Source organism: Bos grunniens, chromosome 19, assembly GCF_055505025.1.
Source record: "Bos grunniens cultivar Pamir isolate PY7600 chromosome 19, Bosgru_T2T1.0, whole genome shotgun sequence".
Classification (NCBI taxonomy): domain Eukaryota; kingdom Metazoa; phylum Chordata; class Mammalia; order Artiodactyla; family Bovidae; genus Bos; species Bos grunniens.
Window position 1 is genome coordinate 28493822 of NC_141183.1, and position 109043 is coordinate 28602864.

The following is a 109043-nucleotide window of genomic DNA, read 5'->3' on the forward strand; positions in this document are numbered from 1 at the left end:
AGACTCTCACAATGCCAACAATAAACAGGCAACACAACTTTTTTTTAATGGGTAAAGGATTTGAATAGACATTTCTCCAAAGACTATATAAAAGGTGAAAAAATTACATGAACAGAACTCAACGTTACCAGTCCTTCAGGAAATACAAGGTAAAACCCCAAGAAGGCAGCACGTCACGACCAACAGGCTGGTGACGGTAAAATCAGATGGTTGCTGGGAAATGGCAGCCTCATGCACAAGAAAGAAACCGGGACATTTCCTCACACCTCACACAACAATCAACTCAAAATGGAATAAGGGCCTATTGGAGACGGTGTGGAAAAAAGAGAACCTTCCTACATTGTCGGTGGGAACGTAAATTGGTGCAGCCGCCACTGAGGACAGCATGACAGATGTCATAGAGTCCTGCAGTCACGCTCCTGGGCATGCATCTGCAAAGACAAAAACGCTAATTCAGAAAGGTAACACACCCCAGTGTGCACAGCAGCGCGACTTAAGCTGCCAAGATACGGACGCAACCTCAATGCCCATCAACAGATGAATGGATGAAGAGGCGGCAATACATGTAAACAACAGAATATCATTCAGCCATAAAAACAATGAAATAATGCCATTTGCAGCAACATGGAAGGACCGAGAGTTTATCATGGGAAGTGAGATAAGTCAGAGAAAGACAAATACATTACTTTTATGCAGACTCTAAAAAAAATACAAATGAACTCATTTACAAAACAAAAACAGACTCAGAGACATAGAAAACAAACTTGGTTACCAAACGGGGTATAAATTAGGAATTTGGGATTAACAAACACTGCTGTATGTAAAATAGATTTTTTTTAAATGACTTATAGTACGGGTAACTACATCCAGTATCTTTTAATAACCTCTTACGGAAAAGAATCTGAAAAGGTTAGCAACATATATGTATGGATATACACATATATATACACACACAACTGAATTACTTTGATGTACACTTGAAACTAACACAACACTGTAAATCAACTATCAGTTCAGTTCAGTCGCTCAGTCGTGTCCGACTCTGCGACCCCATGAATCGCAGCACGCCAGGCCTCCCTGTCCGTCACTAACTCCCAGAGTTCACCCAGACTCACGTCCATTGAGTCAGTGATGCCATCCAGCCATCTCATCCTCTCTCGTCCCCTTCTCCTCCTGCCCCCAATCCCTCCCAGCATCAGGGTCTTTTCCAATAAGTCAACTCTTCGCATGAGGTGGCCAAAGTACTGGAGTTTCAGCTTTAGCATCATTCCTTCCAAAGAAATCCCAGGGCTGATCTCCTTCACTTTCATTTTAAAATAATGGATTAAAGACCTAAATGTAAGACCAGAAACCATTAAACTAAACGAAAATATAGATAGAATATTCTTTAACCTAAATTGTAGCAATATTTTTTTATGTCTCTAAAGCAAAGGAAATAAAAGCAAATACAAACAAATAAGACCTAATTAAATTTAAAAATTGCAAAGCAAAGGATACCATCAACAAAAAGACAAGCTACTGAATAGGAGAAAATATCTGCAAATTATATGACTGATAAGGGGTTATTATGCAAAATGTATAAACAGTTCATACAACTTGACATCAAAAAAACAAACCACCCAATTTATTTAATTTTTTTTTATTTTAATTGGAGGCTAATTACTTTACAATATTGTACTGGTTTTGCCATACCAAACCACCCAATTTAAAAACGGGGAGAAGACCTGAATAGAAATTTTTTATAAATGAAACATACAGATGGTCAACTACACATTAGTAGATGTTCAGCATCGTTAATTATCAGTGAAACGCAGATTAAAATCGCAGTGAGACGCCCCTCACACCTGTCAGAATGGCCATCACCAAAAAGACTACAAACAGCACACGCTGGAGAGGATGCGGGACAAAGAGCACTGCCCCGCAGCACTGGTGGGGACGTGAACTGCTGCAGCCACTACGGAGAACTACGGATCTGAGAAACGGAGGCTTCTCAGATTAAAAACCACCACGTGACCCAGCGATTCTACTTGTGGGCATATATTCAAAGCAAATGAAAACACTGATTAGGAAAGATACATGCACCCCGATGTTCACAGCAGCACTATTTACAACAGCCAGAAACTGGAAGCAACCTAAATGCCCATCATAGATGGACGGATAAAGAAGTTCTGGTACACACGTACAAAGGAATACTTCTATTTAAAAAAAAAAAAAAAGAAATAATGCCATTTGCAGATAATCATGCCAACATGCATGGACTTGGAGGGTATCATGCCGAGCGAAGTCAGAGAAAGACAAATACTGTATGGTATCACACGTGGAATCTAAAAAATAAAGGAGACTAGTAAACAACAAAAAAGGAAGAGACTCAGATATAAAGAACAAACTCGTGGTTATCAGTGGGGAGACGGGAGGCGGAGGGGTGAGACCAGAGTAGTGAATTTAGAGGTACAAACTTCAGTATACAAAATAAGTTACAAACATATTTAATACAAATATAGTCAGTATCTTATAACAACTCTAAATGGACTATAACCTTCAAATATTATGAATCACTGTTGTATGCCTAAAACTTACATAATATTGTACCTCATTATACCTCCATTTTAAAAACTGACTTAAAAAGGTCAAATAATTGCTTTTTTGCTGGTGATGATGTGAAGAAAAAGGAATCCTTATACCTGCTGGTGGGAATATAAAATGGTTCAATTGCTTTGGAAAACCATCTGGCAGTTTATAAAATGGTTAGAGTTTTATGACCCAACAACTCCATTCCTAGATATATACTCAAGAGACTCAAGAACATGTCCACACAAACACTTGTGAGTGTTTACAGCATTATATTTACAACAGACAAAAGGGAGAGACAACCCCAGTGTCCATCAACTGCTAAACAGGTAGACACAATGCGATCTGTCCATACAGCGACTTACGATTCAGTGTAAAAAGAAGTAAAGACACACCGACACCTGGCTCGACGCGGACGGCCCTCAGAAACACTGCACTAGGCCAAGGAGGGGCACGCCGAGACACAGCGAGACCGCAGGCTGCGGGACGCCACGCACGGAACAGCCGCCACAGGTAAACCCGCACAAACAGGGCTCCTTTCTGGAGTGAAGAAAATGCTCTGAAAACTGATGGTGCTTATGGCTGCACAACCCCGTTACTACAGTAAATAACAACCAAATAACTCTGTTAACATACTGACAACTAATAATCTGTTAATATACCATCAATACACTCGGCTGCACACTTTTAAAACAGTGACTTTTATAGTATGTGAATCTCAATGAAGTGTTATTTTTAAAGTAGTCAGTTGCTTTAAAAACCAATTCAGGGGCTTCCCTGGTGGCCCAGTGGTAAAGAGGGGCAACTAAACCCGTGCCCCAAAACTCCTGAAGCCCACACACCTGGAGCCCGTGCCCCGCGATGAGAAGCCCGCACCCGCACAAAGAGGAACCCCTGCTCCACACGATTAAGGGAAGCCCTCGCAGCAACGGAGTCCTAGCACAGCCAAAAATGAATTTAAAAACTATTTTAAAAAAGCAGTTCAGCACAAGCAACGTAGCCGCACGGTTTCATTCCAACGTTCTCCTGAATTTGACAGGTACAGGGAGACTGACAGAGTCACACTGTTACCACCAGGACGATTTCTTTTATCACTAAGTTCTCACAAGTTTAAAATACCTTACATGTAACGGTGCCAACATTCCACGTATACCGTTAGGCTGCGTCCCTGTCCCGTGGCTAAAATAACAAGCTTGAACCCAAACTACAGGCTGAACGACAGGCTGTGAGGCGGGGGTGGGAGGGCAGTAAGAGGGGCCACCTCTAGTCCTCTTAGGGAGTAACTGCCAAGCCTCCGGGGGTTGACTACTTCCTGTAAAGGTCCTGTTCATGCCAGAATCTGGTGGACAAAGCATGAAGCTTCGGACACACGCTACACAAGTCCCCTCCGGTTCCTGCCCCAAGGCATGTCAGCTACACTTCCAGGGTCTCCTTAGTGCGCCTGCGCAGCTCTGGACGCGCTCCGGACAACTGCCACCCAGTACAAAGCCCCAGACTCGGCCTGAACTGCCTTCGGCACCAAGTGCACACCCACAGCTCAGCGCACCGACCTCACCAGCTGGAAGCCTGGGACCTCCCACGGCCTCAGCAGTGACCCCCCACCAGCTCGTTGGGAGGACTGGACACGCTGGGCTTGGCCCAAGCCCTGCTGCGACCCAGCTGCCCCTCCTGACGCCTCTCCCGTCGTAGCAGGGCTCTTGTCACGTCATGCAGTCGCCCACCCTTAGCAGGGACAGACAGCCTCCACTCTGCAGGCTGATTTCAGTGCTCGCCTCCTCAGGCCCTCAGAACAGAATGCCTGTTACCTGAAATTTAGGTTAGGTTCAAACTCCCACCACAAAGATAACTATAATGAAAACAATATAAATCAAATTAAATGAAATAAAACATTACATGGGATGAAACCATTTCACAACTTTGTCAACAGCAGCCTTGATGGTGGGGCTGGTCTTGGGTGGTTGGCACTTCTGGAAGCAAGCCCTGTGGACAGGGGGCTGCAGGCGCTGAGCCCCACGGGCCGGACAGCCACTGAGGAGCATGGCTGGGAGTCAGCTCAGCTGCTCAGAAGATGCCAGGGTCCCCCAAGTCTTCACTCCTCTGGGAGACAGTGGGGTTCCCCAAGAACACCCCCAGGTCTTCACTCCTCTCTGGGAGACTAGCTTGGTCAATGGGTTCTAAATGGCTGGATGCTGTCCCCACCCCGCAAAGCCACTATTTGCATGAAAAGGCAGACCACACGCAACTGGACAGGAACGGGAGCAAGTTTATTCAGGGGGACCCAGCTCAGGGGAGAAGCACTGTCTCCATGAAGCCACATGACTTCCAACCCAAGAACCATGCTTTACAACTTCAGCTGAGTTCTGTCTGGGTTTACCTGCCCGACATCCTAAGTCCAAGGTAACTTTAAATCGAGAGAAACACACTACGTTGGCAGGGGCTGGGGGGAACGACACTTCAGAGATGTCACATCCGTGCCAGAAATCAAGACAGCGCGGTGAGGCCACCCCTACGACCCACCTTGCCTCAGGGGTACTGAGCACAGCCTCGGGTGTCGTGGTGAAGGTCAAGTCTACACAGACAACCAAACTCCCCTGAATGTAAGAACATCAAAAATTACAATCCTAACGTGCAAACAGGAGCAACTTCTGGACACTAGTCACCCAGGTTCCGAAGGCTGGATGTGGGGGAGGGCAAGGGAGCGTGGGGGGGGTGCAAGGGAGTGTTGGGGGACCCGGGAGGCCTCAGAATCAGGAAAGGGACTCGGATCTGCTGCTGATGGAGGCACCCAGTCCGAAGCGCCTCCCTTCCACTGCAGGGCAGTCTCTGTCCTTGCTAAGCCCGCACTCTCTCTAAGGAACATCACTACTCAATGCAAGAGAGCCACCCTTCCTCGCTGGAGCTCGGCAGGACTCCAGCCTGGGGGCCGTGGCCTGGAGCGCCTCAGCGAGCCCTCTCCTTCTGAGGGAAGAAGGAGAACCTGGTGGGGTTGAACTCCTCCCAGATGCGCTCGAACTCCTCCAGGAAGAGCCGCACATACTCCTCGTCCTCTACGATGAGCACGTTCTCCCGGTTGTTCTGAATGGCCTGCGTGGTCCAGTTGAGGGAGCCAGTGATCAGCACCTTCCTGTCCACGATGGCAAACTTGTGGTGCATGTAGCCCAGGTCTTGGTCGTGCCGGACCTGGATCCCTGCAAAGAGCGAGACGTCACTGCTGCCCACCCACCGACGGAGCTGCTGGCGGGGCAGGGGCTCTGGTCGCCCCCACATGGGAGCCCCTTGCTCCTTCCCTAGCCCCTCCTCTCGCTGTCCATTACTTGAGTTCTGGCTCCTTCTCCAGCATGGATGTGTTCACAGGACTGACTGCTGCTTATGCCCAGTGTCATGGGCACTGTCAGGTCTGGGTGGTGACAGCCGCTGAGCCAGGCAGGGGCCGGGCCCACTAGCCCCAGGAGGAGGGCCGGCCGGCAGCAGGGACAGGAGAGTTAGTTCCTCTGGAAACGCCTCCAGCCCTGACTGGGGGAGACTCCCCACCTCCTCCAGTGTATATGACATGCATTACCCTCCAGTTACTGGTTTCAAGACGAGCCAGCAGCGACTGAAGCAAAACCCATTTGATCTCGGGTTCACATGCCCCTAAGGTCTCACTCAGGCCCAGAATCAGATCCCTCCTGTAATCAGGACCTCGTGAAGTTGGGGGACCAGCCCGGGGGCGCCCACAGAGAAGACACCAGGCCCCAGACCTGAAGCCTCAGCTTTGGCCCCATAACCACCCAGCTGACGCGGCCTCCCCTCCTGCTGAGGCTCAGGGCCCCTCGTGTGCCCGCCTCAACATATGCACCTTGGCCACAGGGCTGCCTGCCGCTCCTCGCACCACAAAACAGGTCCTCACGCAGGTGACTCCTCACAGCAGTGCGCCCCCACCCATGACCCTCCCGGGCACCTCCAGGGCTCCTGCTCCACCAGACCTCCCTGTCCTGTTCTGCACTTGAAGACCCGGAGCCTGGAACCTGTCCAGCCAAACACAAGGAGACGGCTGAGTGGTGAGAGAAGAACAACCGCAGGGACATCCTCAGAAGAGAGTCAAGGTTTAGCTAGAATCTGGTCGTAGGGTCCCTTCAAGGTTCTTGCCAAATCTGAGGTCCTACGGTTCTCTACAAGAAAACTGCTGTGCTGAAACAGCCAAGCTTCCCTGACAACAGACCAACATAGGATCGAAAAGCTGCCAGAAAGAGCCGAAGTCAACGTCCTCAACACTGAAATCAAGTCTCCATCCCGCCCTGCACAGATGTGAAGACCAGGGGAGGATGCCCCTGTGTTCCCATCCCAGGTGAGCTGAGAGCAGCCAGGACAGTTTTCGAGGGCCCCACGCGCCTGTCACGGGGGCCACCAGAACGGGCAGGTCAAATGGTCGCCAATGCAAGAATGACCTTTGCAGGGGCCTCAGTGACAGAGAGAAGGGCAAGAGGTTCAGACTCCGAATCGCTGGCGCAGGACACAGCACCATGCCAGCGCAGGCGGAGGAGTTTCCAAGTAAGGCAGGCGTGAACTTAGAACATCCTCACAATTATCATACTCCCGGGTTCGCTGTTCCCACTCCAGCGAGGGGCAGGTCCGCCAGAGACCTGACTTCCCTGCCATTCGGCAGCTGAAGAAACAAATTACCTGCTCACTAACTAACCATTTCAGCTCCATGTCTTACCTTATTTTAAACATTCATTTCAGATGCCCCGAAAGAAGACTCACTGGTTAATTTAAGAGAAAACACCTTCTCCTCCGTTTGGTCCTTAAGCCAACACTGCATCTCCACGCACCTGTGCCCTGAACAGACTTCTGGGTCCCTGACAGGCTTTGCTGGCGGACCTGCTTCCAGCCTCGGCCCCTCCAGGGTTCACGCCCAGGTTTCGGGCTAAAGACTCTGCACAGAAGCTCCTCTGGACACCCCGGAGTTTCCCCAGACCCTGCAAGGCTGCCAAGGGACGCGAGTGTCTCCCCAGTCCTCCCACGCTGCCCCAAGCGCCCCCCCGTCCTGCCTCCACCTCCCGTGGCCCAGCGCCCGGCCTACCTGCCTTGCGGAGCAGGCCAATCTGCGAGCCGTTGAGGGCCATGTAGTCGCAGTCGGTGACCACGCGGACGCGCACCCCGCGCTGGTGCAGCAGCTGCACGGCGCGGCCCAGCTGCGGGCTGGAGAAGGCGAACAGGCAGAGCTCCAGACTGACGCGGGCGGCCAGCAGGGCGCTCAGCAGCCGGCTAAGTGAGCTCTCGCCGTGAGGCAGGCTACACGGGCAGCCTGAGGGTGTGGCACCCGGGGACCGCAGCAGGGCTTCTGTGCAGGTCACTTGCGATGGGAAAAACAGCACCTCGCGCCGTGGCCGCCGCCGCCTGACCCACAGCCAGCGCAACACGGCGGGCAGCGTCTCCAAGGCCAGCGCGAGGCCAGCAGCCGCCACCACAGCCACCTGCCAGCGTAACGGCCGCATGGCGTCGGCAGGTACCTAGGCCCCACGTACCACGTACGCTGGCCGCACCCTGCGCCTGCGTGCCTGCCACGCACGTACGCCAGCCGCCCATTGCGTCTGCACGCCAGCAGGTCACGTGTACCCACCGCCAACTGCGCCTGCGTGCTCGTTCATCGCCAGCCTCCCACCGTAGCCTTGCGGTGGCTGCCCACGTGCTCCCGCCTGCTGCGCTATGAGCTCGCTGCCAACTGCGCCTGCCTGCGAGGTCACCACCTGCCTCCCAGTGCGCCTGCGCCCCCACCGCCCACCACCCGCCTCCCACATGTGTCTGCATAGTCAGCGGCATCGCCCACTGCGCCTGCGCACCTCGCCCTGAGGGATGCAGGTGGCAGTGGCGAGGAGCCTACCAAGGTCCAAACTGGAACAATGCGAGGACTGCGTAAGTAACGCAGAACTGGCTTGTACCCGAGGTGTAAATGTGCATCCTCTGTGGTGGAGTGAATGAGCAAGGAAAGAGAGGAACTGCTCCGCCTGACAGAAGAATACCTAGTGATCCATGGATGTTTGTCCTGAGGGTGCTGCCCGCTGCTGGGGGTTGTGGGGGGCGCCCTCTGCAGAACAAGGACAGCGGCCCTCACACGCGGAAAATGGGCAGAAGGGTCACATCTGAGTGGCCCACCCTGACGCCAAGGGTTACTTGGCCGACTTTCCGAAGCCGTGACTGGGTCCAGTCAGAAGCAAAAACCCACGGGAAGCCCGGGTTAGAGGACTGCTTTCACTTCTCACGGGACACTTGGCCAATGTTGTTCAGGTCGGCCAAGGGCACGAAAGAAAGAGCCAGCTTGGACGCTGTCACGGGCCAGCGCAGACTGGGGAGACCTCACACCTGTGTGCCCTGCACTGGATCCGGACACAGAAACATGACATTGGTGAAAAAGCTGGTGAAATCCAAATAAAGTCTAGAGTTTAGTTAATAACAATGTACCGATGTCAGTTTCTTCACGTTGAGGAATCAAAGCAAAGGAAGAGGCTAGGAGGAAGGGAAACTGAGTTGGGTAAATGGAACTCTATGCGATCTTCGAAACTCTTGGGGAAATCTAAAGTTATTCTGAATTAAAAGTTTATTTAAAATGTGAAGCACACACGTTCCATCTGGTGCAGCCCTCCCGCTGCATCCCACACGAACACATCCAAAGACTTGGACACAAATGTTCACAGCAGGCTTGGCTTGTAATAACTCAAATCTGGAAACATAAATGTTCCTCAACAGATAAATGTTTGCATATCAATGCGACAGAATACTATTTAGCAATAAAAAGGAACCATTGATACACACTACTACAAAGAATGCTCAAACTACCACACAATTGCACTCATCTCACACGCTAGTAAAGTAATGCTCAAAATTCTCCAAGCCAGACTTCAGCAATATGTGAACCGTGAACTTCCAGATGTTCAAGCTGGTTTTAGAAAAGGCAGAAGAACCAGAGATCAAATTGCCAACATCCGCTGGATCATCGAAAAAGCAAGAGAGTTCCAGAAAAACATCTATTTCTGCTTTATTGACTATGCCAAAGCCTTTGACTGTGTGGATCACAATAAACTGTGGAAAAATCTGAAAGAGATGGGAATACCAGACCACCTGACCTGCCTCTAGAGAAACCTGTATGCAGGTCAGGAAGCAACAGTTAGAACTGGACATGGAACAACAGACTGGTTCCAAATAGGAAAAGGAGTACGTCAAGACTGTATATTGTCACCCTGCTTATTTAATTTATATGCAGAGTACATCATGAGAAACGCTGGGCTGGAAGAAACACAAGCTGGAATCAAGATTACCGGGAGAAACATCAATAACCTCAGATATGCAGAGGACACCACCCTTATGGCAGAAAGTGAAGAGGAACTCAAAAGCCTCTTGATGAAAGTGAAAGAGGAGAATGAAAAAGTTGGCTTAAAGCTCAACATTCAGAAAATGAAGATCATGGCATCCAGTCCCAACACTTCATGGGAAATAGATGGGGAAACAGTGGAAACAGTGGCAGACTTTATTTTTGGGGGCTCCAAAATCACTGTAGATGGTGATTGCACCCATGAAATTAAAAGATGCTTACTCCTTGGAAGAAAAGTTATAACCAACCTAGATAGCATATTGAAAAGCAGAGACATTACTTTGCCAACAAAGTCCGTCTAGTCAAGGCTATGTTTTTTCCAGTGGTCATGTATGGATGTGAGAGTTGGACTGTGAAGAAAGCTGAGCACCAAAGAATTGATGCTTTTGAACTGTGGTGTTGGAGAAGACTCTTGAGAGTCCCTTGGACTGCAAGGAGATACAGCCAGTCCATTCTGAAGGAGATCAGCCCTGGGATTTCTTTGGAGGGAATGATGCTAAAGCTGAAACTTCAGTACTTTGGCCACCTCATGTGAAGAGCTGACTCATTGGAAAAGACTGTGATGCTGGGAGGGATTGGGGGCAGGAGGAGAAGGGGACGAGAGAGGATGAGATGGGTGGATGGCATCACTGACTTGATGGACATGAGTTTGACTGAACTCCAGGAATTGGTGATGGACAGGGAGGCCTGGCGTGCTGCGATTCATGGGGTCACAAAGAGTCGGACACGACTGAGCGACTGAACTGACTGACTGCAACATGGGTAGACTCAGTTATGCTGGGATTGGCTGCAGAAACCTACAGTTCTGCAAAAAATGATGGACTCGGTTGTGAATGAACTATGAAAACACACAGCCTCACCAGCCCAGGGTTGCAGTCCATGTTGGGGCAGCAGCAGATGCATTAGAAGTCTGACAGACACCCGGAAAGTGAGAGGACCACGAAAGGGCCAAGTCATGGTCTCCGAACAGCCCTGGCTGACGGGAGCAGCGTACAAGGGGGAATGACCCACGAAAGCACAGGGAGAAGTGAAAGCAACAGAGGCTTGAGCGTGTCCCACACCCACAGACAGACCAGCAGGGTGTGAGGCCTGCAGCTCCAAGTGTTTGGGTTAAACCAAAATCACCAGTGACTCCCACATTCGAAAGACTCACAGGTGCCTGCTACAAACAGATGAAAATACAAAGCTGAACAGACACACCAGGGACTGCTCACGGCAGGGGGAGATGCTGGAGTTTAAGTCCAGCTAAGTTTCCAAAGGACAGCAACCTCAGAAAGACAAAATAAAATCGAGTTGCTGCACTCTTATTATCAAAAATGCCTAGTTTTCAACCAGAGCTTACCAACATGCAAAGAAAGAGGAAAGTGTGACCCACATGCAGGAAAACAGAAGCCAATGGAAACTGATTCGAGTGGACTCCAAAGTTGAATTTAGTAGGAAGGGACTTCAAAATGACTCTTACAAACATCCTCAAAGAATTAAAGAAAAAGGAAAAATACGACAATGAGTAAACGACTCCATAAATACAAAGTATTTACTAAAGTCTATGCAAACTGTCAGCGTAGGTTTTTAAATTGTAACAAATGCATGTCTTGGGTCAGGGGTATATGGAAACTCTGTACCTTCCCCTCAATTTTGCTGTGAACTGAAAACTGCTCTAAAGAACTGTATTTTTAAAAGTCTGTGCAAACCACATATCAGATGAGGGTAATTTCCATAGTATATAAGGAATTCCTACAACTCAATAGCGAAAAAGTTAAAAGAATAATTCAATTTAAAACTGTGTTAAAGACTTGAACAGACATTTCTCCGAAGACGACATGGCTGGCCAACAGGTATTTTAAAAGATGCCTGACATCATTAACCATCTGCTGCTGCTAAGTCGCTTCAGTCGTGTCCGACTCTGTGCGACCCCATAGACGGCAGCCCACCAGGCTCCGCCGTCCCTGAGATTCTCCAGGCAAGAACACTAGAGTGGGTTGCCATTTCCTTCTCCAATGCATGAAAGTGAAAAGTGAAAGTGAAGTTGCTCAGTCGTGCCCGACTATTTGCGACCCCATGGACTGCAGCCTACCAGGCTCCTCCATCCATGGGATTTTCCAGGCAAGAGTACTGGAGTGGGGTGCCATTGCCTTCTCCACACTAACCATCAGGGAAATGTAAATCAAAACCACAATGAGGTATCATCTCACACGTGCTAGGATGGCTGTTATCACGGAAGTGAAGAAATAACCTGTGTACTCTGTTGGTGGGAGTCCAAATGGTGCGCCTGCTATGGGAAAACAGTATAGAGATTCCTCAAAAAGTTAACATAGGACTACCTTATGATTCACCAGTCTCACTTCTGGGTATTTATCCGAAAGAACTGAATTTGGGATCTCAAAGAGAGATTAGCACTCCAGTGTTCGGTGTGGCACCATTCACAATAGCCAAGATGTGGAAACAGCTTCAACATCGATCCACAGATGGATAGAGAAAGCAGGGTGATATCCCAGTGCTCTGGCTAGCTTCCACCGCCACGTTGAATGAAAGTGGTGACAGTGTGCATCCTTGCCTTGTTCCTGATCTCGGAGGAAAGGCTTTCAGTCTTGCCCTGTCGAGTATTAAGTTTCCTGCAGGTTTTTCACATACCACTTTTATGTAAAAGGGAGTTTCCTTCTATTTCTATTGGGTGGAACTTTTTAAGTCACAAAAAGGTGCTTAATTTTTCACGTGCTTCTTCTGCATCAATTGAGGTAACTGGGTTTCTTTTATTTTGTTGACAGGGCATATTACATTGATTGGTTGTTGTATGTTGAACCATTCTTTCATTCCAGGAATAAATCCCACTTGGTCATGGTGTCCAGTTTTGTGTGTTTTTTTTTTTTTAAATATGCTGCTGAATTCTGTATTTTGTTGGGGACTTTTGCATCGATGTTTATAAGGGATATTGGTCTATAGTTTTATTGTATCTTTTTTGGCTTAAGGCAATGGCACCCCACTCCAGTACTCTTGCCTGGAAAATCCCATAGATGGAGGAGCCTGGAAGGCTGCAGTTCATGGGGTCGCTGAGGGTCGGACACGACTGAACGCCTTCACTTTCACTTTTCACTTGCATGCATTGGAGAAGGAAATGGCAACCCACGCCAATGTTCTTGCCTGGAGAATCCCAGGGATTGGGGAGCCTGGTGGGCTGCCATCCGTGGGGTCACACAGAGTTGGACGTGACTGAAGTGACTTAGCAGCAGCATCATGGTTATGCTGGCCTCATAGACTGAGCTCTGAAATGTCCCCTCTCCTTCAACTTTGGTTAGTTTGAGAAGGACTGGTATTAATTCTTTAACTGTTTGGTAGAATTCACCAGTGATGCAATCAGCTCCAGAGCTTTTCTTTACTGGATTTTTGATTACTGATTCAATCTCCTTGCTAGTTATAGGTCTATTCTTGGCAAGTTTTCTGTTTCTCAGCATGTTTCAGGGTTATCTAATTTTTTAGCATATAATCACTCATATTACTCCTCTATCAGATCAGATCAGTCGCTCAGTTGTGTCCGACTCTTTGCGACCCCATGAATCGCAGCACGCCAGGCCTCCCTGTCCATCACCAACTCCCGGAGTTCACTGAGACTCACGTCCATCGAGTCAGTGATGCCATCCAGCCATCTCATCCTCTGTCATCCCCTTCTCCTCCTGCCCCCAATCCCTCCCAGCATCAGTCTTTTCCAATGAGTCAACTCTTTGAATGAAGTAGCCAAAGTACTGGAGTTTCAGCTTTAGCATCATTCCTTCCAAAGAAATCCCAGGGCTGATCTCCTTCAGAATGGACTGGTAGGATCTCCTTGCAGTCCAAGGGACTCTCAAGAGTCTTCTCCAACACCACAGTTCAAAAGCATCAATTCTTCGGTGCTCAGCCTTCTTCACAGTCCAACTCTCACATCCATACATGACCACTGGAAAAAACATAGCCTTGACTAGACGGACTTTGTTGGCAAAGTAATGTCTCTGCTTTTCAATATGCTATCTAGGTTGGTCATAATTTTCCTTCCAAGGAATAAGCGTCTTTTAATTTCATGGCTGCAGTCACCATCTGCAGTGATTTTGGAGCCCAGAAAATAGGTATTAATGTCCCCATTTTCATTTCATTAACTTGATTTTTTTTTTGAAGTTCAGTTCAGTTCAGGCACTCAGTCATGTCCGACTCTTTGTGACCCCATGAATCGCAGCACGCCAGGCCTCCCTGTCCATCACCAACTCCTGGAGTTCACTCAGACTCACGTCCATCGAGTCAGTGATGCCATCCAGCCATCTCATCCTCTCTCGTCCCCTTCTCCTCCTGCCCCCAATCCCTCCCAGCATCACAGTCTTTTCCAATGAGTCAACTCTTTGCATGAGGTGGCCAAAGTACTGGAGTTTCAGCTTCAGCATCATTCCCTCCAAAGAAATCCCAGGGCTGATCTCCTTCAGAATGGACTGGCTGTATCTCCTTGCAGTCCAAGGGACTCTCAAGAGTCTTCTCCAACACCACAGTTCAAAAGCATCAATTCTTCGGTGCTCAGCTTTCTTCACAGTCCAACTCTCACATCCATACATGACCACTGGAAAAACCATAGCCTTGACTAGATGGACCTTTGTTGGCAAAGTAATGTCTCTGCTTTTCAATATGCCATCTAGGTTGGTCATAACTTTTCTTCCAAGGAGTTAAGCGTCTTTTAACTTCATGGCTGCAGTCACCGTCATTTTGTTGATCTTTTTGAAGAACCAAATTTTAGTTTTCTTGATTTTTCTGTTTTATTCTCAATTCCATGCATATATGTATGTATTTAAATCCATGAGCTAGAATAAAGGGGGGAAAGGCATAAGGAAGGAAACAGATCGCTCTTATCATCCAGGTTTCACCTCTCCCTGCGGAGTGAGTGACCCTCCCTCAGTCTCCACTGCAGTATTGCACTGCTGTCTCACTACTCTGTGTTGGCCTGTTCACAGTCAATATTTTCACTTGTTTAAGCTGTTTACTGTTCACTTTCCTCACAAGATGGACATTTCAAAAGAGCAGGGAACTGTATTTCTAGCCCCTAAAATAATGCCTGGCATATAGTAAGCCGTCAGTAACAGTGGTTTTCTGTCCTTTTATCAGTTTCCATTTGTTCACACATTCTTTTGACTTTCTCCACATCTTCCTTTAGTTCTTTGAGCATCTTTGTTTTGAGCAACTTTAACACAGGTGTTTTAAAGTCTTTGCCTAATATATCTGCCGTTTAATCTTTTTCATGGACAGATTCTGTTGAATTCATTTTTCCTTTCAACATGCTGTCCACACCTTCCTGTTTCTTTGTATGTCTTGGTTTTGTTGTTGAACACTGGACGTTTAAATCCCCCTTCCCAGGGGTTTACTGTTTTGTTGTTGTTGTCATTTTTACTTTGTAGGCTCTTTGCCAAGGATCAGCTAAAGGTGTAAACTTCAATTTTTCTCAGATTTTTTTTCTGAACCCTTCCCTGGATGTGCACAGTCACTTTTTAATTTTCTCATTCATGTAAATTGTTTATGAGTGTCCTACTCTTTAATGTCTCGCTCCTCAGAAGGGGAAAGAGGGCCCCAGCCCACTATCATTCCCTGACAGACACCTCATCCGGGGGTGGTGGGGTACAGCCACAGTGGCTGCCGCTCTTCATCTGCACTCTGATCAGATGCAGCGATCAGGCACAAAGGACACCCACCCTCATTCCCGCAAGCTATGTGCAAGTTGATCCAAGAACACGTGCATGGTCCTGCCACATGGCTAGGGGTAGGAGAAGGGAACCTGAAATTGTACAAAGAGCTGAAACTGACTGAAAATTAATCACAACTTATTAAGTCTTCCCCTGGAAATTGTAAGCCTCCAGCAGAGTTCCAAAACAGTTCTATTACTGGTCTTATTCTAACCATTTTATTTTCTGTGACTGATCCCAAGAAAATCTGAGGTATCAAACCAATAAAACCATGTAGTCAACAGTTTATAAAAATATATCTTTATTATTTTGATGTTCTTGCACAATACATATACCTAGTCATATAAACATGGTCTTCCTGTTAAATATAAATTAAACACAAAAAACTATAAACAAATCAGCAAAATTACTGGAAAACCCTTCCAAACCACAAATCCTTATTAAAAATGTACACAGGGACAATGAACCTGTCTTAAGACACCAAAATTACCTGCAGACAAATGTAGACGTTTAAAGAAGCAATCAAGGGCAGAGTGATATGGAATAAAACTACCACGGGTGTCTTAGCTGCGTATAGTGAGCCAGGCCAGTCAAAGGACTCCAGTTGGCATTTCAGCAGAGTGTCATCTCTGTGCAAAAAGATCAGGGCTTGTCCTCAAGCTTAGGGTACTCTCAAAGCAACCACAGCAGAGAATGGCCACAAGAATGGTGGTCAGATAACTTAAACACACGAATTCCAGACGCTCCAACTATGAGCATGGACCATCCACTCCACCCAGAGCCATTCCCAGAGCCCTGACTTGAAGCCAGGTTATTAGCAGTGACTCCAGATTAGCACATACTCTGAAAACCCATAACTACAGGGAAACTCACAACACATACAAAACCTGGAAAACCCTTGCTGAATTTCAGAATAGAACGGTTCAACCGCTAACCTTGACAGGATCTGACAGTGAGGCTGAGGTACCTCAGGCGAGGCTGAACAGACAGGAGATACATACTTTCCATCCGTTCTTCTCTCCCAGGAGGGCGCGAACGCAGGGGACAAACTGTCACAAGTCTCCAACTGCCCTCTTCAGGGCTGGAGCAGCTCAAAGTCTGTGGGATGATGCCAAGAACCACACCAGGTACGAACCCCACACAGAGAGCAGAGTTCAGCTCCAACAGCTTCCACTTCTGAGCAAACAGGGTTGGGTCAGCATTCGGATACAGGAGGACCCCCTGTGACCGCCACCAGAGACCTGTGTCTGAGCGTCACGGCGAGTTGGCCATCGCCACTTCCCAGCAGGCCACCTGGACGCTCATTCCCATGGTGGGGTCAGTTGCGAGGCTCCAAGGCTGTGGGGCTGCGGACCGTGGACATGAGGTGTGACTTGTAGGTTTTGCTCAGGCCTGTCATCCAGAACTTGAGCAGCTTGACGTTGTCCTCCTCAGATGCTCCAAGGATACTCAGGAGCTTCTGCGTGTCCTCTTTGGGCCGACTATCCACCTTGGTGAATTTAAAAAGGACCTTCACTTTGCTGTAGGAAATCAAAACCAAACACTCAGTTACCGTAGCGCCATCAGCAGAGTTCTGGTCCTGGGGCCTAAGAGGCTTCAAGACCAGCAACAGCTTGATAAGCAGAGCAGAACAGAAACAGGGGAGTCAGCACAGAGCAGAGCAGCAGCTCACACCTGCCCCGCCATTTCCCACTTGCCCAGTTCTAATGCTGCTGCATCCAGACAGGGAGGTTAAAAAAACAAACATTCCTTCCTGTCATGAAAGGAACTGCCTGCTCTGAAGCTTCACTGCACTATTTAAAGTCAGAACGATGTTTGGCTAATTAACTGACAAAAAATTACTAAGAAGGCAGGAGGGAATAGTTATCTGCTGTAATAGAATGGGAACTATCCAATCTTTCAACTTTTTAAGTTAATTAACCATCAAGAACAACTGCCTCCTTGGAGAGCACAGAGCAGCTTGAGGCCCAGGTGCGGAGTCACCTGCTCAAGGTCACCCAGCTGGCTGCACAGTGGCGGACTCGTAAGCCTTCCCCTGCTGTACCACCCGCAGCGCCACGGCCTCAGCTCTTTCTCTGGTTTGCCTCAGCAGAACGCCGTGCTGTTGGCACCCTAGCCCTCCCCAGAAAGCAAGACTCCAGGAGCCGCGACAGCGCCTGCTTACTTCATCCACTCTTCCTTGAGGCACACGAGGCACTGGTCCACCACGTCCACGGACAGGTTTTGGTTGGTCAGAGCAGCCTCCATCTTATTCAGGATGGTGGGGCCGACTGGGAGCGGGGCAGAGAGGGTCAGCACCAGGAGAGCCTGAGCGCTGCCCCCCAACACCCCCCAGCTCATTCTGGAATGAGGCAGATCCCAGAGGCAGCCCGCTCAGCGGCACTCACCTCGGTCTGCGGCTACAGGACTCCCACTGGTCACTACAAACTCGTACTTGCTGAGAGGCTGCTCACTCTCACACCCAACCGCATGGAGGCTGGAGCGAGTGGCCGTGTGGACCTCCACGACCACAGCAAACTCTGGGGCAACACAGACACACTGCTCTGTCAACTGTGCCCCTTCACCCCACGACAAGCCCACCCGACTCTGCGGCTCCGAATCATCTCAGACCATCTTGGGAAACACTCCAGTCACCCGAGGTTAATACCTGGGCCTTTAAAATCTGTCGTTTGTGAACACAGTTAAGAGTTCACTTTTGACTCAAACTAACAATGCATCAAGTGACAATAACTACCGATTATGTCATATACCTAAGTTGGCTGAATACTAAACTACTCTGTGAGGGGGGTCCTGCTATAACCCCTACTTCATAGGCAGGGAAACAGAGAATCTAAGTGACTTGCACGAGGTCACATGGCTATGGTGGTAATAACATCAAGCCCGTCTCTGAGACTAGAGCCTGTGCTCTGCAAACTGCCTCCTGGACTCATGGCCCAGCCTGAGTGCTGAAGGACGGCAGCTCTGTGAGCAACCGTCTGACCATCTCACAGAATCACCGGAGGAGCCTGGACACACCAGGAGGTGGGGATGGGTGCCCAGGCTGATTCCCAAATGCCCCCAGCTGAAGAGGGACGCCAATGAGCTTCTTGGCCGTTTTTCTAGAGCAGTGAGCTTGTCTGTCCCAAAGGTGGAGCTGAGCGGAGCAAAGGCCACTGTGCTGATGGGCAGCAGGGACGGCTTTAAGGCAGATAAAACAGGAGACCAGAAAGAGGAAGGAAGTCCACAGGGCAGAGGGGTCAGTCCAGCAGGACTCCTGAACCATCCCCAGGATGGGACATGCCCCCACGGAGAGCCACACCCCAGCAAGCTACCCTAACCATGAGCTTGTCCAGCCCAATGCACACCTGTCTTAAAGACAGAAAACAGAGGCCAATGCCACTGGGAAAGTGGGTCCTTCAACATGGGAACCTCCTGCCTCTGAGGCCAGCAGGCGTGGTCCTCAAACACACAGCTGACACCCAGTCGTGTGGTCTCACTCTGAGTCCCGAGGCACATACCTGAGGCCAGCACATGGGGAGGGATCTGCACGTGGGGGCTAAGGCCCAGGAAGTTGCAGCGGTAGGCCTCCTCGTACTGGCTGCTGTAGGGGATGACACGGACACAGCCCACGGGCAGCATGGTCTGCAGGGACACAACAGCCCAGAGTTGAGCACTGCCCCGGCTGACTCCATCCCCACACCCCAGTGCACTCAGCACTTGTGCAGAGCCCCTTCCTCCCAAGGCGTCCCTGGTCTCCTGGCCCCAGGCCGTCTCCCACACAACCCAACCCTGGCCTGCTCAGCAGGGTTAGCTCCTCCTTCATTCTCCAGCTGCTCCGCTGTGTGTCTCTTCCCTCATCCCCAAAGCTTTTTGAGAGCCTGACCTCGTGCCCTCAGGGCCTAGACAGAGGGCGGTACGCACGCACCCTCAGAGCCAGACCCGGGCCGTGGTACCACTACACCTGTGGGGTGCACCACGGCGGGCCCATTGAGAACGCGCTGTGCAGAGGCCCGGGAGGCTGAGCCCACCCCCGGTGGAGGTGGCTTCTCAGAGGGGTGGGGATGGGGAAGCAGACAGGATGTGATCAGTCTATGAGGACAGCAGATTCCTCAGGGGAAACAAAGCCACAAATCACTACCTTTTGTTTTTCTAAATATCTTGGGGCCAAGCTGTGTGTGTGTCTCGCAGAATCAGTTCCCACCAGGGATGGGACCCAGGCCCTCGTCAGTGAAAGGGCAGACGACCCCCATATTAATAGTGGAGAAAAACACAGATCTTAGTTAGATTCAGGCAACGAGTCTCTGACATGTCCTAACACGCACACCTTAAGTCCACAGTTCATAAAACCCACCAGGCCAGTACTGTCTCCCCACCACCATGACAGAAAAAAACACTCTCTCACCCGAAGGACTTCGAAGGCTGAATGGACGAGGTCTGAATCTCTGCTCTTCCAGATCACCTGGTTCCCCATGAGGACGTGCCAGGCCAGTGTGCGGAAAGACGGGGCACCCAGGACCTGAAAAACACAGTGTACAGCTTTCCATCCAGAAACTTTGCCTGTGGAGCAAAGGAGGCGGGCCAGGAGAGAGGAAGTCATCTACCTCCAGAGGGGGAAGGTGGAGTTGGGTGACATGCCCCAGGACAGCAAGGGGCAGGGGGACCTCTCTACATTCACAACTGGAAGCCTGAGCCCAAAGCTTCAACACTTCAACACCTGTCCTTCAATTTTACTCTTAAAAACTTAAAGCTATTCATTCTAAGCTTTCTACAACATACCTTCTCTCTCTACACACTTAATTATGGCTCAACCACTCAAAAGCAAACCAGGGCTGTGACTCTTCAGCACCAAGGAAGAGCAGGGTCTCCACACCGGCTCACCCAGGCTGCCCTGTTCAGTGTGGATCCACGTCCAGAGCACACCTCCACCCCTCCTCCTGGGAGTGAGACTCCCTGATCTATCCTGTCTCTGTTGTCATTCAGTTTCTCAGTTGTGTCTAACTCTGCGACTCTGTGGACCATAGCCCGCCAAGCTCCTCTGTCCATGGGATCCTCCAGGCAAGAATACTGGAGTGGGTTGCCATTTTCTTCTCCAGGGGATCTTCCCGACCCAGGGATTGAACCCCATATACTGTGTCTCCTGCTGCTGAGCCACCTGAGAAGCCCGTCTTGTTTTTTTCCTGCTTTAACCAACTGATTAACCATGTGGCACTGACAATTTGCCACCAAAGGGCCGCCAAAGAATTGATGCTTTTGAACTGTGGTATTGGAGAAGACCCTTGAGAGTCCCTTGGACAGCAAGGAGAACAAACCAGTCAATCCTAAAGGAAATCAATCCTGAATATTCATTGGAAGGACTAATGTTGAGAAAGATTGAAGGCAGGAGGAGAAGAGGACGGAAGAGGACAAAATGGTAGGATGGGATCACAAACTCAATGGACATGAGTTTGAGCAAACTCCAGGAGATAGTGAAGGAAAGGGAAGCCTGGCATGCTGAAGTCCATGGAGTCGCAAAGAGCCGGACACGGCGGAGTGACTGAACAACAACTCACAGATTTGAAGACCTCATCCTGTTATCCAACACCAGCCACCCCTGAGGACCTGCCTCCAGGACCCACCCTGGCAGAACCCCAGACCCCTCCCAACTGTCATCCACAGAAACAATCAGCACGGCCTGCAGCCTAGTCCAGGACGAGCTGAGTGAATGGTTTTCACCCTGAAGTCCCACAGAGAACTGTTGTTAATCAGGCTTTAATTTTCCAAAAAACAAATCACTGTCTTCTGACAGAATTCATTCTCAACATAAAAAGAGAGAGTCTAAGAAAGAACTGTCGGCCTCTGTGACCCAATAGTCCCTCCCCCAGCACCCCCAGTGGTCATGCCCCACCCCTACCCCCACTGCCGCGCAGGCTCCCTCTCATACTGAACGACAAGCCCTTGTTTGAATGCAATTACTAGAGTTGGACACTCAGATCTCTTGATTCTTTGTAAGACTGCCCACTGTTTTCAATCTACAAAGCATCCATGCTGCATGCAAACCAACAATGTTGTTCAACTCCTTTAGAAGGTTCCAGAACCACAAGATACGAGACTCATGAAAAGCTGACTGCTGGGCCTTTCTTTAAAGACACCCCCTCCATCCTCACTGAGCCTGGGGCTCAGACACCCCAGATGCCCACTGTCATCTACAGTCACCCACTGAGAAGGTTCCTGGTCACTCCTGAGCATGGCAGGCCTGAAGAACAAGGTGTACAGGGTGGAGATGAGCCGGAAGCAGAGGCGGGGGCTCCTGGCCCAGTGTTTGACCCGTCTATCGCTGCCCCCTCCCCCGCTACCACCTACCTGCCTCATGTGCCGAAGCGATTTGAACACGGAGAGCTTCCGTGGCTGCCAGGCTCCACAGTCTGAGAGCAAGGAAGACTCTGCTGGACACTTGGTCAGCTCCCGCCCCTCTGCCCCCTCTGGCAGGGCAGGGCCTTTCTCCTCCTCTTCAGCCTCAGAATTGTCCCAGCTTTCTGATTCCTCTTCCAACTCTGCAAGATGGACAACTCAGTTTCGCAGCATGCAGCCCTGGGTTCCTTCACTCTCTGGACGCCACACAACCACTTCAGCCTAAGGCACCTTGTGGTTAAACCGACCAGAAGACTACTGACTTCCGGTTCAGGCCAGCTGGCTATGCTACTTGCTGCCTCTGGAGCCCCGGGGGGCCAGGAGCGGTCAGTCTGTGTTCTGTCCACGGCTGGTGGAAGAAGTCAAACTAAGGCTGAGCAGAGCACGCGAGCGCTACCCTGAGGGCTCCACATGTCCTGCCCTGAAGTCAGCGCCGTTCTCCTCACCTTACAGAAAGGAGGTGCTTGTCATCTCAGTTCACCTCACAGCAGCCCCACGAATGGAGTATCCTCACTCCCTGTCACGCATGAGGGGCAGTGCCTGGGCAACACAGAACATACACGTGTCCCAGAGCCGGATCTGAAGGCACATCTGACTCCAGCCTGTGCTCTGAACCCCTATGCTCACCTTTTTGACAAAAATACAACCCAAGATGTGACAGTGAGCCCTGCACACCTGCACCTCTCTCAACATTCTCGACTGTGTAAACACATCTCACCAACAGACTGCCCTTGCCCTCTTCACCAGCGAAGAAACGCGCAATCACTACGATCAATGGTCCACGGTCGACTGCACCGTGAGAGCACCACGGTGGACCGCGATCCAGCGCCTCGCCCTTGCAGGGAAGCCTGTTCAGATGCAAGTCACCTGACGACAGAAACAACCTTGAAACAGCTCCACCCTGCTAAGGTCAAGCATTTGCAAGCAGCAGCTTGTCAAGCACATCACAAGTCTTGTTCACCCCACATCGCTACATCACTGAAAATCCAATCATCTCCAAAAGAAACGTGGACTCTCAGACCCCCAGGTGGTTACCCAGATGTGGAGAGCTGACCACAGACCTGAGGAAGGTGGCCCAGACACCAGGCTTGGGAGCCACTGCCCTGATGAAACCCCTGGGTCCTGTGAAGCACAGCACTCTACTGCTACCGAACAGAGCAGGGAGCAGGCCCTGTCCAGAGAGGCGAGCAGGTTGAGAGCCTCACTCACCTGCCCCCCAGCCCTGACCCTCCCTACCTGAGCAACAGCCCCGGGGTCAAAGGAGGCTTTTCCAACCTGCCTGGACAGATTCTCATGGGACCATAAAGGAAGATGAGACAGGAAACCCCAATAAAACCAAGAAGAGCAAAATAGGCCAGTTTCTGCTCCCAGGGTGCCCTCCATCAGCTCTCTGCCAGGACAGAGGGGTGGGCTGAGCACAGGGCAACCCTATAGCCACCCCCAGGCTCCCAGCATGAGCACCTCCCTGCTTACCCGCAAGTTGCTCCATCTGGACCAAGGTGTCCTCGGTTGGTGCGCCTTCCAGGAGCTTCTCAGTCAGCCGGCTGCCACATGCTTTCAGGAGCCTGAGAACAGAGCATCAGCTATGAAGTGTTCTTGCTAAAAGGAAAACAGGACTTGAAACCAATGGACCCTGCTGATCTGACTACCAGATAACAGAACACTAGGGCATAAGGACGCAGCTGAGCACCGTCCAGTGGTTGCTATCAGCCAGGAGTCCAGCAAAGCCGGGAGCAGGGGTGCAGGAGGAGCTGCCCCTGACAGAGACCCAGCAGCACCTGCGCCCGTGGCGATACAGCCCCCACACCAGGTCAAGCCTGAGGCAGCATAGGACAGCGAGCGTGGATGGGGCCGGAGGAAGCTATAGAAGGAGTCTACTCTGTGGCATGTGATGATTTAATGGCTGAGGCATACAACTAAGATTTGCCTTAAAAAACATTCTAGAATAAAAAAGTGAGAGAACATATAAAAAAGCATTAAAACACTGATAACTGCTAAAGTAAGACAGCAAGGGTGTGTAGTACTTATTACACATTGGGTCTGTCTGAAAATTTCTGTAATTAAAATGATTTTTTAAAATATAAATTTATTTTAATTGGAGGCTAATTACTTTACAATATTGTATTGCTTTTGCCATACATCATAAAATGATTTTTAAAAGACAGAACACTTGGGTGGGGAGACATGTTTCTCCCTTAGTCTGCAGGTTCTCAGGAGCTGCACTCAAGGATTTCCATGTGAGCACGTGGCTTAGGCGACGCTGCACAGGAGAACCTGGGGTGTCTGGAAGGAAATGTACCCTGCAGGGGAGGGACAGAAACAGTCTGTGGCAGGCGGGCAGACTGCAGCGGTTTCCAGGTTGTCCACAAGTCTGTCCAAACTCTTCCCTCCACACGGTGGAGACTGAGCCTCCCACCTGCCTCAGGTGGGCCCCTCTAACAACAGCAGGTGAAGGCAGGTCTGAGGCCACTGAGGCCTGGGCATAAAAGCACCGAGCCCACCTCGCTCCCCCAGGTCACTGGCACAACCACAGTGAAGGGCTGAGGCTGCCACCCATGGCTGGGCCAATCTGCTAGCCCCGAGAGGGAGCCAGCTTCAGAGAGCAGAAGATCCTCCTGAGACCAGAGCAGCCCAGGTCAGCCCCCTCCAAATCCTGACCCATAAGAGCCGAGTGGTGTAAGCATTCACTGCTGTCCCAGGAGAGGAGAGACCACCGGCCTTGGCCTGGGACCAGCACCCGAAAACTAGCACCTTCTCAGCGACCTCTGCGTGCTCAGGGCCAAGGACGACTGGGCCAAGCTCAGACTTACGAGCCACACACAGGTGCGCCCAGTGACGGTCCCCCTAACCTGGGCACAGTCTGGCCAACACCCTAGCAGCCGTGAGAAGACCGAGTCTGGTTACCAGGCGAAGGAGGTGTGAAGGCAGGCCCACAGGCTGTCATCGTTGGTCAAGGACGTCAGTGAGCGGGCGGCGTTGCCATTCCTCTGGTGCAGGAAAGGGGTGAATGCTGTGTTCATCCTCTGGGCGCGCTGCGGGCACCCGAACTGCTCCGCTTCAAACACCTGAGCCACGGAGGGAGAGGACAGCCCTTCAGGACAATCCCAGCTGGCAGCCCAGGGCCCTCTGCTCTCTGGACCCAGAGGAAAGATGGGGCCACCATTCCCACCCAGCAGGACACTCTGTCCCCACGTGGTCAGAAGCCGCCTGAAAAGAACGTCAGTTAAGAACTTCTCCTGCAGCCTCTCCGCTCAAGGTGGCCATGGGGCTGCTCTCCAAGTGCTCTTGGCTCCCCCTCCAGGTATGGGGGCTTCCACTGCTCAGACCCTGTCTAGGGGTGACATGCAACCCCCACAAGGACAGGAGCCAGGCCTCCAGGCCCAAGTGCCCCCCGAGCAGGCATCTGTGAGCAGCAGGCCCCCACAGCTGCCACCCCACCCACCAGGCTGACACGGTGAACAGACCCCTCTCGCCTGAACTGGACACAGGGCATCAACAAGCCGCTGGGGTTTAGGGACTGTCTGCTACCAGAGCACCACTAGCCTGTTCCCCCCAGGTGGCCCTGGATGTCCACATGGCATGTGGGTCTGCCACACTGTTAGTGGACAGGCTTCTGAAACAATGGTGAGAGGAAGCAAAGATCAGCAGGGATCATGCCAGAGCATTTGACTGCAGTTAAGCCAGAGCCAAACAAGAACCAGGGCAGCGAGACTCGAGAGAGACAGGCTGGCCTCCAGCTTGTGGCCACAACTCCGACTCTGCAGTGGTCAGGACCCCCAGGCAGGCACACTGCCCCCGTCCTGTTCCCTCCACGCAAAGCCCTGTCACCCTGCCCCCACCGCCCGGCCTCCTGGCCACCTTGAGCGCCTTGCCCTGGAGCTCGTCGATGATCCCACGGATCTTGCCCAGCAGGAACGGCCAGGAGTTGATGAGGTAGATGCGGTCCATCATGATGGCAATGATGCTGTACCAGCGCTGGAAGCCCCGGGCCAGGCTGTCTTTGATGAAGAACGTGTGGCTGAACACGAAGCCATGCTGCTCGTCCCCAAAGAAGATGGGGCCCTCGCGGCCAGGGCAGACCTGGGACACAAGGACAGTGCTCCAGGACACCCCCTCTATACACAGGTGACTCCTGCTCAGACAGTTCTTCCTGCACTAACGAACCAACACCGATTACAGGGAGAGTGGGAAAGGAGGAAGAGAAAGGAGACAACCGCTTTCATCTCTCCTGTGATCAAACTCCCCAAAGAGAAGGTTCGTTACTGTGGAACACAAGGGCCAGTGGATTCCTTAATTTCTTTCTGCCTTGAGCCATATGTAACTCCGTATAAATATGTGATCTACCCCAGGCTCAGATTTGCCAACATCACTCATCTGGAACATACTGGAGGAAGGACAAGCCTCGAAGGTCTGAAAGTGGGTACAGTGACAGGAAGCATAAGCATTAAACTACAAATTCTCCATCACAGAGACATACAAGCTAAGACGGAACGCAACAGCAGCAGTCACATGTCTTAGAAACACCCTGACTCACTCCCTGGTCAACTCAGAGAGCACGTGATGGGCACTGAGGCTGTGACATGGCAGTGACATCTGATGGGAGCGACATGGCCTACACACACTCTACATATTAGCAGTACATCCAAGAAGAACAAAGAATGCAGGTCCAGCGCTTACAAGGATGAGCTAGCAACCAGCCAGGGTGCCCCGCAGCTCACCCTGGAGGCCTGCCTGCCTGCGCTCTTCATGACAGGACTGCCAGCTGCCTGCCTGCCCATGACCAACACTGATGCTGCCCAGGCTGGAGTGTATGGGAACAGCTCCTCAGAGGGCCCAGGTCTTAGGCGCTCACCTCACAGCTCAGGCTCCGCACACAGGCCTGACGGACGATGCTGAAGAGCTGGGGGTGGTTGGGGTGCTGATGACTGACATACTTGATCGAGGTCTCCTTGTCATGGCTGATGTAGCCGGGGTGTCCTGCAGCAAGTGACCGGCAGCCCTGCTCACGAGAAACAAAAGAAAACCAGTTAGTCAGGGAGCAAGCAACACACATTCTTTCCCTTGTGCGAATCTCAAACAAAAGAATCTATTTTTGTAAAAAACAACTGGCTCCCAGAGTTACACCTGGCTGAGGAGCTCCCTGTTTCCTGAACAGGAAAACCCGGATGAGGGCCTCACAAAGGTCACTGGGTCTAGTCTACCACACGCCCACAGCAGGAGTCCCGGGGAGCTTCATACCTACCACTCATCTAACTTGAGGCACAAACCCAAGATAGTCACCACAAGCACCCCCACCTTCGAGGCAGCAAAACAGGCTCAGAGCCAAGCAGCAGCTCACACAGCCTGTGCTGGCCTCCACTCTGATCTGGGCACAACACTGGGCAGGGCCTCAGGAGGTAGCCACACTCTGAAAACACACACTCAGACCCTCTGCCATGGAAGTGGGCTGGACCAGTGGCCCTGTCTGCTGCCCCTCTGAAGCCACCGCCACGTTGGTGCCAAGGCTGTGCGTCCCCAAGGCGACCCCTCCTTGTGCGATGCAGGACCCTCCCAAGGCCATTCTAGCTCAAGGACCCTCCCCCAAGATCCCACTGTTCAGGCCCCCCTCCTGCCTGCCTCCCTGTCACAGGTGTCACCTGCTCACAGCAGAGGCTCCTCCCCACCTTTGCTCCCTCCCTCTCGACCCCTCACAGTCAAATCAACCTCAAGTTCGCTGACTGCTTCTCAACAGACCCAAACTAACGTGGCTGGATTTCTGTCCACCCTGCATGGCAGGTCCAACACCACTCGATTTCTAGTCCCAACCCAGGGCCCGCACGTGAAGAATCAGCCTGGTTTGGGGACCTGATCTCCATCGCTCAGAGCTCAGGAAGCAGGCAGGGTGCTTGAGAGGAGGACACCTGGCTGAGGGGACAGGACAGGAGGTCGGCAGCGTGTGAGCACTGTGCAGAGGGGAGGCCGGAAAGGCAGACTCTGTGATGGTGGCAAGCGCCTGCTGGCCCAGAGGGGCTGGAAAGAGCAAGAGCTGGCATGAGGGGAAATAGCCAGAGGGAAGAGAGGCAGCAAGTGCATCCCAAGGGCCCAGAGCTATGAGGTCACATCCATGACCAGGAGGTCAAGCCCAAGCCCCTGCAGAGAAGAAACGCACCCCCCTGGGGCCCCAAGAGACACTGGCCTCACACATGTCCGACTTCTTGGGCCCCGGGCTGCTGGACTCTGCACTGGCACCTTCTGCTGGGCTGTGCGCACGGATACGACTGCTCATCTGGATGCCGCCCTCCTCCTCGTCCGCTGGCTCGCCTCGGCCGGCGCCGTCTCCACTACCAGCCCCCTGCGGCAGCGGGGCATGCAGGACCTCTGTGCAGAAGAGCGTGCGGGGGCCGTGCAGCTCACAGAAGTGACAGAGCGCGACGATGGCGTTCATGGTGCCCTAGAGATGGCGCTGGGCTGTGGGGAGAGGAGAGAAATGCCCGAGACAGCCCCATAACCCGCCCACTCCAGGGCCCGGCAACCGGAGGGCTGTCCCTGCCCCGTGGGTGCAGGTCATCTGGCCGGCGGCACTGCTAAGCACCCAGTCTGGACCAGCATGGCACTGCATGCAAGGACACAAAACAGACACCGCCCCTGGCACGTGGAGTGAGGACCAACAAGACACACAGAACGCGGAGTCACACAGAAACCCTTCAGGCAGGACCACGATGGCAGGGCTCGTGGGCACGAGGGACAGTGCCCTGGGGCGTCTGTTCCATGCTCAGCCATGGGGCAGCTCCAGTGCCAGGCAGCGTTCCAGGTGCCATGATGCTGCCTCACAGAGCTCACCTCCCAGGAGGGGAGGGAAGTAGGGCTACTGCTTCCTCTCATGTGGCGACAGCATCAGGGAGACAAGGACAGGGGTCAAGGGCAGAGAAGACCTGGAGGAGGCGAGATGTTGTTTCAGACAAAAGGGCTCCTGACTGAGAGCTGAAGGAGCAGAGGGCACCACAAGGGCTGAGGAGGGGGCGTGAAGGGGTGTGAATGTTTGCAGAGCTGGGGGTGAGGGCAGAAGTCAAGCAGGGGGTGGGTTTTAGGGCCATGATAAGACCCCAAACTATCTTTCAGAGATTAGAGAACCTGTGGGAATTCTGATGAAAAATACAATAAATCTGAATGTTACTTTAAATGATCATTTTGGCTGCTGTCCCAGGTAGACACAGGGAAGCCAGCTGGCCTGGGCCAGGCTGGGCAACGGAAGGTGGTGAGGACAGTCCATGTGTGACTGTACCCCAAGGATAAAAGCAGACACTGCTCATGGGCGGGTTGTGGAGCACGAGGAAGGAAGCAGGGCCATGGGAGCTGGGAGCAGAGAGCAGTGCTGAGGTGAGCCCCCAGTGGAGAAGATGACGGCAGGCTGGCGTGGGGCGGGGGGTGGCACTGAGTGGGGCAGTCAGGGCTGGGGGTCCCTGGGCCTCTAGAGCTTAGATGTGGGAGGAAGGAAGAGCTGGTCAAGGTGACAGAGGATGACCGGCAGCGAGGCAAAGTGCACTGTCACTCCAGGGACCATGGAGCAAAATCCAAGTCATGAGGGAAGCAGAGTCCTGGAAGGGCTGGGGGCAGGGTGGTTTGGGCACCAAGAAGGCGGAAGTGGCGTGCAGACACAAGTGTCCTCTGCTTGGGAAAACCATAAAGGTGGGGGGTATCCACTGGGCTGCAGTACTGGAGGCACAGAGGTGAGATGCTGACAGCCCAGCGGACCTGACACGCGTCACACAGCAGGGCCTGGGAGGCAGGCTAAAATGGGGACAGTCTGTGTTTACCACAGCAGTAAAGTGTGGTCAAGCACTCAGCCGCCACTGCACTGGAGCATGAGGCTCACAGCAGAAGCGGCAGAGTCAACCCAAAGGAGACGCCTGACGACCAGACAGGAGGAGGGGTGGCTGGAAGGCACAGTGAGCCAGAGTATGGGGCAGGGGGGCGTCCTAGAGGAAGGTGGGCAGTGGGAGAGAAGATAGTTTAAGACAAGAGGACACTTAGCTGGAAGACCTTGAGTTCCATGGAGATTCTGGAGAGCAGGACCAAGAGGCAGGGCTGGGGAGAAGGGTCCAGAAAGCCACACCCACCTTGCCCCAAGACCTCCAATGGCTCATTGCCCCTCCTAAGTGCTCACGCCCATCCATCACCCTTTCCCCTCTCCCTGCTTTATTTTACTGGATCATATACTTTGTCTCATCTTTAGCAGTTCCTTGCACATAGCGGGCACCAAGTTAACACGTGTTAAATAAGTGAATTTAGGAGCTGTCTGGAGAGAGTACAGTTGTTGCCACAGAAAGTGGAACACTTGTGGAGGGTGTCCACATGAATTCTATACTTATCAGAACCATATGGCTACCATCCCACCTAGGCGACAGCCAGCAGGGCCATTTGCACATGAATTGGGCAGGGCAACACAGTCATACCTCAGCTTCAAGACCTGCCATTTTATAGGCAAGGAAAAGTATCAGAGCCAATTCTAAGAGCAGCGGGCATGGGGGAAAAAAAAAATTAAGCCGCTTACAGCCAACTTCAAGACTTCCCTGGTGGCTCAGACGGTAAAGCGTCTGCCTACAGTGCGGGAGACCTGGGTTTGATCCCTGGGTCGGAAAGATCCCCTGGAGAAGGAAATGGCAACCCACTCCAATATTCTTGCCTGGAAAATGCCATGGATGGAGGAGCCTGGTGGGCTACAGTCCATGGGGTCACAAAGAGTCGGACATGACTGACTTCACTTTCACAGCCAACCTCAAATGACAACATGAAAGAGGACGTGGGGACCCCACAGTTCTCAGTGCTTCAGCAGGGGCTCGCCCTGTAAGCTGCGGCCCACAGAAAGTTGATGATGCGATCAGAGAGTCCACGGCAATGTCTGATCCCTTGTGACACAAGTATTTATATTTAAAAGTCCTTGTAAAGTTTAAGATATTTAAGTAGATAAAGTCATCATCCTTCCTACTCTTGGTTACACTTCATGCCCATTTAACCCTTCAGGCCACAGCCCAGCCTGTGGGCAGAGGTGATGCTGCTAAGCTTCTTCTGAGCATCCAGGATCAAACTGTCAGGCTACTCTTTTTCTGAGTGACACTCACTCCTGTCTGACAGGACTTCTGACTCCTCGGATCACAGCCGAAATAAAACTTAGCTCGTCAGCCGCTCACCTACAGACTCAAGAAAACCCCTCTTCAGCCCCGAGTAGCCAGGTGATGTCCAATGGATCCAAATACCTCTCTCAGCATCAGCCTAAAGCTGAGCGCCACCGGCCTGGGAGGGAACCACGGCCCGAGGCACCCTACCTCGGGCAGCGTGAGGCCGGGTCTCCGACTCCAATCTCTACCGAATGCCCGCCCAGCAGTCATTCCTCCCCAACCAGCTTTCCAGAAGCCAAGGAAGAAGCAGAAACCCTCCCTCGCCGGACACGCTCCTCAACAGGACATCTCGTCGGGCAGGGTCCTGTCCACGCCCTCTCCCACCGCGACAGGAACGTGAGCACCCCCACCCCCCCGCAGGGCACCGCGGCCGGGTCCCCCCGCCCCTGCAATCCGGCCGGAGGACCCAGTAGGGTTAAGGACGGTCTGGGCACGAACACTCGACAGACAAGCCCAGTTCACGGCGGCTCTCGCCCCACATCGGACGCGCTGCTGCTCCCCGACTGCGGCCTGGCCTCCGGTACCAGAGACGGGCGTGTGACCCTCGAGGGCACTTAACCACTAGTGACTTGGCGCCTGAGCACGTCCACCCCGAGGGTCCCCGTGCTGGGGACCCAGTGCCGCCGGCCGCCGCCACCCATCCCTTCCGCGACGAGGCCGCGCCCGACCTCACCCGCCAAGCTGGGGGCCTCCTCAGCTCCAGGCCGCCACACCCCGCCCCCGGCCCGACCTCCCCGCCAGCGGGATCACCCCCCTCGACCGGAACAGCGTCCCTACTAACCCGACAAGCTGCGGCGCCGCCCTGCTCCGAGCCCTCCGCCGCGCCGCCCCTCTCGGATCTCCGCCTCCCCCCCTGCACCCCGGCTGCCCTCACTAAGTCCCCTCACAAGGGGCCGCGCCCGCCTCAGGGCGCGTGACTCTATCGGGCCGTACCACCGCCCGGAGCCGCGGAGGGGGAGCCGGCCGGCCGACGCCCCCGTACCCGAGGCGCCCGGAGATCCGCCAGACCCGCATCCCGGGAAGAACGCACGGGTCCGGGAGCTCCGGAGTCCGGTGGGACCCTAGAACGGTTGCCAGACCCGTTCTCTCCACTGCCCAGCCCGCGCCCCCACCTAGAAGCCCGGCGTGGTTGCGCCCGCGCGGGCCGGTAGGGGAGGCGGGGAGGGAGGTGGAGGAAACCATTCCAGGAGAGGGGAGGATAAGTTAATTTAAAGAGCACTTTTTAAAGAGAATTGAGGAAAAGTAGATCCATTCTAGGACTCCTGGCACATACCAGAAGGAAAAGAGAAAAAGGACGTCGCGGATATATAGGATGCTGTAATTTCTTTTGGTTTCACCGTTTTTATTAAATTTCCAATGGAACCAGTGTTCGGTGGAGCGCGCGGGCCGGGGGCGGGGCAGGAGGCGGCCGCTGGGTATCTTAAGAATAGCGCGACGCGGGGGCCGGGGCCTGGGAGCGCGCAAGCGCGATTCACCCTCCTCCCCTCGTCCGCTGTAGCACGTCGTTTTAAATATATGTGACTATGGAGTGATGATCCCTGGTGGCTCAGTGGTAAAGGATTCGCCTGCCAGTGCCATGAGACGCGGGTTCGATCCCTGGGTCGGAAACATTCCCTGGAGGAGGAAATGGCTACCCACGCCAGTATTCTAACCTTAAGAATCCCATGGACAGAGGTGTCTAGTGGGCTATCAGATAGAGTCCATGTGCTGCAAAGATTCAGGCATGACAGCGAGTGATCAAGTCTTCTGTGTACTTATGAGATTGGTCCAAAAGTCTTCAGCTTATAATGTGTTTGGCCGAGGTGAGTGGACGCACAGCTGCCAGGAGCCGAGGGCCTGTGACGCATTGTTTTCTGTCTCCTTTTACCTTGTGGTAAGATGGGAGTACCAGACGACCTTACATGTCTCCTGAGAAACCTGTTTGCAAGTCAGGAAGTAACAATTAGAACTGGACTTGGCACTGCTGAAAGAAAGTGAAAGTGTGAGTCGCCCAGTCATGTCCGACTCTTTGCAACTCCATGGCCTGTACTCTTTACGACCCCATGGCCTGTAGCCCTCCAGACTCCCCTGTCCATGGAATTCTCCAGGCAAGAATACTGGAGTGGGTAGCCGTTCCCTTCTCCAGGGGATCTTACCAAGGATCGAATCCGGATCTCATGCATTGAAGGCAATTTGTTTACCCTTGGAGCCACATTAGATGGTACTCTGGTTCAAAATTGGCAAAGGAGTGTATTTCCCAAGGGTGACAAGGCTGTATATTGTCACCCTCCTTATTTAGCTTATATGCAAAGTACATCATGCAAAATGCCAGGCTGGATGACTCACAAGCTGGAATCATGATTGCTGGGAGAAATATCAACCTCAGATAAGCAGATGATACCAATTTATGGCAGGAAGTGAAGAGGAACTAAAGAGTCTCTTGATGAGGGTCAAAGAGGAGAGTGAAAATGCTGGCTTAAAACTCGAGGTTCAAAAAACTAAAATCATGTCATCTGGTCCCATTATTTCATGGCAAATAGAAGGGGGAAAAGTGAAAACAGTGACAGATTTTCTTGGGCTCCACTGTAGACAGTGACTGCAGCCATGAAAGTAAATATGCTTGCTCCTTGGAAAGAAAGCTATGACATACCTAGACAGTGTATTAAAAAGCAGAGACATTACTTTGCCAATAAAGATCCGTCTAGTCAAAGCTATAGTTTTTCCAGTGATCATGTATGGATGTGAGAGTTGGACCATAAAGAAGGCTGAGCGCCAAAGAGCTGATGCTTTTGAATTGTGCTGGAGAGGATTCTTGAGAATCCCTTGTACAGCTAGGAGATCAAACCAGTCAATCATAAAGGAAATCAACCCTGAATATTCATTGGAAGGACTGATGCTGAAGCTCCAATACTTTGGCCACCTGATGCAAAAAGCCAACTCATTGGAAAAGACCCCGATGCTGGGAAAGATTGAAGGCAAAAGGAGAAGGGGATGGCAGAGGATGAGATGGTTAGATAGCATCAGAGACTCAATGGACATGAATTTGAGCAGACTCCAGGAGATGTGGAGGACAACGGAGCTTGGCATGCTGCAGTCTCTAGGGTGAACAGACTCAGACACAACTTAGCTACTGAACAACAACAAAGTATAGCTGTGCCTTTCCCGTTTCTAAAAGAAAATATTTCCAACATCTGTCAAGGTGAACAGGATTCACCCTAGAAAATGGCTACAGCAGCAATTCTGAATACAAATCTGATCAACTGACTTCCACACTAATAAAGAACAAAACTTTCTAAAGCTTTGTTGCCATGGCTGTTTTTATTTAACAAGGAGATTAATAACTTAAAAAATCCATGAGTCTTCCCTGGTGGCTCAGTGGTAAAGAATTCACCTGATCCAGGAAGATCCCACATGCCTCGGAGCAACAAAAGCCCACCAGCCGCAACTACTGAGCCCATGAACCACAACTAAAGCCTGCATGCCTAGAGACTGTGCCCCAAAACAAGAGAAGCCGCCGCAAAGAGAAGCTTGTGTACCACAACTAAAGAGTAGTTCTGACTCGCTGCAACTAGGGAAAAGCAATGAAGACCCAGCTCAGCCAAAAATAAATAAATAAATAAATCCAATTGCATATTCTGTTGCTTTAATCAGGAAGACAGATCTTTAAAAAAATTTTTTTTAATTTTTAGTAATCCTTTTTCCCATTTTTTCTTAGTGGTAGGTTGTCAGGAAGCATTTAACAGGAGGCTTCCTGTGTGCTGTTTTGAATCTGTCAGGAATTCTCTGTTGCTTATTAATTCCTGAATATTCAGGAATTAAGAGGAGAGGAAAGCCTCTTCCGGGGCTGAGGAATCTAGGCATTTCCTTCCGTTAGTTTTCAATACAGTGATAAGGACCCTCTTCCTTTTTATGTACCGTAAGGTAAAAGGGATTGTTTACACCTCTTTCTCTTTAATATGGATCACCTATGTTTTGTAAATCTGGAATTTTAATCTTTATCTTTGCTGAGAATAACTACCTTGTAAGGCAACCCATTCCAGTGTTCTTGCCTGGAGAATCCCAGGGACCGGGGAGCCTGGTGGGCTGCTGTCTAAGGGGTCGCACAGAGTCGGACATGACTGAAGCAACTTAGCAGCAGCAGCAGCAGCAGTAGCAAGACAGTATATATGCCCACACCATGTTGATTAAACACCTTTGCTCCATCAGAGCTTTGGTCCCAGTGTCTTCTCTCTCTCCCCCACCACCCTCTCTTTCTCTCTCTTTTTCAGGCTAATTCTCTGGAGCGCAGAGGCCCTCTGGGTTCACTTTCCTGCCCAGGCTTCTAAGACCCTCTCGAGAAAGCGCTCTGCACCTTCACCCCATCGAGAGGGCATCTGAGGCCTTCGTGAACAGAGCAAGCCCCTGTCAGGGACTTTATTGGTTTTCTGCGTAAACCAAGGAATATCAGCCTCTTTCTCTCTCCTTTAATTTCTTATCGTTGACTCCAGACCACCAGGTTCCGGTCCATTAAAGGACCTCAACAGTAGGTGTTCTTGAAACTAACATTGGTCAGTCAGGTTTTAAACCAAGAAAAAAAAGTTGCTTTCTCATCTTGTAACTAATTCCAGGAATTCCTCATTTTGTGTGGAGGACACCACCTTGCTCAGATTATCCTTATTTCCATGGTGATAGGCTAGTAAAGGTCCCAAGTGAAGGAAGGTTTATTCAACCACTGTCATTTTCAATAAAAATGTGCATATTCAACTACAGATGGATTCCATTTATGCCACTAATATCTTTCCCAGAATTGCTTTTGGAGGTGCTTTCTCAAATCTATAAATCTGTTTAACTACATGTCAATTCCTTGAGTTAGTGAATTATACCAAGGTTTAATTAAACTGGACTCTCAGGATAAACCTTTAAGGACATTCAACAAAAGAGACATCTTAAAGGTGAGAAAATGTAATCCATATTATCAGTGGGAAAGGCAATCAAAACCCAGCAGCAATGTTCAGAAAGCATAGCTGGCAATAATGCCCAATTTTGCCCAACCAAATGAAATACCATGCTAGACCTACAAGCTTCATCGTAGGAGTCTCAAGAAATGTTACCAAAAGTACTGTACTCTTGCCCAGCATTCACCATCCAGAACATGTTATTCCACCACTGAAATGGGCTTAATCAGAATTAAAGATTTCTTGCTGCTTCTCTGCCTTCCTACTCCTAATCATGAGGATTTTCGGGGGAGTACTGACAGCTGAGCATCGGACTGAGGGGTGTCTCACCGATGCCAGCTGCCAAGATCACAGAGCCAAGAGAGAAAAGTAAAATTCTCACTGAGATGTCCTTTGATGTTTCCGAGTGCACGCTCCCTAACGCAGGCCCTTGTGTAGCTATAGAATACAGCTGAGCTTTGAGTCAGAACCACCATGTCCCTCCCTGAATTAGTTTTCAGTTTCAGAAAAAAGAGGTATGTTTCATTTGTAAGCAAGCTGGATGTAACATTGTTAATCACATCATTATTTCAAGGATACTATAACAGTTTCCCTGTTATAAAAATTAATAATGCAAGCTTTCGTTTCTTGCAGTAAAATCAAGGTTTTCATATATGTGTAACAGTTTGGGAGTCTGACCAGCCGCTGAAAGGCAGCAAAGCAAGTGATGGGTAATATTTCAGAAGGGGCACTCAAGCATGGCTTGTATATCACATTGAGGAGTTATTAGACACGTTAGTGTTATTAGAAAATAAACTCTGCATATAAGGTGTCTAGCTAGTTGCAAGGCAAGAAAACTATTAGTCGTCAAATATTATCTCCTAAAAAAAAAACCCTAGTGTTTATTTTTGCTTTTTTATCACAGCACTTTCAAGGAACTTATTAACTCTCCTCTCCAATTAGAATTCAATTGATAGCTCATTTGTATTTTAATCTAACACTAGCTGCTTGCTAAACCCTGAACTTTTTAGTCTAACCATAAATTTAAGAATCCATTATGGACCCAGGCTTATTAAATTCCTTCGACTAGCAAAAGTTCCCTGGTTTCAGCTTTTGATTTTAGGAAAGGATAAGGTGGAATTTTGTCTTTGTGCACCACCATCAAGTTGCTTAACTGCCTAAGAAGAGGAGTCATCATATTTCCCTTTTCACAAGTATCTGATTTACCCAGTCATTCAGTTTCTCTGGGCCCTTTGCAACTGCTCAGATTTACATGCAATTAAGTGGCTCAGAAAAGGTGGCAAGAATACATAGAAGAACTATACAAAAAAGATCTTAATGACCCAGATAACCACAATGGTGTGATCATTCACCTAGAGCCAGACATCCTGGAGTCCAAAATGAAGTGGGCCTCTTAGGAAGCATTACTATGAACAAAGCTAGTGGAGGTGATGGAATTCCAGCTGAGCCATTTTAACACCTAAAAGATGATGCTGTGAAAGTGCTTCACTCAATATGCCAGCAAATTTGGAAAACTGAGCAACGGCCATAGGACTGGAAAAAGTCAGTTTTCATTCCAATCCCAAAGAAAGGCAATGCCAAAGAATGTTCAAACTACTGTACAATTGCACTCATCTCATATGCTAGCAAAGTAATGCTCAAAATTCTCCAAGCGAGGTTTCAACAACACGTGAACCGAGAATTTCCAGATGTTCAGGCTGGATTTAGAAAAGGCAGAGGAACCAGAGATCAAATTGCCAACATCTGTTGGATCATGGAATAAGCAAGAGAGTTTCAGAAAAACATCTACGTCTGTTTTATTGACTATGCCAAAGCCTTTGACTGTGTGGATCACAACAAACTGGAAAATTCTTAAAGAGATGGGAATATCAGACCACCTTACCTGTCTCCTGAGAAATCTGTGTGCAGGCCAAGAAGCAACAGTTAGAACCGGACATGGAACAACGGAATGGTTCCAAACTGGGAAAGGAGTATGTCAAGGCTGTATATTGTCAACCTGCTTATTTAACTTATAGGCAGAGCACATCATGGTGAAATGCCGAGCTGGATGAAGCACAAGCTGCAATGAAGACTGCTGGGAGAAATATCAATAACCTCAGATACCCAGATGACACCACCCTTATGGCAGAAAGTGAAGAAGAACTAAGAGCCTCTTGATGAAAGTGAAAGGGGAGAGTGAAAAGCTGGTTTAAAACACATCATTCAAAAAATGAAGATCATGGCATCCAGTCCCATCTCTTCATGGCAAATAAATGCGGAAACAATGGAAACAGTGAGAGACTTTATTTTCTTGGGCTCCAAAATCACTGCAGATGGTGGCTGCAGCCATGAAATTAAAAGATGCTTGCTCCAAACATTCTCTGATGTAAATCATAGCAGGATCCTCTATGATTCACCTCCCAGAGTAAGGGAAATAAAAGCAAAAATAAACAAATGGGACCTAATTAAACTTAAAAGCTTTTGCACAACTAAGGAAACTATAAGCAAGGTGGAAAGACAGCCTTCAGAATGGGAGAACATAATAGCAAATGAAGCAACTGACAAAGAATTAATCTCAGAAATATACAAGCAACTCCTGCAGCTCAATTCCAGAAAAATAAGTGACCCAATCAAAAAATGGGCTCAAGAACTAACGACATTTCTCCAAAGACATACAGATGGCTGACAAACACATGAAAAGATGCTCAACATCACTCATTATCAGAGAAATGCAAATCAAAACCACTATGAGGTACCATCTCATGACGGTCAGAATGGCTGCTATCAAAAAGTCTACAAACAATAAATGCTGGAGAGGGTGCGGAGAAAAAGGAACCATCTTACACTGTTGGTGGGAATGCAAACTAGTACAGCCACTATGGAGAACAGTGTGGAGATTCCTTAAAAAACTGGAAATAGAACTGCCATAGGACCCAGCAATCCTACTGCTGGGCATACACACTGAGGAAACCAGAATCAAAAGAGACACGTGTACCTCAATGTTCATTGCAGCACTGTTTACAATCAACAGGACATGGAAGCAACCTAGATGTCCATCGGCAGACGAATGGATAAGAAAGCTATGGTACATATACACAATGAAATATTACACAACTATTAGAATGCATTTGAATCAGTTCTAATGAAGTAGATGAAATTGGAGCCTATTATACAGAGCGAATTAAGTCAGAAAGAAAAACACCAATACAGGATATTAACGCATATATATGGAATTTAGAAAGATGGTAAGGATGACCCTATATGTGAGACAGCAAAAGAGACACAGATGTAAAGAACAGACTTTTGGACTCTGTGGGAGAAGGCAAGGGTGGGATGATTTGAGAGAGTAGCATTGAAAGATGTATATTATCATATGTGAAATCGCCAGTACAGGTTCGGTGCATGAGACAGGGTGCTCAGGGCTGGTGCACTGGGATGACCCTGAAGGATGGGATGGGGAGGGTCAGGATGGGGCACACATGTACACCCATGGCTGATTCATGTGAATATATGGCAAAAACCACCACAATGTTGTAATTAAGCTCCAATTAAAATAAACTAAGAAAAAAAAAGAAGATGGTTGCTCCTTGAAAGAAAAGCTATGACAAACCTAGACAGCATATTAAAAAGCAAAGACATTACCTTGCTGACAAAGGTCTAGTCAAAACTATAGTTTTTCTAGTAGTCATGTATGAATGTTCGAGTTTGACCATAAGGAAAGCTGAGCAATGAAGAATTCATGCTTTTGAACTGTGGCGTTGGAGAAGACTCTTGAGAGTCACTTGGACTGCACAGAGATCAAACCAGTCAATCCTAAAGGAAATCTGTCCTGAATATTCATTGGAAGGACTGATGCTGAAGTTGAAGCTCCAATACTCTGGCCACCTGATGTGAAGAGCTGACTCACTGGAAAAGACCCTGATGCTGGGAAAGATTGAAGGCAGGAGGAGAAGTGGACAACAGAGGACGAGATGGTTGGATGGCATCACTGACTTGATGGACACGAGTTTGAGCAAGCTCCGAGAGTTGGTGAAGGACAGGAAAGTCTAGCGTGCTACAATCCATGGGGTCACAAAGAGTCAGACACGACTGTGGGACTAAACTGACACTGAAGTGGCTCAGACCATAAAGAATCTGCCTGCAATGCAGGAGACCCAGGTTCAATCCCTGGGTCGGGAAGATCCCCTGGAGAAGAGAATGGGTACCCACTCTAGTATTCTTGCGGAGAAAACCCCATGGACAGAGAAGCTTGGTGGGCTACAGTCCATGAGCTGACCAGAGAAGGGAATGTGATCAAGGGTAGAGCACCTATGAGTGCCACGCTTAAAAAGCTGACAGCTTTTTGAGACCCTCCACCAAATTACATGGGGCTTCCCAGATGGCTGTGGTAAAGAATGCCTGCCAATGCAGGAGACTCAGGAGACATGAGTTGGATTCCTGGGTCGGGAAGATTCCCCTGGAGACGGAAATGGCAACCCACTCCAATAGTCTTGCCTGGAGAATTCCATGCACAGAGGAGCCTGGCGGGCTACAATCCATGGGGTCGAGAGACTCGGACATGACTGAGCAACTGAGCACACAGGCATGCCAGATACATGCTGGAAAAGGGAAAGCATTTGTCCCTGGTTAGATTGCACGTGTGCATGCTGTCACGTCTGACTCTTTGCAACCCCATGGACTGTAGCCTGCTAGGCTCCTCTGTACATGGAATTTTTCAGGCAGGTCTTCTGTGTCTCCTGCATATCAGGCAGATTCTTTACCACTGAGCCTATTGAATTATATCTCAAGTTAACCAAATTAATCTAGAAGTAACTTTGAGAAACACCTTAAGTATTTGTGGCTTATGTTGGCATATCACAGAACATGTTGAGATTTTAAAAAATCTAAGAAACTTTGTCCAACTCATTATTTACCAAAAATGTGTGTCTAGGCAGCCCTTTTCCCTAAAATTGTTTTAGCAAAAGCTCAGGTCTCCAGTGGGTTGAGGAGCATGCTGTGAGTAATGTCTATTAAAACCTTCCTAACTCAAAACATTGGCTTAATTTTTCAATGTTTTATGTCTTGCAAAATATAATCAAATCACATCTTTATCATTGCATCAACTCGTTAAGATTCTACGGACACTATCCTGTTACTAAGGCTAGTTCACAGTAATGTGCTGTTAGCCTTGTTTGGGACTCCAATATACTCAACAGTCAAGAAGGTGACTTCCATGTAGGGCAGAACAATTCTGTAACTTTATTGCTTGCCCATTTAGTGACATTCTTTGGCTCAGAAAACACCTTCTGCATTTAAAAGACATGCAACTAGAAGTTTTTTAAAGAATACTTTAAACTGATATATCCCAAACGGGAGGCCTTGTAGACCAAGCATAATTACCTAAGGAAGTCTAGACTAAAAGCTGAATACTGTCACTTGGGCAAAGTGTGTGTGTGTGTGTGTGTGTGGCGGGTGGTGGTGGTGTGGGGGAGTGGGCACTCACTGGGCACCAGTACAAATAGAAACACACATTATTCAAGCACTGAACTCTGAGGGCCATTAGTTACTAATTCAGAGTACTTCCTAACATTGGAGAGTGCCACAAAAAGACACACCTGAAGAGTCCTAAGGAAATGAGTAGGTCCACTACGTGAGGCATGTCAGATTCTTTGTAACCCCATGGACTATGTAGCCTGCCAGGCTCCTCTATCCATAGGATTCTCCAGTCAAGAATACTGGAGTGGGTAGCCATGCCCTCTTCCAGAGGATCCTCCTGACCCAGGAATCGAACCCACGTTTCTTAGGTCTCCTGTACCGGCAGGCAGGTTTGTATTTTTTTTACCACTAGCACCACCTGGGAAGCCCAATAGAGTCATTAACCACGTGTCAGAAAAGGAAACAAGTCTCACCAAAATTTGTAGAGCTTAGGAGGTTGAGGGGGTCCCCAGTGGACTGGGGCCCCGGACGTGTGCGCGGGGGAGGCCTGCCTCCTGGGCTGGAATCACTGCCCGGGCACAGGCGCTGCAGTGAGGTGGACACCCTTCCAGGGCCCAGAGCCAATGTAGGGGGCCTGGGCCTTTCCTCCCCAAAGCCAGAGAACACGCGAGGTGGGTGCAATGTGGAGGGCTGAGAGTACCCAGCCCCTCTTCCCTGACAGATAGCAGGGGCCCCTGCAAACACAGCAACAGGCCCTAAACACCGGGCCCCTCTGGAGATCAAAGTTTCAAAAATGAAGTGGTGTTTTAGTGAACCACTATCTTGGGGGGAAATCAACAGTGTCCACGTCAGAACCCATGAGTTACCCTTGCCTTAAATAGCCATGACTGCCACCTACTAGACTTCTCAAACATGTTTTAGGTGATTTTAATTCAGATCCGGGTAAATCAGAAGTTGTCCAGTGGTTTTTAACAAAACAAAACTATGTATAATTCGCCACATTGATAGAAGGGAAATTTCCATTCAGTATTTCCTAAGTACAAGCCTGTGTAAGTATGCATGGAAACGAAGCAGATCACCTGAGTTGGGGAGCAGTCTGGACAGGGGGGCAGGGGGGGCGGGTCACAGCCAGCCCAGGGTCACTGGGACCCAGCCTCATCCATGCACTTATGGATCAGATGCTCTGTGGCCACCTTCCTGCAGCACAGCAGGGGGTGGCATGATGGACCACACAGCCTCAAAGCCTTTCTACTGGGGTGATTCCTTAGGCATGAGATTTCAGAGTTCCTTTGGCATGATATTTCAGAGTTTCCTTTTGTAAACAATGAAAATGTGGTGATCACACAACTTGACGCATCATAAACAGTGAATGTTACTCACAAGGGAGACGCTCTTTAGGGACCTAATTCCACTGTATCTGACCGCACTTTTCAGAGTCTCCACACCATCTTGGGACCAACTCAGGGGACCTGAGTCAGATGCATCCCAGAGTCCTGAAGAGGGGGGACCCTGAGCAGAATCCAAACGCAGCTATGCAGGTGGACAGGAAATGCTTGTAGATAAAGACCAGGCAGGTCTGCCCTGCACCTCACAAACAGAAGAGCTCCACACACACACGAAGGTTCCCAAGACTAAAAGGGTATCTCTTTAATTCAGAATGCATCCTATGGCTCACATGCATGGTAATTTAATTCTGAAACACTGGATTCTACCTGAGAGATTCTCCCAGATGTTTTTTCTCCTTTTAGCTTTTTTTTTTTAAGGCAATTGATATCAACTGTAGATTCAAATCTTCCAACAACTCTTAAAATCTACATCTGTTCAGAATGAACATGTTCTTTAAAAGCTTTTCAGAGGGAAAAGGTGATACAGAAGACGAACCAACGTTCAAATAATTTAAAACAAAAAGGCAGATTTAATGCAACAATAACATTAATCTGAGGATAAATAAACCCACAACAGGCTTTAAAGTTTGAAAATGTTTTCCTTTCTTCACAGAGAGAATGGTTTACTGAAAGCACACAGGACTGAAGACATCAAAACAAAACGCAGTCTCTACGTCCAGGTGAGATGGGCCTGATCCTCTAGCCGCCTCCCAACACCTGTCCGGCCACAGGGATAGGCGATGGCTTCTCTAACTCAGGATGGGTGTCGGCTTCAGGAGTAACTGGATGGCTTGTTTCCTGAGTCATCTTCCTGTGACCCCATGCTCTGGGAGGGAGGCAGGAGACAATGCACTTGTCTGCCTGGGCAAGAGCTTCCCGCCAGCAGCCCCAGAGGATATCACCCCTTGTAACAGGGAGGCAGTTATAGGACCCCCACCCCCACCCCTAAACACACTTCCAGCCTGCAGTGTGGAAATGCTCTCCACGAGCACGTCTCCGTGAACTTCACTATTACAGGGACACCACCCAGCTCCCTCCAGCATACTTCTGTTAACAAGGGGACCCCAATCACCTTCTGCACAAACTGGGGGTTCACTGTGATCTCCTGGTCCATGGCCTTCAGCCGCTCGTCCAGCTCTATACACTTCAGCATCTGTGTGGAAGCAGGTCGACAGGCTGAGCAGGTGGGTTCAGGGCAAGTTTATCCTTTTGAGCCTAGACTATTCGGGTGCTACAAGGTCACAGCCCTGAGCCAGATAGGTTCTGGAGTCAGAATTTGGGGTCAGACAGTTAACACAGCACAAATAGCGCACCTTGCCTGCCACACCATAATTAAACTACACACGTGAAACCTAAAACCGTTCACGAGTGTCATTTCAGGTGGCACCTGACACCAAACGAGTTACAAAAAATACTTCCAGCTTCCAGGGTTTTAAAAAATTTGGAATTGCCAAAAAGAGACTCTGGTGACTTACTGCTTTTCATATTCTGAAGCTACTGTTTGGCTGAATCCATTTGCCTATCAGAGGTAAGAAGCCTGTTGGCCCCCGTGAGCCCAGCTCACGCCCGGAGGCCCTGAGTAGCATGGGCCTCGGTGTACAGGCAGCAGCTCCCTGGTCCTTGGTCCGTGGCTGCTGCCCAGCGGGAACCGCCGCCGGCCTTCCTCCCCGCTGCCCGCTTACCCCTGACCTTCTGACCCGGGACTCCAGAGTCAAGTTACTGAAGGCTCCACCGTATAAGTGGCTACTGGGTACACATGAAACTGTACTGAAACGATGTACTCTCCCAAGTATTTCAGGAGTTGAGGGAGGCTCTGATAAACTGGACAAGGATGCTAACCTACCGTTTATTTATAACCAGACAATCGGGAAGAGTCCATTTTGAAATTAACTTTCTAGGAAATTAGATGTTCTTACAAACTAGTTGGGAACTACCCATATTTAAAACTAAAATTATCCTGGAATACAGAAGCAGTACTTCAAGTGTAAAATCACAGACATCAGCCCAGAGCACTGGCGTCTGTTACCTCCTGGTCAATGTTGTGAAGCATGGCAGGGTTGTTGTATTTTTCAGGGTTATCGTGGAAACTGACCATCCCATCCTTCTGATTAATACTTGCAAAAATCTCACCATCTTCTATCTATAAAAGAGAAATCAGGAAAATAGTTTAACCCCAAACATTATGTGAATAAGTGTTATTTCAACGCAGTTAGGGGAAATCACAGAGAGCAACAAGTAAATCAATCGGTAAGTGTTTTAGGCTCCACCGGTTTCTTTAACTCTCTTCCCTCTCTTAAATAGTATGTGCAGGGCACCATGAGAGACTAAGGAGTAAAGTCCACATAAAGTGAGTTAACCTTTACTTCGACTGTGCCACGCGGCCTGCAGGATCCTAGTTTTCCCCAGCCAAGGACTGAAAGGCCACAGACTTGGCCACTGGACCACCAGGGTCATCTCCTAGTCAGCCATTTTAAAGGGAACAATTCAGTAGATTGAACTATACCTGTGATGCACAGGCACCACCTCTAGCCAGCGGGCCCCCGCCCGTCTGCGTAGTCACTGCCCAGCCCCCTCCTCTCAAGCCCCACCTCCACCCGTGTACTCTGCACACTGTGCACATGCCTGTTCTGGAGGTTTCGTGGAAGTGGAATCAGACAGTGCGTGATCCTATGTGTCTGGCTTCTCTGGCAGATATTCTGAAGCACCCTTGCATCTTTAGACAACTTCTATGAGATATAATTGAAATTGTCTTTGTGTTTCACGAAAGTGAAGCCCTAACAAATTTTTGGTTCACTCCAGTAGCAATTATCCTCTGGTCCTTTAAGAAAATTTTCCTGCCAATGCTGATTCCAAGGCAGCTTCAAGGTGTACATTTTTTATTTGCATCAACAACCGGGGATTAAGTTGACTGATCCTCATAGCCAAATCCTGTCCATGCAGCTAAAAAGGGAGCAGCCGATAGAAAATCCCAAAAGGGTGCTATCATTCCTGACACACCATGCCCCAGCAGCAGCAACGCTCCATCTGGGATGGTGGAGCTGAGCTGCCTGGGCTGGTTGCTATCTCCAGCCTCGGGGGATGTGGTCCTAGTTAATGAAGTGCTCACAGCCCAACACAACCGAACACAAGGCGTGACTCCCTGACTCTGTGAGTACACGGGGGATCTCACAGTGGACAGAACACACCTAGTGGAAATACACACCAGGTTCACCAGCAGCGTGCTCTGTAAAAACCACAACAGGAAACCACCCCCATGTCTACCTGATGGTTCCACTCATGCCGTGGACGCTGCAACCCTGAACATGAGCCGGCTGCAACAACGTGCAACACAGTGCATGGGGCTCGTGATGCTGAGCAGCAACAGCCAGACCTCTGAGCACACACGCTGTACATTCCCTTCCGTAAGAAGCTCAAAAATGGGACACCGCTAAAAATGGGACATTACAAGTCAGGATTAAAAATAACCTTTCCAGGCAGATGCAGGGCTGGAACCTGGTTTGAGACGGCTACACACTGTATGATTCCAACCATATGACATTGTGAAAAAAGCAAAACTGGAGAAAATGAAAAGGTCAGTAGAGGGAGGGGTGGTAAGGACCAGGCAGAGCACAGGGCATCTGCAGGGCAGAGTGGACGCTCCATGCAATGCGGTCATGACAGATTCATGTACATGCACATTTATCCAAACCCACAGAGTGTCCAACACATGAACAAACCTGATGTAAACTAAGGACTTTGGATGAAGAGCTGTCAGTGGAGGAGCATCAGCTATGACAACAGCCCAGTCTGGTGGGGACACTGATCAGGGGAGGCTTTGATTGTGTGTGGGGACTGGGAACTCTGTACTTTGCCCTCAATTTGGCAGTGAACCTCAAATCACTATAAAAAAAATTAAATCTTATTTAAAAACAAAAATCCCTGCCTTCATAAATTTTACACAGTAGAACAGGATTTTTCAGGCTTGGCAGTACTGACGTTTTGAGCCAGAGAATTCTCTGTGGTGGGCGCGCCCCCTGCGTGCAGGACCTGGCTCCGCTTGCTATGAGCAGCACTCCCTGGCTGTGATGACCAAGAACGTCCTCAGGACACGACCGTGCGGGACACACGTGCACACGTCCCAGGAAAACCGCAACTGTGAGGAGGCTGACGGAGCACCCACAGTGGTGCCACTGGATGCCCTGCCTCCTCCTCTATGTCTCCCATGGCGAACACCAGTAACCTTTACAAGGACAAAACTCCACTTAGTAACTTCTGAAGACAGAAACACACTTACCATGTGCAGGACATACTTTTCTGCCTCCTGAGGCCCGGACAGCTGCACGCGACTCGCCATATCTTGTAACGACAGTGTTAAAAATGTCTGAAATTCAGAAGTTAATCAATTACAGGTAGAAATAGACTGAAGAGAGAAATTCTAGTAAATGTGTAGACTCCTACTGAGTCACTGATCGCTTGCTTCTCAAGAGTGTACAAGCTTTCTGTTGCAAAGATGACTTGAACTGCGTGCGCTAAGGCTTCAGCATCACTTTTCTAGAGCAACGACTTCTAGGAAACACCCTCCACATGGGGTCTAGAATGACGTGTGTGCCAGGCTGCTCGCTGCAGCTCTACCTGTGATGGCAAGGTCAGAACTGCCCAGATGTCTGTCAGCAGAGGACTGGCTGAGTGCAGGAAACCACACAAATGGACTCCTACACGGCTATAAAAAACCTTACAAAGTGAGGATGCTTTTTATGAGCTGAAATTGAAGACATGCACATCATTAAACGTAAAAAGGGACACAGAACAGGGTCTATATCTGGCTCACATCTCTGAACAAGGAAACTGCATACGTGTGACAGCACACGTGTGTGTGAATGCACATGCTTATACACTCTCTGCGGGGAGGCCCGAGAAGCAGTGATGCTGGGCTGCCTCTGGGAAAGAAAAGGCCAGCTGCAGTATAGGAACTGGGTGGAGATTTTTGTGTCTTTGCATTTTGTATTGTAAATATATTAACTTGTAAATAATATGAAATTAAAAAAAAAAACAGATTCAGCCTTCAAAATTCAAAGTCAGCATGCGTAAACACATTGAGGGTTAAAAGGAAACCAGTGGGGGGTGGGGAGGGGGAAGGAAACCAGTGTTTACCATGGTCTGCCTGGGACCTGATGAAAACGCCTTTCAGGAACAAATTAAAAGAGCCCCCTTTTTTAGAGCAGCTGGCAATATTTACAACTGCCAGCTGTAAATACAATGCATTTTCAAAGCAGGCCTTGTTAAGATTCTGATGTTGAAAATTCTTGATAAGCCAATCACCAAAAAAACTCTCTATACATTTTAGTTCAGAGTAGCACCTCCTTCCCAAATGAAACTCCTGTGAATTCTAAGCAGTATCTAGGCAGTTTAGCACCAGTGAGGACTAGAAAAGTGAACATTTCGAAATATACAGAACTGTCATTTTTCCTTTCAAAGTAAGAAACTTCCACTTGACTGTCCATCAGAAGAGAACTGGCTGAGAAAGTTATGATTGTCTGTACAACAAAGCACAACGCACAGTCACTGTGATACAGGCTTACGTTGCCATGGAAACCAGAAGAAAGGATATAGAACAGCACATAGCATGTGACCCTGGTTACAGTCAGTGGGAGTGTTCGCACACATGGAGCAGACGGATCCAGAGAAACGTCCCCAGAACATGATTGTGGAGCAGGTCTGAGCCCCCGTGACAATCCCGTGTCCCCGCCTGCCCGGCAGCCAGCCATCTTGTCCACTGCGTCCTTGCAGGGCTGTGTCTCGGGGGAAGAGCTGTCCCCTCCCTGCTCATTGCAGCTGTTCTTTGCCGGTTTCCCATTACCTGCAGTGAACACCTCCATCTCCCTGGCTAACATAAGGCTTCATTTTCTTTTTACACTTTCCTGGACAGTCTTAACACTTGATAACAAGCATATTTTCCAGCATCAAAAGCCACTGGGTCTATTTTCATCTTAAAAAATAAAAACTACACAGTTGGCTTACCTTCCCCAGCGCAAGTGCACCAGCCAAGCGCCCACAGGTGGGTTAGCCTGCTGTGAGGTCCCGGGCCGCACAGCTGTACCCTTAGCATCTGCCCAGGCCATCTCCCTCCCTTCAGCTACCTGTCTGCCTCCCAGAGCAGCCACATCTCCTCCCCACTTCTTCTTCACCTGCTCTTCTTCTCAAATACCCTATACTAGCCCTGGAAAGGCACCCCTCAAGGTCCCCAAAGGACCGGCTGGGACCCTGCGCTGCTGCCTCAGTGCCAACAAGGACAGGAGAACGGAGCCTGGCTCTGGAGGCCCACAGGACTGCACCTTGGTGAGTCTTTGGATGTTCTTCTTATATAGCGAGGACAGGCACTGCTTCACCAGCCCCATGTTGTTGTCCCGTGTAAAGATCTCGCTGTGCTTGGTCACCAGGCTGCGGAGCTCCGACGGGTTGTTGGTGGAGTACACTTGCGCTAACTCGTGGTATGCATTGCTAAGAGGCTAAAGGTGTGCAGGGGGGAAGAAACCAGATTCGACAGTTAGCAGAACAGAGCCTGTGTGAGATGCAAAAGGAAACGTGGCACTAACTACGGAGCAAGGAGGTCCAGCCTCCCTTACTGTTACCCAGCAAACTGTAAGTTATTCTAAGCAAATGCCTGGTTTTCAAGACCAAGGAGAGAAGTTTACCATGGTGCTCCTTGCGTAGCACAGAGCAGGCCTGGAGCCTGCATTCAGTGACAGCCACAGGCCTTTTTCTCACAGGCAGCTCCTGACTTGTCCCAGATAAACCATTTTGGGAAGAAAGGGGGCAAACACCCACCCTTCTCAGCCCCCTCTTGCTCCACACGTGCCTCACCAGGTGCCATGGGACAACCAACTGCTTCCAGAGGAACAAGAGACCCCTGGGCTGAGGGCCCCTCAGAGCAGAGCTGTGTCCACCACCCGGGCGATACGGCTCCTCATCTTCCTTGTCAGACACAGGGCAGGGCTGCAGGAGCGGGCGAGCGGTGCTGAGCAGCATGCGCAGACCTGGTTAGAGCAGCAGCCCTACCCTGATGCCTGAGCCCTCGGCACCACTCCGTTAACCCTGCAGACAAACCGCAGCCCTTGTGAAGGAGGTGAGTCATGAGGACCCCACTTACGAAAGTGCTCCTCCTGGAACAGGTCACTCCAGGGCCATGGGGGCCACCTGTGGGAGTTCTCCAAACCCGCGTCACTCTTGCGCGGGCTCTGAGGGCCTCTCACCCACCCCCAAATGACCACCTGTGACAGGAAGCCTGGAGCCCAAGAACCATGATGGGTAGCTGAAGGACACGGGCAATACTCAACATGACAGCACAGAAACCTTCACATCAGGAAGACTTTCAAACTGACCTCCTGAAACTTTGAGTTTTGTTCAAGGAGGGTCAGCACAAAATTGTTATCAAATGATAGTGACTTCAATTTAAAATAAAATAAGCATGAATTAAGAGAAAATAAAAAAGGAGGTCATTTCTCCACGTGGTCCTGGAGCCGAGTCCTTAGGAAAACCATAGCAGCTTAGTGAGCAAAGCTTGGGGTCTAAGAGGATCTCCCAGCACCTGGTCAGAGTTCAAGTCCAACAGAGCATAAGCACTGCTCTATCAGAACCTTAAACCCCTACGCCATGACCACCCAGAGCAAGAGCGTGGACGCAGATTCCTGGGAATACCCCACCCCATCAGGGGGTCGGTGGGCATGGACAAGAACAGTCAGGGTCCTGCCAGATGCCCAGGGGATGTCGAGAATGTCTGCTAATTGAAGATGCTGGGCGAGTAAAGTCACATAGATTACAGAATTATGCATCACCACAGCTTTGTAGGAACAGAACATGTCAGCTGAGAAATCACTGTTTTGAAAGCTCACCTTAATGAATCTACCCACAATCTGAGAGGTGTATTTCGGCAGCTGCTGTACTTTGCCCAGCAAGATCAGAGAGACCAGGATATACTTCTTATACGACTCCAGCATGATGTGACTGACGGCCATGGCAGGTGTGGTGATGGCCTGGGTGGAGAGGAACGTCAGAATGAGGACAGGGCATGAATTCGGAAGACAGTACTGATACCCAGTCACTGCCTTTAATGACAACTGGGCTTTGGCACGATCACCAAGTTGTGCGACTGTTCCTACTACCTAATTTCAGGACATTTTCACCCTCCTAAAAAGAAACTCTGCTGGGCAGGGGTCACTGCCCATATTCCCCTCCCCAGCCATCCACTCCTCCACTTCAATTCTTGTTGGACTTGCCTGCTCTGGACATTTCATATTAATGGCTTTTTCCCCCCTCTCTTGGCTGTGCTGTGTAGCTCATAGACTCTCAGTTCCCCGACCAGGGATTAAACCCAGGCCCTTGGCAGTGAGAGCATGGAATCCTAACCACTAGAGTGCCGGAAATTCCCATAAATGGCTTCACAGGGTCTTATGTGAGCAGCTTCACTGTGACACTTCCAGGGCACACACTGAAGTAACCCGTGTCACAACCTATTCTATGATTCAGGCAAACGGTGCTCCACGCAGACAGAGACCACCTGGGCTGGCGGGCATCTGGCCGCACGGCTCTCGCTGCCGAGAACATGCGTGTATGTAGGTGGTGTCTGCTGCCACTTCTCTCAGGTGTAACCCTGGGAATCAAAGTGCTGGGTCACATGGAGGTTTCAGGTGTGACCTTTTGAGGAACCGCCAGACTGTTTCCGAAGGGGCCGCACCACTGAGCATCCTACTGGCCATGACAAGGGCTCTGAACCCACACCCCTGTCAGCAGCCAGCACCCTATCACAACTGCCTGCTGTGTGACCTGGTGCCACACTGTGGCTCTGAGTTGCATTTCCCTTTTGATCAGGGCTTCTGGCCATCTGTATATAGTCTCCAAAGAAATGTCTATTCAAATCTGTCGCCTATTTTAAAACTTCAGGGCTTTTACTGTTGAATTCTGACACCTCTGCACATTCCGGACGTGAGTCTCTTTTCAGAAACATCACCTGCAAGTATTTCCTCCTATTCTGCAGCTGCCTTTCTATGTTCTTTCACATGGATTCATGAAGGTTAAGAATCCAAATCTATCACCCAAATCAGCCCAAATGTCCCAAACAAAACCCAAGCCCCCAGGGCCTTAAGGCCGTTCGGAGTTATTCCACAGAAACACTCCTTTAAGCGCATGAGGACACAAGCACAACGAGCCCAGGCAGCACCGCTTTCAATGAGGCAGCAGCACCTACTGAAGGGCCTGCCCGCTGGGGCCCAGGGAGCACCCAGGGCCACCTGTGCTCAGGGTGAGCAGTGGGCGCAGCTCTCACTCGTCAGTTTATGCAATGCTGCATGATTTGAGGTGTTTGTTTTTTGTTTTTTTAGCAAGTGTATCTTTTGGAATGTTTCAGAAAAGCAGTAAAAAAAAATGCCTGTCTGGTATCACTCACGTCCCCTGCCCAGCAGCACCTCCAGTCACCCTGTCCCAGGCCCCAGCAATGCTGGTCAAGCCCACTGACCAAGGCCACGCCCACCCAGAGGCGTGTGCACATGCTTGCACAGCATCTCAGATACACTTGAGCTCCTCCAAGGTTCAGAGCACCTTTGATTACCAGAACGTGCACTCCGAATCAAACTGAACTTCTGAACGTCTGACAAGTTCATCTTAAAACACTGTTTCTACCCAGTCCTGTCTTTTTAGGCCCAGAGCGAGCCTCCAGAAATGCACATCTCATCACAGACACAAAAGGGTGGAGGGGAGGCACTTTTTTCTCTGAACTCCTTTACATACTCTGAATTATGAACTAGGAGAATGCCTTATTTATTAAAACAAGAAACACTTGGGAATTCCCTGACAGTTCAGGGTTAGGGTTCAGTGCTTTCACTGCTATGGCCCTGGGTTTAGTCCTTACCTGGGGAACTATGACACTGTAGGCCATGCAGCATGGACCGAAGAAAAAAAAAGCAAAAAACTTAACCCAACTTCACACCTCATTTCAGAACAAGAAGATGCGACAAAGATCACTGGCTCCATTGCTTCCCCACATACAGAGGAAGCTGCAAACATCCAGAGACACACAGAACTCAACCCGCACCCAACAGAATTCGAGTCCCTCCCTGCCGTGGGCCCCAGCCACCAGTCAAGGCACGCCTCTCTGACCGCACAGGTTCATACGCCCCGAGCTGGGGAGTGACCACCTGCTCATAGAAGTAGAGTGCCCGCTCGAAGTTCTTCAGTCCGGTGTAGACCATCCCGCCATAGTAGTAGTAGCACAGGAAGTGCTTGGCATCGTAGGCCCCGTTCTCCTTGCAGATGTCCACCATGTCCACATCCAGGTACGGCAGGGCCGGCTTAAAGCACTTTGCCAGCAAACACAGCTGTGGAGAGAGACACATGCAGCCATCACTCCACATGCACTGTGGCACACGTCAGCGAAAGGAGAAAACCCAGAAAGTTCTAGAAAACACTTGGCTTACATCTTACTGACTAGAATGATTTAAACGTTGACATGTCCTTCCATCTTCTTAGGCATTCGGAATAAAACAGCATTTCTTTGGAAAAGGCTAACTGGCTGTGACATGAAGAGCTCACAAGCGAAGCAAAGCCTGGGCATCTACAGATGATGCATGAGTGTGGGCTCTGCTCTCTGCTGCCCTGGCGGCACGGGCACAGCTCCTCTCAGATCTTTCCTTGCCTGCTCTGACTCCCTTGACTATGAGTAGAGAATGTGCAGCCAAAGAAAGCAGGACCGGCAGAGCCTCAGGCCTGGGTGACAGTGGAACCAGACACACAGGGGTGCAAACACTGCACACCTGAGACTCATAAACTCTACCGTGTGCCCGTCACACCTCCACCACAAAAGTGTTTCAAAAATAAGAGAAAAGAATGCACACCTCCATGTGAAGTGAGAAGATGTGGCTGAAATAATCCACATACCATGTTATTCATTAAGGGAACAATCTGGATACCCCACAGAGACTGGCTAAACCCACAGTATGGAGTTCTCTGTAGCTATGAAGCACTAACAAAAAATCATCTCCAAGACACAGTATACAGGAAAAAGACCTTGTATAGATTGTTACTCGGAGAAGGCAATGGCATCCCACTCCAGTACTCTTGCTTGGAAAATCCCATGGATGGAGGAGCCTGGTAGGCTGCAGTCCATGGGGTCGCTGAGTCAGACACGACTGAGCAACTTCACTTTCACTTTTCACTTTCACGCATTGGAGAAGGAAACGGCAACCCACTCTGGTGTTCTTGCCTGGAGAATCCCAGGGATGGCGGAGCCTGGTGGGCTGCCGTCTATGGGGTCACACAGAGTCGGACACAACTGAAGTGACTTAGCAGCAGCAGCAGCAGCAGATTGTTACTATTTGTGTTTAAACTACAGAGACAAAAATATACAGGTATCTGCTGGTGTGTGCCTAAACTGTTGCTGGAGGGCTGGAAGAGAAATGATCAACTCCAGCTTCCTCCGGAAAGGAGGGATGGGTGGCAAGGGAGCAGGTAGAGGCCGGCTTCATTACACATATCCCTCCTTTGTCATCTGGGTTTCAATAAACAAACAAGTAACATCTTCAGGCGTGAGAAGTCACCAGTTGGTTCTCAGGCCCCAGAGTTCCTACTGGGAGTGCTGTCAGGGTCACAAGCACCACCCCCCATCCCAATCTGCTCTCACATCCCACGGACTGGCTGGGTGGCAGCCCACGGCTGGTGGTCAGCAGCCCCAACATTCCCTTCCAACAACAGCGCACTTAAAACATGGTGCCATCCCAACCACGTCCAACCTTGACCCGGGTGACCCCCGGTGCTCACCTGGCAGAGGTCAGCGTGCACAGAGGTCAGCTGGTTTGTGTTCATCTGCATCTTGTCAATGGCTTGCCTAAGGACGCCAATTCCTCGCAGAGGCTGTCAGAAAGAGGCCTGTCAGTTAGGGCCTCGGTGGGGGCGGCACGCCTAGTCCTAAGCTGTCCCTTACAAGTGAAGTAACCCTACAGGCAGGCTCCTCTAAATGAGAGCAACCCTACTGATGGGCTCCTCTAAATGACAGGAAGGGGGTCCCACAGCCTCTGGAGAAACTTCTGTCTCTGTTCAGTCAGAAAGTATCATCTTAGGCTGTTTATTGTCATATTTAGAGTAATTAGCACAACTTTTTAAAATCAGAAAGCTTTTTCTAATTAATGGAGATCAATAATCAAAATCAACATTACATTCTCAACAGTTCATTATATTTACAAGTAAACAAACCACAATTTTCCAGATCATTAACCACAGAAGTGACTCGTGTTTAGGAGACTTAACTGAGAACATGGATGCTGGCCCTTTCCTGCAGGACAGTCTGGGGGTCACCTGTAAATTCTCTTCAGCACAACATCTCTTACCTGATGGTAAATTACTGTTGAAAGCGATACCACAAGCTACAAACAGACCATTTTCCTGCCCTGATCGTGAATAACAAGACCGAGAATCACAAGAGGTGCAATCAGCTTCTGGGGAGAAGATGTGACTGTGAAAGAGGGGAGGAACTCGCAAGCTTTCCTCAGTGAAGACTGATTGGATATTTTTAACCATCTCCCTCAAACAACAGTTAGGTAGTGCACCTACAAAATTATCAACTGAGTCTTTGTTTTCAGGCTCTTTCACACCATCAGTCTTTCAAAGTTCAATTTCAAATTAAAAAGAAACATCCAAATTATAACCTGTGTCAGTATCACAATAAATAAAGACTTCACTAGATTAGAGGAGACTAAAGACTGGAGAAGGAAATGGCAACCCACTCCAGTACTCTTGCCTGGAAAATCCCATGGACGGAGGAGCCTGGGAAGCTGCAGTCCATGGGGGTCGCAGAGTCGGACACGACTGAGTGATTTCACTTTCTTCTTTGTAGACAGATAACATGACAAAGTTTCAGACACAACACTACAAATTAATACTGCTTAACTCTTCATTTGAACCTTCAGAGCTAGGTTAAATGAAAAAAATACATAAAGGAGACTGCTGCTGCTGCTGCTAAGTCGCTTCAGTTGTGTCCGACTCTGTGCGACCCCATAGACGGCAGCCCACCAGGCTCCCCCGTCCCTGGGATTCTCCAGGCAAGAACACTGGAGTGGGTTGCCATTTCCTTCTCCAATGCATGAAAGTGAAAAAATAGAGTGAAATCACTCAGTCATGTCCGACTCCTAGCGACCCCATGGACTGCAGCCTACCAGGCTCCTCCATCCAAGGGATTTTCCAGGCAAGAGTACTGGAGTGGGTTGCCATTGCCTTCTCCAAAGGAGACTAAAGAGACACAATAATGTAATTTAACCTGTCATCTGAGATTGTCTTTTGTTACAAAAGACATTAGCAGAAACAACTGGTTGAAGCATAAGGAGGTCAGATGTGTTAAAGGGTTCTATACATGTTTGTCTTCTGATGTGCTGCGGTTACATTAGAGAATGTTCTAAGTTGTCCTAGTTTTTAAGAAACACTCACTGAGCTCTCAGGGTAAGGGGACCATAGCTGCAACCTTCTTTCCTGTGGCTCAGAAAGGAAGAAGACAAGACTGAGCAGGTCAGGGAAGACACCAACATCTAGGGACTCTGGGTGGAGGGCATTTATGGCAATTAATTATACCAACCTAACAACTTCTTATAGAGGGAAAATTAGGTCATTCAGTTCAGTTTAGTCGCTCAGTCGTGTCTGATTCTTTGCGACCCCATGAACCGCAGCACGCCAGGCCTCCCTGTCCATCACCAACTCCCGGAGTCCACCCGAACCCGTGTCCATCGAGTCGGTGATGCCATCCAACCATCTCATCCTCTGTTGTCCCCTTCTCCTCCTGCCCTCAATCTTTCCCAGCATCAGGGTCTTTTCAAATGAGTCAGCTCTTCGCATCAGGTGGCCAAAGTATTGGAGTTTCAGCTTCAACATCAGTCCTTCCCATGAACACCCAGGACTGATCTCCTTTAGGATGGACTGGTTGGATCTCCTTGCAGTCCAAGGGACTCAATTAAAAGATTTAACAAGAAGGGCTTCCCTGGTGGCTTCAATGGTAAAGAATCTACCTGCAATGCGGGAGATACAGGTTCTATCCCTGGGTCAGGAAGATCCTCTGGAGAAGGGAATAGCAACCCACTCCAGTGTTCCTGCCTGGAGAATTCCATGGACAGAGGAGCCTAGCGAGCTATAGTCCAAGGGGTCGCAGAGTTGGACACGACTGAGTGACTAACACACACAAAAGGTTTAACAAACAAGCAAACAAAATCTGCACTTTATAACATGAGGCGCTAGAAGGGCCATTCTGAACAGAAGCAGCAGCTGTGCCCTGGGGGCACCTCTCCTGTGGTCAGAGCTCCCCCAGGAGATGTTCTGAGCTCTCCAAACCCATCACATATGTCTGAGCATCAGGGTCTCAGCACGAGGCTGGGACCCTAATGCTCGGAGCACTGCACAGGTTACACACAAGTGAAACGAAACTGTAAATTACTCAAACAACATTCTTACCTGTTTTCTTTCCACAAGTGCATTTGTTAGCTGATGGCAAAGCCCAGCAACTAGACACAATAACAAAATATTGAAGATGTAAGTGAGTACAGGGCAGAACACAGCCACGGAGAAGAAAAGGCACTGCCCTTACAGGTGTCTGTCGCATAGCGGATGTGCTCCCCGTTGCAGGTGCTGATGAAGAGCTGAACCTGGGAGAACAGCGTCTCGAAGTCGGGAACGCTGGGCATGGAAAACTTCACAAACCTACAACACAGAGAAGAACCAACTGGTCCTGGTTGGGGCCTCATGGCAGGAAATATGGAAGTCCATCCTGCCTCCAATGCTCTGTGAAATTAAAGGAGTCATGACACTTTTAAAAATTAAGAACCAGAATATATGAGATTCTGCTGGCCTGGTTCTTTGCATAATCAAGACACAGAACATAAACACAAATAGAGACTAAGAAAAATAAGCTTAAAGAACAACTTTTACCCAGAGCAAAAAGGCAAGAAATAAAAGATATCCAAAAGAGAGCAACTTTCAAAAAAGAAAACTGTTAAATGAGGTCAATTATCAGGCCACTTAATACTCAAAGTAACTAAACTTAAACTTGTAGCCCCAAAATTTTTTAAATACTTTCCTTTTGCACTTCAATATTCTCAGTACTGCTTACTCACTTAGAAACCCTGAGCAGAACAGACTGAAGGGGGACAGGGAGGAAGCTACGGGCTGGCTGGAGGCCATGGCAGTGGCTCACAGTCATGGTGCTGCCCCAGACCCAGGGGATAAGGACTAGCTGTGGGGCAGGACCAGAGGAGTGGACTGGTCGGAGGAGGGACAACTCAGATGACCCATCCCGAGTCACCTGGCAGATGGTGCCCAATGATCAAAATCTGTCCGAACAATCTCATTTGGGCTTCACAATAGGTCAGTAAGGCACTGTGACTTCCACTTTATAAACAAAAATACACAGCTCAGGGCCCCACACCTCATAATCAGCAGAACGCAGATACAAACCCAGGGAACCTGGTAACCAGGTCAGGGTCCTTCCCAGGTTTCCTCTGACTTACAACGTCAAACATCTTATAGCTTCAGAAAGCTTTCACATACATCATCTCACCTGACACACACATCGGCATAAGCTGAAGTGGGTACAAACTGTGCTACCTGTTCTTTTAATGGGAAAGCACAGCCAGTAGAAATCTTCATCCGCCAGCCACAGCCAGCAGAAGTTTCTGCAGCGGAGGCCCTGTTCCGAGTGTGTGCCATCAAAAGCAGTGGCTACTGAGTCCTCAAGATGCTGCAAGTACGACAGAGGAGCTGAATCCTGCAGGTCACTTATTTGTAAAGATTTACACTCAGACACACAGCAGCCACTGACCACCATCCTGCGAGCGCAGGCTAGACCTCGGGCTCTGACAGCACCTTCCTCCTGATACACCCCCATCTCAGGAGCGCCAGCTCAAGTGAAGCCAGACCCTCACTTCAGGTCAATTTGTTCTCTGTTCATCTATATTATTTCAACTTTCACAACAACCATAAAATCCCAATCTATGACACTAAAACATCAAGAGAAAAAAAAAATCAACCGTCAAGTACATAGAGTCACAAGAGTTCAAAAGGCCAACTGGAATAACGTCTGTTTGACTTGGTCTTAAGCCAGCTTAAACTTGTCTGCAGGGTGCTCTGGACCACTTGGAACTTCACTCAGCTCAGCCTCCTGCCCTGTCCTGCCACTCTTTCCTCTTTTCAATTCAGAAAATGGGGAGAACCCCATGGATCACACGAATAAAAGTATTCAGACAAACACAAACTAGAGTACCACAACTGAGATCACCATTCATTTTTTAAAACATTTCAAAATTTGTATAAACATTAAGAATTTTAAAAAATAATAAAGCAGAACAAAAAATACAAGCAATGATTAGCTGCAATAAGGTGAGGGTAACTGCTACAACATGACTTTAGTTGTGCCAAAGAGCTCACTGTCATTTACAGGGCTTACTTCCTACACCAACCAAAGCCAGCGAGCACAGTGTTGAGGCTGAGGGAGCACAAAGCCGTGAAGGAAGATGCCCTTACAAGACAGCGAGGACGCCCAAGGAGTGCTCCTGGACGTCCAGGGCCCCGAGCACGGTATCCAGATGGGATAAGTTCTTCGCCAGGAGCTCCCCACTCTTGTTGATCAGTTCACAAAGCTGAGTCATTTGCCCTGGAAAACAAGAACGACACTACCATTCAGAACAGCATTCACCAGACCAAAGGATGTCATACCTCAGACATGCTGGTGCCTAAAGGTGATTTCTTCCAACTCCTTCATTTCAGATGAGGACCCAGAAGGGCCAGAGACACCAAATGATTTTGCCTTTGGTCTCAGTGCTAAGTTTCCGACTTTCCTCTGGCCACTGAAGGTTTCGCACTCCCACTTCCAATGCCCCAAGCCAGCAGAGTGCACATTACCATCAGCACCAACTCATCTCCCTTCTGTATCCAAAATGTCACCAGCTATGACTTCATCTCACTCCTCAGCCTCTCAGTCCACTCCTTCCTCTCCCCTCCGCCTTCATTCCCACGCCCGTCACTTTCGGTCTGCACACCATCATCTTCTGAGCAGCCCCCTCCTTCCTTCTCTACCCCAGCCCTCACTCCACACCGGCACCCATCTGTGCAGGAGGTGTGAGGCACATCAGTCAGAGGCAGGGCAAGTGACCTGCACGTCTCTGCTGGGCAGCCTGCTCCTACAGCAGCAGCCTGCACAAAGCATGTGTGTGAAGCTTCTAGGCAAGCAATCCTGTTTGACGCTCACCAGCATGGCCTCGGCTCTGTTTTTTAAGTAAGAAAATTGAACCTGGGAAATGAGTTGTTTGGTTAGTCACCTGGGAAATGAGTTGTTTGGTTATCAAAAAGTGACTGAGACAGGTGCATGCGTGTTCAGCAGCTAAAGTAAGTCATGTCCAACTCTCTGCAGCCCCCCAGGCGCCTCTGTCCATGGGATTCTCCAGGCAAGAATACTGGAGTGGGTTGCCATTTTCTCCTCCACGGGATCTTTCTGACCCAGGGATCGAAGGGGATCTCCTGCATTGGCAGGCAGATTCCTTACCACTCAGCCACCTGGGAAGCCCAACCGAGACAGGACTTTAACCCAAACCTCCTAACCTCATGGGACCTCGGGAAACTGGAGTCTGTGGCACAAACAAACGAGTGAGTGCCTTCCTCACTCCCAGAGACTCCTAGCCTCACCCCTGACCCTAACTCCTACCAGTGAAGAGAAACGAGGCAGAACCGTTGCGCTGCTCTGCGCAGCGCCGGGCACCAAAGCAACCTCGGGGCAGCCAGGCGGGCAGCACCTGGGTCCTTACACCGGGAGACGCGAATCCCGAAAGAAGAGTGCCTGGGCAAGGTCAAGCGGCTTCCGCAACCTTAATGGTTCCTCCCGCTCACTCCTGACAACCCCGCGCAGTCCGAACGTTTCTATTTCACAGATAAACCAACAGGGTGAGGAAAGGGGCCTCACAACAGCGGCCAATTACTTTAATTCTGGGCACTACACTCAGGCCATGAGAGGAACCAACCAAAGACATGAAAATTAGGGGCAAATTCACAGCGGCCACAGCTCCGCTCCCCCAAAAGGGAGCCGGGAGCCAGGGCCCCCGGGGATCAAGCGCGGCCAGCCGCGAGGGGCCCGGCCGCGAGGGGCCCAGCCGCGAGGCCAGGTAGGGAAGGGCCTCCGGGAGGAGAGACGGACCGAGCTCCGACGGCGGGGGGCGGAGGCCGGAGCCTGGGCGAAGGGGTCGCCCATCTCGCGCGCTCCTCAGCCCCGGCCCAAGCGCCAAGACCCCCGCCGCAGCCCGGACGCAGGCTCGCGGCCCGCGCCCATCGCCTCACCTTGGGCGGAGAGCTGGCGGACGCTGTTGACGAACTGCTCCAGGGCGGACGCCATGTTCCCGGTAGCCGGGCGGCGGAGGCGGCGCGCGCTGAACGAGGGCCGGCGACCCACCGGAGGGCCTCAGGGCGATGACGTCACTTCCGTCGCTCAAGCGCCGCGAGATCTACCTACCTGGACCCGGCCACTGTTTCCATGGAACCGGTTCTACGGATGCCCGCGCCGGAAAGCAGGTTTTTTTCCCTTCCGTCTTTATTCTGTGCGCACGTGAAGTCGCCCCCTGGATTTAACAGGGTTGGTGGGCAAAGGACGGAACTGAACGCCTAGTTGTTGTTCAGTCGCTCTGTCGTGTCCAACTCTTTGCGACCCTATGGACTGTGTAGCCCGCCAGGTTCCTCTGTCCATGGGATTTCCCAGGCAAGAATATTGGAGTGGGTAGCCATTTCCTTCTCCAGGGGATCTTCCCCGCTCAGGGAACCCGCCTGTCTTAATCGCAACCTCTTCCCTGAGGCTTTTCCAGCCAGGTGGTCGTTGTCCACCCAGGAAGGCAACCAGCCTTCAAATCCCTTTTCTCGCACTTAGTAGCTCCACGACTCTCGGCAAATTCCTTGGCTGTCCGCTGCCTTGTTTCCACATCTGTAAAATCCTCACGATAGACTACGTAAAACACTTATGGCTGGAGAGGGGTGATGTGAGATGGGGCTGCAAGGTAAACAGGGGCCATGTCAAGTAAGCCGTGTTTAAGCTACTGGATTTTTCACTGAGAAGATTGGGGAGCAGTGGAGGGTTTCATGCAAGCGAGTGGCATGATCAGACACTTGCACTTGGAAAAGACTGGCTTCGCATAGATAACCTCAGAGAGTCATTTAAGAAGCTATTGCAGTAGTTAGCTGACATGAAATATAATAGTAATAATTGTACGTTGGTATAGCGATAAAAATAAATGGATGTATTTGTATCTATGAATGTATAGATGATGACATGTATGGATGAATGACTTTAACACTCATACTGTAGGATGGAGATGTCCCTGTGTGCTGTATGGCCACATTTGGTCCTCAAACAAAGGACAGATATTTTGAATTACAGGACACATTTCCATGGATATACATGGATTTTAATAAAAGCCAAAAGTTTCGAGAGAAATTAAGCACTACAAGAATTCAAAATAGCCACAGCTACTGTGTGCTGCAGTCCATGGGGTCACAAAGAGTTGCACATGACTGAGCGACTGAACTGAACGGGACTAGTCATACTTCAATTTTTTTTTTTTTTTTTTTGGCCTATTTATTGGGATCTGTTCTCAAAGTGTGATCCCCAGCCAAGAGCAGCAGCAGCACCTGGGAACTTTTTTTTTTTTTAATTTATTTATTTGGCTGTGTTGGGTCTTCCTTGAGTCATGTGGGATCTTTCCTTGTGGCCCACAGACTCTCTGGGGCTTCCCAGGTGGTGCTAGTGGTAAAGAACCTGCCTGCCAGTGCAGGAGACCTAAAAGATGCAGGTTCAACCCCTAGGTCGGGAAGATCTGCTGGAGGAGAGCACAGCAACCCACTCCAATATTCTTGCCTGGAGAATCCCATGGACAGAAGAGCCTGGTGGACTACAGTCCATAGCGTCACACAGGCCCAGACACAACTAAAGCGACTGAGCAGGCATGCATGCACAGACTCTCTGGTTGTGGCACATAGGCTCTGGAGCCCTGGACTCAGTAGTTTTGGTGCTTGGGCTTAGTTGCTCTGTGGCACATGGGATCTTAGTTCCCTGACTAGGGTTTCATCTCTTGTCCTCTGCATTGCACAATGATTCTTAACCACTGGACTACCAGCTAAGTCCCACCTGGGAACTTTTTGGATTCCACTTTAGATTTACTATGGGCTTCCCTGGTGGCTCAGAGGTTAAAGCGTCTGCCTGCAAGGCGGGAGACCCGGGTTCAATCATCTGGGTCGGGAAGATCCCCTGGAGAAGGAAATGGCAACCCACTCCAGTATTCTTGCCTGGAGAATCCCATGGATGGAGGAGCCTGGTAGGTTATAGTCCACAGGTTGCAAAGAGTCAGACACCACTGAGCGACTTCACTTTCTTTCACTTTCTTTCTTTAGATTTACTACATCAGAAACTCTGAGGGTGGTGCCCTGCCATCTGAGTTTAACAAGTCCTACAGGTAACCTTGATGCACACTGAAGTCAGAAGGCCTGGATGCAGCAAAGAGGAGCCAAAAATAAAATCACACTCATTTCAGTACCACTAAGAGACATCCCACCCTTCTTTCTTCCTCTCAAGAGTGAAAATGACTGAAAGAGACATGGTTACAGGGATAACCTTGAATATATTTTCCCTTTTTCTTTAAAAGCTAGTCATGTAGAAAACCTGGCAATTACATAAGACACACCTTGCAACAAACAGCCACAGGAGTGAGTGGAAATGCCACATTCAATCATCTGTTTTCTCATTAAAAAAAAAAAATTATTATTTACTTTTGGTTGTGCTGGGTCTTTGTTGCTGCAGGAGGGCTTTCTCCAGTTGCAGCGAGGTGGGGCTACTCTTTGTCTTGGTGCTCAGCCTTCTCATTGCAGGGGCTTCTCTTGTTGCGGAGCATAGGCTCTAGAGCACAGATGCAGTAGTTGCAGTGCGTGGGCTTAACTGTTCAGTGGCCTGCGAGGTCTTCCTGGACCAGGGATGGAACCTGTGTCACCTGCACTGGCAGGCAGAGTCCCATCCACTGTACCACCAGGGAAGCTCTATTTTTCATTCTTTGAAAACACACTTACTTTGTCTCTAATATGTGTCCAACCCTGTGCCAGATGCAGGGATGGGGCTGCATATATCTGTGATCTAAACAGAAAGTTCTTGCTGACATGAAGTTCTGGTTGAAGAGTAAGACACTAAGCAAGCAAATGAAATACTTTCAGAGAGTTAGCACGTGTTATGAAGAAAATAAAACACAGTGATGCAGTGGAGGAAGGTCAGGAAATGCTTCCAAGTTCAGAAGGGTGAGAAAGAGCTGGGGGACTTCCCTGGTGGTCTAGCAGGTAAGAATTTGCCTTGCAATGCAGGGGGCACTGGTTTGATCCCTGGTTGGGGAACTAAGGTCCCACATGACCCGGAGCAACTAAAACTGAGCATGGCCAACTACTAAGCCTGGAAGCTCTGGAGCTGGTATGCCACAACAGAAGATCCCACAAGATGCAATTAAGACTCCGAGGTGCCACAACTAAGACCCAAGGCAGTCACACAAATACAATAAATAAAAAAGAGATCTTGGGCAGAGGGTTTCAGAGAGGAATAAATGTATGCCAAAGTCTTAAGACCCAGATAAAATTTGGTGTTTCTGGAATAGAGAAAATGCTAGTGTGGCTAGAATGTTAATGAGAAGGATCCTGGTGTGTCTGTTGAATATCGTTTGTCTATAACAATAGTAAGGAGAAGGCGATGGCACCCCACTCCAGTACTTTTGCCTGGAGAATCCCATGGACGGAGGAGCCTGGTGGGCTGAAGTCCATGGGGTCGGGAAGAGTTGGACACGACTGAGCGACTTCACTTTCACTTTTCACTTTCATGCATTGGAGAAGGAAATGGCAACCCACTCCAGTGTTCTTGCCTGGAGAACCCCAGGGACGGTGGAGCCTGGTGGGCTGCCGTCTATGGGGTTGCACAGAGTCAGACACGACTGAAGCAACTTAGCAGCAGCAGCAGAACAATAGTAACTGTTTCTTTTTCAACCAGAGTGACAATAAAAGATTTTAAATCCCTCCTCCCAAAACCCACTTATAACAGGATACATAACAATATTTATTTATGGATTCATTTGAAAGTCTCCAGTTTTATTAAGGCTTTGTGATATCTGCAAGGCGAGTGTCTTTTCTGGCAGCTCTCCCCAGCTAGTCACTGTAAAGCAGGGGGCGCATCACCCTGTTCTGGTTCCCTCCCTTAAATTCTTCTGCCTGTGTTATTGGCTTATTTGCTGCCTGTCCATCTTCCCTTCTAAGATGTAAGTTCCAAGATGGCAGGACCTCGTCCATATGCTCCACTGAGAGATGCTCTAGGGGCTCAGTAAACGTCTCTTCGACACAGGCCTGCTCCATCCTCGCTGTGGCAGTTGGAGGAGGGAGCCCAGGCCCAGAGTTCCAGGAGAAGGTGCCAGTGGAGATCCGGGGACTGCGGACGCCCCGGAGACAGCCCAGCGCCCCGAACTATCCTCCAGGCCACGCCCCTCGGGCCCGCCTCGGTCGGCGCGGGTCCCTTTAAGGGCGGCGAAACCGCAGCCTCGCTCTGGGGCCGGAGCCTGCGCGCTCTTGCCCCCCGCGCCCCGCGCCCCCCGCCCGTACCCCGCGCGCCCCCGGCGCCGCGCGCGCTCCGTGCGCTCCCCGCACCCGGCGCGCCCCGCACCCGGCGCGCCCCGCGCCCGGCCCCCTGGCCGCAGTGTCTTCTCCCGCGGTCATGGCCCCGGTGTCCGCGGCGAGCGCCCGCGTGGGGCCATGATCCGGCTGCGCTGCTGGTGCTCGCGGAGGCCCCGCGGCGCGGCGGGGCCGGCAGGGCGGCGCTGGGCGTCGGGTGGGCCTGCTGGCCGCGCCCTGCGAGTGCTGGTGGACATGGACGGCGTGCTGGCCGACTTCGAGGGCGGCTTCCTCAGGAAGTTCCGCGCGCGCTTCCCCGACCAGCCTTTCATCGCGCTGGAGGACCGGCGCGGCTTCTGGGTGTCGGAGCAGTACGGCCGTCTGCAGCCCGGGCTGAGCGTGAGCATCCCCACCCCGGGCGCGCGTGGCCCTGGGGCTCGACTCCCGTAGCACCGAGTCCTGGGGGGCCACGCTGTTGGCTGTCATCGAGGGCTTCTCAAAATTCAGGAGTACATAAAGCGTAGTATATCCAACTCTCCATCTTCAACTGACTTTAATTTTGGATGTACTTGACCTCAAGTCACATTCCTGTGTCATCCTCCTCGTAGATTTGATGAGCATCTTTAGCATCCATTCTTTTCGCCTTTTTACAGCAAAGCGTGGCTCCCAGTAGAATTAGGCCCAGAGATATTGTGAGCCTTTCTGGACATCACAGCACACAGGGAGTCAGTGCACGGTGGGTTTGGATCTACTCCTTGGCTTATCCACTGGCCCTGCCGGCCCCTCTGAGCACCTGGGCTCTGACAGGCCCCCTCCTGCAGTGCTCTACTCTCTTGAGTCCATGGTGTATGGAGAGGAGATAGCAGGCTCGCTCCCAGACAGATGGTTTGGCTTGTACATTTAAACTGCTTGGTGAAAGGAGCCAGATTTTGCCCTGGACCAACCTAGAGGCCCAGTGTTTTCTGCTGTCCCTCACCGGGCCTTCTGAGGTGGCTGCCAGGTGAGCTGATAGGATTTGAGAGCCTGTTCTGTAACCCAGCTAGCCTGCATCCCCTCCTCTCCGAGGCAGGCTTGATATTTTCCCTTGTGAAAGGGGCAGCCAGGATCCAACAGTCCGTCTGCGTGCCAAGGTCATCCGGTCCTGTCCTCTGTCCTCCCCCAAGTGCCAGCTCTGTGATTCACGAACGGCATCTTGACAGAATTCTGGTTTGTGGAGGGGCCAGAGTTCCAAAGGAAATCAAGTGCTCCTTCTCTTCAGGAACACCAAGCGCTTCAGAAGGTGACCTTCCCCCAAGCCTGGGGTGCTGACTCCTCCCAGTCCTGATACCCAGTTAAAAACGCCCTAGTAACTTTGCAGGCTCTGACGTCCTCCTCCACCCTGTGTGTGTTCATTCACAGAGGGCGCTCAGCAGTGCAGTCTCAGTACCTCTTTCCTCCCAGGACCGCATTACCATGCAGAAGGCAAGCCCACCCCCAGCTCTCAGGCCAGTGGCTCTTCCAGTCCCTTGTGCCCATATGCAGACTCTGGCTCTGAGGGGATGATTTGCTGGTTTCCAAGGCCTGGGAGCAGAGCTCCAGGGGCACCAAGGAGGGCTATTCCGAGAGTTTGCTCCTGGGAACCTTGCAGGCAACGGGGCTTTAATAGAGGCACATGTGACCTTATCTCTAGCACCGCTCACAGCAGGACCTCCCTGGGTCTCCCCTGGCACAATTGGTCCAGCATCTGCCTGCAAAGCACCCAGTCAGGCACCCAGCTTACACACGGAGGCATCCATGGTTTACAAAACATGGGTCTGTCTGTATTTCCTTTGATCTTCACATGCCTAGGGGTCAGCAGGACAGAGGAAGGCATAGCTCATTGTAACTGACTTAGAATCTTACACTGTTGGACAGTTGAACTGATCCCAGAGAGAGGAAATGCCTTGACCAGGGTTTCAGGGCAGGTTGAGGGTAGGGAGGGAAGCTGGGCATTGGTCAGAAGTGAAGTGGTTAGCCCCAGGTCACACCGCTAGGGCCAGCACTTCTGACTCCTTCTCGAGCCTGCTTTCCACCAGTCACACTCGCACCGCGTCCGTTTGAGTCAGGAGACCCAAGTTCAAGTTCTGAACTTGAAAAAAATTTTCAAGTGGCTTTGAAAACAGCCTGTGAAGCCCAGCTGCCTCATTTGGATCCTGGGGATGGCAGTTCTTGCCCCTTGAGAGATGTGAGACTCAGACATAGTGTATGTTAGCAATAAGCACTGGTTTGCTTAAATCCATTGAGTTAACCTCCAACCTGTGTGACCTCCGTGTGCTCACTGTGGGGGAAGCAGTTGTTCTGGGACGGGGGGCTTCTGACCTGAAGGGGATCTGTTTCTTGCTTCTCAGAGGCTGGGGTGTGTCACTTTCTCCTTGGCCTGGCCCTGGAAGGAAGTGGCATACTGCAGACTTGAATGTGGCCAGCAGCATAAGGTGGGCACTCCTCGCCAGGTGGGTTGGAAGCCACCATTTTGCTGTGTGACATTAAGTCGGTCTTGTCCCCATTCTGAGCTTTGGTTTTCTCACATGTGAAATGAGGGTCTGCATTTGGGACTTTTAAACTTTAAAACAGCAGAATACTTTTTTTTTTTTTAAAAACACAGTGTTTATTGGCATCCCAACACATAGCACAGATAAGGAGCTGCTTTGGTGGTGTCGAGCAGCCATGCCCACCTTCTGCCCATGCCCCTATTCCATAGGGCTCGGAAGGGCCTGAGCTCCTCCAGCTACTGAACGTGAGTTAGGGCTTCAGCATCGAGGCAGGACCTGGCCCGCCCTTGCAGCCTGAAGGGTGCTCTGGCCCTTAGAATCAGGCAAGGGCGTGGTTCCTGAAGGCCAGCCTTTCTGCCCTCTGATTCCCGCGGGGCCTCCAGCAAAGCCAGCTTCTGCACCCTGTAGCTGGCCCCTGCCGGATCCTTGCGGAAGCTGGGCCCCTCCTGGAGAGGGGCTGGAGTACACGCCCACTCCACCAACCTGCCTTCAGGAAGACTATCCTCAGGTGTGGGGCTCAGGGTGCTGAGGACCTCGGGCGTCACCTGCTTTTTTTCCCCCTCTTCTCAGGAGAAGGCCATCAGCATCTGGGAGTCTGAGAACTTCTTCTTTGACCTCGAACCTCTCCCGGGAGCTGTAGAAGCTGTGAAACAGATGGCCAACCTGGAGAGGTAAGTCTGTCCTGGCCCAGGGTCCATGCCCCTTCCTGTGTGCCCTTTGCCTGTCTTCCTCCTGCTTGCCCTGCACCCTGCATGGGCCGGCTTGGTAAATCCTCCAGGGCCTCTCTGCAGGCTAAGATGCTTCCATCTAGTAACTTGGGAGAATGTGGAATCTAGTTTGACACGCTTTGCTGGGTGTCCTGGGTTCATTTGTTCAGCACGTCCCTGAGAACCAACTGTTAGACTCGTTCCCTGCAACCCTGGAGCTTACAGTCCAGCCGGGGAGCAGGCGGTGAACAGAGCATCACTCAGGAAGACTGTGGTAACACAGGGCCACGTGTGTGAAGGGGTGCGATGGGGACCTGGGAGAGATGGGGAGGAGGTGGCAGCAGGAGGAGGGGGAGCCATCCGTCTGACCCTGTGAGCCAAAGCCCCCCCTGCACCCGGAACCAGTGCCCACCACAATCCAGTAACACAGTGCTCCTCCTCTGAGAGCTTAAAAAACAGTCGTCTTACTGAGATGTAATTCATGCAGCCCACACCCAGGTGGTTTTTAGCGGAGTCACAGAGGTGTTCACCCATCACCATCATCAGCTTCACAGCCTATCCGCTCCCCATCTCCCGCAGAGAAACCCTGGACCATCCACAGTCGCTGCCTGTTCCTGCCTCCCCCCACCGCCCATGGCAACCACAGTAGGCCTCCTGTCGTGGATTTGCCTCTTCTGGACGTTTCATAGAAATTTCTTATGGTATCTGGCCTTCTGTGGCCGCTTCTTTCATTCAGCATGTTTCCAGGTTTATCTGTGTCCCAGGGTGAATCAGGGTTTCATCTCATTTTACTGCCAAGTGACTGTCAGTCCTGTGGCCCACCGTGTTCTGTCCAACTGCTCATTAACTGGTAGACCTTGGGGTGTTCCTTCTTTTTAAACACGGAGACTAACCCTGCTGTGAACCCTCATCTACAGGTCTCTGTGGTTGCTTGTTTTTGTTTCTCCTAGGTGTGTACCCAGGAGTGGAACTGCCGGGTCATGGGCTGAATCCAGACTGTTTTCAGCTGCACGTTTTACGTTCCCAGTAGTAATATCAAAGGGATCCAGCTCCTCCTCCCAACCCTGGCTGTAGTCTTTTATTATTTTTTTTAATATTTATTTTATTTGTTATTTATTTGGCTGCACCAGGTCTTAGTTGCAGCATGCGGGGATCTAGTTCCCTGACCAGGGATCAAACCTTAGGCCCCCTGCATTGGGAGGGTGGAGTCTTACCCGCTGGACCACTGGGGAAGTCTCTTTAAAAAAACATATTTATTTTATTTAGCTGTGGTCTTTTTTATTCCAGCCGTCCTAGTGGGTGTGATGTGGTGTCTCATTGTGGTTTTAATCTGCATTTCTCTGAAGACAAATGCTATGCAGCTTCTTTTGGTGTGCATATCAGCTGTCTGTCCTTTTGGGATAAATGTTTATTCAGATCCTTTGCTAACTTTTTTTCAATTGGGTTATTTGTCGTTTTTGTTATTGTTAACTCTTAAGAGCTCTTTATTTATTCTGGGTAACAAGTCCCCTGTGAGATATATGACTTGCAAATACAGTTTCTTATTCTATGATTGTTTTACTTTTCTTGCTGGTGTCCTTTAGAACCCAAAGTTTTTATTTTGATGTAGTTAAATTTATCTGTTATATTCTTTTGCTGTTTGTGTTTTTGGTGCCATCTCTAAGGATCCTTTGCCTAACCCAAGGTCACAAAGATTTGCTCCTGTGTTTTCTTCTAAGAGTGGTATAGGTTTAGCTCTTTTGTTCAGTTTGTTTGATTCATTTTGAGTTAATTTTTTTCATGTGGTGTGAGGTCCTACTTCCTTCTTTTTTGTGTGGGAAATCCAGTTGTCCCAGAGCCATTTGTTGAAAAGACCCTTCTTTCCTCCATGGAATGGTCTTGGCTTCCTTGTCAAAAGTCAATTGCCCATAAATGTTAGGATTTCTTTCTAGGCTTGCATAACTTTTATTGGTCACAGTTTTGCTTGAATTTAGTAGTCACAATGACAAATCAAATATTTGGTGTGATTTGGCCTTGGTTGTGCCATGTAACCAGAGAAGGCAATGACCCCACTCCAGTACTCTTGCCTGGAAAATCCCATGGACGGAGGAGCCTGGTAGGCTGCAGTCCTTGGGGTCTCGAAGAGTCAGACACAACTGAGCGACTCCACTTTCACTTTTCACTTTCATGCATCGGAGAAGGAAATGGCAACCCACTCCAGTGTCCTTGCCTGGAGAATCCCAGGGACGGGGGAGCCTGGCGGGCTGCTGTCTATGGGTCGCACAGAGTCGGACACGACTGAAGCGACTTAGCAGCAGCAGCAGCAGCAGCAGCAGCAGCAGCAGCAGCAGTGCCATGTAACTGGCCTTCCCAGGTGGTGGTGTTGGTAAAGAACACACCTGCCAGTTCAGGAGGCATAAGAGATGTGGGTTCAACCCCTGGGTTGAGAAGATTCCCTGGAGGAGGGCACAGCATCCCACTCCAGTATTATTCCGTGGAGAATCCCGGGGACAGAGGAACCTGGCAGGCTGCAGGCCATAGGGTCTCACAGAATCGGACACTACTGAAGCGACTCAGCACATATGTACATACCATGTAACTGCCTTTGAACTTCATCAGCTTTCAAGGTTCTAATGTGATAAATAGACATCAGGCCCTCTGAGCAGTATATTCTATTCTAGTCTATGATTTGAACTTGATCTACACTGGAGCAGTGTGATGCAACTTCTTCCACCTGTAGCAAAAGCCCAGAGAGGCAGAGAACGTGTAGAAAGCTTTTGCACCAAAGCCTTTTCTGCCCCCAGCTGTTTTGGGTCTTGGTTGTATCGTGCGGGATCTCTGGTCGCAGTACATGGACTCTAGTTGTGGTGTGCAGACTTAGTTGCTCTGCAGCATGTGGGATCTTCATTCCCCAACCAGGGACCAAACATGTGTCCCCTGCATTGCATGGCAGATTCTTAAGCACTGGACCCCCAGGGGAATCCCATATAAAGCTTTTAAAAGCTCTGTTCTTGTCTGGACCACACTCACCAGCTGTAGTCTGGAGAGCTGGGTTGCATGATGGTTAAGGCTCAGTGTGAACCAGAGTGAGCCCACTTCTCCAGAATCAGACCTTTAGCACGTTTCTAAACTCTCTGTGACTCGGTCTCTTCACCTGTAAAATGCACAGTGTAAGCGTTAGCTGCCACTGTTACTACTCGGCAGGATTTAGTAGGTGAGCAGCAAGAAGAGTGTCCTTTGGCCAAAGCAGCATGGGGAACGTCCATTAGAGGTTTCTTTTCGTAGTGGGGTGGGTTCCCAGAACTTGTTAGTTTGCAGATGTGTTTGAGCATTCTTTAGGGGGCGGGAGAGGAGGAATGTGGGTTCTGGAGCTTTTTCTCAGCTGCTCTATTTTGCAGACATTCCAGCTTGCGACATGCGTTGGCCCTTTACTTCCACTCTGGATCTTAGCTGGGTAGACAATTCTGATGATCAGTCTGTCCCCAAAGTTTGCATGGAGAGAGGGGTCGAGTCATAACCAAGTGGAGAGCCTTGTGTCTAATGCTTGTGTTGGAGGTTGCCCGGGAGGGGCTCGTTCAGGTGCAGATGCTTCTCCAGGAAGGCGACATCTGACCCCAGACCTGCAGGGTCGAAGTGAATAGTGAAGTGCAGAGTGGGCAGGGGTACAGGCCCCGGAGGGGAAGGGTTTTGCTGACTTGGTAACAAAGGAGACCAAGGTTTCAGCGAGTGTGGAGCAGGAAGGATATAGTGCATGTGGTTGAAGAGAGAAGGGTGTCATCTCACTTAGGTTTTAAAACCATGGGCTCGGGTGCTGAATTTGGCATTTCTCCAAAGAAGAGCTCCAGATGGCAACTAGGCATGTGAAGTTTGCCTCAGCGTTATTCATACTTAGGGAAATGAGTCACAACCACAGCGGGAAGCCCACGGAACGACTCTGACAAGAAAAACAAGTGTAGCCAAGGATGGAGGGAGCTTGGAGTCCTTGTTGCTGATGGTGGGATCGAAACAGATGCAGCTGCTGCCTCAGCAGCCATGTCCCCGGGGCGTGGAGCCGGCTGTAACCCAGCAGTCGAACCAAGAGAAATGAAGGTGCAGATCCACCAGGCCCTGAGCATGGGTGTCCCCAGCAGCTCGATGCCTGGGGGAAGCAGCTGCGCCCTCCATCCTGGCAGCGTGTGCCTCACCGCAATGTCACCGGGCAAGAAAGAGGCCTGAAGTGCCAGTGCCCTTGAAAACACGACCCCAAAGGACAAGACCACGTGCTGTGGGGTTCCGTTAAACATGAAATGTCCGGAACAGGCAACTCCACGGAGACACAGCAGGAGAGACCCAGGGCCGCAGTCTGACTGAGGTCTCTTGGGACCGCTTTGCAGAGAGCTGGGACCCAGTGTCCCACGGGTGCGACCCGAGGGGCAGGGAACCCGTTGGCACTGTTGGTGGGTGCTGGGTCTGGGGTTGTGGGAGGCGCTGGTGCAGCACAGACCTCAGGGGTCCCTGAGGGCCCAGGAAGACCAGCCCTTGACCCAGACTCTGGCTTGCAGGTTTCTTGGCTCCACGCCGAGCGGGGCCCTGATGTCCCTGATAACTGGCTCTGTCCTGTAAAGCCTCCCTGGCTGGATGCTGCTCACCTTCCCCAATAGTTCCTGTCACGTCTGGGTGGTGGTTCCAAACCTCTGCGTGGCTGGCTGCAACGGGGGCTGCCGTGTGGTTTGCAGGCCCCGGGCTGGTGTCCCACGTGGTGGCCGGGGTGGTGGCGATGGGGTGGGGGCAGGTGCAGGCCCAGGCAGGGGGGCTGTGGGCACACAGCCTCACCAGCCCGCTCTCTCCCCAGCACTGACGTCTTCATTTGCACAAGCCCCATCAAGATGTACAAGTACTGTCCCTTCGAGAAGGTGAGACACCTGCCACGGGGCCTCTGCTCACCTTGCCTGCGTCCTGGGGAAGGGTTGGGACCCTCCCATCCAGCCCGCCTGGGGGTCTGGGCCGGGGCCTCCTCCCAAACGTTAAAAAAAAGAAGGAAGGAAATTCTGTCAACTATAGATGTTTCTCTGACTTTTCTTGATTTTTCAAAATCTCTTTGATTAGCCATTACTTTAGCGATAAAAAAGTAAATACATTTGTCACTCAGGAAACAGTTACCAGGCCCCTGCTACAACACTGGGCATCTGGGGCTGAAAAATGCCTCTCTCTGCTCTTGGGAGCTGAGGACAGCGCGGCAGGAAAAGAGACAGGTGTCCCAGGCTCTGTGCTCCAGCAGGGAGGAAGTCCAGAAGCCCAGGCTGGCTCTCTGGGGAAGGGAGGAACTGGGAGGACCAGTTGTGAGTGGTGGGACAGCTGAGCAAAGGCCAAGAGACCTGGGGGAGGCGCAGGGGCAGAAGCAGGAAGGGGAGGGAGAGGCTGAAAGGCAGGGCCTTTACAGAACCATTGGTTTGGGCTTCAAGCAACAGGCACCCCAAGGCCTCTGAAGGGTTTTTAAGCAAAGCCAGGCCTGGAGTGTCCAAGTCCTGGATGGCCCAGATGTCAGCTTGTACTCACCCAGCTTGGCAAGGAGACAGCCTTGTGAACCCATTTTGTGAACCTAACAGCACCCAGTTATTCTGGGATGTTCATGTTACTTTGTGACCATGGAGGGGCTTTAAGAGAAGTGGGCCATTTGTGCGGATTCCCCATCTGCTGGGGAAGGTCACTTGGAGCAGGGTGTTGGGGGAGCCCCCAGACACGCCTGTACCCCTGGCTCTGGCACCGCACACCCACTCCCGCTGTGGGTCCAGTTCTCATGTGGCCTCCAGACCAAAGCTCAGGTAGGGCTGGAAGGCAGGCTGGTCAGGGCTTCTGGAAGGGATGACGCACCTAAGGGTTGCATCCCTTTTCCTTGAGCTGGAGCCTTGCAGGGTGCATGGGGGACCTGAGCTGGGTTGGGGTGTTTGGTCAGAGCCGCGGTACTGCCGCTTCGTAGCTGTGGACTGGGACGGCTCTGTGGTCCCCTGCACGTGGGTAGTCTCCCTGGCGGTGCCCTGGCCTCATAGCGCCCCCCCCTTCTTGGCCCGCTCTCGTTCCAGTATGCCTGGGTGGAGAAGCACTTTGGCCCTGACTTCCTGGAGCAGATTGTGCTGACCAGAGACAAGACCGTGGTCTCCGCTGACCTCCTCATAGACGACCGGGTGGACATCACAGGCAAGTGGCCTGAAGTAGGGGAGGGGCAGGCATGGGGGCCCCAACCCGAGTGCCCATCCCCCAGCCCCATAGTCACCAGATCTGTGTGAGGCATCCTGTCCAGCCTTGAACCTTGAGCTGAGCCTCCTCCCTTTCAGGGAGACAAGCTTCTTCCCCACACGCACCCCCAGGGAGTCAGGGAGAGTGGTCCAGCCCCGGGGTAATGCACTGGGGCAGCCTTGATCGTGTCACCATACACCTTGAAGCCTTGCCTTCCTGTTAAATGAGGGCCAGACTCTGGCTGCCAAACATTTCTTTTTAGCAACAGAATCCTTTCTTTTTTCCTCAAAAGTAATTTGGACTGAATCTAATATGTAAACCAGGAAAGCAAAACCTAATTTCTGTAGTTGAAGGTGGTTTGGAGCTGTATTTTTCCCTTTTGCTTATGGGTGTCCCCCTCCCCCCAAAATAAACAAACCTTGAGTTTGCTTATTAAGGCGAGGGGGAATGATTGGTTCACCAAACTGAAAAGCTAACGTGGGAGGGCTTCAGTTCAGTTCAGTTCAATCCAGTAGCTCAGTAGTGCCCAACTCTTTGCAACCCCATGGACTGCAGCACGCCAGGCTTCCCTGTCCATCACCAACTCCCAGAGCTTGCTCAAACTCATGTCCATCAAGTCGGTGATGCCATCCAACCACTTCCTCTATTGTCCCCGTTTCCTCCTGCCCTCAATCTTTCCCAGCATCAGGGTCTTTTCCAATGAGTCAGTTCTTCACATCAGGTGACCAACGTATTAGAGTTTCAGCTTCAGCATCAGTCCTTCCAATAAACATTCGGGACGGATCTCTTTTGGGATTGACTGGTTGAATCTCCTTGTAGTCCAAGGGACTCTCAAGAGTCTTCTCCAACACCACAGTTCAAAAGAATCAATTCTTTGGTGCTCAACTTGCTTTATGGTTCAACTCTCACGTCCATACATGACTCCTGGAAAAACCATAGCTTTGACTAGACTGACCTTTGTTGGTAAAATAATGTCTCTGCTTTTTAATATGCATCTACGTTTGTCATAGCTTTTCTTCAAGGAGCAAGCATCTTTTAATTTCATGGCCTCAGCCACCATCTGCAGTGATTTTGGAACCCAAGAAAATAGTCTGTCACTGTTTCCATTGTTTCCCCATCCATTTGCCATTAAGTGATGGGACCGGATGCCATGATCTTTGTTTTCTGAATGTTGAATTTTAAGCCAGCTTTTTCACTCTCTTCTTTCACTTTTATCAAAAGACTCTTTAGTTCCTCTTTGATTTCTGCCATAAGGGTGCTGTCATCTGCATATCTGAGGTTATTGATATTTCTCCCAGCAATCTTGATTCCAGCTTGTGCTTCATCCAGCCTGGCATTTCACATGATGTACTCTGCATATAAGTTAAATAAGCAGGATGACAACATACAGCCTTGACATACTCCTTTCTCAATTTGGAACCAGTCCGTTGTTCCATGTTCAGTTCTAACTGTTGCTTCTTGACCTGCATACAGATTTCTCAGGAGGCAGGTAAGACAATCTGGTATTCTCATCTCTTTAAGAATTTACCACAGTTTGTTGTGATCCACATAGTCAAATGCTTTAGCGTAGTCAATGAAACAGAAGTAGATGTTTTTCTGGAATTTTCTTGCTTTTTCTGTGATCAAAGGGATGTTGGCAATTTGGTCTCTGGTTCCTCTGCCTTTTCTAAATCCAGCTTGAACATCTGGAAGTTCACAGTTCATGTATTGTTGAAACCTGGCTTGGAGAATTTTGAGCACTGCTTTGCTAACATGTGAGATGAGTGCAATTGTATGGTAGTTTGAACATTCTTTGGGATTGGAATGAAAACTGACTTTTTCCAGTCCTGTGGGCATTGCTGAGTTTTCCAAATTTGCTGGCATATTGAGTGAAGCACTTTCATAGCATCATCTTTTAGGATTTGAAATGGCTCAGCTGGAATTTCATCACCTCCACTAGCTTTGTTCGTAGTGATGCTTCCTAAGGCCCACTTGACTTCACACTCCAGGATGTCTGGCTCTAGGTGAGTGATCACACCATCGTGGTTATCTGGGTCATTAAGATCTTTTTTGCATAGTTCTTCTGTGTATTCTTGCCTCCTCTTCTTAGTATCTTCTGCTTCTGTGCTTTATCGAGCCCATCTTTGCATGAAACGTTCTCTTGGTATCTCACATTTTTTTGAAGAGATCTCTAGTCTTTCCCATTCTATTGTTTTCCTCTATTTCTTGGCGTTTCTTGGCACTTAGGAAGACTTTCTTATCTGTGCTATTCTTTGAAACTCTGCATTCATATGGGTATATCTTTCCTTTTCTCCTTTACCTTTTGCTTCTCTTCTTTTCTCAGCTATTTGTAAGGTCTCCTCAGACAACCATTTTGCCTTTTTACATTTCTTCTTCCTGGGAGGGCTTCAGGTGTGGCTGAATCTAGGATCTCAGACAGCATCCACCAGATTCGGCTTCTTTATCTCCTGGTTCTGCCTGCATGCTCTGGCAGATGCTCCCCTGCTGGTGGTCGTCAGCAGTTTCGGGGTTAAATCGTATTCTCTTGTACACCTCAGTGGGAAAATCTGAAACATTCCTTCCCTGATTAATTTTGGAACTGGCTGGGGAAACATCCTCATCTCTACCCCCATCAGCGTCCAGAAAGTGGAATCCACACGAGGAACTTGAAGCTTGAGGGACTTGCGGGGCCCACGGTCAACAGCTGGTGACAAAGCTGGCCTGGGCATGGGGGCAGGATGCCCAGGCACGGGGGCAGGTCAGGCAGACATCTCGAGGGTCAGCCTCCAATGAGCACCTGCAATGGGATCCAGGGCTGCAAGGGGGTCCTCATCCAGTGGGCTGCTGTGACCCCCCTGGGGCTCCTGCCACGGGCCTGAGGTGCTGCTCTCTCCCCCAGGGGCCGAGCCGAATCCCAGCTGGGAGCACGTCCTGTTCACAGCCTGTCACAACCGCCACACGCAGCTGCAGCCCCCCAGCCGCAGGCTGCACTCGTGGGCAGATGACTGGAGGGCGATTCTGGACAGCAAGCGGCCCCACTGAGCTGGGCTGAGCTCTGGCCCTGTACGTGCCTGGCCGGGCTCTCCATGGACCTCAGTGCAGGGCGGGCCCAGGGGCCTGGACAGGACTCCAGGTGCCCAGGCCGACCTCAGGCCTCTGGTCTGGGAGGAGCTGGGGCATTGTTCGGTGGGGCAGTCCTCCCCTCCCTCAGGGAAGCCCCCTCCCTGCCGGCAGCTACCTGGTCTGAGGACGATGCAGGAGCAGATGGTCGAGTGGCTCCTCTGAACCTCAGCCCCTGCCGCCTGCCTGACACCCAGTGGGGTCTCCCCCAGGGACCCGCCTGGATCCAGCAACACAGTGAGAGTTCCAGGTCATGCTGGGTCCGTGCAGGGGACCTCACAGCCCGGCCTCTGACTGGCTGGAGGGCTCGGCCCCCACTCCAACCTGGGGGTTCACAAGCCTTGGGTGTTAGCTGGAGGCGTGAACAATAAATGCTGTTCTTAGTCCCCACCCCAAGGTCCTCTGCGTCTGGTCCCTGGGTGTCCAGCTGGGAGCTAAGAGGTGAGAGGCGCTGGGAGGCACAGCTTGGCAGGTTTGCCTCGCCGTGGGCTGCACGGAGTCAGGGATGACAGACCCTGACCTGGTGGCGGCGGCCATGCTGGCGGCCATGATGTCCCCGAGTGGGAAGCAGCCCCCTAGGCAGCCACCCCTGCCTGCGCTTTCTCATCCACTCCTGCTGTCTTCCCCACAGCTGCCCTCCAGGAACCCCCTGCTTGCCCCTCGGGCTCTGGGCCTAAGTTGGCCAGGAGGAAGGAGAGGAAAGCGGCAGGTGGGTCCTGACCAGGAGGGTGCTGGGGCTCCATCACGTGATCTCAAAATGCCTCAGCTCCATGGAGAGTGGAGACTGACCCCTTGAAAATGTTGTAGATATTCTGGGCTCAAGATGTAGAGCCCCTGGGAGGAGCAGAAGCTCCAGGTTTGGGCAGAAAGACTCAGGGTGTTTCTCCACTTTCTGGGTCAGTTTCCCCAGTTGGGACCCACCCCAGTGTTTCCGCATCCTGTGGCCTCATAACGCTTCCCGTGGCTTGCAACACTTTACGTGGGGTTGGGGGAGTGTAAGAGGCATACCAGAGGTCAACAGAGGATGAGATGGTTGGATGGCATCACTGACTCAATGGACATGAGTTTGGGCAAACTCTGGGAGGTAGAGAGGGACAGGGAAGCCTGGTGTGCTACAGTCCATGAGGTCATGAGGAGTCGGACATGACTGAGTGACCGAACAACGACAGATAGTGAAAAATGAACATGAGCCTGCATGGCTGAGTTTTAGTGTGTTTATACTTTTGGTCTTGCCCACAACCAGCCCAGGAGTCCAGGGCTCAGAGAGGTTCCAGGTGAGCCCAGGCCACCCAGCGAGCAGGGCTGGGGCAAGCTCAGCCCCCCAGAGGCCGCAGAGGAGAGGCTGTGGAAGGGGCCGGGACGTGGGAGCCAGGAGGGTAGGGCCTGGTTTGCCATCAACTTGCTGGGACCTGGGCCAAACCACATGTCTCTGAGCCTCTTCCAGGGTTGGTCAGCCCCCATGAGAAAGAGTTGCAGAAAACAGGGACATTTATTCCACAGTATTGCTGCTCGGTGGAGGAAATGGATGTGCTTAGTGACACAAGGTGGGGGAAGGTGTGGTGACCAGAGCCCCAGTGGCTGGAGCCCTTGTGGCCAGCTCCCTGGCATCCGGAACAGTGAACTTGGAAGGCTCTGACAGGAACCCGGGGCACTGGTCCTGACTTGGCCACCTGGTGGCAGCACAACCTATTGAAATGGACGCAGTTGTGTGTGCGCGTGTGCGTGTGCATGTGGTGATGGGGTGCCAGTGATTACTGGGGGCACAGGCAACCTCGGGGAAGGAAGAGAAGGAAGGACTCCTAAGCCCACTTCTGGGCTCCTGGAGCAGCAGCTGCCACCCATCCCCCTGGCCACCGTGGACAAGCTTGGACCCTGGGTGTCCACTGAGCTCAGGACAGTGTCCAGCCTGCCTGGCCAGCAGGAATCCTGTCTCAGCCACAAGCCTCAGACACCCATCACGCTTACGACCTCCGAGTGGCTGAGACATCATCACTCTGCTTCTGCATCAGGCATGTGTGCAGGTCTCGGGCACCTTGGCCTGTGCCTGAGCCCCACCAGACGCCCTGCACCCCCAGATGCCCCACACCCCCAGACTCCCAGCACCCCCAGATGCCCCTCACCCCCAGATGCCCTGTGCCCCCCAGTTCCTGGGGTGTATCACTCCTGTGTCTCATGTCCATTTTCCATTTAGAGGGTTTCCTGCACACAGCCACCCCCTGACCTTGTGGGGAATCAGGTTGCTGTCTCCCCAGCACTGTGCCTGAGGGAACGAGAGGCCCCAGCAGCTACATTTGTAGGCTTTTGTCCAGAGCTGCCCTGTCCCAGGGGCCGGGCCTCAGAGGGGAGGGTGCAGGCCTGCAGGTTCACACAACTGCTTGCCTCAAAAGACTGGGCCACACTGGGACGAATGATAGAAATGCTTAAGGATAGAAGTTCATAGAAACGGGAACCAATCACCTCCCCAGCCAACACCTTGGCCTTGTTGGCAATTTTGGTGAAATTTAAAAAAAAAAATCATTGATTTGATTCTGAAGTGCTGGCTTGGACCCACAGGTTGGGGCCTAAAGAGACTGGAAGTGATAAAGGTTCTTATTGTGAGAGACGTGGGGCCAAAGGGTCGCTGCTGATGAGGCTGCCTCCCTACCCGACCCTCCTTCGCAAAGGAGAGTTTGCAGGTGGTGTCCTCCGGTGCGGCAGCTGCAATTCACACATATGGACACCGGATGGCGCCAGAGAACCAGCGCTGGCTGCTCTCACCTCAGGCCGGTGGGAGCCAGGCACTCAGATCAGACCTGCCTGGACCCATCATCCTGGTTCTGAAAACTGTGGGCAGGGCCTAGGCCATGCACAGAGGGGACCCCGGCTGCTGAGTCGATGGCACCTGAAAGCAGAGGGCTTGGACCCCAGGGACAGACCAGGAGGTAGACTGAGGTCCAGGTGGGAAGTGTCCCTCCCTGTTCTGGAGGCCTCTGCAGTAGCAGCCTCACCTCCTGGCTTCCCTCCTTTACAGGCTCCATACGAACCAGAGGTGCAGACAGGAGCCTTCGTATGCGTTTACAGGTGGACATATTCTTGCCAGGGTGAGGCACCCAGGGACCAAGTGGGGGGCGTGACTCCTCTGATTGGAGCTGAGGGTTCTTCCCTGCCCCCATGACCCAGACGTCCTGGACCCTGGTGGCATCGGAGCCCCTGACCTCATACTTAAACAAGGGCTCCCGGGCCTTGGCTCTGTCCTCAGACCTCCTCAGCACTGACTGCCTGAACTCGGACCCTGGGGGGTGGGAGTACCTGCTAAGCAAGTGGAAAGAGTTGGGAGCAGGGGGAGGGCTGGGCACAAACCAAGTTGTCCATCTTAACCATGAGGTTGAGTAAGATAAGTTCATTTTAATTTTGTGAAATCTGAAAGTGAGAATGTGGAGCCCAAATGCCAAAGGCCATGCCCTTCCTACCACCCACAACTGCTGCTTGGGCCGGGATGGGAGAGAGGAGCCCCAAGGGTGGATGACTCACACTGGAGCACCACCCCCTGCCATGGTCCCAGGCCCCAGCCATGCAGGACAACTTTCCCCTCCAGGAGGTGAACCTGAGACTGTGGGGGAACACCTTAAATGTGAGCAGCAGTGTGGCCTGAGCGAAGGAGGGAGCCTGGTTGGGGGGGTCTGGGGCTCGAGGGGCCCAGCTTCCCCAGGACACCTATTTAGGGCACCTCGGTGGGAGCCACCAGGTGAGCTGAGCCCTCTTCCTCATCACCCCCAACTCCCACACACCTGGGCCAAGCAGAAAAGACAGGCATCTGTGTTTGGGGGGTTGAGTGTGGGAGCCAGCCTGAAGGGATGGGCAGGGCCCCAGGGGGGTGGGGAGCCCCCAGCCCAGCACATTGGGTATGTTTAGGGGTGACTCTGCTCTTGCACATGTGTGAGGGCTGTGTGGCTGGGGTGAACCTCAGGTACCAACAGTCGTCGGACACCTGAACAAGGGAACGATACCAAAGGAATGGGGTTAGTATGATGAAAACAAGAACTTGGAGCAGGAATACTCAATAGCCTTAGGCAGAGAGCCTTAGCCTTACACTGTGCCCTCAAAAAGGCCAACTAGAGTGTTTGGAAAATTAAATCTGGTCATCAAAGAAACTTGATAAATGGGCTGGATGGGTTAGTGGACGCAGCTGAAGAGCAAGTAGATGCGTTGGGTGATTAAGCCGAGGACTCGCAGCATGAAAGGACGAGGGACGAAGGTGTAGCTGCAGAGGACAGAGTTCATTTTTTTGGTCCAAAAGGAGACAAAGATGCAGGAGGGAACTTCCCAAAGCTGAGAATGTCCCGGAACTCAGATTGAAAGAGGCCACAAGGGCCAGGCAGGATGAATTTACCACTGGACAGGGGTTGATGTTTTATTAGAGCCTAAATATTAACAAACAGAAACGAGACAACTTGCAAGAGAATGTAACAAATACTAGAAACAAGAAAAAAAGGTAGTAATTATCTCCAAATCCTGAGGGAAAATAATTGCACACTCAGAGTTCTATACCCAGCTGAATGTAAGACTAAAAACACTTCCTGATGACATGGGAGGTCTCAGATCATATGGCATCAAAAACAATTCCTTTTTGAGAATACTACTAATTGATGTTCTCTGGCAAGAAGAAAAACTAATCCAGGAAATGGAATATAAGAAACAATGATGAGTCAAGAATGATAAAAATTTGCTAAGTCTAAGAACGTGTTGGCTGCTTAAGGATTAGTAACAATTTGGGACTAAAATTATAGATGTTATGAAAAAGAGGTAGTTTATGGGACAGAGGAAAGCATGCCAAAGCTCTTGTCGAGGTGCAGATTCAAAATGAGTACAGTACTGGTACCGTAAGGTTAAGTATGTGAGTGAAAGTGTTTAGGGAAATCTCCATAAAATAGAGTATATAACTTATAAACTATTGGAAACACTGAAATGGGAAAAATGAAATAAATCCAACAATACTAGGAATGCGTGAAAAACAAAGCACAGAAAATAGAAAACAAAAGTGACTCCAGGAACAGATCAAATATTTCAGCAATTGCGATAAATGTATATGTGTGTTGAGTACGCTCAGTTGTGTCTGACTCTTTGCGATCCCAGGGACTGGAGCCTTCCAGGCTCCTCTGTCCATAGAATTTTCCAGGCAAGAATACTGGAGGGGGTTGCCATTTGTTTCTCCAGGGGATCTTCCCGACTCAGGGTTCGAACCCACGTTTCATTATTGTCTCCTGCATGCAGGTGGGTTCTTTACCAATGGGTTAAATATGCCTATTCAGGAAAAGAACTCCAGAGATAAAAAACAAAATCCTGTCTTCAAGAAACATGTATAAATGACAACGACCCAGAACAGTTTCATAGCAGAAGGGAAAATACATTCTTAAAAAAGTCCTAACCAAAGGAAATAGATAAGTGTACATCAGAATCAGACAAAACAGAAACCAAAGGAAGAATACTTTAAAAGGGACAAAGTTGGACTCATTCATTCAAGGCTGCAAGAAGCAATCTGCCAGCAAAATAAAGGTTATGGAATGTCGTTCCCCTAACAGCATAGTTTCGATATGTTTAAAATAAACACTCACAGAACTATAAAGAGAAATGGTCGGTTTCAGTTAGGGATAGATTTTAGTACTTTTCAAACTGACAGGTCAGAGAAGCACGACTAGGGATATACGTACACAAGCAGTCCAAAGAGACATTGCATTGTTTTCAAATGTACGTGGATGGACTGGTCATAAAAACAAAACTTTGGGAAAGGAAGGCTGAAGCTGTGGAGCCCTGTTGTTATAAGGTCACATGACAAAAACCTCTGGCAAAAACCTCAGTTCCAAGCCTCATAGCAACTGTTGCCATGAGCCTCCGGACCTAAACCGGCCAGTTCCCTGACCCCATATTAGGTAAAATACCCACTATTACCCACCCTATTAATTCAGTTCACTCAGTTGTGTCCAACTGTTTGCAACCCCATGGTCCAACTGTTTGCAACCCCATGGACTGCAGCACACCAGGCTTCCCTGTCGGTCACCAACTCCCGGAGCTTGCTCAAACTCATGTCGGTGATGTCATCCAACCATCTCATCCTCTGCCTTCCCCTTCTCTTCCTGCCTTCAGTCTTTCCCAGCTTCAGGGACTTTTCCAATGAGTCAGTTCTTGGCATCAGTTGGACAAAGTATTGGACCTTCAGCTTCAACTTCAGTCCTTCCAATGAGTATTCAGGACTGATTTCCTTTAGGATTGACTGGTTGGATCTCCTTGCAGTCCAAGGGACCCACCCTATAGCCTCCTAATAATCACGTAATGCCACCCTTCCAGCAGGAATTTACTCCGTCTTGAGGCTATAAAAATTGGCTGCTAGCCTGTGGAAGGGTTCGGCTCTCCTTTAAGCCGGCCGGCTATTCTAACAGCGCCTCCCACCTGGTCTTCCAGGTGGCTCAGTGGTAAAGAATCTGCCTGCTGATAGTAGACACAGGTTCGATCCCTGGGTCAGGAAGATTCCCTGGAGAAGGGAATGGCAATCCATTCCAGTGTTCTTGCCTGCAGAATGCCTGATGGGCTACAGTGCATGGGGTCGCAGTGAGTCGGACACAACTGAGCATATACACAACCCCCCACACTCTCATTCTGGAAATTCTTTTATAGCCCAGGTGTGGACCACAGCAGGAGCTAGTTATTCTGGAGACAATAAACCATCTCCTTAGTAAAGGGAGAGAAACCTGTGGCTGAGCTCAGCAGACCGATGAGATCGCAGTCTCTTGTGCAGAAACCATAGCCAGGGCAGTGGGGCCAGTAAGAGAGGACAGAGGGAGGGGGAAGGCGGCATCAGGGGTGGAGGGAGCAGGGCTTGCCTGTGAGTCCAGACTTGCCAACCTCCGCCAAGCAGCCCCTGAGCTTTCCGTGAGCCACTCCCAACACCCGCTTTGCAGATGGGAAGCCTGAGTTGCACACAGGTCTAGGGGATCACAGCAGGGCCAGGGTCAGGACCTGGACCCATCAGCAGCCCACACAGCCAGGAATTGCGAAGCCCCAGGGGGAGCATGAACCACCATGAGAGCTGCTCTGACGCTGCTCCAGTCCCTCTGGGGAGAGAGCTGGCTGTCTCAGCTGACCCTCTAAGAAGTTTGTGACCTAGAAAACTTTAAGAACCCCTGACTCACACATTGGGATTCTTTCTAGAACTGGAAACGAGGGACTCCAAGAGCCAGGCTTGGGGGTGGATGGGGGTAGGCAAAGACTCCCCTGGGGCCAAGAGGCCCTGGATTGATTGCCCAGGCCCTTCTGGCACACCCGCAGTTCAGGACAGGACCTTCAGAGTGAAAAGACGGACTCTCCAGAGATCCTGTCTCTAGTCTAACACTGTCGTTTCACAAATAAGTCCTGAGTCACCCGTGGTCCTTCCGCCGGTGGGCAACTGCTCTCACCTCGGGGGTCCAGCCTCTCCTATGTGACTCCGGGTGGAAGATGGAGCTCTGTCCCCGCAAGGAGCCTCCAAGGCAACAGAGCGACCAGAAGCCATCAGCCAGGGGCCAGATGATGTGGCTTGGGTTGTATTTCGTTTTTTTAAGTTGTGTATGCGTTCATTGCTCAATCGTGTCTGACTCTGTGACCCTATGGAGTATAGCCCGCCAGACTCCTCTCTCCATGGAAGAATACTGGAGTGGGTTGCCAGGCCCTCCTCCAGGGGATCTACCCCAGCTAGGGATGGAACCTGGGTCTCATTATGGCTCCTACATTGGAGTGGGTTCTTTACCACTAGTGCCACCAGGGAAGCCTGAAGACCCAGGGCAGGAGGGCTGAAAGAAGAAGGCCTGGGTGGCTGCGAGTGTAGACAGGGTCGGGAGCGGGTGGGGCAGGAGACAGGTGAGCACAGATGGCCTCCACCTGCCCTAACCTCAGCTTGTTGCTGTCCTCGGACCGCTAGCCCAAGGTCCTGCTGTACCAGTGACCCCCGCACCCGGCTCTCCTGGGTGACTGTACACGTCTCCTGGGTAACCGGCCGCCTTCCTCAGCCTCATCAGTGCCTGGTGCTGGTCCGGGTCAGTGCCTGGGGAAATCTGCCAGGAGGATAAATAGGTGTTCAGATCAAGCAACCAAGCTGTCAAGGATTAGGTAAGGCTGAAGGATCTGTGTTCCTGCTTTAACCCCGAACTCCTGGGAGGGGGAGAGCAGCCCCCCCAGGGGATGCCTTCCAGATGGCAAGGGGTGTACTTTCAGGAGCCAAACACTGACAATAAGAAAATAGGTCTTTCAGGCTCTCCTGAGAGGTGAAGCAACTTCTTGAAAACTTGGAGGGCTTCCTGGAGGAGGCAAGCTTACTCAGCTTGGAACCCAGAAACCAAGTGTATTTCCTTTCCATCAGGGGTTCCCCTGCCCTGGCTCCCAGGCCATAGGAAGTGGAAACGGGCAGCCAGCCCAGCTTGGGGACACTGCTTAATTCATCAGGTTTCACTGCTTTCCTCAGCACTGTGCCCTCCAGCTGAATATTCAGGCTGGCTCCCGGCTTAGCCTCGTCTGCGTCTGTGCAGCTCTATTTTTACAGCCGTGGGGATGGCTGACGAAAACATTTTAAAAGGCACACAAAAATTAAAAATGTAAAAGCCGGGTGCCAGCTGTTTTGTTCAGAAAGCAGGATAACACCTGCATTCTGTCTCACCGAACGGCCACCCTATGCTTTGCCCCCCAGCCCGCTTCACCCCTCACCCCCTTGCCCCTTCCCATCTGTGCCTTGGTTTCTGCCTTGTGAAAAAGAGATGTTTGGGTGAGTGGCTTCCCACTCCACTTGGGTGATTCAAGAACTATTCCCTGCAGGGGTGGAGGGAGGCAGGGTTGAGACCTGGGTTCCAGTTCTGCAAGCACTGATCCTGCTCCCTCGCTGTGGCCCAGACAGCCCAGGCCTCCCTCCTCGGGGCCAACACCAGCCACTCTGGCTGACTGGCACTTATGAGCATCCTTCCCAGGTCAGGGGACTTTCCCACGGGGAAGACGGAAGTGTGCTTCCCTGAGCCCCTGGCTGCCAGGCTCTTGCGCCTGGTCTGAGTTCGGCCAGACAGACAACCCACAGGACGTGCTGCGGGAGCAGTGGGCATGGCCACCAGGGTCCAGCGAGACCAGTGCTTATGTCACTGTGAGCCTTCGTGTCTTTTTTGTTTTGTTTCTTCATTTCCAAAATGAGGGTAACAGTGTTTATCCCCCTAGATTTAGCACCCACCCCATCCACTGCTGTAGTCCTGGACATGGAACCTTCCTGGGCGTCTGGCCTCCGTGGGGGGATCCGTCAGAGAGCAAGCGAGGGAGGGAGCAGCTGGGGGTCTCTTCCTCTCTTCGAGCCATGAGTCTCACCGAGGGGCAGCCCTGGGGGCTCTGAGAGGCAGTGTAATAGTAACTGTCCTTGGAGCCCAGGAGAGCACTGTCATCCTGGCTGCAGAGGATGAAACCACAGCACTGCTGACGGTGCCCTTGGCGCGCCCTTGGCCTGCCTTGCTTCCACTCCTATTGTTTTCCTCTGGCATCACACCGTCATCTTGTTTGTCAAGTGATGATTTTCTTGTCCGCTTCCGCCAACAGAGTGGATCTGAAATGCACAGGCTGTTCTCACTGTCTCCCCAGCACACAGTCAGCGAGAGCACTTGATGAGTTCATGGTCCCTAATGGGCCCCAGCACTGCCAGGAGGAGAGGCAGAGTGCCCACAGGCCTCCTTGAGCAGTCATTCAGGTTGCACACTGCAAGACTTGCCCGGCCGGTGGAACAGGGGGGGCTAAGATCAGCCTGAGTGTTCCTACCAAGCTGCACTAGGGAGAAAGAGGTGTCTTTTCTGAAGCACCCACAGGGGCTGCATGAATGAGTGTGTCTCTATCCCAAAGCCTGGTTTCTATTTATTTACACAGAAGACTCCATCCTCCCGCCTGTGTTCCGCCTCCCAGCCCCGGGCACCTCCCTTTTCATTATGTCCGCTTTGCCTTCCAGGAAGCCAGCAGCTCCCCCACAGAGTGTTGTGGCCTGAGAGAGGCCTGCAGGGACCAGCGGGGATCTGAGCTCAGAGACGTTGACCTTCCAGAAAAAGGCAGGGTCGGGCCACTGGGAGCAAGTGGTCAGGCCTGGAGAAACCAGTCATGGACGGCTGCAAGAATAATGACCCTGGCCACAGAGTGGCCTGAGAGGCAATTAGCACAGACCCCTCCCCCACAGCCCATTAAACTTAGGGCGGCTTAAACCGAACCCCATCCTAAAGAGCTCTATTTAGAGTCTACTTAATATAAATTGTTCTATAAAGAGGAAAAACTCCCAACAATCCAGGCAAGAGAGCAGCTCCAGGTGGGAGCTGTTAATGGGTGGGCTGGAGAGGCGGCTTGAGGGTCATTGAGCTGCTGGGCAGGTGGAGCCCAGAGGTGTCAGGCCCAGCTTGGCCCACTCTGGCTCACTCTGTCCCAGGGCCCCTGCCTCCCCAACTCCCTTTAATGTCTGGAACCCAGAGGGGCTGCACGTGGGGGGAACTGCCTCTCCACCTCTGCCCAGGGCCCAGACCTGGGCAGGACTGGACCCTGCAGTGTGAGGCCCTGGTTGTGTCCCAGCACTAGGGGCATTGCACTCAGCTCTCCCCCTCCCCGAGAAGGAGAAAGTCCTGCAGACAGGGCTCCCTCTGGGCAGCACCCAAGTGTCTCCCTTCTGGCTGCATGCAGAAAGCCCAGCTGGGACTCCAGGCAGCTGGTGGGGAGTGGGGCCCCGTGTGGGAAACGGTGAAGGTCCCACCTCCATGTGTAGCTGGGCTGAGACCACTGGTGCCCAAGGCCTCGGGTGCTCAGCCTCCCCTTCCTGGGGCAGGTGGGGCCCGTCTCAGACCCCAGAGCAGCAGTTGTCAGGTGGGGCCCCTGGAGCAGCAGCAGCAGCGTTGCCTGGGAAGGTGTGAGGAATGCTCACGCTTCCCTTATCGCTCAGCTGGTAAAGAATCCACCTGCAATGTGGGAGAGACCTGCATTCGATCCCTGGGTTGGGAAGAGCCCCTGGAGAAGGGAAAGGCTACCCAGTCCAGTATTCTGGCCTGGAGAATTCCATGGGCTGTACAGTCTATGGGGTTGCAAAGAGTCAGACACGCCCGAGCGACTTTCACTTTTCTTTTCAGGCTTAGCTGCAGACCCTGGAACCAGAAACTCTGGTGGTGGACCTAGCCCTCCAGGGGTTTCTGGTGGGCTCTCACATTTGAGATTCCTGCCCTAGCGGCAGTAGAATTACTGCTGCTGTCCATGCTTTTCAAACTTGAACCTGACCGGGACTCACCTGTGGAGCCACTGAAACATAGCTGCTGATGCAGCCCAGGGAGGCCCAAGACTCTGCATTTCCCGCGAGGCCCTGATACCGCTGCCCACTGACCTGCGCTGAGCAGGGAGGGTGCAGGCACGCTGATCAGGTGCTTGCTGTTCGCCAGGCTCTGTGCCAAGACCGTGACCAGATCGCCTCACTTCATCTTCCTGGAAACGCTGAGAGACAGATATTATTATTAGCATTTCCGCTTTGTGACAGCTTTATAAAGAAATAGTTCACAAACCATAGAATTCACCCATTTAAAGTGTGCAGATCGACAGCTTTTGGTCCATTCATAGAGTTGCACAGTTATCAGCATGATCAATTTTAGAACATGTTCACCACCCTCAAGGGAACCAGCTCCTCTTCACCACCCGTCTTCTGGCCCCTGTCTGGAAGCACACTTACCTGTTCTGGACACTTCACGTAGATGGGATTGTACACGTGTGGCCTGCAGTGACTGGCTTCTTCGTGAGCATAATCCAGTCTCATCCACTTTGCAGCATGGTCTGTGCTTCATTCCTTCTGTGGCTGAGTAACATCCCATTGTCGCATGGACCATGTTTTGTTTGTAATCACCTGCTGATGGACACGTGTGTTGCTTCCATTTTTTGGATATTGTGACTAGCACTGCACTGAACATCTGCGAACAAGAGCTTCCATTTTACAGATGCGGACACTGAGGCTGAGGGTCAGGCAACCTGGGTGAGATCACTGCCCCGTCCAGGGTGCCCTTCGCTTCCTGGCCACCCGTCCCAGAGGCCAGCAGAGCTTGTTTCTGGAGGAGGAGCAGGGCCTTGAGGTCCTGGGTCTTAATCTTGACTCAGGTCCTCCCTGGGGAGCCTTGGGCTCTCACTTAAGTCTGAGCCTTGGGAGACAGAAGATGAGTCTGTTAAGAGCTGTGTATCTGGGAAGGAAGCAGGGAAAGTGTTCTCGGTGTGGACGGTGGATGAGGTCTCAGCAAGTGTCTGCCAGACAGAGTGCCCAGATCAGAGGTCAGAGGGGCCAAGGGCACTGGCTGGGGCCCTTGTTGTCGGGGGGGTGTGGTGTGGGGAGTGGGGAGGGCAGGATGCTTCGGGCAGTGCACAACCCATACAGCTGTCCATGGTGGCCCCAGGGGTGGGCGGCTCTTGGGGACACAGACTAAGATCAGCTCTGGTGTGACCGTGGGGCTGGGGGCATCGTGGAAAGGCCCAGAGACTGGCAGTGGCTCCTTGCCGTGGTCACAGGTGCCCGGCAAAACCACAGTCAACATCCCTGCCTCTGAGGGTGGCCCAATGCTCAGCCCATGGGGCCACCGAGACTGGAGAGCCTCTGGTCTGTGCCCTGGGCTGGGGCTGGACACAGTGAAGGAGACCAAAGTCAGGAGCAAGCCCCATCCTTGATGCACCAACATGGAACACATGGGCTTCTCTTTTTAATTGGAGGATAATTGCTTTACAATGTTGTGTTGTTTTCTGCTGTACTACAGCATGAATCAGCCGTGAGTATACATGTGTCCCCTCCCTCTTGAACCTCCCTCCCACCTCCCACCCCATCCCACCCCTCTAGGTTGTCACAGAGCACCAAGTTGAGCTCCCTGACACACCGGCTTGAGAGCGACTGACGACCAGGTCTAGCTGGTCTGCCCACCTTTGACGAAATATCTGAAGCAGCTGGGGAAGTGGCCCGAGTGGCCAGAATAGGAACAGACCATTAAACCGAGGTTCTAAAAATATGCCTGGAAAAATGGACTTCCTGTGTCCACACACAGCATCAGGTGTACAGGGCGGCCTGGGGGTTGTCTGCAGCCCCCTACCTGCTCCGCCTGCCGCTGAGTGGCTGGTAAGAGCCTTTGTCAGCACACCCACCACTGCCTCCTCCCACTCTCTGCATCCAGAGGGCAATGTGCCTGCTGCTGCCTCTCAGTTACCATCGCACACTCCAGTGTAGGGGGGAGGTGGGTGGGCAGAAGAGAAGGTCAGCCAGCATGCTGACTGCGGGGAGAAGCCACCTGCTCCGCGGGCAGGGAAGTTAAAGGACCCCCAGAGCCAGGAGGGGTGAGGGCAGATGCCACCCCCACTCACCCCTGCAGTCCAGGCTCTGCCCCTGCCCTGCCCCCTGCCTGCTCAGACGACCACCCTCCACCACCATGCTCCGGCTGCCTGTGGGTCAGACCAGCAGGAGGAAGGAGCATGGGGGCCCCTTGTCAGACCAGGGTCTGACGGCTCTTTCCGGGCTCCAGGATCTGCCCCCCTCCTTGCCCTGCAACCTTGGGGTGGCGACAGCCTCCACTCTGCCAGCCCTGGGCGCTGGTTTCCTCTGACAGTGCTCAGACCACATCGTACCCCACCCCACCAATTACCTGGTGCACGTGAGCTTCGTCTCCTGCCAGACCCCGGCCATGGTCCCAGATGAGTGTGGGGCTTTAAGGCCAGCTACCCGAGGAGAGTGGCCACCTCCAGTGGCTGGGCCTGGCTCTGTCAGGCCAGCCCGTGTCAGGCCCATGGTCTTCCAGAGGGCATGACCCCAGATGAGACCACAACTCAGGCTGGGGCTGCAGAGCATCTGGCGTGGCCTGTGCCTGGGACTGACCATCTTGATGACCTGGGCCGTGGGCACCATCCTCCTCGTTTTATAGACAAAGGGGCTGAGGGTCCAGGAGGGGTGAATTGGCTCAGACCTGAGCACCCAATGGGCTCGGAGCCCATCTCCCCCTCCTAGCCCTGAACACTCTGGCTGTCACCCCAGATGTCGTCCCTGGGAGGCCCAGGGTGAGAGGGAGCCCCTAGCACACGTCCATGAATGGTGTGGGATTTGGAGGCCTCAGCCTCCTGTCCAGAAAAGGGGCAGAGCCCCTCCTGGGGTTGTGGCAAAGCTGAAATGGACATGACAGACAGGGACGGGACAGCCTTCATAGACTCTTCTCATCCTCCCACCTGCCTCCTGCTCCTGCTTGTGTTAAGGACCCCCGAGGCTGTGGAAAGGAGCCTGGTAACCACTGTGTCCAAGTCACTCAGAGATGCCGGAAGGTTCAATGCTGGAGGCCAGGCGGGTGTGGCTGGGTCACCCCTCTACCTGTATGACAGCTGAGGCAGCAGGACTGGGGTGTTTGTTATGTTCTGGACATTTCTCCAGCATGGTGGGGGGTGTGGATTGGGAACCAGGAGTCCTGGGTTCTGGAAAGACAAAACAGGGCAATGCAGGAGAAGGGTGGGGGCCCCTGAAGACACTAGACGCCCGTCTGGCCCTCCCCCAACTGGGGTTCTCCCAGGAAGACACTCCCGCGGCTCCCCGGAGTCAGACCAGAGGATGACCAGGCAGGGTGTCCCCTCTTGGGTCTTCAAGGGACAGCCCGCTTCTCAGTGACCTTGGACAATGCTGTCCCCTCTCTGGGCTGCTTACTACCCCTTCCAGGGGCATGACTGGGTGGAGACTGGATGGTGTACACCCTCCCCCCTCGGGACTGCCTCTTCACACAGAATTTTCCAGGGAACCTCACAGGCAGGAGGGAAGTGGAGGGGCCGCTGGAGGAGCAGACAGGTGGAAGGAGCCACGACTGAGGCAATGTCCCCAGCCCCTCCTGGACTGGGCTGGTGGGGAGCACCTGCCCATCCCAGTGATGTAACTCTGGCCGTGTCAGGGGAGGTTTCACGTCCAGCTGGCTCAGAGCTCACCTCATGCCACACTTGTCTGCTGATCTTTGGCGTCCATCTGCAGGGACTTGCTGTGCTGAGGTAGGGGGCTGGAAGAAAGATGATGGGGCTCAGGTGCTGTTGCCAGATGCATCTTGGGGAAGGAGAGAAGAAGCAAGACACGCAGACCTGAGTCCACTCCCCACGGTAGAAGGCCGTTACTGAGACCTGCCAGGCTTGGGTTCTGGTGGAAAATGCCCAAGTGCAGGACACACCCACCTGCCCTCTCCCACCCATCTCTGCAGGTGTGAAGGGAAGTAACCATGCCAGGGAAACTAGGATCCTCTGGGGACCAGGGGGCCTGTGTGCAGAGGGCACAGAGTTGAGTAATTCAGATACACTGTCAGGAAAGTGCAGGGACACTGACTCAGCTCCACCCTGACCCCCTGCCAGACTTTGTGCAAACCCACTTGCCAAGACTCAGTCTCCTCGTCTGTAGAATGGGCTCATTCACCTGACTCACAGGGTCCAGCGAGGCTGAAGAGCTGTCTGTGCATCTCCAGGCGCATGTCTGCCACGTGAAGAGTGTACGCAGCTCTCCTGGGGGTCATTCCACGACCAGGGCTGAGCAGGCCTTGGGTTCCCCATCTGTGCCCTGGGAGGCAGGCTTCCTGACCCCAGCGCGAGCCCGTCAGAGTTTCTGGGACCAAGAATATGTGATTGAACCTGGCAAAGGGGACTTTGCAGGTGTGACCGAGATGAGGACCTTGGGATGCGGTGAGTAGCCTGGCAATCCAGGTGGGCCCAGTGCTGTCACAAAGGCCCTGTAAGAGAGGCAGGGTGGCTGGAGAGGTGAGGACAGAAGCAGAGGTCAGAGGGCTCTGAGGATGAAGCAGGGGCCAAGAGTCAAGGAATGCTGGCCAAAGGCAGGAAATAGATCCTCCCCCCGACCCAGGGCTGCGGTGGGCTCTGGCAAGAGCACAGATCTGCCCTCATGTTGGGCTCTGATCTCCAGAACTGAGTGGAGACGCTTTTGTTGTCTTAAGCCAGTTAAGCACCAGGTCCACTGAGCTCCCTGTGTATTTGTTCTGCCCCATCTCGGTGGCCTTGGCTGCACGTCTCCTCCGTCTCTTCCAACCTGGAAAGCCTCCTCAGTCTTTCCTTCTCTCCCATGAACTTTACTTTTCAAAGAGCACTCTCCAGGTGTTGTGTGAAACGTTGCTCAACTTGGGTTTGTCTGATGCTTTCTAAAGGTTGGATGGGGGCTGTGTATTATCGGAAAAATGGCAAAAAACGTCAGGAGGGACATGACACTTCATGCCATTGCTGGGGATCCCAACCTTGTCCACTAGTGACCCTGGTGTCTCCAGGTCTCTCTATTATAGAATTATTGTTCTCTCCTCTGTAACTAATAAATATTTGGGGAGAAATAACTTGCGACCATGCAGATCTTGCTCCTCCTTAAACATTCTCCCACTGATTTTAGCGTACACGGTGGCCCTCGCCTATAGCAGCAAAGTCTGCTGTTCTCCTGTCTCCCGCATGCCTCCATGTTTCTTTTTCTTTTTTTAAATTTTATTTATTTGTTTTATTTATTTTGGGCTGTGCTGGGTCTTTGTTGCTGCATGGACTGTTCTCTAGTGTTCTCTGTTCTCTAGTGGCAAGTGGGGGCTACTCTCTATCTGTGTTGCTTGGGCTTCTCATTTCTGTGGCTGCTCTTGTTGCAGAGCACAGGCTCTAGGGCTCACAGGCTTTGGTAGTTGCAGGACATGGGCTCGGTAGTTGCAGAATGTGAGCTCAGTAGTTGTGGCTCCTGGGCTCAGTAGTTGTGCCCGTGTGTGCATGGGCTTAGTTGCTCCATAGCATGTGGGATCTTCCTGGACCAGGGATTGAACCCACGGCTCCTGCGTTGGCAGGTGGATTCTTTACCACTGAGCCACCAGGGAAGCCCCAAGTCCAGTACTACTCTTCATCTTGATTTGTTCCTCAAATCTCAAAGCCAGTGTGGCTGAAGGCTCTGTGTTGATGTCAGTATGCAAGAAGGTCGACCAATCAAGGCCTGGTCTGTCCGTTCATTCATTGGTTCGTTCATTGGCTCACTCATTCAGTCATTCGTTCATTCGACAAAAATCACTGGTCCCCTGCCCTGTGCCGGCACTTCTGGAGGCCCAGCAGCAAAGGACACAGGGGAGACTGGGGCGTGTTCTAATGAGGGCTGGGAGAGTGAGGGCTTGCATTTATTCCAGGGTCTAGGGTTGTTTTGTTTTTGAAACCTAAGTAGGCTAAGTGAGTCTTCCGCACAAAAACTCTCCAAGGGGGCCACGGTTCAGGATAATTGAGGGCAATCTTATTTAAAGCAAGATGACTCCTCACCTGTTTACATGACCCATAACACATTTCTGTCTTTGTCCCTTTCAGCAGAAGCGGTATTGCTAGAACCCTGGCCTTCTGAGTCACCTCGCTGGGCAACTTTCAGGCTAGGGTCCTCAGATCCCCTGGGTGCTGGGGTGCCGTAGGGGCAGAGGTTCAAGAGCCTCTCAGCCTCACTTCTGCACCAGAGCGGCCCCTCTGCTACCCATTTTACAAACTGGGCTTCCAGCCAGAGTTTCATTGGAAGAACGGCTTCTGGTGCTAAAAAGCAGAGTCAGATGGCCCTTGTCTTCCTTTCTAAGGAAAGGAAGTGGCGTGGCTAAGAATCCAGACCTGGTGGATGCCAGCCCTGCACCTTGTGACTTCAGGGTCCTCTGAATCTCAGTTCCATCATCTGGAAAATGGGTGACAGATGCAACTTCCACTTCAGCGGGGCTTTCGTGAGGATCGGATTGCAAATTCCATGACCCACAGGAGCACACTCCTGATTTTAATTTCTAAGTTAAAAAAGTGACAAGGGACCAATCTTCTTAAAAACACTCAAATACTACAAAAGGACCCAAACGTATCTAGAAAATTCCCAGCCTCACTTCCAAGAGGAACTACAGTTAACATGGCTTAGTGTATGTTCTTCCAGACTGTGTTCTATGCCCTTGCAAACTTACACAGTCAGGCTTAGAAATGCTTTGTACAAGTGTGGAATTTCACTGTACTTCCTGCCTTGCAATTTGCCACCCACAAGGGATGAGTTTCCTCGCCAGGAACTCTGCAGATTTCCCAGAAAAGGTGGCATTTGAGCAAAGATGCATTTGAGCACAGAGTAGGGGTGCCACCTATCTGGGGGAATGACATTCCAGGAAGGGGGATAGCAAGTGCGAAAGCCCCGAGGCAGCGAGGCAGCGAGCCTGGCTTGTTCTAGAAAACAGCCAAGAGGCCAGTGTGAATTACCACATAGCCCTTAGAAAGGTGCGTCATCGGATGGACGAGGAAACTAGCCCCAGAAGGGACCCAGAGTGCCCCAAGGCTTGTGCGGCAGCTCGAATGTGATGGGCAGCTAGTTCCTCCTCCTCCTGCCCTGTCCAGTGAGAGTCAGGGCTACATGGAGGGGACATGCTGGAGCCTGAGGACAGAGGTGTGGTCCAGGTCACAGTTCCTGCCCCAGAGCCTCGGTCTCCTAGAAACTCAGGGCTCCTGCTCTTCCCATCGCTTAGCCTGACGTGGGTGAAGCGTGACAAACATTTCTGAGGGCAAGCACGAAGCAGGCTCCTGCACTTCTGGGGCTACGGGGAGCATGGGGGTCTCACAGTCCCTTATGCAGAGACCTACACCCCCTCCCCTCTGGGTGGGGCCAGGAGTGCCCCATATGGGATGTGTAGAAGCCTGTCAGACTAGTTGGGCTGCACAGAGGTGACCTGGGCAGAAGGGGTGGAGGCCTGAGGTTAGGGTTGGGGCTCGTCTCAGATCTGTTCTCACAGAGTTGGACATGGACAGGGGGTGTCCTCATGCCGCCAGCACCCCTATACAGACATCATCGGTCTCCCAGGGGCACCACCCTCTGACCTCTGACTCTGCAGGTCTGGACGTTCTGGTTCTCTCTCCATTCTCTTCCCCAGGCCCAAGCGGTAGAGAGGCACAGTCTTCTTCCCACCCTAGTGGCTGCTGTGGGCAGTGTCCCCATGTGGGGCTGCTATGAACACAGCTGCTGGGCTCCTGGTGCCTGGTTGGGCATGTCCTGTGGAGACCGAGTCCCGCTTCGTTTCTGCGAGCGGTGGCACTGGGCCCAGGAAGGGTTCTCTCAGGTGCACGGTCAGGAAGCACAGGCCTCCCCGTCCACAAGGCCCCATGAGCTCGCCTCCCAGAGGCTCTGGGGCTTCGGGCGGGGCTGCAGACCCGAGCCCAGAGGTCTGACTCCTACAGCTCTGCTCAGGAGGTGCAGGGCTCCTGCTCCCTCCCTCATCTCTCTGGAGGTCAGCTTTGGCCAGTTGCCCCCTCACCCATGTCTCCACTTCTCAGATTCCACGTGTCCAAAGCAAAACTCGCTGCCTGCCTCTCAGGCCACGTCCTCCTCCGTTCTCCACCTCAGTGACCTTGAGGAGGGGCTGATGTCAGTTGCCTCCCTAACATGGCAAAGACGCCCCATGGCCACCCCCACCCCCAGTCCTGAGGATGAGGTCATACCTGAATCCTCCACCCACAGCCAGAGGGCACCTTCCAAAACCCAAGTCTGTGTGCGCATGGTTCTCCTCTGCCTGAGATTCCGTGCTAAAGGCCTGGCTCACCTCAGCCTGTGAAAACAGACAGATGGCCATGTGCAGGTGAGACACAGGACTGGTGCCCCACACCATCGCCGAAGTTGGCTAAAGAAAGAAAAGTGAACCTGGATGCAGCCACAGCCCAGGACCCCAGTTTATGGAGAGCACAAGGGACCCCAACACATGCACGGGCCTGGCAAAACTCAGGTCATGCCACCTGGTGGGTTGTTTGCTCCATCTCCATCTGTGGGAGCTCCGTTAAGTGATGTACAGTCTAACGTAACTGATGTACAGTCTAATCACCATGGGAATCCCAGTAACTGATGTACAGTCCAATGTGACTGAGGTACAGTCCAATGTGCCTGATGTACAGTCTAATGTAATTGATGTACCGTCTAATCAACATGGGAGTCCCAGTAACTGATGTGCAGTCTTAACATTAGACTGTACCATACAGACCATATACGGTCTAATGTGTCTGATGTACAGTCCAATGTAACTGATGTACAGTCCAATGTGCCTGATGTACAGTCTAATGTAATTGATGTACCGTCTAATCACCATGGGAGTCCCGATAACTGATGTGCAGTCTAACATTAGACTGTACCATACAGACCATATACGGTCTAATGTGTCTGATGTACAGTCCAATGAAACTGATGTACAGTCTAATCACCTTAAGCAGTGCTTGGCACACAGCGATTGTGCTTGTGCTCAGTTGCTCAGTCATGCCCAACTCTTTGGGACCCCATGGACTGTAGCCCACCAGCTCCTCTGTCCATGGGGATTCTCCAAGCAAGAGTACTGGAGTGGGTTGCCATGCCCTCGTCCAGGGGATATGACACAAAAACATAATTAGAAAAGAAGATTGATCCTGCTGACATTTAATTGGGCTCAAGGAGAAGCCTTGGTCCTCCTGCTGGCACGAGCAAGGCGCCAGGACTTCCTAACACCGAGGCAGCCCTGATGGGACTTTGCTGGGAGTGGACAAGACCTCATGGCAGATGCCTGGCTCAGGGCTGCTGGTGCTTTGACTGACATCACCTCCCAGGCCTGAGAAGTAACGAATTCTTAGCTTTCGGCTCGATGCGCTGCAGAGAGGGACTAGCCTGGCTTGCTCTGTCTCTGGAAGGACGAGAACAATCTGCCCCCAGCGCCCACTGGTAGCCATGTATACTCTCTGGCTTTCATCTATAGAGGCAAAGTAAACAAGTTTGGGGAAAACAAACAGGAAAGCGTGGGGCGGGGTGAGTTCTGACCCGACGCTTGATTCACTGCTCGGCAGGAGGCCACTTGGAACCAAAACCCTCGCCTAGCACTTTCCTTGCCCAGCCCTGAAATCACAAACAACCCTGTGGCCAGAGTCCTACCAGGCTTCTGATGAGCACAGCCTGCTCTTCTGACACAGAAAACACGATTAGATGTGCACAGGTGCCCGGGAAGTGCCCAGCCGGGTGCTGGACACTTGGCTTCCCAAGAATCCCAACAGGGCTTTCTCAGGACAATGAGGTTTGGGTGGTGAGGGTGATGGTGGCCAAGAACACGGAGAGGACATTGTGTTTTGATGTCAAGCCCTTTGCCAGGGCCAGACCACGAGGCAGCGAGAGAGAAGAATGTGCAAGGATGTTTCAGGACCAAGGAACTGAGTGAAACGCGACAGTGGTGGTGCTGAATCACTCCAGAAGCTGGTAACTTTGGGAAAGTGACGAACCCTGGGGCTTGGGTCTGGTCACCTGTAACACTGGGCTAATAATAGAAACCGCCTCCCCTGGCTTGGCGACTGAATGAGATACTGGAGGTTAAAGCATTTGGCCTGATGCCCAGCGTGGAGTTCAGGACTCATTCAACTCTCGTTGTCATTAAAAGAACAAGCGTTGCGTGTTTTAGACCATCTGAGGAGCCGTTTTTAAATGTTGGTTGGTAACGTCCGTGCAGAAACTGGCCGTGAAAACAGGAAGCACAGACTCTGAGGGCAGCTGGGACTGGAGACCTATTCTGGGTGGGGCCAGCTAGCTGCAGAGCATTTGGCACAAACTGTAGTCTGTCTGCCCCTTCTCATTTCTGTTAGCTTCTTCCCTTGGGTGGTGGAGGAAGGGCTGTTTTTGAGGCTTCAGAGAGGAACGTGGGAATCCTTGGTCTTTGCCAGGCTTTAATAAAGACATGAAATCTGCTGCATTCGCTTGTTTTTACTGCAAACCCCATTATTTTCTAGTTGTGATGATGGAATATGACCTCACGTGAACTTAAGCAAAAGTAAACGCTGGAGATCCCCAGGTGGTGATGGTGGTAACAAACCTGCCTGGCAGTGCAGGAGATGGAAGAGATGCAGGTTTGGGCCCTGGGTTGGGAAGATCCCCTGGGGGAGGAACCGGTAACCTGCTCCAGTGTTTCTTGCCTGGGAAATGCCATGGACAGAGGAACCTGGTGGGCTACAGTCCATAGGGTCACAGAGTCAGACACAACTCAAGTGACTTAGCACAAACAAACAATCCTCTCAAAAAGGGATTTACTGCCCCACCTCATAGGAGAGAACAAGGATGGACCTCAGCAGCTTCAGGCACAGCTGGATCCAGGTGCTCAAGTCTCCATATGCTCTGGCTCTCCAAGCCTCCCAGTTACAGCTCAACTTGCATTTCCTAATGAGTCTCCTTCATCCTCCTACACCCCTGCCATCACCGGGGAGCCCATACCAGCCTCGCAAAGAGCCCCAAGAGGGCACATCCCTCATCCTGTGGCAGCACCTATGTGTCCTTCTCTTCCTGGATGGTCCAAATGTTCTCACCCACTATGAGCACTGCCGGGAAACTCTAAAGTGCTCCATCTCCCTTCTCTCTCATTGCTGAGCCACAATCTTCAAAAGAAATGCCGCACAATTTAGTACTTGCTCGGGTTACTAGCCAGGACCCTGCAAGACAGAAACCTCAGCTCACACTGGTCTCGTGGCCGCTGGCTCCAGGCTCCACAGTGTCCATAGGACTCCCTTCATCTCTGGTTCCTTCCTGGAGCTTGGCTGTGAGCAGGGCAGCTCCCAGGCCTGGTGGGTGGTGGGCAGGGAGAGGAATCAGAGCTGTGAGGAGACTCATTTGAAAACAGTAACAGTCCACTTCCATCCCCACACTCACATCCGTCTCTGCTTGCATACCTTCTCTGAGGGGGAGCTCACCACGTCCAGGAGTGACTCCCTCTGTGGACTTGGTCTCCTGTCGGTGTCTGTCCCCCACTGGGCCAGTCTGGCCTCATACCAGGATAACTAACCACCACGACCCATCCTCTCCCCCCTTCCCTCCTTCTGCCTGAAACTCACCGGAGGATGGGCTGGACACACAGGACCATTATCCAGGGAGCCACAGAGCGCTGAGTTGATCTCAGAGGGACAGTCCTGCCATCTCTTTTCCCTGCCCCAAATAGCTACTTCCTAGCCGGAGGAGGCAGGGTACTGGGGAACAGGAAAGGGCCGGGGTAAGCTATCCATAGATGCCTGGTTTCCAGGCCTTCCTGGAAGGTCGCTGTTGACATCAGCCAAGCAGTAGGCAGGCCCTTCCAGGGCCCAGTGTAAACAGAGAGACGGGGAAGGTCGCAGCTGGGGCGGCGAACCACGAATAAGCATCCCGTCCACGGAGCATGACCTTCTCCCAGAGGAATTCGCCTTGTTTACAGATCATATCGATGCCTGGCCCTCCCATCTCACGTCAGATTGAGGGGAGAGACGGCCGCACACAGTGGGGGTCAAGTTAAAATGTGTCCAAGGTTTTTTTAATTGTTTCCCTCTCATGCTTGTGTGAGTGACTTCAAGCTCAAAAACACACGGGCACAGTTCTGAGGTGTCTCGGTGTCTGGTCAGTCCAGGGGGGACACGTCTGCACTGGCTATGGGGCTGCCATTTGCTGAATGAGGGGAGGGTGGTTTCATCACTGAGCCCTGTTCAGCCCACCCTTGTCCCGGCTCCTCCTGGGCCCAGGGGGTGGACGGAAGCAGGAGCCTCCTTCCCGGGACCCCTGCACCGCTGGCCCCCATGCCGCCCTCCAGGAAGGACACATGCGCTGGCTGCAGGCGAGGTGCTCACCTCACACAGCGGAGGAAGCACGTGGTTTTCTGGAGCCACATCCGATCTCCAGCCTCTTCCTGTCCTCCTTGCTGTCCCTGTGTCTGTCACCTTGCTGCACCCAGGCTGGCGGAAAGGAGGGGCACCCTGTGGGCCCCACAGGTGGGCGAGGGGGCAGTGGGCAGGCTGGGTCTGGCCTGAGTGGAGGACTGTGGACTCGTCAGAGGGCAGGAAAGGGGGGATGAGTGGGAAGAGCACAGATTTTCCGGGGGAGTTGTGGGCTCCGCTGGAATTCCTGACGGTGGCACCATAGTCTTGCTCCTGGGCCTGGAGTGGGGGCTTCTGGACCAGGTTCTTAGAAGGTGACAGAGGCTGCTGGCATGCACCGTCCTGGATGAGCGCTAGGTGGGTGGTAGGGGTGGGGGTACCTGGTGTTTCTCATACTCACCAGAGGCTTGCTTCTTATTGTGGATCTTGGACCGGCAGAGACCTGGGAGCTCCTTAGAAGTGTAGACGGGTCAGGCCCTATACCAGGCCCACTAGTTGGAATCTGCATTTTACTTAACTTTAAATGACCACTCCCCCATCCCCGACTGTCCATGGAAAAGGAGAAGCAGGGATTGAGAATCAGGGCCCCTGCTCAGCCAAGGCCCTTTGGAGCTGATGTTTTTACCCAAATCTGGAATCCAGGGCTGGGTCAAGGCATGCTTTTGGTGTCAGAACCCTGAACCAGTGCGGGCTCCACGTAGAAACACACTTTGAACAAACGTGGCAGCGGTCCCCAAGGTGTGTCTCATCACCGAGCCTGGGATGGCGACTTTACTTGGACACAAGGTTTTTGCAGATGACAAGCGATCTCAAGGTGTGAGCCCATGGGTTCCCCGGGTGGCTCCTAAATGCACTGATGTGCACAGGTCAGAGACAGCAGAGGCACGGACGCACACACCAGGCCAAGGGCAGCGGCCACGGCTGCCAGGGGCTCTCAGAGGGCACGCTGCCCTGGGATCACCTTGATTTCAGACGGGGAATGAATCTGGGTCCTTGGAAGCCCGCAGTTTGTAGTCATTTGTTGTGGCAGCCGCAGGAAGCTGTGGCCACTCACGCCTTCCCAGACAGGGAAGGAAAAACAGCCAAGAGTGACCCAAGAAGAAGCAGTAACCTGGCTGGTTCCCAGTTCCAGTGACCTCAGCTCTGTTCCTCCTCATTTCCTTGTTTCCTTTTAAAAAATTTTTTTAATATTTATTTTTAATTTATTTATCCAGCTGTACCTGGTCTTAGTTGTGGCATGTGGGATCTAGTTCCCTGACCAGGGAGAGAATCCAGGCTCCCTGAATTGAGAGCACAGAGTCCCAGCCACTGGCAGTCCCCTCCTTGTTTCTTTTTAATGTTCCCTGAAGCCAAAATACAGCCCAGACCGCAGGCACTGGTCCTGCGTGGTCGGCTGGTCACCAGCCCGTCGGAACCAGCCGGGCGTTCAAACGCGCTGTGTGGCTTGTTCCTCTCTATCTTGTTTGGAGATTGTTTACGGCAATCATGATGCAGTGGACTGAGTCAGATTTTACCTGCTCGCATGCCCCTCAAAAGTGGACTTTTTAAACAAGGCCTTTGGCCGAGTCTGCTCAGCCTTGAGGACTGTATTTCAGTTGCTCTAAAGCCGGGGTGGCAGCCCTGAAGAAACTGAAAGAAACAGGCAGCCCTGCAGAAACTCTGCAGGCTCTGAGGCTGTTAGAGCATTTCAGCACTTCCCTCTAAAAAGTTTCCAGGATTCAAATACAAAGATTCAGGGCAGTAGTTTTCAACCTCGACTCACCTTGGAGACACTTGGGAAGCTTAAAAAATAACAGCAGCAGTGTTTGGGCCTCCCACCAGATCAGACTCTCTAGAGGGACCTGAGCAACCACCTGCCTGGTGGAGAAGAGCCACCTCGAGGGGCTCCATGGAAGTCTCCTGTGTCGACATCCTTTCCATGTGTATTTGTTTCACGTACTTGTTTGGCTGCACCGGGTCTTAGTTGCAGCATTCAGGATCAAGTGCCCCAGCCAGGTGTTGAATCTGGGTCCCTGCATTGGGAGCGTGGAGTCTTAGCCACTTGGACCACGAGAGACATCCCACAGTATCCTCTTTGGAAATGCCTTTCTGCTTAAATTAGCAGCTAATCAACTCTCTGTTGCCCACAGTAAGCACCTGGATTGATGTAGGGTATAGACCATGGTAACCCCCACTTCATAGAGTTGGAACCTGAGGCTCAGAGAGGTGTGGCCCCTTGCCCAAGGTCATACCTCTTGGTAAAGCCTTTGGCAATGAACAATCGCTCCCCTGATGATGCTGGAGCGGCTGGGGAGGGAAGGGGTTCGTGGTGTCAGCTGGTGCCCAGAACCCCTCACACAAGAGGTGGGCTCTGCCGACCAGTGGAGAGGGGACAACCTGACCTCAAAAGGACTCCTGGGCACGGGAGACTTCCCAAGTACAGGGGTGTGTGTCCAGAGTGCGCCTCTGCCCTGCTCAGTGTCGAGGAGCCCTGGGTCCGGGCTGGCCCCCCTTTGGCCACTGCAGGCAGTAGGACGGCACATGTCAGCACTATTCACGTGGGTGGTCCCCACCCCCAGGTTGAGTTTTGGTTTTTAGTTTTGGCTTTTGGGGCTTTTGGGGGGCTTTGGGGGCATGTTACATCCACATCTGTATTTGTATCAGGCAGAAGGGGGGCCTGGAAGGTGGTGCTCACTGCCAAGCAACCTGAGCCGCCCCATGACTCATCAGAGTGGAGGCCACTTCCCCGCAGGTGAGGAGTGGGCAGAGGTTGCCTAGGGATGGTCCCCAAGCCTCCCATTGCAGCCCTCTGCACTCGGCGTCTAAAGTAGGCTCACTCCTCCAGAAATCAGGGGTTGGGGCCCCAGAGGCCCAGAGGTGAGAGGTCACAGGATGCTGCCCCTGGGGGTGCAATCTGGACCTCTCTTGTGTCCCTCCTGGGAGGCTGCATGGCCTTGGTGCTTACATGGGCTGTAGTTATAGTACAGTCTCTGACCAGCAGCGGTGTCTGAGGGTTTGTACAAATGAACATCTCTGCGTTCCCACTGAATCAGAAGTTCTGCCCGTGGGGCTCAGTGCTCCGTGCTTTAATGACCTCCGGGTAACTCTGCACCTCAGGCCACTGGCTCGTGCAGCCCTGTGAAGTGAGTACTACAGTGTATTCTGCTTTATTGCCGAGGTAAAGGAACTTCAGAAGGCTTGAGCCAGTTGCTCAAAATTACACAGTTATTAAGAGGGAATGAATTAGTAAAGGTGACTAAAGTAGTTCAGATTAAGTTCCGCTGTGAAGAACAGAAATAAAACCCCAAAGACTCATAGTTTATCAAACTAGTTTATTTTTTTCTTCATGGTCCAAACCACATGCTGGAGCTCCAGCCACAATCCAGGAAGCCAAAAGGAGGACAGGGAGGAAGGTCATGCCCTTTGCCTTTGCGTATGACTTCATCTTACATCCCATTAGCCGCAAATTAGTCAGTTGCTTCACCAGCAGAAAGAGAGGCCCTGGGAAATGAAGTCTGTGTTTCAAGTTACCACGCACACAGGGGAAGCCTGGGGTTCTATTGCTGTGGGAGAACATAGATGTTGGGGACAACGCAAGGGTACAGCTATTTGAAATCAAAGCTGATAGTTTCACCATCTGATGCTACTTTGCTACATGATGCCTCTCTCCTCCCCTTTTGGAAATTATGCAAAGACCAAGACTTCTTGAGCATCTTCCTGCTGCTTGCTGTACCCCTTGCACCTAGAACAATGCATGGCTGGAAGCAGATTTGTCACCAAGTGTAGATTTTTTCAGGGGGTCGCCATGTGGCATGTGAGATCTATTTCCCTGACTAGGGATCAAACCTGGGCCCCTTTCAATGGGAGCGTGGAGTCTTAGCCACTAGACCACCAGGGAAGTTCCCTGAATGTAAATTTTTACGAAGATTAAATTAAAGATCATGTATCTAGAAGATCTGTCTGCCTAGAGGTCCAGTACTCTTGCCTGGAAAATCCCATGGGTGGAGGAACCTGGTAGGCTGCGGTCCATGGGGTCGCGAAGAGTCGCACATGACTGAGTGACTTCACTTTCACTTTTTACTTTCCTGCATCGGAGAAGGAAATGGCAACCCACTCCAGTGTTCTTGCCTGGAGAATCCCAGGGACGGGGGAGCCTGGTGGGCTGCCATCTATGGGTCACACAGAGTCGGACACGACTGAAGTGACTTAGCTTAGCTTAGCTTAGAGGTCTAGAATGTGGCTACTTGTTTAGCATCCTAGTTAAGCCCAGAGGCCTTGCCAAGTGTTATCTCAGACTCAAGTTCTGGCTGTGACCCTTCCCTCCATGCAAGGACTTGCAGCATCAGGGTTCCTGACCCAGATGTCAGTACTGTAGATCAGGCCTGGAGAACCCTCCAGCCACAGCCCGGGGCAGGGGGTGAGAACTAGATAGGTGGAGACCCGTTCACGCCTGAAACCCTGGGAACGAAGCCTGTGGTGGGGAGGCGTGTCACCTGTCCCCTTTCCCATTTGGGTTTCCTTTGCAGGCGCAGGTTCCAGAGACCCCGGCGACCCTCCTTCGGCCTATGGGGTGCCCCATGTTTCCTGTGGGGTTGTTCCTGGTCCTGTGCTGCTAACTGGGTCAGAATGGGGGGCCGAGGGCCGTCTGCACGGCCACCTTCCCCATCCCACTCATACAGCCTCAGAAACCCAGTTTCTCCTGAATCCCGACCCGGGGGCCAGGCAGACGGGCCTCATTCAAACGCAAGCTGGGAGCAGAGGGCAGGCAGTGCTGTGCTGTTCCATTGTGACTGCCCCAATTACAGAAAAACACTAATTTCATGGGGTTTTTCAGAGCAAAGCAAATCTTTAGAAGGAATTGTCCTCATTTTTTCTCCACAGACAGGAAGCCTACAAGGGCTCATTTTATTTATTAGTCATGTAGATTCAGGTCAATTCCCGAATCTCCTTTGTCCAGCTGCCTCCTCCCACGGGTGCTGTGGGAGAGACAAAGGCGAGGTGTTTGTGGGGTGTCTGGGAGGTCCTCTGTGAGCAGAAAGTGATCCAGCACCAAAGGGTCCCTGCGTGGCCTGCACTCACTCCCCCGAGAGCCACTGCTGCACACCCGAGCCCGGTGGAAGTGGGGAAGACAGGCTCCAGGAGCCAGAACCCCATCTTTGCTCAGTGTCCTCCCCGCATCTGCCGCAGTGTGGGGCACTTAGTGCAGATAGGGATATGCTGGGGAGTTTGGGAGAAAGTGACTGCCTATCATGTTGAACCATGAGTTCAGCATCACTGAAGTACCTGGAGCAGGCATTGTGGAGGAACCCCTGGAGCCCCTAGAGGGCCAGGGACCTACGGCAGGAGGTGCCAGAGCTCAGGAAGCTCACAGGCCAGCAGGAGGAGTGGCCAGTTTGCAGCACCCTCACAGTGGCCCTGACCCAAGGGGTCCAGCTGGAGTCACTGGTGTTAGAAACACAGGGGCGTGTCCAAGGGGTGAGCGTAGGTGGGCTGCCTGGAGGCACAGCTCCGCCCAGCTTTCCACCTCTGTCAGGTCCCCTCCTGGGCCTTTAGAGGGGGCCCCTGTCCTAGCAGGGCCTCCACCTGGGCCTCAAGATGGACTGGGCCTGCCTCCCTGGCCAACTCCGAGCTCTCCTGGGTGCAGCTTGGGCGGTGGCTTGACTGCCAGGACTGTGCCTTCGTTTCAGGAGCCTTAAAACACTCCTGACATTTTCCCAGAGATTTTCTCTATCTCACTCTCAATAATGTCATTCTCATCACAGCCCTGCATGAAACTGGCTCCCAGGTGTCACCTAGCTCAGGAAGCCTTGGGTATTTGTCTCAGGGAAGCTCTGAAGAGCAAATGGGAAAACCTGCCCAGCTGAAGCCAACAGGTGCCTATTAAATCTATTTACATTGAGACCTTTTTTCCCCCAAACCTCCTTTATTAGAAAAAAATATTTGGATTTAGAGAAGGAAGACAATGTCTTGCAGGAGGGGTGCCAACTGCACTTTGTCTACAATGTTCTGCTCATTCCTGGCAGGCAGACTCCAGCTCGGTCTGAGGAGGGTCCAAAGAGGAATTGGGATGCTTTGGGGAAGCTCCCTCCAGAGACGTCCCTGGTGGTCCAGTGAGACTGTGCTTCCAGTGCAGGGGGTGTGGGTTCCATCCCTGGTCAGGGAACTAAGATTTCACATTAAGGCATGGCAAAAAAAAAAAAAATTAATAAAACTAATAAAATGAGCAAATGGCTTAAAACTATTAAAAAGACACACACACACACACAAAAACTCTCCAAAAGCAGAAACCGACTCTCTCTCTCTCTCTCAGGGAACCACCCTGGGCCTGACCCCGTAGGCAGGATGATCCCTGAGGAACAGATGGAGAAGAAGAGGACTTTTTAAATGATAGCAGCAACAACCTCCCCATGAGTGTCCTTGCAAGGCTGGACGTCAGAAGCCAGAGCACATTCCAGCATGGCCGGAAATGGAGAAAGAAGACTGAGGGGTGGTAAGGGCCATCACGGGGCTGTGGCCTGGCCTCTGGCCCTTGGCCCCATCCTCAGGCAAGGTAACAAAACCACCCTAGCTTTGCAGAGACCTCGCGAGAACCAAGGGTAGAAGGCAGATCAGGGCCATCACCCAAGGCTCCAGGAGACACCTTGCTGGTGAGGAAGGAGGATGCGGAAGGTCTGCCGTGTGCCGGGAACCTGTGAAGTGCTTGGCCCTGAAGCAGATGGGGTGGGATCTTCTGGGAGTCAGCCTGCTAGTTCAGTCTGGGGAGTTGGCGCTTTGTCCACAAAGATACAGATAAGGTCAGCTCGCTGGAGGGACACGGGGGCCCATGGGTCACTCTTCTGTACGTCTGTAGCCCAGAGTATAGGTGGCCAGGCCCAACCAGGACATCACAGGTAAGTTTAACATCTGTAAGGCCACAAGCCATCCCAGAAAGCAGGTCTGGCTGTCACTGTGTAGCCTGAGTGAGCCACAAAAGCTAACCTCGGGCTGGAAGAGGGGAGCCCAGGGCCCTGCTGACATGTGGTCCTGCTGCTGATACCTTGGGGTGATTCTATGGATAATAAAAGGTTTCACAGAAGACCTCCAGGAACAGGCCTTAGAGACCGATTAGAAATAGGCCCCCAGGTGTTAATAGCAGTCGCCATCCTTGCTATAAAGAGAGTGCCTGGACAATAAGCTTTTGATTGCCAATTCAGAGACATCCATCTCGAATAAACATACTGCCAGCTGTGTGACACAGTTACCAGTTACACAGCAGATGAAGAGCCAGGCCACCTCACCATCAAATTCTCCAGTCAGAAAGCCCTGGGTGACCCAGATAACTGCCTGTTTGAGGGACCCCGTTTTTCCTTTCTGACACACCAACTCTTGTTCTTATGCTTTAAATTCATCAACAAAGAGTAAACCTACAAAATTCTAGGTACCCGACTCTTCACCCCAGTAAAGGCAGAACCCCAGATCTGTACCC

General features: G+C 51.5%; 5 protein-coding genes across 25 annotated transcripts; 1 reads left to right on the forward strand and 4 right to left on the reverse strand.

Annotated features, from left to right (window-relative positions):
* Nucleotides 1–4811: 4811 nt before the first annotated feature.
* PLD6 (phospholipase D family member 6) lies at nucleotides 4812–8078 on the reverse strand. The gene is made up of 2 exons (XM_086358359.1): nucleotides 7631–8078; nucleotides 4812–5756 (listed from the first exon to the last, which is right to left on the reverse strand). Exons 1-2 carry the CDS (start codon nucleotides 8043–8045, stop codon nucleotides 5509–5511), a joined length of 663 nt encoding a protein of 220 aa, XP_086214485.1. The 5' UTR covers nucleotides 8046–8078; the 3' UTR covers nucleotides 4812–5508.
* A 7806-nt stretch (nucleotides 8079–15884) lies between these two features.
* On the reverse strand, nucleotides 15885–32279 carry FLCN (folliculin). Of its 11 annotated transcripts, XR_015147756.1 has the most exons (14): nucleotides 31903–32008; nucleotides 28142–28413; nucleotides 26819–26965; nucleotides 25825–26046; nucleotides 24871–25031; nucleotides 23440–23531; nucleotides 22685–22833; nucleotides 22413–22506; nucleotides 21919–22109; nucleotides 19982–20095; nucleotides 19098–19221; nucleotides 17988–18119; nucleotides 17765–17870; nucleotides 15885–17120 (listed from the first exon to the last, which is right to left on the reverse strand). XR_015147756.1 is itself a non-coding variant. In XM_086358364.1 (12 exons), exons 2-12 carry the CDS (start codon nucleotides 28388–28390, stop codon nucleotides 16919–16921), a joined length of 1740 nt encoding a protein of 579 aa, XP_086214490.1. In that variant the 5' UTR covers nucleotides 28391–28413; nucleotides 32104–32279; the 3' UTR covers nucleotides 15885–16918. The 11 variants fall into 11 exon arrangements, 3 of the variants coding, with proteins under 3 accessions (XP_086214490.1, XP_086214486.1, XP_086214487.1); XR_015147760.1 differs by lacking the exon at nucleotides 22685–22833; XR_015147753.1 differs by having other exon boundaries at nucleotides 22413–22833.
* Nucleotides 32280–43320: 11041 nt separating this feature from the next.
* Nucleotides 43321–61271, reverse strand: COPS3 (COP9 signalosome subunit 3). Of its 2 annotated transcripts, XM_086358365.1 has the most exons (12): nucleotides 61135–61271; nucleotides 59332–59461; nucleotides 57401–57513; nucleotides 57268–57317; nucleotides 54598–54690; nucleotides 52980–53159; nucleotides 50682–50822; nucleotides 49125–49298; nucleotides 47087–47173; nucleotides 44840–44953; nucleotides 43886–43966; nucleotides 43321–43639 (listed from the first exon to the last, which is right to left on the reverse strand). In XM_086358365.1, the coding sequence occupies exons 1-12, from the start codon at nucleotides 61187–61189 to the stop codon at nucleotides 43586–43588; spliced, it is 1272 nt and encodes a 423-aa protein (XP_086214491.1). In that variant the 5' UTR covers nucleotides 61190–61271; the 3' UTR covers nucleotides 43321–43585. The 2 variants fall into 2 exon arrangements, with proteins under 2 accessions (XP_086214491.1, XP_086214492.1); XM_086358366.1 differs by lacking the exons at nucleotides 52980–53159; nucleotides 54598–54690; nucleotides 57268–57317; ... (1 more) ...; nucleotides 59332–59461; nucleotides 61135–61271 and having other exon boundaries at nucleotides 49654–50744.
* NT5M (5',3'-nucleotidase, mitochondrial) lies at nucleotides 61258–90990 on the forward strand. 5 transcript variants are annotated; one of them, XM_086358370.1, is made up of 5 exons: nucleotides 61258–61365; nucleotides 68544–68644; nucleotides 73491–73551; nucleotides 74719–74833; nucleotides 77751–78361. In XM_086358370.1, the coding sequence occupies exons 1-5, from the start codon at nucleotides 61264–61266 to the stop codon at nucleotides 77891–77893; spliced, it is 522 nt and encodes a 173-aa protein (XP_086214496.1). In that variant the 5' UTR covers nucleotides 61258–61263; the 3' UTR covers nucleotides 77894–78361. The 5 variants fall into 5 exon arrangements, 3 of the variants coding, with proteins under 3 accessions (XP_086214496.1, XP_086214494.1, XP_086214493.1); XM_086358368.1 differs by lacking the exons at nucleotides 61258–61365; nucleotides 77751–78361 and adding exons at nucleotides 65461–65865; nucleotides 89095–90990; XM_086358367.1 differs by lacking the exon at nucleotides 61258–61365 and adding an exon at nucleotides 65461–65865.
* Nucleotides 87109–100978, reverse strand: LOC147351906 (uncharacterized). Of its 6 annotated transcripts, XR_015147763.1 has the most exons (7): nucleotides 100814–100978; nucleotides 100440–100543; nucleotides 97436–97542; nucleotides 93402–93587; nucleotides 92930–92997; nucleotides 92192–92431; nucleotides 89783–89916 (listed from the first exon to the last, which is right to left on the reverse strand). XR_015147763.1 is itself a non-coding variant. In XM_086358371.1 (6 exons), the coding sequence occupies exons 3-6, from the start codon at nucleotides 97491–97493 to the stop codon at nucleotides 92327–92329; spliced, it is 417 nt and encodes a 138-aa protein (XP_086214497.1). In that variant the 5' UTR covers nucleotides 97494–97542; nucleotides 100440–100543; nucleotides 100814–100978; the 3' UTR covers nucleotides 90680–92326. The 6 variants fall into 6 exon arrangements, 1 of the variants encoding a protein (XP_086214497.1); XR_015147764.1 differs by lacking the exons at nucleotides 97436–97542; nucleotides 100440–100543; nucleotides 100814–100978 and adding exons at nucleotides 87109–87548; nucleotides 89250–89449 and having other exon boundaries at nucleotides 89682–89916; nucleotides 92930–93041; nucleotides 93402–95061; XR_015147765.1 differs by lacking the exons at nucleotides 97436–97542; nucleotides 100440–100543; nucleotides 100814–100978 and adding exons at nucleotides 87834–88926; nucleotides 89250–89449 and having other exon boundaries at nucleotides 89682–89916; nucleotides 92930–93041; nucleotides 93402–95061.
* Nucleotides 100979–109043: the final 8065 nt, after the last annotated feature.

Coding starts and splice junctions, on each gene's coding strand:
- PLD6 (XM_086358359.1), bottom strand. CDS start 8,045: ATGCGGCCGTTACGCTGGCAGGTGGCTGTGGTGGCGGCTGCTGGCCTC. Junction 5,757..7,630: donor TGGCCTGCTCCGCAAGGCAG/GTAGGCCGGGCG, acceptor CGCTCTTTGCAG/GGATCCAGGTCCGGCACGAC.
- NT5M (XM_086358367.1), top strand. CDS start 65,608: ATGATCCGGCTGCGCTGCTGGTGCTCGCGGAGGCCCCGCGGCGCGGCG. Junction 68,645..73,490: donor CAGATGGCCAACCTGGAGAG/GTAAGTCTGTCC, acceptor CTCTCTCCCCAG/CACTGACGTCTTCATTTGCA. Junction 74,834..77,750: donor CGACCGGGTGGACATCACAG/GCAAGTGGCCTG, acceptor TCTCTCCCCCAG/GGGCCGAGCCGAATCCCAGC.
- LOC147351906 (XM_086358371.1), bottom strand. CDS start 97,493: ATGCGCACACAGACTTGGGTTTTGGAAGGTGCCCTCTGGCTGTGGGTG. Junction 93,588..97,435: donor GCTGTGGGTGGAGGATTCAG/GTATGACCTCAT, acceptor TCTTGGTCCCAG/AAACTCTGACGGGCTCGCGC. Junction 92,432..92,929: donor GCAGACAAGTGTGGCATGAG/GTGAGCTCTGAG, acceptor TTGTCTTTCCAG/AACCCAGGACTCCTGGTTCC.
- COPS3 (XM_086358365.1), bottom strand. CDS start 61,189: ATGGCGTCCGCCCTGGAGCAGTTCGTCAACAGCGTCCGCCAGCTCTCC. Junction 49,299..50,681: donor TTGTGGGTAGATTCATTAAG/GTGAGCTTTCAA, acceptor GCACACCTTTAG/CCTCTTAGCAATGCATACCA. Junction 47,174..49,124: donor ACATCCAAAGACTCACCAAG/GTGCAGTCCTGT, acceptor TCTGAATTTCAG/ACATTTTTAACACTGTCGTT.
- FLCN (XM_086358364.1), bottom strand. CDS start 28,390: ATGAACGCCATCGTCGCGCTCTGTCACTTCTGTGAGCTGCACGGCCCC. Junction 26,047..26,818: donor TGCGGAGCCTGAGCTGTGAG/GTGAGCGCCTAA, acceptor CTTGTGTCCCAG/GTCTGCCCTGGCCGCGAGGG. Junction 23,532..24,870: donor CTTCACACCTCCTTCGCCTG/GTAACCAGACTC, acceptor CTCTGTTCTCAG/GCTCCTGAAAGCATGTGGCA.